General features: G+C 45.2%; 1 protein-coding gene and 2 long non-coding RNA genes across 3 annotated transcripts; all 3 read right to left on the minus strand.

Moving 5' to 3' along the window:
- Positions 1-14,981: 14,981 nt before the first annotated feature.
- On the minus strand, positions 14,982-89,012 carry E2F3 (E2F transcription factor 3). The gene is made up of 7 exons (XM_042985614.1): positions 88,909-89,012; positions 26,854-26,965; positions 25,029-25,230; positions 23,314-23,472; positions 20,236-20,350; positions 18,114-18,249; positions 14,982-16,843 (listed from the first exon to the last, which is right to left on the minus strand). Exons 1-7 carry the CDS (start codon positions 88,924-88,926, stop codon positions 16,581-16,583), a joined length of 1,005 nt encoding a protein of 334 aa, XP_042841548.1. The 5' UTR covers positions 88,927-89,012; the 3' UTR covers positions 14,982-16,580.
- Positions 89,013-93,611: 4,599 nt separating this feature from the next.
- Positions 93,612-96,072, minus strand: LOC122238337. The gene is made up of 3 exons (XR_006217245.1): positions 95,986-96,072; positions 94,305-94,423; positions 93,612-93,809 (listed from the first exon to the last, which is right to left on the minus strand). It is a non-coding gene; the product is annotated as an uncharacterized LOC122238337 (long non-coding RNA).
- Positions 96,073-128,791: 32,719 nt separating this feature from the next.
- On the minus strand, positions 128,792-130,766 carry LOC122238338. The gene is made up of 3 exons (XR_006217246.1): positions 130,629-130,766; positions 130,211-130,317; positions 128,792-129,002 (listed from the first exon to the last, which is right to left on the minus strand). It is a non-coding gene; the product is annotated as an uncharacterized LOC122238338 (long non-coding RNA).
- Between the last annotated feature and the right edge of the window lie 13,413 nt (positions 130,767-144,179).

The following is a 144,179-nucleotide window of genomic DNA, read 5'->3' on the forward strand; positions in this document are numbered from 1 at the left end:
GGTGGTAGAGATGGAAAGTGAGCCGAAGTAAGAAAGAGTCACTCAGAGCCAAAACAGAGCCAGGAGAAGGGTCTTGGTAATGATATCTGAATCTTTGCAATGAACATGGCAGCATTAGAATTTTCCCAAATAGTCTGGAAAGTCTCCTTAATTATGCCACTGTATAATTGTGTTTGGGAGGTTACACTGAAACTACTCTATTTTTGATCACTGAAGCAACAGAAACTTTATTACAATGCTTAACTCTGGAGGTGCCTGGGTGGCTCAGTCAGTTAAGCGTCTGACTCTTAATTTTGGCTCAGGTCATGATCTCGTGACCGAATATTTGTGGGGGCACCTGGGTGGCTCAATAGGTTAGGCGTCCGACTCTTGGTTTGGGCTCAGGTCATGATCTCCCGGTTTGTGGGTTCGAGCCCCATGTGGGGCTCTGCACTGACAGTGTGGAGCCTGCTTAGGATTCTGTCTCCCTCTGTCTCTGCCCCTCCCCTGCTTGTTCTCTATCTCGGTCTCAAAAAAAACGAAAACAACAACAACAAAACAAAAAAACTTATCCCTGAGAGTGGAGGCTTTCCACATTATGTTCATTGGGCCTCCTGCAAGTAAGCGGCCCTGGGTGTGGCAGCTTTAAGTGACAGGAAGAGGCCAGAGGATGGTCTCCATTTCCTTTGCTTTTATGTCACTCCCTTGCCCTGGTAAGGAACATAGTCATCCTAAACTAAGAGAAGCTTTCATAAATGATGTAGAATTCCATTAAAAGGTTGGTACTATTTCAGTGATGCCAAATAATTGCCAAAAGAAATAGGAGAGAAAATAATTGGTCATTTTCCCATGAAGAGTATCTTTGTAATTTTAAGAGGCTCAGTAATCAAAAGATGAAAAAGTATCTATGAGGTATATGTGTTTTCCCCCAAAGTACAATAAGTGGCATTAAAAAAAAGTATATATGGGTTATATGTATCTTCCCCCAAAGTACAATAAATAGGGTAAAAAGGAGCAGAGTCCTAAGGAAGGTTTTAAACTGAGTTGGGTGCCTGTTTCCACAAATATATATATTTTTAAATTTATTTGTTCATTTTGAGAGAGAGAGAAAGCGTACATGTACATGCAAGGGGGAGGGGCAGAGAGAGAGAGGGCAAGAGAGAATCTCTAGCAGGCGCCGAGCTATCAGCGCAGAGCCCCATGTGGGGCTCGAAAGCACGCGAGATCACGACCCGAGCTAAAACCGAGAGTCGGACGCTTAACTGACCGAGCCACCCAGGCGTCCCCGCAAATATTTAATAGAATATTGCTTCGTCTCTGTTCTTCCATGAGGTGTGTGCTGCGATCGCCAGATCGGGAAGAGTAAGGTCCGCGATGCCAAATACTAGCGCTGGGTGGTCGGAGGGGATTTGGGCTTAGCGGACGCGCAGTGAAGGGCAGGTGCATCCAAGCCGAGATCGCACAGGCTGTGATAGCCTGAGACACAGTGGGCCTCAGAGAGCGAAGGACTAAGAGAAAAGCAAAGATGATAGGAAATGAGCCATGGAATTTAGAGGCGAGACAGAGGCAAGAAGGGGCAAAGCAGCAACACGGCTCGGAACCGTCTTCCTCGCTCCAGGTCTCCCCTCCCCGCCGGTATTTTCATGAAATGAACTACGGAAGCTGCAGGGCACACAGCGCAGGAGCAGCGGAGACCCCTGCTCTCATCAGCGTGTCTCCCGTTGGCACCTACCTAGGAGCAAGTCGTGCCCGGGGCCTTTGAGATGTGACTGGACACAGCTGGACGAGGGGCCTGGAGGAAAAGCAGTTTTTATCAAGGGCGGTTCCTGGCACTCTGTCTGCACACATCAGCACTTCAAAGAAGAGCTAAGCAAATCACTCTGTGGTCTTGGTGCGGCAAAATGACCTTTTTCTCTCTCCTTGCTTCTCTTTGGAATTTTTTGTTTTCTGATTTGTTTCTTGGCTTAAAAAAATAATGAATTGTAAAGCTTTGCCTTTCTCTTTATGCTACCCAATTCTCGAGTTTTACCTCTCAGTCCGAGGCCTTTCCTGCAGTGCACAGCAAGAAAAAAAAAAAAAAAAAGATGACCTCAACCTGCGGTGCGTTATTCCTCTATAATTAATTAGCAATATGATAGGCGACGAAAAGATCACATTTGGTACTCTGAAGACCAGTTTGCCATCAAAGAGCCTGTTAAACCCTTACCTGTCTCCTTCTTGAGCATTTTGGGGCCCAACCTTAAGAAAACAATTTTAGGGGTTACCTGGGTGGCTCAGTTGCTTGAGCATCTGGCTCTTGATTTTGGCTCAGGTCATGATCTCAGGGCTCGTGAGCCCTACGTTGGGCTCTGTGCTGACAGTGTAGAGCCTGCTTGGGATTCTCTCTCTCCCTCTCACTCCCTGTCCTGGGTCGTGCTCTCTAAACAAATGAATGAATGAATGAATGAATAAGTAAACATTTAAAAATTTTAAAAAAGGAAAGAAAAAATTTAAATTGTGTGGTAATAGATAGTAGCATGAAAGTTTTGATGAGTAACAGTAAAACAAGACCCGTCAACTCACCACCTAAGTATGAGGCACCAATACGGTTGCATCAAAGTGTGTTCAACTTATCAGAATTGTTTTCGTGGATTGTGCTTTTGGTGTCGCATGTCAAAAGTCATTACCAAACACAGGATGACCTAGATTGTCTTCTATGTCATCTTCATGTTGTTTATGGATTTGTATTTTCCATTCAGGCCTATACTCTTTTCTTCTCTTTTCTTTTCTCTATAAAGTTTTTTGGTTTCGGTTTCATTGATTTCAGCTCTAATTTTTATGATTTCTTTTCTTCTGCTTACTTTGTATTTAATTTGCTCTTCTTTTTCTAGTTTACGAAGGTAGAAGTTTAGATTATTTACTCTAGATCTTTCTTCTTTTCTAATATATGCATACAATGCTATAAATTACCCTCTAAGCACTGCTTTTGCTGTAACCCCCAATTTTTGGTAAATTACATTTTTACTTGAGATTATCACAAAGCATTTAAAAATTTCTCTTGAAATTTCTTTGATCCATGTGTTATTGAGAAGTCTGTTGTTTAATCTCTATGTATTTGAGGGTTTGCTACCTCTCTTTCTGTTCTTGATTTCTACTTTAATTTCACTGTTGTCTGAGAACATACTTTGTTTGATTTCTGTTCTTTTAAATTTCTTAAGATATGTTTTGTGGTCCAGAAAGTAGTCTACCTTGGTGAATGTTCCATGTAAGCTTGCTGTTGGATGAGATTTTTTGGAGGTTTTCACTAGATCTAGCTTACTAATGGTTCATTTGAGTTCAGCTGTGTCTGAATGATTTTCTGCCTGGTCAGTTAGTGATACGGGGATTATTAGTAGTTGGGGATTCTCCAACTACAATAGTGGGTTTGTCTATTTCTCCTTGCAGTTTTTTTTTTTTAATGTTTATTTATTTTTGAAGGAGAGAGAGACAGAGCATGAGCAGGGGAGGGCAGACACAGAATCTGAAGCAGGCTCCAGGCTCTGAGATGTCAGCACAGACCCCGACGCAGGGCTTGAACTCACGAGCCATAAGATCATGACCTGAGCCGAAGATGGATGCTCGACTGACTGAGCCTCCCAGGCGCCCCTTCTCCTTGCATTTCTATCAGTTTTTACATCACATATTTTGACACTCTGCTGGTAGGCACATACACAGTGAGGGTTGTTACACTTCTTGGAGTACTAACCTCTTTATCATTATGTAACGCCCTTCTTTATCCCTGATAACTTTCCTTGCTGATAACTTTCCATTCTGTCTGAAATTAATACAGCTACTCTTGCTTTGTTTTGATCAGTGTTAGCCTGGTATATCTTTCTCTGCCTCTTTACTTTTAATCTACCTGTCTTTATATTTAAAGAGGATCTCTTATAGGTAACACATGGTCTTGTTTTTTTAATCTGCTCTGAGAGTCTCTTTTAATTGGTGTATTTAATTTTTTTTTAATGTTTATTTTTGAGAGAGAGAGAGAGAGAGAGAGAGAGTGAGAGCACATAAGCGGGAGAGGGGCAGAGAGAGAGGGAGACACAGAATCAGAAACAGGCTCCAGGCTCTGAGCTGTCAGCACAGAGCCCAACTTGGGACTCGAACCCAAGATGTCACAAGCTGTGAGATCATGACCTGAGCCAAAGTCGGATGCTTAACTGACTGAGCCAACCAGACTCCCCTTAATTGGTGTATTTAAACCATTGACACTAAAAGTGATTATGGATAGTAGTTGAAACAATATCTACTATATGTGAAAAAAATATATCTACCATATTTTTTACTGTTGTCTATTTGCTGCCCTTATTATTTTTTTCTTTTGTCCTTCACTTTTTTCTCTTCTCTCATTTTAATTGAACATTTTGCATGATTCTATGTCTTTCTCCTCTATTAGAATATCAATTGTACTTCCCTATAAAAAAATCTTAGGGGTGCCTGGGTGACTCAGTCAGTTAAGCATCAGACTCTTAGTTTCTGCTCATGTCATGATCTTGCGACTGTTGGGGCAGGAAGACTAGAAGTCGTTGGAATTGGGTGTGTCCTTTCCCCCACATCATTTAGGCTCTGACCAAATCCATGTGGGTTAATATCTGGCAAAATCGTTTTCCTCGAGGGCAGGCCTTTGTTTAGGAGAACAAAACACTGTGGGCATATTTCAAAATAGCTAGTTTCCCCCTCCCCCGGCTAGAAGCATGAAGGAAATACTCTTAGATCTTCCCTCTGAGGACCTGATGGAGGTCCTGAAGGAAAAACTGGTGTACATGTGAGGGCTCCTCCTGAGACAGGGTCCTCGGGGGATTTTATCTTCAACGTTCAGACCCCAACAGTTAGTCAATTGCTTTCTAGACATGTTGCCTTTCACACAACATGGGGCACCTGGGTGGCTCAGTCGGTTAAGCGACCGATGTCTGCTCAAGTCATGATCTCACGGTTTGTGGGTCTGAGCCCCGCATCGGGCTCTGTGCTGACAGCTCAGAGCCTGGAGCCTGCTTCGGATTCTGTGTCTCCCTCTCTCTATGCCCCTCCCCTGCTCATGCTCTGTCTCTGTCTCTCAAAAATAAATAAACATTTTTTAAAAATTTAGACTTTCATACTACTTGCTGGTTCCAGGGGCCAGTTCTGCTCCAGACATGCTCTCGTTTTCCATATATACAGTTTTCAGGGGAGGGGTTTGTCCTGGATCTCAATTCTCTGACGAATCCAAGGAGAGTTGTTGATTTTCACATTGTTCAGCTTTTTTCTTGCTGCGAGGACAGGAGAGACAACTTGAACGCTATCCATGTTGGACCAGAAACCATCCACCACTTTTTTTTTATACAACTGTGAGCTAAAAACAATGTTTGCTTTATTTATGTATTTTAAATATTATTATTATTTTTTGAAGTGAACATAACCTCAAGAGTTTAGTGTCTTCAAAGTAAAACAAAATAGGAAGCCTAGAGCCGCATCACCTGGCCCTTTTTCTTATTGCCTCCTAGTCCAAAATGCTTGCATTTCTTAATAGCCAGCATTCTCTTAGATCTGCGGTCGGGCTCAACACACAATTTTTGCATTTTTTAAATGGCTGAAAAAGAAAAAAAGAAATGGCTGAAAAAAATCAAAAGAGAATAGTATTTGTGACTAGTAAAAATTACACGAATATCAAGCTTTAGAATCAATCACTATGTTTTGTTGGAATATACACATGCTCATTTATTTACATGCTGTTTAGGGGTGTTTTCATGCTGCACAGACAAGTTGAGTAGTTTTGACAGAGACCTTAAGATCCACAAGGCCAAAAAACATGTATTACCTGGCTCTTTACAGAAAAAAATAATCCAATCCCTCCTATCTTTTAATATACACACACACACACACACACATATATATATATATATATAGATACATATATATGTATCTATTATATATAGATACATATATATGTATCTATATATAATAATATAGATCTATATATATAGATTAATATATATATATATTAAAGCTCATTTTGTCTCTGTGCTACATTCTTGGTAATTGTGTCAGATTTACTTTCCAGTTTGTAATGACCTCCTTAGCTTGATCATCTCTTATTGTTTACTCATGTTTTTGATATCTTTTATTTCTTTAAGCATTTCATGTATATTCATTTTATATTCGGTACCTTTGAGGTCTAAATCTGATCATTGCTGCTTCTGCTACTGATGCTGGTTAGTCTCCTTATGTATTCAATGATCTTTGACTGTGAGCTCCTGGTGGGAGCATCAAGTCTGTGGTCCTCCGTGAAAGACCCGTCCAGAGAGGATTTTGCTCTGCTGAAAGCCAGGGAGATGACTATCACCTGAAGCATTAGAGCCTTCCTCCAATTTCTCTGGCTTAATCTGGCAGTCTGAGGTTCAATACTTCATTCTTTCTCTGTTGGCCCAAGACTTCTTGCCCTCATTTGCAGCACCAATATTGGCAATTAAAGCGCTGTCTGTCTTCAGGCACACCTGTCGTCCCCTGTGCGTGTTCTTCAATCTTTCTTTTCTGCTCAGTTTTCTTTTTTATTCTTCTGGCCATTGGGAATTTCCCGTAATCTCAGCAAAACAACAACATAATTTTTTTTTTTTTCTATGCAATCTTGATGTTTTCTAACAGGAGGCTTTCCTGGCTATCTAGTCTGCCATATTGCCAGGGCAAAAGTCCTATCCAGTTTTTTGTTCTGCCCTTATGACTGATTTTTGCCCCCACTTGCTGGTTTATTTCCTCCCCAGGACCAGGTAATAGAATTATCTCCACACTGTCTACTTTCTCCTTTCCTTTGGTACAGCCCTGTGCCTGCCCTTGTCTTCAGCACTCATTTTATCCCCTTAACAGATACCCAATTGCAAAGTCAACAAAGATGGTCTTCTCTTTGACCAAAGGAACACCCATTCTTTGGTTTCTTGCCAAGGACAGAATTCAGCTGTGGCTCTTTCCAAGCATCTTGGGTGTCCTGCTTCCTTCCATTTCTGAATACACACAACCTCCATTCTCAGTCCTAATCCCCTTAAACATGATCTCTTTGCTGGCATGGTTTAATTTCTATTTACTAATGTCATTATTTCAGGTCACTCCTGTGGAACAACAGTATTCTTTCTTGCTCTTTGGGGCTCCAGAGTGTGGCTTACAGCTAAACGCTTTTCTTCCTCGCTTTCCATCACTGCCCGTATACTGTTCCGACATTTTTAGCTTGATAAGTGACTTCTGGAGTTGTTGGCATCAGTTACAAATGGCTTTAGACGAACAGACAAGGCATATGAAAATGCTTTGTAAACTACAAAGCCCTGTACAGTGCTGAGGACTATGCAGGGATGGAATACGTAGCATAATTTAGGTTTCAGCTGAGGCAAATGTCCCTGACTTTGCTTATGGGGAAAAAGCCATCTGAAAGCCTTCTGAAGCTGAAAAGCGGTCTGCACAGGAAGAGATGACTGAGTCTTTCCAGGGGGAAATGGAACCTCCTATGTAGAAGTGGCCGCCTCTGAAATGTGGTGTGGAAGAGTAGAAGAGATTACGCTGCTAGTGGACAGTCTGGATGGGGAACTTCTAGAAGCTATGTTAATTCAAAATGATGAATTAACCATGACAGCTGGGCTCCAGTTCCAGGGCTAAAACTAGGAAGAGGCAGATTTCCGTTGTGCGTGTCTGAGAACTGAGAAACCTTATGGATATAGCAGAGAGAGTGTTGGATTAGGATTCTGGAGACTTTTTTTTTTTTTTTTTTTGATGATGAAAAAAGAATTGATCGCTAAACCGTCACATGATGAAAGCAGCTCCTTGCTATGGGGTGGCCTTCCAGCTCAAATTCTGTGATCTTATCATCACCAGTTGACGCGGCTTTGTCTGACTTGAAAAACACGGGCTCGATTAGTGGTTTGCTTTGTGTCTCTTAACTCCCTGGGTTCTAATACCCATGTTTCTGCGTTGCCAGCTTGTATGCAGGCAATCCCTGAAGGGGGTGTAGGAAAGAGAAGACACCGCCACGGTCTCGCCGAGAACTAGTTCCAACCGTCCAGTTACGTGGTATATACCCAAGTCCTAAAACCTCCCAAAGGAAGCACTGTTGGAGTTTCTAGTGTTTGTTCCTGAGCCACACTCCTGGTAACGCGGGACTTTGATCCCCCTGTTTTCCACAGCCCTTCGCAGACACTGCCACATAAGGCACTCCAGAACTTTTCGACAGTACTCTTCACAGACACGAAAAGCATAATTGTAATTTTTAGTGTTGCAGACATTTCAGAATAGTTTCATAAATCGCTGTCTTTCAGCCATCCCATCGTGGACTTAAAGGCACAATGAAAAGCCTTCTTTGTGCATTCTCTAGATCATCCCAACTGGCAGCTACACATGCTACTTCTTTTAACTCCTCACGGACTCCTGGCGGACACATCCTCAATAGCCAGCGCACGAGTTCTCACTAAAGGTCTCAGTACCCGACCTACCGCTTAAACTTGGCGTTTTCCTTCATGATATCGGGGTTGCAGTCCAGGTCTATGTGGAGGCTCCCCAGTTCCCGAGATCCTAGAAAATGAATCCATTGGTTTATTCACGTGTGAGTCATGCTTACCTGGGCAATCTTCTACATGCACCTACATGCACGGGCACGGGCCCGGGACTGGGGATTGGCTCCACACTACCCAGGTCAGAATCTTGTTTGATAAAGCTAGTGGGTAGGAAGGCTGCGGCCTCCCTCCGTTTCTGTTTCTGCCTCTAATCACCTGCTGTTCCCAGTCTTTCAAATATGGCTTCAGAAAGAAGCACTGCTTGGGGCGCCTGGGTGGCTCAGTCAGTTGAGCGTCTGACTTTGGCTCGGGTCATGATCTCACGGTCTGTGAGTTCGAGCCCCACATGGGGCTCTGTGCTGACAGCTCGGGGCCTGGAACCTGCTTCGGATTCTGTGGCTCCCTCTCTCTCTGCCCCTCCCCCATTCACGCTCCATCTCTCTCTCAAAAATAAATAAACATTAAAAAAGTTTTGAAAAAGAAGAAAGAAAAATTGCTTATTTAAGATCTGGCCCCCACTGTTTACTTCCGGCTAAAACATGTTTCTTCCCCAGCCAGACTCTAAGCTTCCTCTTGCGGATAGGAACTATGCCTTTTTCTATTTGGACTCCAGAAACTACAACAGCGCCTGGCATCCTTCGTGACTAAATGAACCAATGAATGATTTCATGGACACGCTGTATGAGGGAATGCAATGAGCTTTTCTGTTATTTTTTTATCTCTTAATATTGCCGAGACTGGCTTCTAAATTCTCTTGAGGACACTCCATTTCTAAAACAATATTCAGACAAGGTTGTGAATTATATTTACACATCCCAGCCCTATACTCACCATTTTATTTTATTCTATTCTATTCTTTTATTATTTTATTTCAGAGAGAGAGAGAGAGAGAGAGAGAGAGAGAGCGCGCACAAGTGGGGGAGAGGGGCAAAAAGAGGGAGAGAGAGAATCTTTTTTTTTTTTTTTTAATTTTTTTTTTTAACGTTTATTTATTTTTGAGGCAGAGAGACAGAGCATGAACGGGGGAGGGTCAGAGAGAGGGAGACACAGAATCTGAAACAGGCTCCAGGCTCTGAGCCGTCAGCACAGAGCCCGACGCGGGGCTCGAACTCACGGACCGCAAGATCATGACCTGAGCCAAAGTCGGCTGCTTAACCGACTGAGCCACCCAGGCGCCCCGGGAGAGAGAGAATCTTAAGCAGGCTCCACATTCAGCACAAAGCCTGACATGGGGCTGGATCACCCCACCCCACGATCATGACCTGAGCTGGAATCAAGGGTTGGACGCTCAACCAACTAACTGAGCCACCCAGGTGCCCCTATATTCACCTTTTAAAATGACATAGCCCTGGGCGCCTGGGTGGCTCAGTTGGTTGAGTGTCCAACTTCAGCTCAGGTCATGATCTCGTGGTCTGGGAGTTCGAGCCCCGCATCGGGTTCTGTGCTGACAGCTCTGAGCCTGGAGCCTGTTTTGGATTCTGGGTCTCCCTGTCTCTCTGCCCTTCCCCTGTTCATGCTCTATCTCTCTCTCTGTCAAAAATAAATAAACATTAAAGTAAAATAATTAAAAAAAAAAAGGATGTAGCCCTACACAATTGATTTAGTTGTATCTTGTCTACATTTTTTCAACTGCTTTTATATACAGGCAATTCTTCTTTTATTCCCTAGATCCTCTACCCCTGCCTTCAACAGTTCACCCGGAGGAAGGACTATATCTCTGTATCATTTTGTTCAGCTTCTACCACTGGCTCGAGTACAGAGTAGCTGCTGAGCAAATGTGGAGGCGCTTGGGTAGGGTAGCAGCTATGGTGGATGACAGGTCAGACAACCAAACTGGGAAAATGGGACTCAAGAACTAAAGAAGATGAAATGCAAAAATGCGGGGGGAAGAAAGGAGTCCAGTACAAGGTACAAAATGAGGAAAAAGAGGACAGACAGCACAGATGAAAAGCTCACCACAACACTGCCTTGTCTTTGGGCTCTTCGTGTTTGTTTTGTTTGTATCATTTTTATTTCTTTAGATTAAAAAAAATTTAATGTTTTATTTATTTTTGACAGAGAGAGAGAGAGAGAGAGAGCATGAGCGGAGGAGGGGCAGAGAGAGAGAGAGGAAGACACAGAATCCGAAGCAGGCTCCAGGCTCTGAGCGGTCAGCACAGAGCCCGACGCGGGGCTCGAACTCACAGACCTCGAGATCATGACCTGAGCCGAAGTCGGTCGCCCAACTGACTGAGCCACCCAGGCGCCCCTATTTCTTTAGATATTTTAAATGTTTATTTATTTTTGAGGGAGAGAGAGAAAGAGCACGAGAGCAGGGAAAGGGCAGAGAGCAGGGGTGGGGGTGCGGTGGGGGTGAGGGGTGGGTCAGAGGACCCTGGGTGGGGTCTGAACCAAGAGCAGAGAGCCTGATGCGGGGGCTCGAACTCACAAACCGTGAGATCATGACCTGAGCTGAAGTTGGATGCTCAACTGACTTGAGCCCCCAGGCGCCCCTGTGACATTTTTAAACCCCAGACTCATCTGCAAAATAGGAATAACTCACTCATATATGGTTTAGGTGCTTACTATATGTCAGTCGCTCTTCTAGGAACTGGGGGCACAGCAGAGAACAACATGAAGTTCCTCTCCTCACTGAGCTTACATTCTAGAAGTGGAGAAATAACAGATACATACTTTAGCTAGTGATGTATGCTTTGAGAAAACATAGAGCACTCATAGAAAGCACTTAAAATAGTATCTGGCATTCCAATAGCCAAAAGGTAGAAACAACCCAAATGTCCATTAACTGATGAATGGATAAACAAAATGTGGCATATCCACACGACAGAACATTACTCAAGCATAAAAGGAAAGTAACGACAAGGGCTTGAACACGGAGGAACCTTGAGGACATTGTGCTAAGTGAAAAAAGGCAGACCCGAAAGGTCATTTATTGTAGGATTCCATTTATAGGAAATATCCAGAACAGGCCAATGCGTGCAGACAGAAAGCAGATGAGAGGTTGCCGGGGGTTGGGAGTAGGGCTATGGGGTTTGGTAACGGGTATGGGGTTTCCTTTTGGGATGTTGAAAATGTTCTGGAACTCACTGCACAAGACTGTAAATGTACAAATGTCACCAATGTTAAATTTTGTGTTATGTGTATTTTACCACATAAAAAAAAATTGTACCTGGCATAATGTAAGTACTCAATAAAACTTACATGTTATTCTTTATAGCAAAATGAACACAAATCTCCCAAATAGAAAATTACCTAGGTGATTATGCTAAGTGAAATTAGTCAGAGAAAGACAAATCATATGACTTCACTCATATGTGGAATTTAAGATACAAAACAGATGAACATCGGGGAAAGAAAGCAAAAATAATACAAAACCAGGGAGGGGGACAAAACATAAGAGCCTCTTAAACACAGAGAATGCGCTGAGGGTTGCTAGAGGGGTGGGGGGATGGGCTAAATGGGTAAGGCGCATTAAGGACGCTTGTTGGGATGAGCCCTGGGTGTTCCATGCAGGGGATGAATCCCCGGAATCTACTCCTGAAATCATTGTTGCAGTCATCATATGCACACTTGTGACTTTTAGCTTTTTCATGTGTGAGCGTTAACAGCAGCAACTCCGTGGTACCAGAAAACCTGCAGACTTAACTTGGATGTCGATTTAAAAATAAATACACAAACAAACAAACAAACAAATGAAAATTTAAAAAATTCCCTAGGTAAACAAAATTATTAAATACACTCTTAACCACTGGAATGCTATGCAGGCTTTGAAGAGAGCGAACGTGGTCTGTAAGTACAAACTTGGAAAGGTGGCTGAATTTACAGCAAGGACACGGCAGGAGCTGCAGATGAGGGTACGTGGTAGGATTTATGTTAAAATACACATGCACGTGCACACCCACGTATATCTGCCTGGGAAGCAACCGGAGGGATATGCATCAGAAAATTGAGAATTGTGGTTTCCTCTAGGGTGAATAGGTTGGGGGAAGGGGCAGGAATGGTTTTGTTTTGGAGCTTTATACCCTTGTGTATTGATGGACTGATTGCGTGTGTATATGTACCATACACAACAGTTTGGGAGTTTAGATGATAAGCTGAGCATGAAGAGTATGAGATGGGGCGCCTGGGTGTTTCAGTCAGTTAAGCGTCCGACATCGGCTCGGGTCTTGATCTCGCCGTTTGTGGGTCCAAGCCCCACGTCGGGCTCCATGCTGACAGCTCAGAGCCCGGAGCCTGCTTCGGATTCTGGGTCTCCCTCTCTCTCTCAAAAATAAGTATTAAAAAAAAATAATAATAAGATGGCCATCCAAAATTCCTAACCTGCTCCTAGGCAGTATTACAAGAGATACAGAATCTTGGACAAGGGAGGTAATTATCCATCTCGAGAATTAAAATCTTTTGGCTTCATACTTGTTATGACGAATAAAACTGGACTTGTCCCATAGTGTAAAAATCCTTCAATATCTGGAAGTGGTTTTTGCAGGTGGCCAGAGGGACAGCATGTTCTAAGTGCTAAGCACACCACAGGTGCTCGAAAAGGATGTCCCGTGTTCCCCAAGTCCCAAATAAAGGGTAAGGCATGTGACGTTCTTCAGCTTCTGGGCAACCTTTCCCCTTGTTAAAGTGCATCCCCAAAAATGAAGTTAATATAGGAACATGAGATGGTATGAAGAAAAGCCATTTACAAGTCTGAACTCTTAAAAAAAAAATCATTTTATTGATCCTTTACCATACAAAATTTATTCAAATTACACCCATTTGAAGTGGTAAGATCACAGCTAGAGAACAGGTTTACCCTGTAACAAATCTATTTACAAAATCCGTCATAAAAGCTTTTTTTTTTTTACATTATATTACATATTTTCTTTTTTAAACTAGCATACAACACGGAGCTAAACCGATTAGTAGTTTGCCTACTCCCAATTGTGGGAGAGATACTTCCTTTCGACAAAATCACGTACCCCGTAGGAAAAGAAATTCCCACAATCGGACTTGCCATACCACTGCAAAGCCATCTTCCTTCAGACCCTTCCTCTCACACACAGACTGTCATGCACTCCTCGAGTTCTTACTCTCTTTTTCCTGAAAGATAAAGCTTTAAATACTGCAGTTTTATTTACAGATCTACACTGAAAACAACGAAAACGGAAACAGAAACCACGACGAAAAACGAAAACGCAATATGACACTCTTAAAAAATTACAAACCAGCTAGAAAATACTCTGGCAGTGTTTACAAATTAATTGCTATTTTTTTTTGTACAAAATTGCTAGATAATGAAAATGTGAGTAGACTACATATCAACTTAAATAAAACGACCGCTATGCACAGATCTGTACATATGAACACACACCTAACACTGTTTGACAGCTCATGTGTTGCCCTTTATACACTTTATTTTGTAAGGCTCACGCAGTCATAATTTGCACACTTGTAACTTTCAGCCATTTCATGTGTGAGCGTTAATAGCAGCAACTCAATGGTACCAGAAAACCTGCAGACTTAGTACTTAAAGTAACACAAATACCGTAGTACTAACCCGCTGGGTACGCCAGATACTACGTCAGAAAGAAAAGGACTAATGCAAATGGAACACAGCACGGACATCTAATTAAGGTACACCAGTTAAGCCCACTAACTGGGGGAAAAAAAAAATCTTACGCGTGAAGGAACTCTTTAAGACTTATTAGTATTCCTTTCTCCTTTAAAAACAATAAATACGGCATTATTACATCACGCAAAGGCTTCGCGAGAAAGTCAACAGAACACACAGCAACCTAGCCAGGTGAGCTCAGTCTTTAGACTTTGGAAAAAAATCAGCTTTGTGCAGCTGGCAAAGAGAATGAGACAAAGCTGGGAGCAGAGGCAGCTAACCAGATGAGATAAATATGGGAAATGGGGGAAAGCTTGGCATAAACGGTTTCCCATACAGGAAAACACCCCACAGTGCATTTCCAGTAGGCACTTGACACAAAGCTCCCCCTCCCTCCCCCACCCCAAGGCTTCATCACGGACCACACCGCTATTTGTACCAAATCCAGTGTGTGTGAGGGAGGAGGCTGGGGACGGAGGCCGAGGAAGAAAAAACGAGGATAATCTGCACCTTTGTTTGCCTTCCCAAACATACACCCACGCATACCCACACAAAGAGTTTAAAGTGCTGGTGTCATTTGTTTTGACCCCACCACCACTTTGCATATTGTGGAAATCTACCTAGAGTAAACTGGCTGGGGGCTTTCGTGGTTTTTTGTTTTGTTTTGTTTTGTCTTGTTTTGTGTTTTTCCCAAGGGATGTTCTCGATTCGGTTCAACACAGGAATCGAGTGCTGCTGCGTCAGGCACAGAGCATTTCAATTTAACCGTTTGTTTCATCTTGAGGTTTTTGTTTTCTGTTTGTTACTTATGTGACTCCCTCATTCCTGCAGTCTTCAGTACCCAAGGAATGGATCTGAGGTACCAGGCCACCTGCCCCGGGGGGGTGGGGTGGGGAGGGGGGCGGGGAGAAGGCTCGCTCCCGGGGCCCACGGGAAAGCCATTCTTGGACGTACCTGGGAGGATGTGCGGCTGACACGAAGCCTCCAGCAACTGGGGGACACCATCCCCGAAGAGTAAAGTGGGAGGCGCCCCGGCATTCTATCGCTTCTTTTCCCACCTCCCGGCTTCCCTTGGTTCAACTTTACTCCTTCGTGGAGGAAGGGGACCGGGCTCTGGCCAGGACGACTGCAGCCCCCCTGGGCAGTGGGGGGGGGGGGGTGCCCCGGTCTCGCCAGCGTTAAGTGAATGCCCACAGAATGCCACTCACACGGCGGGGATGTCTTTGTCCCCGGAGGCCTCTCCATCTGACCCCATCCTGAGAAGTGGTCTCCCTGAGTGCAGTGTAAGAGAGCCCTTGCCCCACTCTCGGGGCCCGGGGAGGGGGGGGAAGGAGGGAAGCCCGAGGACGGAGGGATCCACACCTGCGGCTCCCTGGGACTTGCTCTGTCATCTGACCTGGTTCTCCTCTCGCATGGGCCACCGGTGTCCGCGAGCCCCAGGACCCCCTCGCTCCCAGGAAGGGAAGCAAGAAGGGGTTGGTGCTTCTTGCCAAAGCTGTTACACCTGCAGTCCCACGCGTCTAGATGCTCTGATCAGTAGAGGTTCTCTACCTCTGCTTAAATCATTCCAATGAGCAAAAAACCGTTTCAAAGTAAACAATTAAATTGAAATGGTGATGGGTGCCACAGGAATGCTTCAATGGCGGCTAAAAAAAAATTTTTTTTTTAAAAGCCTAAAACAATCCACAAAGGACTTCTAAGTGAGCATTTGCTACAAATCAACTCTAAACTGACAAATACGTTGGGGGCGGGGGACTGGGAGTGGTTAACGGAGTCAGGAAAATCCACAACAGCTTCGAGTGGCAGAACGCTATGGTTCTTCTGTATCTGCAACAGATAGTAGAAAACAGAGTTCTTCATCCGAAAGGCTGTGCGGGTTCTCTCGACCTCCTGGCGGGACACGCGGTCCATAGCTTACACTGAATTATGACAGTAATTTAAATATTCCTAAGAAGAGCTGAAGAAATCCATTTCATACTTTTTGCATGACTTCAAGTTTACAGTTCCTGCCGTTCCGTTCCATATTAGCAGACCCCAAAGACATGCATTCTGCGGAGAAGGCACGGCTTGAAATGCTATTAAGGAAGATTGCTGTTTTCGAGTGGGCCAGGTGGCCAGACCCCATTCGACAGCCCATCCATCAGGGACAGCAAGCCAATCCGGGAAGGGGGTGGGGGAAGAAAAATACGGGTGAGAGACACCTGATTGCACATTTTCTCACTTGCTGACTCATCCAGGAGATTTTGGAGCCTGGGGCAAAGCAGGGCTTTCCCAAGGGCGCCTGCGACTGTGCGTTTAGACAAATAAACGAAAAAAAAATTTTTTTTTAAATTCATTAAAATGTCAGCTTTGTTTTGAAGTTTGTAGTTTACTTCATGATACTATCTCGGAGGAAGAAGGCAGGAAGGGACAACACTGCATGACAGATGTTCTGGTTCCATAATAAAAAAATATTGGTTTATAAGGGGAGTTCACACAATGCATAATCAACTACACATAAAATCTTCCACCAGTGGGAGCTTTTCCAAATCGTAAGCATCGAAGAGATCGCTGATGCCTTCTTCCTCCCCAAGGCTTAGGAGATAGTCTTCTTGGAGCAGGGGGGGCAGTAAGTTCACAAATGGTCCTTCCAGGTTGGAAGGAATTTGGTCCTCAGTCTGCTGTAAGAGGTTGGCTGGGGAGGCCAAAGGAGAAAGGTTCGCCATAGAAATTGAACAATCGCTATGTCCTGAGTTGGTTGAAGCCAAGTCTGAAAGGGGGAAAAAGAAATGGGGGAAACAGAAAAATAAATTAGGAGCAAATCGAATCGACTTTTTAGAAGAATATGCACGTCACTGTTATAAGAGCATGCGCCCTCTGCTAAGGTTGATCAGAACGACACTGCGGTCCAGACCACCTCGTGCTAACTGTTCACAGCGACGGGCTGCCTTTCTCTGTTCTGGTCTAACTCATTCATCTTTTGAAACGTCCACTGTTAGCAAACAAGACTACAAACCATTTCAAAGATTACAGGCTAACAAGTTCCAACACTTTGTTCTGCTATCAGTTAGTCACTATTTATTTATTGAGAGGGAGAGATCTTGAGTGGGTGAGAGGGGCAGAGGGAGAGAGACAGAATCTTAAGCAGACTCCACACGCATCACAGCATGAAGCCCGATGCAGGGCTTGATCCCACGACCCTGGGACCATGACCTGAACCAAAATCAAGAGTCATCGGATGCTCAACGGACTCAGCCACCCAGGTGCCCCCAGTTAGTCACTATTTAAAGGAAAAACAAAACAAAATATCAATAGTGAAACACTGGCTTCCTAGTAGGGCTCACTGATTTTAACTTAGCCTTTTTTCAACTACCTTTTAAAGATACCTCTAAAAACACATGTAATAAGACATATCCTCTTTGAAAGGGGGGGGGTCTTTCGTTTTACCATCTGAGGTGCTGTGTTTTTTGTTTTTTGCTCAGTATTAGATCAGAACCTATTCACGTAAATCACTCCTATTCTTGCTGCTATACTGGGAAAAGGTAGGAAGAAAAATTAAATACATGTCCCCCAGTCTGAAACTGAAAAGAGGGGAGCACTTAGACTCCCCCCCGGGGTTATTCCTCCCATGTCTTGTCCCCATCACACTGGGGTCGGGGAGGGAGGGTGGAAATTCAGTTACAACTTCTGTCAACAAAAGGCTTTTCTCTCCAAACTTGTTGCCTTTCAGTGTCGCTGATGATTCACCCCAACAGCTCACAGCTTCACTCCGCACTTGAGTTGGTTTTCTAAAACACTAAGCAAATGGTTTCCGCTGATTGCAAAAGCCTGAGGGACTCCATCCGAGGGTGGAGGAGTCATTTGCTCAAGATCATTATTTTATTCTGTAACCAGTCCCAATGCCTTAAAAAAAAATTACCTTAATAACGTTTAATAACAAAAGTTTTCATTTCTTGCCTAGACGTGTGGTTCTGACACAGGATCCTTCCAATGACCTTCATTTTTAACATAGTTTCCAAATGAAAAAGCTGGATTTTTACCTTTGGAAGGGGGTTTCGGGATATTCCCATTGTGGTCTTGGTTGTTTGTTTTCATTGGACTGTGTGTTTCTGTCTCTTCTGGACACAAATATACCTCAATGGGCCCTTGGGTACTTGCCAAATGTATTTGTAGGCTCTATAAACAGAAGAAGTGAGAAAAGTCCAAACTGAAAAATGAAAGCTACAGTAATTATCATCTAAAAATGGAAAGTAAGGGTAATTTTCATTCTTTATTTTGCTTCTTCACTGGTAGCCCACTCCGATCAAAAGCAGGGGTCAGCAAACTGCAGCCCGAAGGCCAAATCCAGCCCATCAATTGGCTTTGTAAATAAAGTTTTATTGGCATAGAATCATGCCCATTCCCACGGTTTATGGATTGCCTCTGGCTTTTTTTTTTTTTCCCCTCATACTATCATAATGGCAGAGTTGTGCAGTTGAGTTGTCCCAACAGAGACTTATGGCTCACAAGTCCAAAAATATTTACTGCCTGGTCCTTTAACTTTTTTTTTTTTTTAACGTTTACTCACTTTTGAGAAACAGAGACAGCATGAGTGCGGAAGGGGCGGGGGGGCGGGGGTACACAGGCTCCAGGCTCTGAGCTGTCAGCACAAAGCCCAACGTGGGGCTCGAACTCACGAACTGTGAGATCATGACCTGAGCTGAAGTCGGACGCCCTACTGCCTGATCCTTTATAAAGAAAAAGTTTACTGACCCCTGCCCTAGAGGAGGTGAACTGTGCTCTTTAAATATATTGCTTCTATGCAAACTATTAAAAGGTCTTTTAAATATTCCATAGACAGTATTTCCATGTTGTTTTTCCTATATGGCAGGGCTTTTTCTTTTTTTTTAACGTTTATTTATTTTTGAGACAGAGAGAGACAGAGCATGAACGGGGCAGGGTCAGAGAGAGGGAGACACAGAATCTGAAACAGGCTCCAGGCTCTGAGCGGTCAGCACAGAGCCCGACGTGGGGCTCGAACTCACGGACCGCGAGATCATGACCTGAGCTGAAGTTGGACGCTTAACCAACTGAGCCACCCAGGCGCCCCTGGCAGGGCTTTTTCATGTGAACTTTAATAACCACTGGATGAATAGCATTCTTACGTGATAGGAGCAGAGTTTAATAAGAGAATACGGCACACTAACATCTAAAATTCTTCTTCATCTGGGTCACAGAGCTATTAATATCATTTAAGGTGAGAACTGTACCCTAGATGGGAGCTTGCAAATTTCATTCTCTTATTTTCTATGCATTTCCTTTTTGTTACATTTCTTTATCTTATAGTTACAGTCCAGGCCTATATTAGTGAAGATTATCTGAAACCAATCAGAAAAACATGCTCCCTACTTTCTTCTAATATTCTAGTCTATCAATTCAGCCACAGCCTTATGTGATTTCTTAAAAGTAAACATGTTATAAAAGATAAATTCTGAAAATGTGCTAAGATATGTTGGGGGGTTACTTTTTTTTGTTTTTTAATTGGGGAGATACAAGGCGCCCGGCTAGCTCAGTCGGTAGAGCATGGGACTCTTAATTGGGGAGATACATTAAAGCATTTATGCCTCTACTCCTGGGGGTCCAGGGCAATCAACATAAAATTCCCCAATGGTTCAAATCAGTCAGAACCACCAGATGATAGAGAAACAAAAAGTACAAGAGGGACAGGGAGCCATACACCAAGTTCAATGCTGCTATGTTAAATTTGATTTCTGGGGGACTCCATGCATAATGAACTGTTGAAATGTTTTTTATTTTTTTTTTTATTTACATTTATTTATTTTTGAGAGACAGAATGAGACAGAGCATGAGTGGAGGAGGGGCAGACAGACAAGACACAGAATCCAAAGCAGTCTCCGGGCTCTGAGCTGTCAGCACAGAGCCCGACGCGGGGCTTGAACCCACGAGCTGTGAGATCGTGGCCTGAGCCGAAGTCAGACACTTAACCGACTAGCCACCCAAGTGCCCCTGAAATGTTTTTTAAAGTTCGGGCTAAGTAAAATAGATGGGAAAGAAGTATCCAGTTTTTCAGAGGATACACCCTTTGTCCATGACTCCACGATTCCTTAACTTCAAGCATTCCAGAAAGATCTCTGCAGATGAACAAAGATGTTATCTCCTTACCTCTATTGGGTCAGGCACTTCAAGTCTTGTTTCTGGAGGGGCTTTGACAACTATAACAGTTTGGTCTTTAAGGCCACTAATTTTTCGAATATCTTGATATGTAACGTAAGCTAACGTAGGGAGTGTTAAGGAAATCTTCCAGTGAATTGACTCAGATGTAACCATTTAGAAGACAAAAGAACAGATGCAAGGAAAAATTTTATAAAGTATTTTTATGACTTGGAAGAATATATCAGCGTCTCCGTCTAGATCTTTAAATATATGGGATCTCCCGTGAATCTTCTGGTTGATATTCTACACAAGACAAATACACAGCTTTTTCCTGCCCATTTCTAAAAAGCCCATGGCTACTTAAAACATCAAACACAGAAACGGAATAGTTAAACTATCCAAAGAAAACCAAAACCCAATTTGTTCAGGGATTTCCTAGCCAGGTTCCTCTGGAGCACAGACATTCTATACACTTCAGTGAAAAGTGTTCTGTCACTCAAACTGAGTGATGGCAGTTCCCAATTTACAGGGGGGAAAAAAAAGTAAGTTCTAATACCCATATATTTTCTGAAACTCCAGTAACTTCTATCTGCTGCTTGACTATTAGCAAATGTCAGCAGCCACCCAAATGAATGAGTGAGTAGCAAACAGATCTTTTGGTGGAAGAATTCAGAAGACTGCTCAGGCAGACAGCCCGTATTCTTAAGGGCACCCGGGCTGTGGGTGATTATACACTGCCCATTGATAAGACTGTCATTATTTCTCTGTTACAAAAATCATCCTTTGTAGGATATTATTAACTGTCAATATTTCAGTGTTCACAAGGAGGAGAAAAGCAGCTTTCCAAGGCTCTGCCACTGAACAAACTTGAGAAACACTGCCGTTAGAAGACAGAGCAAACAGTATTTCAGTACCCTTGCTAATGACTTCTACTCACTGAACAATTCTTTTGAGTGCCCTGGCAGGCAAACCTGAGAGGATATCATGAAAGAATATGGTACTTACTACATGATAAAAGTATTCACGCAAGCTTGCCTAGAGAGACACGTTCTTACTCGGCAGTAAAAGAACTCACGTAGCTCTCTTCTACAAGGCACACGGAGTGACATAATTAATGTACAATGTCTTCTAGCCTGTTGCATTTTTTATGTTAGCCCACAAAAAATGCCTAGGATAAAACAGCAAATCACAACTCAATGAAGGCCTTTCTGCAGGTAATGTAATACAGCACATAGAGTCAATGATCTGACATGTTTAATACAGAAATAGGGTTGAGAGAGCCAGGAGGAAATGTCTCTTAGAACAGTGGACTTTTATTAGAAATTGAAGGAAGCTAAGGAACGTGCTGCGCAGAGTTAAAGCACATTCACTTCATATCTGTATATACTTTCAGGGGCATCTTCATAGACTATCTTCTTTAAGTCTGAACGGTTCAGACAACGGCTAATTCGGTGCTGAGCTTGATGGGACAAGCTCATGTGGGAGTCCAGGTCTTAGGTCCCCATTTATTTCATCAAGAAAGCAAACTGACTGTTGTGAATTTTTACCGAGAACGCTGGGGGAACTGACAGCCAGGTACCTATTCCACAGCCCACTGTCAAAAAAAGCTGTGCGACAAGAACTTATTAAAAACTCATCTACAATTACTCAACATGCTGCAGGAAGGAAAGTTTCAACACATTTGTGAACAAGCTGTACCACATTCGGAACTGAGTGGCGAATTGAAATAAATTGTGCAAACACATTTTCTAATCTTACAAATTTAAAAGTACTTCCACTGTGGCTCCCTCCTGAATTTGCTTTTTTGGGTTAGCAGCTCCCCGCAAGGAAGCTTTCAGTTTCCGGAACAATGGCCCCAGAGAAAGCTAATGTAGGGGACCACGCCGTAAGCTACACATTGCAGAGGGCTGTCAATCATGGACAACCACCCCGTCTCTTCCTCCACGGGGCTCCCGACTAAACAATGAAGGAAGCAGCCCCACTAGAGTTATTCTGCGTTCTTTCCTGATAAACCCACTCTGGCCACCACCGGGGGTTCAAATCATCACACCTCTTCTCCATGTCACTAATCATCAGCTGACAAGATGAATCTTTCGGTCAACAGAAAGCGAACGATCACAGTAGCAAAATACTGCCCGAATTGGAAAATGTATGTCCCCACACCCTCCAAGGGGAAGCTTATCAGCCATAAAGGGTAATGTGGAACGATCACAAGTGGGGAATGCAGATTAGAGATGGGGTGTCTTAAAACATTGGCTTTGTCTTCTTCTAGAAACTGAGAATATTGCAAGATCTTCTTGTCAACATAATGAAGTAATCTTGCTCCCTTCTTGCTGGAAGGGGGGATGATGAACAGTAAGTTTTCCCATGATGGCCAACAGATTGTCAGCCAGTTGACAAGAACTGGCTTTAAAAAATTTTACTTCCAGAGACTAATGTCTGTAGATGAATGGATAAATTGAGATGTCGCAGGCCTTGGGGCCGGGGGTGGGGGTGGGTGCTTCTGAAATCTTGGTGCTATGAATCAGCATTAACGCATGGGAGAAGTTATAGTGTGGTTTTTCTCTACTCTCTTTATTCCTTCAGCTGTAGCCCAGATTCAACAAATTCCGATCGCTCCAATATCTGATGAAAAGAAAATAGAATGTGAGAACCCCAACAGTGACAGCTCACGCCCACCAGAAATCTGGGGAGCCAAAGATGAATCTGCTGGGTGTTGTCATTAATATTAACACCGACACCTTACGTGTCTTATAATAGTGCTGCCTTACGCTATGAGTGTGTCCATATGTCCCAACCACACATAAATAACATGCTTAAAAAAACAAAAAAAAAACCCCCAAACCAGTCACCACCCAGCTATCAAAATAGATAGGAGAAGATACTGTCCGGTGACTATCTTTCCATAAATACGGAGTTCTAAAACCAAGATAAGTGGATTTACACACACACACACATGCACACACATATACATGGGCTTGGGTGAAACCAGAGTAAAATTCTACCTGTGCCTAACAGTCAGCCTGTCAACTCTCGATGTAATCTAGAAGGCGCTAACCCCCAAGGAACAGGTGACACAAAGGATATCTTTGATTCTCTGAATCCTCGGTTAGCAGTTTGAGGTCCAGGGTGCAGGTTTGGATCAGCTCATCTAATTTCTTCTCCTCCTGGCTGAGCTCGGTCACTTCCTTCGACAGGCCTTGACACTGGGCCAGCATGCCCCCGTCCTCAGACAGACTGCAGCCCCTGGAAACCGAAACACAGACTCATCATGGCTGCTGGGGGGGACCAGAGGTGGGGGTGGAAGGGAGGGAAGGGAGAAGTGGTCTTTTGAGTAAATGTCTCCTCTTTTTTTTTAATTTTTTAAAATGTTTATTTAGTTTGGAGAGAAAGAGAGAGTGAGAGAGAGAGAGAGAGAGAGAGAGAGAGAGAGGAGCAGAGGCAGGGAGACACAGAATCCGAACCAGCCTCCAGCTCTGAGCTGTCAGTGCAGAGCCCAACGCAGGGTTCAAACTCATGATCCGTGAGATCATGACCTGAGCTGAAGTTGGATGCTTAACTGACTGAGCCACCCAGGCGGCCCTAAATGTCTCCTCTTGACACAGGTCACGCTGCTTGTTAGCCAATTGTTAAAATCAGAGCATTTATACACCTATTTTTTTTTTTCTCCACACCGTCCTTCACCTCTCACACCATAGAAACTAAGTGGGGGAAAAAAAAAAAACAACAAAACACAACAACCCAAAATCCAACACTGCTATTTTCAGGTTTCTTTTCTCCAGAGGAGGCCTGTTTCTTCAGAAGCCTCCAATTCAAAGGGCGAAAGGAGGGCCTCCTCCCTGCCACATGCCTCCTGGGGGGAAAGAGAAAGAGAGGGGGAAGAAGGATGGAGAGACATAGCGAGAAAAATTTGAAAGAAAAGATGAGGAGTGGTTCAAAATTCAACAAAATATCATCCGAAAAGTACAAAAGACCTAGGTAGTTTCTGAGGGCCTTATACCAACCACCGACAAGGAAAAGGAGGTTAAGGGAACGGATCTGTGTGCTGTATGGGAGAACAAAGGCCACTACCCAACAGGCCAAAATGGGTCACCGAGTCGTCACAAAATCCCAAAAAAGTACAAAAAGTTACCCGCTCATCTTATCGTGTCTGAGGTAGTATTTTTCCAAAGCTACCCTCTAAGAGGTTGGTTCCTTCCCACAACGCTTTCAAAGTTTCTTCTAAAATAGAGGCTCTTCAGGCGCCCCGTCTAATAATTCACGAGCGGCATGATCATACGTGTAATCACACGTGTGGGTGGTAAGTGTTAACATCCCTGCTTTCCAGAAGGAACCGAGGCAACTAAGTCTTGCCTCAGTTTACTCAGAAAGTGAGGTGGCCTGCTGGTCGAGCCACGGCTAAGGATAATGTGGCAATGGTGTATACACACGGATGTGTTAACACACAGCGGTCGTTCGCTTCCAAATGCCTGTTAGAGACGAGCCAACGACACGCGTGAGCAGCCTTTAGATTTGCCACGGGAGCACACACGTGGGCATCGCCACAGCAGATGAACGGCATCTTCCTTGACATCTGCAGGCCCCCCCCACCCCCCGCCCCCCCCACTGAATCCCAGGATCCCCTGGCTTGAGGCTAATCAGGCTTTTCGTCTCTGAAAGTATCTAAAGAGAAGGGCTCTGTGCAAAGAGGCTCTGAACTTCTGACAAAGGACCTGCTTGAGGGGCAGGGAGAAGGGGACCTCGGAGACGGAGTGTGGGCGTGGACGTGAGACCTGGGACCGGGGCCCGTGGCTCGTACTCACATCCACTGCACGTTGTTTTTCGACTTCTTCTTAATGAGGTGGATGCCTTCCAGCACGTTGGTGATGTCATAGATCCTTCTCTTCTGCACCTTCAGTACCTCCGCTGCCTTGTTCAAATCCAAGACCCCATCAGGGGACTGGCTCAGTAGCTGAATGAACTTCTTGGTGAGCAGACCAAGGGAGGTGTCATACCGTGTTTTTTCTGAGGGAGATTTTGGAGCTTAAAGAAAAACAAAAGCCGAGCGGGTGGGGGTGGGGGGACAGGGAAGGGGGAGAGGTAAAGAAATGAAGGGTTTCTTTGCAGGTAGGCAGGCCCTCTTTCCCGCTGCAGCCCAAGTATTAGTGTTGAAGCAAAGCTGTTGCTGTCGTGTTTTGGTAAGTTACAGAAAGCTATGAAATTGCTTTATTAGAAAAGGAAGGGGGCGCCCGGGTGGCTCAGTCGGTTGAGCATCCGACTGGGGCTCAGGTCATGATCTCGTGGTTCACAAGTTTGAGCCCCGCATCGGGCTCCAGGCTGACAGCTCAGAGCCTGGAGCCTGCTTCGGATTCTGTGTCTCCCTCTCTCTCTGCCCTTCTGTTTTACACTCTGACTCTGTCTCTCTCTCTCAAAAATAAATAAACATAAAAAAAAAAAAAAAGAAAAAGAAAAGGAAGGGACAGGACAAGTTCCTGTTTGATTATAAAGCGTTTTAGTGTGAATTTCTCAGGAGTTTCTACTTTGGCTTCCCCTCCTCTCTGGGTCTAGTGAAGAATCCCACACATAGTAGGTATTCAACAATATCTGTTGAATTAATGAAAAAGCACGATAGCCTCAGGGGAGCAGCACATGGGGAGCCTAACCTGATGGGGCCAGGCTGCAAAGTCTCTCTAGCGTTTCATGACGGGCTCAGACAGACTCAATTTAACTGGCTTTGCAGTCTCCTCTGTGTGTGTGTGTGTGTGTGTGTGTGTGTGTGTGTGTGTGTGTGTGTGACATGATGGGCTCAGACAGACTCAATTTAACTGGCTTTGCAGACTCCTCTGTGTGTGTGTGTGTGACTTATTCACCACTTTTTCAAATAATGCTTCAAGTGGATGAAGAATACTGAAACTGCCTTTCAGTGGAATCGCCCCATCCCTCTTGAATGCAATGTCCTTATTCAATATCGTGTTTACTCTCTCACAGGTGCACAGGTCAAGGCTTTCGCTGAGCATTACACACCGTTTGTGGACTGCCTCATTCATAAACTCCATGAGAGGAGCGAACAAAGTCTAATTTAGCATCTATGTTAAATGCCAAAGACATAAAGGACTGTTTAGCTGTTTTCAACCTACTTTTTTCTCTCTCCCAGAAAAAGCAATCGATGGAAAGGAAAACTAGCTGCAGTGTATTAGTGTCGGTCAATTCTTACACTGCCTTCCGCTGAGTTAGAGAGATTCAGGCTGGCGCAGACATCCCCGACCCTGGCGCGGTTTGTCTACCCCCAGTTAAGCCTGCTCTCCAAAGTCATGTCTGTTAAGGAAAGTTAAAACTAAATTTGATTATAGAATGGTGTAGAATTTAAATTTGTATAGAATACAAAGAACTTGTATTCCGAGTGGAAAAGTGAAACCACACACATTCAAAGAGGCCCCCCCCCCCCGAATCAGTATTCAGGTCCCGAAGTGACTCGAAACCCTTTGCGGGGCATCTGCAGACACTGTATTTAATTTTCTGGATAGGAACAGAGAGATGAAAAAGGACACAACATGCCAGCATTATTCACACCTTGGCATCCTCTCAGCCACAAGCTTTGAAAGGTGGGAAGCCCACACCAAGGAGAATATGAGATGAGAGCATCCTTACTTTTTGGACTATCTGGACTTCGAAGTGCAGCTCTTCCTTTGCCCTTAGGGGTTTTTAAGCCATCGGAGAGGTACTGATGACCGCTTTCTCCCAGCTCCAGCCTTCGCTTGGCCTGCAATGTGAAAGCACAAGCGTTGGTCACTGGGCACGTGGGCAATCACAAGGAGCGGGGCTGTCTGTGACCTGTCCCTGCCAAGGGCTGCGGGCACCTGCCAGCTCTCAGGCCTCTGCTCTGCCGCACTCGGGGCCCTGGCCCGCCCCACAGCCAGGTTCTGGGGCCAGGGGCCGGGCTGTCACGTCAACTCTCTTCACCTGCAACGGATTACCCATCAGATGCAGGACATAGCCAGTGGTCCTGTAGGATTAGGATCAGGAGCCACCTTGTTGGTTCGTTCGTTCGTTCGCTCATTCATCCATTCATTCATCCAACATACGTGCCACGCGTGGGGCAAGACACTAAGACGACAGCAGGCATCTCGGAACATAAACTCACTTTTCCCCTGCAAAACTTTGCCGCCGACCTCATCTCTAATCTGGGCAGGACCCCCTTCCTTGTGCTCCCGCAAACACTCTGCTTATTTGTATCCTCCACTTATTACATATAAGGGTTATTTTACTTCTCTGTGTCTCATTTCCTTTAAGGCAGGGACCACTTATCTTTGTATACCTAGTGCTTGGCACAGAGCCTGGGTTTCTGTAGGTGTTCAATCACTCTGTCTCTCTCTCTCTCTCTCTATTTATATTCAATGCGAGAGCGATTGAACAGTAACACAACTAGTCACAGACTACAAATGGTCATTCACCAGAATAACAAATACTGCAAATGTCCCTGGTATTACTGTCTCCAATTCTGTCATCACACCTGACGCGTGGAGGTCTTCAAGTTTTTAATTTGATCTAATTTCACTACAAAAATATCCACCTAGTGTCTACGCACTGGGCACTGGGCTTAGGGCACACAGGTGAAAGCCAGATAGGTTAAGAGTCCCTGCCTCCCTAGCGCGTAGAGTCTGAGAGGAGACAGATCACTGAAGTAAGTAATTACTGTGTGCCAACGTCTGGGTGTGACAGGTGTTCAGACAGGAAGGGTACCGACTGGACACCCCACAGGGCCATGTGTCTCTAGGCTCATTTCTGGGGCAGATCCACCTAATGAGGAGATACACAAGTTCATAGAACTCCTCAGGACATAGAAACAGAAGTAAGAGCTTCGCCGGCTTCTCTGTAGGAAGTGATCAGTTCATCTCGTTCTGGTCACTACAGTGGCCACAGCCGCGTGTGGCTCATCTGAATCAACATGTGCTCTAGGTGTCCAATGCACACCGGATTCTGAAAACGTGCCACCCCCCAAAAGGGCAAAACCCATCACCAACTGTTTTTATATAGATTACATGCTAAAATGATATTTTGGCTTTCTAAAATATTATTAAATCAGACAGTATTAAAATGATTATTTCACCTGTTTCGTTTCATATGTATTTTTACTATGTGGCTTGCATTTGTGGCACATATTAGCTTTCCTTTTTTAAATTAAATGTTTGTTTTTAACTAATTAAGTAATAAAATAAAAATAATTTTAAAATGCTATTTTTTAAAATTTAATGTTTATTTATTTTTGACAGAGAGACAGAGCGCAAGTAGGGGAGGGGCAGAGAGAGAGGGAGACACAGAATCCAAAGCAGTTTCTAGGCTCCAAGCTGTCAGCTCAGAGCCTGACGCGGGGCTCGAACCCACGAGCCTTGGGATCATGACCTGAGCGGAAGTCGGGCGCTTAACCGACTGAGCCACCTGGGCGCCCCACGTGTTATCTTTCTGTTGGGCAATGCTGGGCTGAAGTTCACTCTCAAGGCCTAGGAACGACGTTCAGCAAATTTCTTAACTTCATCTTCCCCTCCCAAATATTCTGTCAAATCCTCGTGTGAGCCTGTTTTGGTTGGCCTGGCAAACACTCTCTTCATTAGGTAAAAGCCTCTGATTGTCTTTGGGGAGCACCCCCCTCCCTGTGCCAGCACAGGCACATCTGTGCACACAGGTGACCTGGGCCTGCCTGATCTTTGTGTTCCATCCTCCCCTCCCCCACAGTGACTGGGCCGGATGGCACATGACCAAACCTGGGTGAACAAAGGCCAACCCAGGAATTTTTCTGGAACCACTGGCAAGAAGGGGTTGTGCCTTCCCAGTAAGGTTGACAGTAGCCAGAAACTACCCGACAACAGAGGCTCTAGAGGGGCAGGTGGAGTGAAGACGCGGAGAGAATGGGGTCTAAGGCCATCACTCAAAACTCTGAATCAAGTCATATGCTGGGGACAACAGCTGGTCTTTCCCCAGACTTCTCAGTGGCATTAGCCAATCAAAGCCTCAGTGAAGAGCGGCAGGGTGAGTGGGTCACTTCTTGCGGCCTGCAGGACGTTACCACTGATAGAGGCAAGCTTCATTTGAGGCTCACCTAGAAGTAGAGAGGGGAACAGCTTTGCTCTGGAGGCTTTTTCTCTCCGCAGAAAGCCATCCAAGAGGTACACCGCTGTATTCTTTCCATGTTAAGGTCCCCAGCAGGGAGTCAAATGGGAGACCCAGAACTCTTGGGCTCCTAAGTCTGTAAACTCTTCCTGAACACTCGCAATAAAGAATTGCTCACTGGCCAGGGGCCTGGGGGCATATTAGTTTTCCCTCCCCCATCCAGGCTACTGTTCCAAATTGCTTTGAGGCGAAGACCCATGGAAAGCAGTAAGCTTGTAGGCTGGGGAAATTCCCAGAGATCTGTTGCTAAGAAACGGAGATCTAACTTCAAGGACCAGGACTAGGCTGGTTGTGTGACTTTGGAGAGTTGAACCAATCTAAATACTTGATGGAAAATCTACTAAATCTTAAGGGCACTTCTACTGCCAGAGAATCCTTAAGTCCTAGAATCCTCACGATCTAGGAGATCTCAGCTTCTAAGGGGATAGATCACCAAGCCTATACATCTACGCCAAAAAGAAATGAGCTGCGGAAGAAGGGCAGCCCCAGCAAATCCTCCTGGAGGGTAGAAATTGGGGGCGGTCATATAGGCTACACGAGCTATTCCTGCGGAGTAGGCGTGACAGGCTTTGAGAGGTGATCACTGCGTCATTTTCCTTTTCCAGATGGACGTTTCTGCCAGGCTATCCTGTTAGCATTCCTCCGCACTGTAGGGGAAGGGGCTGAACTGGATCTGAGATGAACACACAGTAGTCCTTAGGACTTATAGGTCGCAGACCTGAGGACGGGCACACTAACTGGAATCTCTCCGGGGAAAGAGCTGGCTGAACATTTGATACATCATGGAGCAGCATTACCTTAACAAATTTAGGTGCACGTGCTTGGTAAAAACAAACACACACACAAACAAACAACTACATGGGAGGTTTTAAACAGTACGGGCGGTCTCTGCTCACACCAGGACAGATGGAACTCTCTCTCCCATCAGCTCAAGTTTTGTTTCTTATGAGTGTGCCCATCTCCCTGAACTGTTGAGTTCTTCTGTTTATAAAGAGATCTTCATATCACATGGCCCCTATCAGTAAAGCAACTCATCTATCTGGTGCTCAGCGGAAGGCCCAGCCATCTGGTCCCAAGTAGGAATGAAGGCTGGATGGGCGAGAGGTTACGTAGTTCGCCCACGTGGCATCTTTCTGAGGTATTACCAAGTGTGGCTTTTATTATAAATGAAATAGGTGCTAATTTTAGAACGTCAACCCAAACTAAGATGTTGTAATGTTAAATTTCTGAAAAAAAAAATTAAAAAAAAATTATATGTATATTAGTAATAACTGTCAGGCAGCCAAGCAGTGGGCTGGGGCGGGGGGGAACATCCATAGTTTCTGCCCATCTGGCATCTGTGGACCCTATTTTTGCCTTCGGGGAAGAAACTTCTCCATAATTCTTAGTTCAGGTGGTTTCTTTGTCTCTAAGCCTGATCAGCAAAAACCCTGACACTGCTCAACATCTTAGGCTGGCCCTTCCCATCGAGGGTTCAAAGGTGAGTGTTGTAACCTGGGCCCACCAATCAGCGTATTCCAGTATCCCTTGGCTAATGGGCCTATGATCAAAGCAGGAGAATCGGCCAGTGTGGGACTTTTGTTAGAAACGACGGGGAAAGTACTGGGTTCTTTTCACTGGGAGTTATTAGTAGGAAGTCAGCCTGGGGCTACCTGGGAACTGAGCCAACATGGAAGTAAAGAGCTGGAGAGACTGAGTCCCAATGCCTTCAAGTGAGGTGCTAGAAATAGCCATGACCAAAGGCAGGTCTACCCAAGACTTCCATTTTGTATGAACTAACCGATTCCCTTTTTTCGTAGAAGAAAACTGACTTCGGTGACCATTATTTGCAGCCTGGAGTCCCGATAGATCGAGCATGCTAGCATTAGCTAGAACTCAAGGGATATTTGAGTGCTCATAATGTATCATGCACCATGGTAATTACTTTTCACTTGATTATGTTATCTCCTTTTCACAACGTCCCTACAAGGTAGTTGTTGTTATTATTTCTCATTCTACGGGAGAAAACGGAGGTTTAGAATGCTCAAATAACTTTTCCAAGATCCCGCAGTCAGTAAATATGCCTACTCCAAACCCATGCTTATAACCACTTTAAGGATTGTGAAAAACTGCCACATGAAAATATTTGAAAAGTTATATTAAACTGATGCCATTTTACTTTATGATAAATTTAGAGCTTTATTTATTTATTTATTTATTTGAGAGAGAGAGACAGCACGCAACATCATGAGTGGGGTCTGGACAGATCTATCTATCTATCTTCTATCTATCAATCAAGAGAGAGAGAGAGAACCCCAAGTCAAGAGTTGGACAGTTGGGGTGCCTGAGTGGCTCAGTTGGTTAGGTGACCGACTTCAGCTCAGGTCATGATCTCACTGTTTGTGGGTTCGAGCCCTGCGTCAGGCTCTGTGCTGACAGCTCAGAGCCTGGAGCCTGCTTCGGGTTCTGTGTCTCCCTCTCTCTCTCTGCCCCTCCCCTGCTCGCACTTTGTCTCTCAAAAATAAATAGTTAAAAAAAATTAAAAAAAAAAAAAAACAAGAGTTGGACAATTGATTGTGCCACCCAGGCACCCCAAGTTATTTTATTCATGACTTTAAAAAAACTTTCCTTTACACAATAAAAGGAATATGGAAATTCAAACAGCACAAATGTGTCTATGAGGAAAGCAACTCTTTCTCCCACTCCTGATCCCATCCCCTTCCTCAAAGGCAAGACTACTAAGTTCCTTTGATCTCCTTTTAGACAATCTATGTGAATATATGTATACAGAGACCATTGCACTTTACAAAAAACTGTACACCAATGATGCATTTATTAACACAGGATGACCTTATTTTTCATAGCTACATAATGCCGGATTCATTAATATGCCACAACTTGTTTACTTAACCAAATACCTGCTAATGGATAGTCAGCACTCTTCTACTGTAAGCATTCATGATGGCACTGTGGGGTAGGTATCACTATGCCCACCTTGCACTGAGGCAGAGAAGGTAAGGGTTTACCTTAGTGAGTCATAGATACCAGGATTTGAGCCCACGACTTCCCTGGACTGATGGAAATGGCCCTCCTGTTGCCATAGCAACTTCTGGGCTACCGCGGCCAGACTGCCATCACAACGCACGTGTATGCTCCAGGCTTCCTCCCTGGACCATGAGCTCAGCTCTCAAGTAGCCTTGCACACGGCATGCACTCAGACAAATTCACTTATTTATTTTGAATGAACCAAGGAATAAATTCCCAAAGTCTCTTGGCAGGTAAGGCACAAAGCTCTGACATCACAAACCTGTAAGGTTTGTATGTATGTATGTGGAATGGACATATATATATACACACACATATGTGTGCATGCATACGCATACTTATGCTGGAGACTAATTGCTACATATTTGGGAAGATTTTCAAGAAACATATGGGGGAAAAATTAAAGTTGCAGAAGGACACATCTGAAGATTTTATAAGGGTAAAAAAACAATAAAATATAGACTTCACTCTAAAATTTTCCATGTATCCATAGAGGAAGACCCACATCAAATGTTAATGGAGGTTATCTCTGAGAAGTAAAATTAAATATGGGGTAATGACTTCATGTTTATAGTTTGTAAGATTTATTTGACAAAGCAATGTGTCTTTTTTTTTTTTTTTTAATTTTTTAATGTTTGAGAGAGAGAGAGAGAGTGTGAGCAGGGGAGGGGCAGACTGAGAGGGAGACACAGAATGCAAAGCAGGCTCCAGGCTCCGAACTGTCAGCACAGAGCCCGACGTGGGGCTCGAACTCACAAACCTTGAGACCATGACTTGAGCTGAAGTTGGACGCTCAACCGAGCCACCCAGGCGCCCCGAAGGCAATGTGTCTTTATACATACTAAAGTTATACCTAGCAATTCTACTCTTTGGAGTATATTCTGAGAACATTGATGTGGTTTCTAGGATTTGTCTATTGAAAACAGCACAGCTGTTTTCTTGAATATTTATATTTTTCCACCTATGTCCAACATAAATGCCCAATCAGAAGAAAAGTTCAGTAGGTTATTGTACATTTATATAATGGAAGGTTGTGCAATTAATGATATGCATCTATATATGTAAGTTTAAAAGAAAAGTAGGTGTGAATGTAAAATGTTATTTTTGTAGGGAAATTATACGCATAGGAAGAAACGATATCTAAGGCTATACACTAAATCGTTTAAGAGTATTAATCTTTGGGTGGTAGGATTACAGTGATTTTATTTTCTTCTTTCTAAATCATTTAAAAGTGATCATGGGTTCCTTGCATAACAAGACAAAAATTTCCATTGGAAGTTAAACAAAAGAAGGCTGCTGGCTTGGTTTTTAGACTGTTAAAAATCTTCTGTACCATTCAGTAGGTATGGGTATGAGTTCAAAGCAGAAATGGACTATACTACCAGAAGGGCATCCCCCCCTCACGGCGGGGAGGGAAGTGGTGTTCTTATCTACCATTTGGCTGAGCCACAGGAAAAGAATTAAATCAAGAAAAAGGCACGGCCTGCTGTCGTTCACAAACTGAACCCTAAAATAAACTCCTTTTACCCCCGTTAATAAGAGACCTGGGCAAAGGAAAGAACCAGATCCATGATACGTTTTGTTTCATGGCCAAAGACGAGGCAGGACGTTTTGAGCAGAGGACGAAGAGAAGTAAATATGGAGGCTAAAAAGATACGAGGGCCAGGTTAAGCTCCTTAGCGGAATGATCCAATGGAGAGAATCTCTAGTTTGAGACCAGGCCACAGATGAATCTCACTTGGGTTCTGGCCATCCTTAGGTCAGTAGGTTAGGGCAGGAGGATTTCAAGAAAGGAATTCCCAGTTTCCAGCTGTGACTACATACTAACACAATCTGGCTAACCATTTTAAAATCCATTAAATATTTATTAAATGCCTGCTGTGTACCCAGCCCTGCACAGGCAGGTGATTATAAAGGCAACATGGTGGTCCCTGCTATAAGAGAGGCTCCAGGCAAATAATGGGAAATGCATGAAGAATGCCACAATGAGCCCATGGCTGGGGGCAGGAAGGCAGGAAGGGGGGCTGGATGGAGAAGATGGTGGAGGTCTGGAGAGGGTGGAAAGAGTTGGCGGTGTTTGAGCCACATCCTGGAAGGCAAGGGGCTCTGTCCTGCAGAGAAAGGTCTGGGTGTCAGGATCTCCAGAAGGCTGTCCAGGCATAAGCATAAGCACAGGGACTTGGGAGGGGCTGAACCAGAACTCTGGTTCAGAGGTGCTGGTGAGTAGGGAGGGGCTTGGGTGCAGAGGGTGAAGAAGGGGCCACATCACAGTCCCTTCCGTGCCATGCGGTTATAAACCACACTCAGTGTCCCCTTTTCCTTGAGATGAAGTTACCCAGGATGAAGAGCTCTAAGGTCCTCCCCGGCTTTCCTCAGCCAGGTCAAGTTCAGAATTGACAGGAGCAGCGTCTCTATGAGCTATTAGGTGAGAAAGCCTAATCAGAAAGTGAATTGTCTCCCAGGAACTGGGGAACCGAACAGAAACGCAGACGGAGGCGTGTGGAAACAAGAAGAGTGCATTTTATCTTGGTGAAGATTTCCCCTTAAATCCCGCATCCCAGCCACCACCAGTGGAGAGTAGTCTCTCTTCTCTCAGACGTGCTCCTTCCCATGCCTCCCTGCCCCAGCTAAATTTCCCCATCACTGGGTACCTAGAACGCCCCCAAACTTGGCCATTTTTTTTTTAAACTACAGATCTAGGGTATCTTCACTATAATCTGTGTTTGCAGACTGGTCTGGGAATCTGAGCACATACATATGAATGTTTCTAAAGGGTAGAACTTCTGGAATCGAAGCCATTTACTGATGAACTGGTGATTGCTTCCCTTTCTACAGACATTTGTTTTGTTTTTAAGAATAATTTGAGGGACGCCTGGATGGTTCAGTCAGTTAAGCGTCTGACTCTTGATCTCCAATCAGGTCATGATCTCATGGTTTCATGAGTTCGAGCCCCACACCAGGGTCTGTGCTGACAGTGTGGGGCCTGCTAGGGATTCTCTCTCTCCCTCTCTCTGCCCTTCTCCCAGTCACACTGTCACTCTCTCAAAATAAATAAACATTAAAAGAAAAAAAAAAAAAAGAAGAATTTGAGACAGGGCGCCTGGCTGGCTCAGTTGGCAGAGCACGTGACTTTTGATCTCAGGGTCATGAGTGCAAGCCCCAAGTTGGGCATGGAGCCTACTTAGAAAACAAAACAAAACAAAACAGAATACTTTAAGGCAATTTAAAAAGAAATTAATGGACATGATTTTTAAAAACCCACTAGTTCAGGCAGCTTATAATGGCTACCTCCCCAGGGGAATCAATTTTATTCTTTCTCCTGGTGGTCACCTCTGCATCTCTAAGGAATAAGCTTGCACAGCTATTTCTGGATGAAAATGTCCAGCCCCCCAGTGATGACGATCATCCAACCGAAGATTACCTCACCTTTTCATACCCGTCACATCTTCTTCTCCATTGTATTACGCATTCTATCAAGTCCCCACTATTTCTCCTGCCTGAAACTCTTGGACCTCCTGCTGTCTAGACCCTAGACGGACAGTTCTGTGCGCCTGTTGCAAAGCTGTCATTCTGTGATTTTCCACTCACTGTAGAGTGTGGAAGCCTGAAGGGGACATCTGTCCCTTTGTTTGACTGCCCAGCCTCTGAACCTTCCCACCCAGGCTTAGGAAACTCCCCACTTGATCAGTCTATGTGGGAGGCATAGCTGCCCTTCTATCATGGAAGTAGAGGACTCCCTGTGCTCTTTCCCAGCTTCCCCAGAGCTTGGACCAGTCCTGCTACCTCAGCGGGAGGACAGGCACACGCAGCCACTCCAGACCCAGAACCCAGAGGGGCTCTGGCAAAGCAGCGGGCCGGCTGGCGATGGCTGCTGGAGCCCGGGAGAAATCACTAGATTTGTGATTCCACTGGATTCGTTCTGTGGATTGACATTTTGGCTGTGGCTCTGTCTGCTGGTCCTTGCTGGTTCCTGCCTGTCCTCCGAACCTGGTTCTCTAATCCTCAATATCCTTCCATAAATTCCTTCGCTGCTTAAGTCAGCTGGGGTTGCCTTCTGTTGCCTGCGACAGAGTCAGTTTCCTGAGCCCAATGCTAGTTGACTGCTTTCCTGGGACACACCCGAAGAGTAGTATGGAAGGGAACGTTTGAGTCCCTGTATATCTGAAATGTGTATTTCATCCTCACACTCGATAGTCTGGGTAAGCAAAGAATTTCAGGCTGAACATGGGTTGCCCTCAGCACTCAGAAGCCACTGTTCCAGTGCTTTCTTTTTATATCCAGTGTTGATGGTGAGAGACCTGTGGCCATTGATCCTCATTCCCTTGGAACTACTGGGTTTCTAACCTCTCTGAGAGATGCCTGGCCTGTCTTCCATTTATTGTAAAATTTCGTAACATGCGTTCAGGTGCGCAACTTTTCTCACTCACGGTGTGAGGGACTCCTGGGCTCCTAGAAGCTACCGGCTTGGCCTTGAGCTAGAAGAAATATTTATGTTGTAAATCATCCCCTCTCGTTTTCTCTCATTTTCTGGGAATTCCTATTCCTCTTAGAGGGATCCTCTAAAGCTCCTATTTTCTGTCATCCTTACATCAAATCTAACTTCCATTCACTACGTTTTGTTTTTTGTTTTTTTTGTTTTGTTTTGTTTTAGTTTGGGCAACTAGATTTTTCATTTCCAAGAGTATTTGTTTTGCTTTTGCTCTCTGATCAATCCCTTTTTATAGCATCTTGTTCTTTATGACCAGGAGCGCCTCTCCTTCACCACTAATTACTTCTTTTGAAGTTTTCTTTTGTTTCCTGTTTATTTTCTCCATTGTCCTCTTTTCCTACTTAAAGGAAGTCCTTCATGGGAACATCCTTTTTGCCTCTGCTTTTGTGACTCCTGAGGCTCTCCAAGGCAGACCCACGCTCTCTCCGCCATAGCTTCCTGTCCTACTTTACTGACCGCTACTCCTCAATCCTTTCCCTGCTTTCCAGGAATCTGCCCAATGATCTGGTCTGCTAAAAGCCCCACTCTCATTGTGAATAATTAAAAACAACAATGACAAACTGTTTACTATTATTTTCGTAGGGTTTCAAGGGAAAGGAGAAAACTATGTTTGACGACCTGCCTTTCTTTCTTTATATATATATATATATATATATATATATATATATATATATATATATATAAAAAAGTGTGTGTGTATATATATGTATATATATATACACACACACTTTTTTTTTTAATGTTTATTTATTTTTGAGAGACAGAGACGGAGTTTGAGCAGGGGAGGGGCAGAGAGCGAGGGAGACACAGAATCCGAAGCAGGCTCCAGGCTCCCAGCTATCAGCACAGTGCCCGATGTGGGACTCAAGCCCACGAACCGTGAGATCATGACCTGAGCCACAGTCGGTCCTTAACCAACTGAGTCACTCAGGCGCCCCGACAATCTGCCTTTCTGAACCAGATGTGTCTGTGTAGTTAGTTCTCATTCATCAGCACATGATACCGACTACTCGCTATATGTAAGGCATGGTGCCAGGCACTTTCATCACAAAGGCACTGGTTTCTTTTGCATAGAGGAGCAGGAGCCCTAATACCCTTCGTACCCAAGTCTCTACCCCAATAATTGAATACTGATCTTAAAAAGCAAAAAACCCTGAAAACCTTTTACAGATTAATTCTGTATCTATACCAAATTAAGAGTAAATGAATAAGAAGCCCAAGAGAAGGGCCTGGTTAATAAATGACACAGATTTAATGTCATGCAAATGAAGTAAGAGGAAATAAGCAAGATTTTTAATAATAAAAAATGTTGGGATGCCCTTTTCTAAAATAACCGTTGTGGTCTCTCAAATGGAGAGGGCAAAAGGTTTTGAATCCCCCACACAATGCTCAAGCTTAATTATTCCCTTTCAGGTCTACACTCTACATGGAGTACTATTCAGTTGATCTTAATGTTCCTTTTCAACTGCTCGTTTCTGGTCTTAGGATTTTACCTCACTTCAGTACCAAAGGAATACACCAGGAGTTGACGTTTTCTGCAAAAGGCCAGGTAGTAAATATTTTAGACCTCGTCGGACACGGCCCTGTTTGAGTTCTTTAACACTTCTGTGGCAGGAAAGCAGCCATCATGCGTAAATAAGTGGGTTTTGCTGTATTCCAATAAAAGTTATTTACAGAATAAGCCGGGGGCCACATCTGGCCCATGGGTCACAGTGTGTGGACTCATGCAATAAACCATTATCCTCCTACAATTTATGTTTTTATTAAAGGATACTTACATTGCTCACACCAAATACTGAGATTTTATGAAATAAGCCCATCATGTTTTCGGATGATGGAACTATGTCTCTGTCCTGCTTGGTGTTACACATAAGGACTAAAAAGAGGTACTAACAATACAAGCAAATTTGAGCTGTCCATTTGAACAGCTGAACCTCATCCCATCCATAGAAAACAACGACAATTAAACACACAGAGATACTCCTTTTTACGTCCTCAACGATTTATAGCTACAGAGATAACTTATAGGTTTAATGAAGAGCTGTAAACAAATTCTTACTATGGGTTTGACACAACAGTTTTAGATAATATTAATTTAATTTCTTCACGACTTGTACCAAAAAAATCTCTCGGCAAACTTTCTCCCGTTGAGTTCTTGTAGAAACATCAGAGTAACTATTCTGAATCTCAACCGGTGAGTTCACAGAGAATGACTTCAGAATGTAGTTGGTAAAATGGCTTGCAGCACAGTGCAAGCATCTTAAATCTCAGGAAAACAGCATGTGTTTAATGACTACCATGGCTCTAAAGGACAGGACACTTGGTCCTGGGTGGACATAGTTTCACAAACTGTCCCCATACAGGAGCATGATAAATGGACTCCCAAGAAGTAAGAGCACTTTTGAAAGATTTATGAACCTAAGAACTAAATGAAGGACTTCCTCTTAACGTAGTAAAGTGTTACTTTAAGTATTGCAAAGAACAGAAAGCAGACATCTGGTAGCCTTGTGTCATGTCAGGAATATCCAATACTTGTACAACTGACTCGAAGATCAAAGGGTGCTACTTTCCCATTCATTCAACTTTCATTTAGTGGGCAAGTTAAATTCCTGTATATGAGAGTTGGGAGTTTTTGGGTCGTAACAAAGCAAGGAGGAACCTGGGTGGAGGCCAAAAATTCCTTGAGTTGAGGAGATGAAGCGGAGAGTCCACGGAGGTCGAAGTAGCTTAAACTTGGACAGAGCACTGAAAGGAGAGAACTGGTCAGAGACAGAATCTTGGAAGTCTTCAGAAGGTCCCTCTTGAGAATTTGGCAGAATACAGTGTATGGATGTGAGGAAACTACCCAAGGCCAGGAAAAACAAATGCCTGAAAGAAATAAAAAATAAAGAGTGCCTAGCGCTCCCATAGGGCCTAGAACTATAAATTGTAAGCACACTGTTCTTTCAATTGTTTCTAGCAGACAAACTAGAAAAAATAAATAAATAAAAACCAAAACAAAAAGCAGCCTTCATAATTCAGAGGCACAGGTAGAGTATTCAGAAGGCTGTTGCTGTATTGGTGAGGCAAAAGTAGCCCTAGAATAAATGCTGCTCTGGTCCCATCCTACAAAGCAAGAGCTGAAAGATCAAACTCTTCCTAAGAAACTTAACTGCCTCTCAGAACAAAACTGAAGAATAGTTACAGAAATACAAAAGTGTCCAGCACCCAATAATGACTACCATCCAACCGAAGATTACCTGGCTTCCAAGAAAGCATGAACATATGACCATAATGACATTAGGAGAAAAATCAATCAATCAAAACTGACCTAAAACCAACACAAATGGTAGAACCAGCTGATAAGACATAAAAAAAGTTAATGTGACTGCATTCCACATGTTAAAAAAGCTAAGTGGAGGGAGCAGTGATTTAAACTGATAGATTCAACAAGTTCAATGAATCCCAAACACAAGAAAACCTGGAGAAAACTGTAATAAGGCACATCACAATCTAATTGCTCAAAATCACTGATAGAAAAATCTCCAAAGCTAGTGGGGGTGGGTGGAGGAATATGTGGCAGAGAAATAAAACTGAGATCCCTCATTTTTAATAATACAACCAGAAGACAGTACAGCAGCATCTTTTTAAAACTGAAAGAAAGTAAATTATCAAGCTAGAATTTCATACCCAGCAAAAATAGCTTTCAAAATCCAAAGGCAAATAGACTTTTCCCACAATATAAAAGCTAAAGGAATTTTTTTTAACCGTGGACTCACAATAGAAGAAATATTAAAGGAAGACCTTCAAACAGAAGGAAATGATGCCAGCTGGAAATATGGATCTACACAAATGAATTAAGTGTATCAAAAATGGTAACTACGTGGCAGATATGTGACTTCTTCCCCCCTTATATTTAAATCTCTGTAAAAGACAAATGACTAAACAAAAATAGTAAACTATATTGTGGAATTTATAACATAGGTATAAGTAAAATGCAGAATACTAGCATATTCTAGCATACTAGCGAGAAGGGAAGAAATGGAACTGTATTATCATAAGGTAAGTGGTATAATCTTAAGCATACCTAAAGAATGAGTAGGGGTAAGTGCAGAGAGCCAAGAACAGCCAAAACAACTTTGAAGAGAAGAACAAGGTCGACAGACTTGCCCTACCAGATATCCAGACTTGTATGCTAAAACTACAGTAATGAGTGAAATGTGTACTGGCAAAGGGATAGGCAAATAGACCAAGAGAACAGAACAGGAAACCCAGAAACAATTCCACATGTACCTGGAAATGTCATGTATTACAAATGGAGCACTGCAGGTTGCTGGAAAGGATGACTTTTTTGTTTGTTTTATGTTTTTGGTTTTTTATTGAAGTCCAGTTGGCACACACCACAACATTAGTTTCCAGTGTACAACACAGTGATTCAGCAACCCCATTCATTCTGCTATGCTCACCACAAGTGTAGATACCAAAGAATGACTATTTCACAAATGGTGCCAGGACAATTGTTTATCTGAGAAGAAAAATAAATAAAAGTGGATCCCTACCTCAAACCACACACAAAATTCAACTTCAGATCTAAATGAAGGGACCAAACTTTACCGTGATGAGAAGAAACAAAGGAAATATTTGGCTTTGATTTTTTCTTAAACAAGAAAGAGACACACAAATAATACATGTGAAAAACTGCATTAAAATTGACTCTGGTCATCAGAAGACCACAATAAAGTCAAGCCACGGGTTATGAGAAGATATGTGTGATGCACACAGCCTCCTAAGAATTATTATCCAAAAAAGATACAGGATTAGAAACTGGTAGGAAAAAGGAATATAACCCGAGCAAAATAGAAGATAAGAAGAGGCAATTCCCAAAAGAGGGCACTAAATGGTCAAAATAGTAAAAGATATAATCGGGGAAATGTAAATTTAAAATAAATAATCTTTTCACACTCATCAGATTGGCAAAAAATTGCAAAGTCTGAAAATACCAGGTGTTGCAAATATGCAAAACTGTTGTATCTTGCTAGTGCACAGTGGGGCTGGGGCTGTAAACCCCCTGGAAAAAAGTTTTATCCGTACTTAGTGAAAACCATCAACCCCTCAGCATGCACCACAAACTCCTGCACATATGCACAAGGAAGCATAAACAAGAATTGTACCAGGCTATAGTTATTGGCATCGATGAATCACACAAATTCTGAGCAAAACAAAACAAAACAAACAAACAAAAACAAAAAAAAACACCACAGAATGAACATGGTGTCCTTACATAAAGTTTTAAAACAGTTAAGACCTTATTAAATAGCATTAGGGTACTACATATATGAGTATACACACATAAGCCATATACAGAAAAGTATGTGAGAAACAGGAAATGCAGAGAAAAAAGAGAAAAAGCAATTGGGGAGGAAACAAAAATCTTCAACTGCATTTACTGATGTTACCACACGATGCTATTCTTTCTATCCTTTGTATCTGAAATGTTTCACATAGTTGATTTTAAAAAACAAGTAGGAGTCAGCTGGCAAGACAGAATTATGGGTATGTGACCAAGCACCTGGAGGGTAATCTGGCAATATTATTAACATTTTAAACACGTAAACACCTTTTGACCCACAACCGTACTTCAGGAAATCAATTCATCCTAGAGAAATACTAAAAACATGCAGAGAGAGACACACATGAGGACGTTTGTTATAGCATTATATTTAACGGGGGGGGGGGGACTTAAAAAAACAACAACAACAACAGCAACAACCCTAAATGTCTATTGTCCATTAACAGGGGGATGGTTAGGTAAACCATTCTATATTATATACACCCACACTGCAGAACATTATGAGGCCACAGTATTCTACAGTGAGGTCCACCTTTGGCTTTATCTAGTAAGAAAAAAAAAAAAAAAGCAAGTCAGAACTGTATTTGCAGTATGGTCTCCAAAAACAGCCACTGTTGACAGATACATAGAGAAGGCCTCGAGGGAAGTCTGTCGGTGAAGAGGAAGATAAAGGGTGGAGGAAGGCAGGGCCCTCTACTGATGGAAGGTATGTCAGAATACAGTGTCTCTGTAATTCATTTTAAATTCGTGAAAACAGAATACAAACAAAACAAACACATGTTAAGAACACAATAAGAGCCTAGGCACCAAAGAAATTATGAGAAATCAGAGGAACCGGAAGTTAAAGGTAGGAAGAGTGGGGCCAGCTAGGCCAGAAGTTCTTAGATGGTGGGCTCCTGGGGGCTAGGGTGCAGGGGGCCTCCATGGAGAATGGCAAAGGACAAAGGTCAATGAAAGAATGAATGGATGCCAGGAAGGAAGGAAGGAAGGAAGGAAGGAAGGAAGGAAGGAAGGAAGGAAGCCTTCAGATTTTAGAATTATTGGCTGTTTCTATAGTATCAATCCTCTACACATTCCCTGTAGTTTGGTAACTCCCAAATTTTTAGAAAGGAAAACTAAAATTTATCCAGTGCTTACTGTGTACTTTCATATACAGTTGACCTCTGAACAAAATGGTTGGGGCACTGACCTGTTATACAGTCAAAAATTGCATATTAACTTCTGACTCCCCCAAAACTTTACCTACCAATAGCCTACTGTTGACCAGAAGCCTTAATGATGGCGTAAACAGTTGATCAGCACGTATTTTGTATATCATGTGTATTATGTACTATACTGTGACAATAAAGTAAGCTATAGAACAGAAAATGTTATTAAGAAAATCATAAAGAAGAGAAAGTACATTTAACAGTGCCATACTATATTGAAAAAAACCCATATAAGAGTTGACCTGCACAGGGTCAACTGTAGATTATTTTAATACAGAAAAGTGGGTCCTCTAACAAACCTTTAACTTGTTAAGATGATAATGTCTTTGTACTAAAAAAAAAAATCAATGTATAGGTGAAGGATATTAAAAGGTACAAACTTCCAGTTACAAAATAAATTTAAGTCCTGAGGATGAAAAGTTTTAATGAAAAAAAAATTAATGTAAACATAGTGACATCAATCCTCAGATACAGACTATTCAGAAGCATATTTCACATAGCGTCTTGGTAACTGGAGGACTGAGAACAGTCTCTTCATCTACTGGTGTGAGTGATACTTGGTTTTCATAGCTGGTGTCGCTGGGGTCAGCGAGTCCCCACCAATCATCCCGGCGAGTTCACTGCTCTCACTGGGGCTCTTCCTTGTGGGATCACTGAAGAGCAAAACAACTGTGGAAAATCTGACTTAGAACCCCAATTCATGTGACCCTCAACAAGGTAAATAAAGGATTAAGCAGCTCTGGAGGTGGGAGAATCACCCCCAAACACCCAGACTGGGGCAGATGATGGACCCTCCATTATCTCCATTGTTTTTCTCCCAATAACTTCCAGAGAAGCATCCTAGAGCCCTGTTTCCAGGAAACAGAATACTAAAAAAGCAGTAGCTACACATAGAAGCAAATTTTGCCCCTTTGTCCTGGAGGGTTTTACCAACAGGCCTATGACCCTGAGGTTGAGAAATCTCCCAGAGTTTGAAGGATAGAATGGAGTCCCAGGCAGGTGAATACGGTTACACTGATAAGATACGTGTTGGCCCTAAGATGAGACTTCAACTGTCGTAAAACTGAGGAGTAGAAATTTACCTCCAAAAGGGACCACCCATGAGCTTTCTCAAGTGGAGGAAACAGAATGGGTGCAGGAGGAGGGTTCGGAGAGGAGCCAGACCAGGCCAGGTAGGTAGGCAGGGGGGCTCATGGGCTGTGTTGGCTTCAGTGAGTCCTGCTCTAGTAGGGACCGTTTCTGCTTGTTCTGGGATCTAAAGACCCCTCAACGTGGAGAACACACAGATGGACCCTCTTGATCTTTCTTTAATTTTTTTTTAAATTTTATTTTTTTAACATTTATTTCTTTTTGAGAGAGATAGTGCACATGAGTGGGGGAAGGGCAGAGAGAGGGAGACAGAGGATCTGAAGCGGACTCCGTGCTGAGCGCAGAGCCCCATGCGGGGCTCGAGCTCACAAACGAGCCGGGAGATCATAACCTGAGCCGAAATCAAGAGTCGGCTACTTAACGGACTGAGACACCCAGGTGCTGCGACATCCTCTTGACGTAAGGGCAAAACGAGACCGCCATCAAAACAGAAGCTACCACTCTTTGAAAGGAGTCAAATTCCTCCACTTACATCCTGTGATTTTATGAGCCCCCAGGTTCTGATACAGAAGTCGGGTGTTAACTCCCTGTTGGGCTAACCTGGGCAAGCATTCTGATAGAGATCATGACTCAGGAGCCTCTGACTTACCCACGGAAGGTTCAGGACAAGGTCTTGGCTTTTCTCTTTTTTTTCATGTTTATTTTTGAAAGACAGAGCATGAGTGGAGGAGGGGCAGAGAGAGAGGGAGACACAGCATCCGAAGCAGGCTCCAGGCTCTGAGCTGTCAGCACAGAGCCCGCCGTGGGGCTCGGACCCACAAACTGTGAGATCACGACATGAGCCGAAGTCGGACGCTCAACCTACTGAACCACCCAGGCACCCCGGCTATTTTCTACTTTATAATGAGCCACTACCTTTGAGGCAAAGAAGAAAAATCAGACTAGAAAGGCCTACAGCAGAGATTGTTACTGAATGTGTATGAAACCGTGTTCATTTTCCAAATGCATGTAAGAAGATCCTAAGAATACACTAGGAGTAAACGCTATGAAAAATGTAGGACGGAGTAGTGGTGATACAATAGCTCTGAAGATATACAAACTTTGGGATATTGAATTCAATGAACAAGTAGACAAAGGAAAGTGTTCTTTAAACGAGTTTTGAAAAAAAATGCTGGTCTAGTGCGATATAGGAAAGGGATGTTGATAATGCTAACCTTTAATAATAAAACCAAGAACAAACTATAAAGTTTATCAAGGACCGGACTTCATCCAGCAGCTCCACGATTACAGGAAAAGCAACAATTTGTCTGAATAAGATCTTAAGCTCACATGGAGCTCACGAGCTCTCTCGGGGGACACGAATGAGTGGTGCATACAGACAGGTGGCCACTCCAAAGCCTGCGTCCTTTTTTCACAAGCGCGTTTTTTCCTAGCCATTTACCTTTTCCAACTCTAGCCTATCTACCTTAGAATGGTTCTAGGCATCAGATGTTACCTCAACAGATACTTGTTAATAGGGCGACTAAACAGAGACATAAGGATCTCAAAAAGTACTCCACTTGAACCTGACGATTGGGAGAACAATTCCTCCCTAATCTGTACTTATTTCCAGATGTAGGCAAGGGATGGAGGTTTACGAAGGAGAGACTGTCTTCATCTCTGAAGCCACTATATACATAGGATTCTCCCACTGGTTCTCAACCTGGAAAGCTCACCTGTGGGCAAAGTGAATTCATAAACCTGAAATGCATTGCTTTCTTGATGAATAACCCTGAGCAAACTCAAAGGACGCCACGTGAGGGCTCACCTGAGAATCCATCTAGAGATTCCCATGGCCAGTGTTAACTATTTTGCAGTTGATCATCACCAATGCAAAATAAGTACCTACTTAGTAAAAAAAACAAAAACAAAAAAACCCACAAATACTTATCTGTGGGATAAATAAAACTTCAAGATCTCTACAGATCATCTGAAGCTTACATATCTGAGAACATTAGCTTTGTAAACTAAAACTAAGCAATCCAAAGAAAAAGCCCCGATAGTTTTATTAAACATGATTAATGAATCTGGTAATTACGTTGGCACTTTTCTCAACTAATGGACTGACAGACTTTTACAAAACTGATTTCTATTTGTACTCATACACTGATTGTATGGCTTACTAAAATGCATGCATGTGTAGACAGTCACTTCATAAAAATCAGGGAGCATAAGAGGCAGGACTCTTAGAATCAAGTTCCAACTTAGGAGAATGTTTTTTATGATGATACTCTCAGAGCGGTTTACAAAAGTGAACAAAATAAACTCTAGGAACAGATACATTAAAATGAGTGTTATTTCCACCCTGTTAGTATATAGTTCTTTTAGTCAGTTTGCAAACTAGAACTTAAAAACACTTTTTTAAACTGGCAGGCTGTAGAGTAATGGCAAGAAACTTTGGTCAAGACACAGAGCCTCCCTGGGTCTGTTTCCTCACACGTACAAAGTGAACAGAAGACCAGAAGAATCCCTGAGAGTCTCTGAAGCCTCACCCACCAGTAAGTTCACCTCTTTTGTTCATTTGTGTGTATAGCTTTGAGCAAGATGCCCCAGTGTGTAGTGACCAGCACCTGGAAAGTGTTAAGCTCACCAGACATATTTGACTTGATTTACAGTTACCAACACAAGGTAAGGGAAATATACTTCCAAACACCATCGTGGGGGCGCCTGGGTGGCTCAGTCAGTTAAGCATCTGACTTGGCTCAGGTCATGATCTCGCAGTTTGTGAGTTCAAGTCCCGCGCTGGGCTGTCTGCCGTTAGCACAGAGCCCGCTTCAGATCCTCTGTCTCTCTTTCTCTGTCCCTTCCCCACTCACGTGCTCTCTCTCTCTCTCAAAAATAAACATTCAAAAAAAAAATTAAAAAAAAAACAACATCGTAGGATCCTAAGCAAAAATTTAATATCCAGAGTCTCTTGATTTGTGACTTTGTAGCCAAACACAAAGCTCCCTCAAAAAAAAAATTAAAAAAAAAACAACATCGTAGGATCCTAAGCAAAAATTTAATATCCAGAGTCTCTTGATTTGTGACTTTGTAGCCAAACACAAAGCTCCCTCCCCAGCTCCTTCAACTGTTCAACTTGAGGTGCGGCTAAGGCACATGCTTCCCCACCAGATCCTTCGGATCCTTCGTGAGCTCTTCCCTTGGGCTCCTAAGGGTTTGGTTCTAGAGCTGACTGGAGTTGTAAAAGGGATGAGGGAATTTCTTTCTGTCCCCACCCTATTACCACATGGTTTATGACCAAATGGCACCCTGGTCAAAAGCGTTTGGGACACCCTTGCCCCAGGGCCACCACGAAAGAACACTTACTTTATTACGAGCTGTGCCCTGTCTTCAGGGAAAGCAGGATGTTTAGAAAGTTTTGTACTCCATCCTTATCTCCCTTTTTAGCCGACTATGACTCCCTTCAAGGAAACTTGTGCAGCAGGGGGTCAGTTAATAAAATCATGGGGCTTCTAGGAGGCAGAGTTAACCACTGCTGTGGACAAAACACTATCTGATGGCAGAAAGGTGGGAAAAGGCCTAAAAAGGACGGTGGCTTAGATAGCAGATGCTTCTGGGGGTCAAAAGTTTCCAAAGGGGGTTCGAATCAACCTGCTAAATGCATCAAAGCAGAGCCACTGGGAAAGCCCGATGCTGACCCGGACCCCCTGTCACTGCCAACTGCTAACAAAATCAGCAAGTGTATTACAATGCAATACAGAGGATGCAGAGAGAAATGGGTTCTTTGGAAGATGAGAAAGTCACCCAAAGAGGAGGTGATTTAAGTTGCAAGCAAGCTGCAATTTCAACTACAGATTTCTCGTTCTGATTGCCTTTGTCATTTTTGGGACCACCTTCTCGCCTGCGGTATCTGCTCCTGGTTACAGTCCTTGTCACAAGTCCTGCTTTTCAAACTGGGAACGGACTGGGAAATTTTCAGCAGTCTGATGCCTGGGTCCCCACCCTTGAGATACTGATTTAGGTGGATGGGTATGGTCTGTGTGGCAGGGTTCTTAAACGCTACCCAGCTGATTCTAAAGTCCAGCGGGTGTCAGAATCACAGCTGTAAGCTGAACCCTTCGGCCCAAAAGACGCTGCTGTTTATGGGAAGTCCGCCTTAACCTGCCAAATATGAATAAGCACAATTATGGTGTGGCCGACAGTCATCAGGGGTAAATATGTATTCTGTTCTGATATCAAATTATTTTTAAAGGCAGAGGGGCAAAGGACAAGAGGGAACAATGAGGCTTTTGTAGAGGTAAGACAAGTCTTCAATGCTCCGAGACTTCTTAGCATATTATAGAAACCAGTTTTGCTGGTTTTTTATTATAGGACAAAGGGAATCACTGACCCAATCGCAGAATTTTGGATGTCAGATGTTCGAGCCCAAAGTATTCCTGAGATATCTTTGGGACTTCTGGAAAAACCCAGGGGAGCTTTCTACTCAAAGAACACCACCGTCAAAGGACAGACGTGGTTTGGCGCGAGTCTTTACATGTTTCTGTATCAAGAAGATAAGGCCCAAACCCTATCCACCTAGAAGGCAGAACTACAGGGTTGTAATTTTCCATTAAGAGACTAAATATAACTTGTAAGGCCATGGCTTTCAAATTTGGGCAAGCTCAGAGTCCCCTGGAGGGCTCCTTACACGCCACCACACAGGGTCTCTGATCTGAGGGTGGAGGATGGGGATTCGCCTCTCTGATGAGCTCCCAGGCGACGCAGAGGCTGCTGGCCTGGGAACCACACGGAGAACCCCCGTTTTCAAGGGCTCGTAAATGGCGTGATTCTTGAGTGGCATTAAGAAATGTTTCCGCCCTGCTTCAGGCTTTGTGACCAAGAGACAAATTACCTTGAGAAAATGAGGCCCTGTCTTAGGATCTCGAGATGCCAGGAGGCAAAATGTTATCATTCTCCTAAAGAGCAAGTTCCTCCTAGGAGGAGTTCGGTTAACTTTATTCATTCACTCATGAGTAAACGTCACCCTCGGAGGAGAAAGTGAAAGGGCTGCCTTAAAAGAGAAGGACCCAAACATTCTTTCCAGAAAATAATTCACCCATGGTTTGTTTCGCAAGGGAATACCGGCTATTTTTCACTTAGAAAATGTTTATAATGTGGCATTTAAGGGGAGGCAAAGGTGGGCTTTATAACTAAGTGGTTGGGGCCACTGAGTTATATCTGGAAAAAGAATAATGTCGAAGCCTACTTTACAAAACACAGGCTCAATCTCAAATGGAGCAAATCTTTAAATGTAAAAAAAAATACCCATAGAAGTTCTGCAAAAAACATACACGCAAGTTGGACAACTTCTCTATGTGTGTGCAGGAGGGGAATAGTGGAGAATACTTTCTTCTTTCCTTTTATTTTTTTGAGGTTTATTTATTTATTTTGAGAGACAGGGCGCGAGGTGGGGCAGGGAGGGAGGATCCCAAACAGGCTCTGCACCGTCAGCACGGAGCCTGACGCAGAGCCCGATGTGGGGCTTGAATCCACGAATGGGGAGTGCTTTCTAAGAGACTCAAAGTCTGAAAGCCATAAAAGAAAAAAGTGGAAAAAACCTTGCTACATGAAAATTAATGTCTGTATGGGGTACACAAAACCTCAAAGACTAAGAAAATGACAAACTGAGAACAGCCTTTGGAGATCATATCATGGACTCAGAACTAATTAACCTCCCTATTATATAAAGAGCCCTACAAACCAATAAGAAAAAGGTCAACAAACCAATAGAAGAATAAGTACAAGAACATACAGTTTGCAAAAAAAACCAAAACAAATGCGCTTTAAATAGGAGATGCCCAACCTCACACTTTAAAAAAAAAAAAAAAAGGAGGCACATTCAAACCATATCGATATTTTATTTTGCATATCAGATTGGCAAAAAACCAAATGGGTGATGACCTCCTCCGTTGGTGAGGCTCTCGTCGGTGGTGGTAGGAGTGCAAAAGGACACAGCCCTAAGGAAGGCAATCAACACCACTACAAATTCACACGCACACATCCTCTGGCCAAAATTCCACTCCATCCTGCAGTTAACTACAGAACACCTGCCCCTGTACGAACTGATATGCGTGCCACTTTGTTGGTAACAGGTGAAGGCTGAAAGAATCCAAGAGTCTGTTCATGGGAGACTGATTTAATAACCATGGCACATCCATACAACAGAATATAAAAAATAACAGGCAGTTCCGTATGTTCTGGAAACTCATTAAAGTCTATCATTAAATGTAAAAACGAGGTGGAGAATAATCTACAGCTATCTTTTCTAAGAAAAGACAAAAAATAAAAAATACATAATTTTTTGAATTTGCATGAACAGTGGAAGAATTCACAACAAGCTATGGGAAATGATGACCTATAAAGGTACCGGAGGACAGTGCTGGGGGGTGGGGGGTGGGAACAGACTTGAGAGCAAGATTTTCAAGCGTACCTTCTTATAAAAGTTCCTTTATAATAGGTATTGAAATCAACTTGTCAACTATATCATAAAAGAGAAACTTTGGTGTACGTGAACTTTTTTTTTTTCTCTGCATGTTTGCAGCACAATTCAAAGCCACCGCGCGCGCACACACACACACACACACACACACACACACACATACACACACAGTAGTTAGTAAATACCAGTCAAGTGATAGGGCTTGGCCAAACTTATTGACCTCCAGGAGGCCAGACACTGGATGGCAAAGTCCACTCTACATGCAAGGGCTTTTCAGAACAGCATTTACTACAGCAGGCCTCTGGAGATCAAAGAAGCCAGGCTTTTAGTCTTACTGGATCATTCAATTTCTATAAATACCCTCTTGCAATTAAGCCAATGAATTTACATTTCTTTGGAGCCCATGCTTTTAAGTGAAGCTCAGATGTTAGCCCCAGAATGCTTTTCACTTTGTGGCACTTTCCTCCCCCCACCTTTGTTTTAATAAATAAGCAATCAACATCAGCGTCTGATTGTGGACTTCAGGAATATACAATTCCCCAGATCAGACAAGAAATACAATCCACCCTTCCCCCATGTCTCAAGCCTGTGTCTTATCTAACCCAAAGATGAGGCAACACCTTTAGATACTGTACAAAGTACACCACATGGGGCACACAAATTAGTCATAGTAATAACTGAGGGTTTTCGGTACCTCTATGTGTTCCAGAAGAGATGTCAGCTTTTACATATTTCCTAAAACATCATACTTTTAAAGTCATTCCCTATGTTTAGACTGTTATAGAAAATTTGCAAAAATGTAACATAAACCTTATATAAATGTGACAGTTTTTTTACACTTATTTTTAATTTTTTAATTATTTTTTTAATGTTTATTTCTGAGAGAGAGAGACAGAGCGTGAGCAGAGGAGGGGACAGAGAGGCGGGACGCAGAATCCGGAGCAGGCTCCAGGCTCTGAGCTGTCAGCACAGAGCTTGACTCGGGGCTTGAAGCCACGGACCGCGAGATCATGACCTGAGCCGATGTCCGATGCTCAACCGACGGAGCCACCCAGGCCCCACAAAAAATGCTTTTAAATAAAGACACACACACTTAACTTACTCTGGGCACATGCCAAGGCTCCAGAGTTATCAGTTCTATGATTGTCTGCCACAGATCAACAGAAGAAAACCGGTGCGCTGACCTCCCCTGTACCGATGCCTCTCGATGCCCGGGATTTCCAGAAGGACATCTGTCAGTGGGCCGGGAACATGCCAGTCTGCACTAGCTCCCTGGAGAGCCGATTATCATTCCTCTGGACGTGTTTCCAAGCCATGGTGTGTTTCTCGTGCACGGATAGCACTCATGACACAACCCAACCAAAAAAAGCCCACCACGCAAACTAGCTTTGCCCATCCTCTGCTCCGTTTAGCTAGAGTTACCACCTGGGATCCACCTGGAAAAAGGTAACGAGGAGGGACGAGTGAAAAACTTTTCCCATCAACCCTCAGGAATGACCCTGGAGTAAAATCCTAGCTAGCGTATCACCGGGAAGTCGAGTGGAAAAGACCCAGAGACAGAGCATCCAGAAGCACCAGTCCTCCAGTCCTCGACCTAACTCACTGTGTGACCCTGGGCAAGTCACGTCCCCTCTCCGGGCCTCCATCTGCTCAGCCCCGAGAGGCGGTGGTGGTACCCGAGGTCTCGCAAAGGTCTCTTCCGGCGGTGCAAACAGAGACCGGAGCTCGAGGGGCCTTGCTTCGGACAGCAGCCTCTGTCACTTGAAAACCCAGTGTAGTGGCAAGCATAAATTATGTCGATGACTGTGGGTTCTTCTGTGGGTGACTGCTGACAACGAATGGATGTGCTGTAACCCAACGCATGCACAAAGTGACTTCGCAGCCTAATCCTTTAGATTTCCGGCTCCTGATTATACAGCAGTCTCGGCACAAGATGACATAATATAAAAAATAAATTCTCTATTTCCTCCTGTCCCCCCTATCCTTGGAGACCGGATCAGTGCAAATCACTCATGCTCTGGGGAAGGAAAAAAAAAATCCCAGAAGATGGCTGTGGGTCTCAATCCGGTGCATTGGTGAACTGCCTCCGGGCCCTGTTTGAGTTCAGAGGCCCAAACACACAGAGCGGTAGCTTGGGGTTATGATTACATTTCTGTGCTGAGGGCTGGCGGTGGGTTGTCAGATACAAAGCAAAATGGCAAGACTTATTGGCTCTGCCTGTGTGTGTGTGTGTGTGTGTGTGTGTGTGTGTGTGTGTGTGTGTCACATACACACACAATAATGCAGTACTGCTTAGCTCATTTGTCCGTTGGGCAAGAAACAAGAGAGGCGGTGCCCTTCCCCCACGTCTGTCAAAAGCTGCAGGACACCAGGCACTGCCTGGTCGTATTCCCCTTCAAAGTGACATTAAACAGGATCACGGGGAGGTTCCTCTCTCCTCTATGCTCTGTGGACCAACCTATTTTGCCCGACAAGAAGACGCAAGCTAATCCATTAATCTAACTTATTACACTGCCTCCTGATATTGCCCAAGAAAGACAATTTAAAAGACTGTCATCTTCTGGGTCCGAGGTGGCCGCATTTCTTTATAAAGGTGCAGCAGAACAGTGACATTATAGGAAACGGCTTTTTTGTTATCAGATTTATCTGTTTGAAAACTTCAACTTCTCAGTTTCCCTCTAACTGCCTGTGTTGTCTATCCAGGCAAAAATAATACAGAGGGTGGGTGACCCATCCCATTTTTCATTTCCTGGTCCAGAAACAGGGGTCAGCAAAGACCCTGTCAGAATGCTTCCGACCTTCGGTGCTGCCCGGGCTGTGACACAGAGCCATCTATGCCTGTCAAGCAGGTGCCGCGCGAGCCCTCAGCTGTAAGCCCTTACCCTTTTGGCAAAACGACTGCCGTTTGTATGTGCTGGGCCTCTGTTCAGAGTCAGATTTGCCCTGCCGGGCAGTGTTATTTCATCCCCCCCAAACTTCGAAGTCACAGATGAGAAAACCGAACGTCTGCTAGAGAGCGGCAGAGTGGAGACCCGAGCCCGTCTTTCTAATACCCGATTTGTCTCCGAGAGGGATGTGAAAATAACGTCCTTGGCTCTTGCAGAAGTTACCGACTGCAAGTTGTACCACGGTTTTATAAACCAATGCAGAGATACCAACGGTAAGATGCGTGTGGGCATAAAAGAAATGTAGGTCTCAGCAAATGGAGGAAACGCTCTCATTCCTACACAAAAGGAACACCTCCCTGTGACCTGCGGCCCGCTCCCCACCCCGACTGGGGCTCAGTGTGACTCCTGCCCTTGGGGACCTGGCCTCAGAACAAAAGCCCAGCGGTCCTAATGCCAAACGTCCACAGCCCAGTCCCACATGCCCTCCATCCACCCCCGGGATGGAGGGGGGGACTTCCTGCAAACTTTGGACGGACTCTGCAACATTTCCCAAGACTTAACAATAAAGTCTTGGGGCGCCTGGGCTGCTCAGTTGGTTAAGTGACCGACTTCGGCTCAGGTCATGATTTCGCGTTTTGTGAGTTCAAGCCCCGCGTCGGGCTCTGTGCTGATGGTGTGGAGCCTGGAGCCTGCTTCAGATTCCGTGTCTCCCTCTCTCTCTCTGCCCCTCCCCACCGCCCCGGCACCACTCAGGCTTGCGCTCTCTCTCAAAATAAATACACATTAAAAAATTATAGTAAAGTCTTGAATGGCTAAGGAACTGTGTTTTCTGTTGTTTTGTTGTTGTTGTTCTTGTTTGTTTGACGTAACCTTTCTTCTCCCAGGACCTTGCTTCCAGGTGGGGATGTGGGGCCAGCTGCCCGCACGCTGCCCTCCTGCTCTGGGGTCTGGACACCCCTGTGGCAGGGAACTGACATACAACAGAAGCCAGAGGAACAGGTCCACAATGTGACTTCAGGTGGAGGTGGACGGCCCACTGGGGATCCCGCAAGATGCTACGTGCTCTCCTTCCGTGAAGGAACTAAGAAACGGACAAGGCTTTCGTCTGTTCGGGGTGTCAGCTGTGAAGCTCTACTGAAAAAATGGGGTGTCTCAAGGGTTCGAATGAATGTACTTCACAAAGACTGAGCTTGTTGCAAATCATGAATGCACCTAGGTGCACCTGGGTGGCTCCGTTGGTTGAGCATCGGACTCTTGATCTCGGCTCAGGTCATGATCTCACGGTTCGTGGGATTGAGCCCCGCCATCAGGCTCTGTGCCGACAGTGTGGAGCCTGCTTGGGATTCTCTCTCCCTCCCTCTCCCCACCCCTCCCCTACTTGTGCTCTCTCTCTCTCTCTCTCAAAATAAATATATAAACATTAATAAAAAAAAAATCTCCTTGCTTAAATGCACCACATCAAATCATAAGCGTGTGGGGTGGACCTAAGAGTGCAGGAGACGCCACCGAGACCCTAATACGCAATTTCTACCTCTAAAAAAGCTTACCAAATCTAGCCGGGAAGAGTGTTCTATCATTCTGAAAGCTAAGCAATGATAAAATAGTGATAGGAAATTGAAGTAAAATAAATAAAAGAATTAACCCTCAACTTGATGGGAGACACGGAATATCGGTGTATGCACTTAACTGTCACCTAATTCCCGTTGGCAGTAAAGCTACCGGAATGCCCACAGGCAGACGCAGTACCTGAAGCACTACAGTTGTCAGGGAATGTGGTCAACAGCCAAGCTGGGGATTTCACATGGACAAAGTGGACACTCTGGGAATTGCTGATGGTCTGGGGAAGCTTTGAGCTAGGGTGCCGGGCATCTGTGTACATATGCAACACGGTAAGTCTATGAAGAGAAAAAGAACGAGGTCCAGAGAAGAGCATGTCTGTGGAGAGACATCCCGGAGAGGAGAGCAGACTTCTCTGCACGTGGGGAGCTCCCACTTCGGGCAGCTCCAATGCTGTCCCATCTACACTGCCCCTCCCACACTGCACCCCAGTGGGGCTTCTCGGGCAAGTCCGACTCGCCTTGTTGACACACGGGTTCCCTTATCTGTCAAAAGAAGGTAACGGTGTTCATGAGCCACCTGCTTCACGCAAATGTTTTGGAGGTTAAGTAGAAGAGTAGATTTGCAATTTCTATAAAAATGATGAATCGAGAAACCTAAATGTTAACTAAAAGCTTTATCTACAGCAGTCAATGAAAGGAATCGTGTCTGGGTATAAATACACATGTACACAAACACATACACAATTGAAGGTGCTGCAGCATTTCAAATAATTCTAAACTCCGCTTCATTGATTGTTACTACGTGATGATAAGAAGGCATAAAAAGCTGAATGTTACAGAAACTCAAATAACTCGAAACTTTAAGAAATAAAAGAGGACAGAAGTTTCCAAGATAATTGGTAAAATAATATCTGACATGTGAGGAGCCTTTCCTCTGGTAAGCAGCACAAGATAAATTTTTCATTTAGATGAACCGGCAGCTATTAAGAAGCCGGTTACCAGAATAATGAAAAGACTCCCAGGCAGACTGTTTCTGGAGGAGGCGGGGTGAACGCACTTCAGAATGCTGGCTCCCTTTACAGGCACGAACAAACAGCACCACTCGGACCCCACAGCCACAGGAAGCCTTCCTGCACCTCATAAACAGGCTGACATATTCAACCAGTAAAGGGCAAAGCAAAAATGCCCCTCTCCCCGACCAAAGCCAACCCGCCAGAGAGCAAAAACAGTCATTCATGGGAGAGAATGAGGCCTGGTGAGCAAATCAGGGTTGGGGGACCTTCAGAGGGTCTCAATCTCCCTCTTGCATACTGCCGGTGCGAACGTAAAATGGCACAGCCACTGTGGAAAAGTTGGGTGTCCCTCAAAAAGTGAGACACAGACATACCATACGATCCAACAATCTCACTCCTGTGTCTATGCTCAAAGGAATTGAAAGCAGGGACTCAAACAGATACTTCTATGCCAATGTGCATAGCCGCTTTCTTCACGGTAACCCAATGGTGGAAACGACCCATGGAGAGATGGATGGAATATTATTCAGCTGATAAAAACGAATGAAATTTTGGGGAGCCTGGGTGGCTCAGTAGGTTAAGTGCCCAACTCTTGGTTTTGGCTTGGGTCATGATCTCACGGTTTGTGGGTTTGAGCCTTGTTTTGGGCTCTGCACTGGCAGTGTGGAGCCTGCTTGGGATTCTCTCTCTCTCTGCCCCTCCCCTGCACACATAAGTGCTCTCTCTCTCTCTCTCTCTCTCTCAGTAAATAAACTTAAGCAAACAAAGGAATGAAATTCTGACACCTGCTATAACAGGGATTAACCTTGAAGATACTCTAAGTGAAATAAGACAGACACGAAAAGGACAGATACTCTGACTCCCTTTACGGGAAGCACATAGAGTAATCACATTCATAGAGACAGTGAGTAGAACAGGGCTTGCCAGGGGCTGGGAAGAGAGGGGAGTGCAGAGTTATTGTTTAATGAGTGTAGAGTGTCTGTCAGGGACGGGGAAGAAAATCTAGAAATGGATACTGGCAATGGTTGCACCACATTATAAATGTACTTAATGTCACCAAAGTGTACATCTAAAAGTGATTAGTTTTATATGTATTTTACCACAATAAAACAAAGCAAGGATTCTCAAAGGGTGCCCTCACCCCTGCAGGTCCCCTTCCCTGCCTGTCTACATTGGATTGCAGGGTCTTCCCACGCCTGCCTCTCTGATCACCCTTCCTTCTCCTTGGCCACGGAAATTACTCCTGGCAGAAGGAGGCTCCAATAAATCTGGAAACCAGACTTAAAGCAGGAGGTTTATGATCCTTGGTCCTGTATTCATTCCACTGGTAGCTCCAGATGTGACCTCCCCTTCCAAAGGAAAAGAAATCATGCTTATGAGTTTTCACATAGACTATAACTACCAACACTTAAGACCATTTTGAAATTTTTTTTAAATTTTAATTTTACAGAGAGAGAACATGCAAGGGGGGAGAGGAGCTGAGAGACAGAGAGAGAGAGAGAGAGAGAGAGAGAGAGAGAGAGAAAGAATCTTAAGTTGGCTCCACACTCAGTGCAGAACCTGATGTGGGGCTCGATCCCATGACCCTGGGATCAATACCTGAGCCTAAATCAAGAGTTGGATGCTCAACTGACTGAGCCACCAGGCACCCCAAGATCACTGTGGAAAGAAAACTCCAGTTTCTCTAGTAGGTTCCAGAAAGCAGAGCAAATCCTAAGTAGGAAAAGTGGGCTTTTTCTACTGGTCTCATTGACTCCCTACCAACGAGCCAGGGAGACTGAAAAGGGGCCAAGACTCCCAAGCGCCTGTGAGTGAATCATTCACTCTCCCCAACTCGGGTGCCACATTTTCTCCTCTCCTCTTTGGACTGATGGATATGCTTTGCTAGTTATAAATGCCTTGATCAGAAGTAGGCAGGGGCCAAGGTAAAAATTTACAGCGGCCATTTGTTTCCATTGAGTAATTCTGGAAAAAAGTTCAATGTCAGATAATGTTGACACTATTAACCTAAGTTATTGTGACTTTTCTAGAAAACCGATTTAAATAATTATGATTTCCTTGGCAGTAATATGCCTGTCACAACATATGCATTGGGTTAAGTACTCGCGGAATCAAGACTACAGTAAAAACAATTCCCTCAAACAAAAGAGGAGTTCAAACTACGATGAAGTCCATAGGGTATTAACATGGGGTAAATCCGTGGTATGCAGTAATGCGGGTTCAAGGAAGTTCGGGGAAGGGACCGGGAGATGCGGAGATAATGGGGTATGCACAGCACCTTGGCTAGGCTGAGGGGCCAGTGCCTTTTCCACTGGAATGTAGAATCCAAGCCCACACATCCAGAAAGAAAAGCATCAGTGCTGGTCATAAGCTTAAGCATTCCCATTATGTATGCTTAAGTAAGACAACGGTTTGCGAGGTCAACGAAATGTGGATTCTCTTGTTTCTTTTTCCTCCTTTTCCTTTCTTAAAAGGTTGTAGAAGGACACGTCACTGCATTTGTAATCAGTTATGAGTATATGGAAGGAACTGCAGTTATTAAAATCAGATCCAACAGAGAAATGAGCAAATACACTAAGACGTGAAATAAAGACACAAACAAAAAGGAACATGTGAGTAATAAGCTTGTTCCTCCTCCCCAAAGGACAGCTTGCTTTGTCAACCCATGCTAAAGGGTGGTCTCTACATTCTAGAACTCAGATCAAAATCTGAGCAATTTTGCATTCTGTTCCACACTGACAGAGCAGTTCTTTGCTGCTACTTATTTATAATTTAATTCCCCCGATGGTTCTAAAAACGAGGGAAGAAATATTTCCAAACAAAAATCATTATTTATACAGCTGGAGTTTCCATTTAGTTAGGAAAATTAGTAGAAGAAAAATGTTTGGTCAGAATTTGAGATAAGTTTTGAATGTTTCACAGAACCCCATACCACCAACTTCCAAATCTCTTTTGTTATAGCTAAGTCTTTCCCCAAGTCAACAAGGGAGCTCCCCCCCCCCTCCAAATCAACTAAATTAACGGGTCCTGATCTGGGCAGCTCCAGATGGGGTGGAGTATTTTTGAATCAGCAGCAAAAATAGCTCAATTAAAATACCATCCTAATATGTCGTTCGTTTTTGTTTGAAAATGGAAACCAGCAACTTGCTCGCATGACTAAGTAGAAGACAATTATTCAGGCCGGGGTCTACAGAGCAGAGGGCAGAGGAGACAGCTGGCAATTATCTGGCTAACTTAACCAGATAATCCATGCCTAAAAATTCACTCTGGGGCCCAAATTGCCCAGACTGGCTATATTCGCAGAAGAACTAAAGAGCGTAATTACCAAATCTCCTTCCAATCTGTGCTGCTAAGGCTGTGCCCAGGTGAGGAGAATCATGAACTGTACCCAACCCTCCATTTTCCCCCAGTGAAGAGCACGCTTGGGTTTTCACAACGTTAAATGTGAACACATCCCGAAGTGTCTTATGTTCTTGTAGGACGCAGTTATCAAAAGTATCGAAAATTTCCAATAGGCCCAAACTGACAAAGGATACTGGGGGTAATGCCTTAAATTCATACACCTTGAGACAAGGCTCGCATGCGGAGAGACGCTGTAACGCTTCGTGTGAAGAAATTCTAAAGGGAAAAAAGCACTCAGAGTAAAAATAGGGACAGAATCTGCAAGATTATGCAGATTCGAGTTAGCCAAAATTTGAAAGTGTGCCTTTTAGCTTATCACCAAAGTGTGAGACTAACACTCTCACGCTTACATAGCACTTTGTGCTTTTTTACCAGGCCCTCCGCCACTACTCCTCACAACTGTGTAAGGTTAGTCGGGTGAATGGTGTCATTCCCATTGTATGGATTAAGAAAACAGGGCCCTCGAATTTGCTGAAGCAGAGCTAATGTCAAAACTGAAACTTAAACCCAAGCCTTCTGGGTCCAAGTTGAGTGCCCTTTGCATCACGCCGTGCTAAAGGCTCAAGTTAACTTAACGCAAATAAAAAAGATCAGATTACCCAGTCAAATCTGTGGTATTCAACATCACGGACAGACTTAGAGTCAACACATGCCATTAAATAAATCTTATACCCAGGCACAGCTTGAGGATATGGATTGTGCAGGAAAGTAGTGTGACAAAGGCTGCTTTCCACGAGTTCCATCTGACCCTGGGCGAGAGGGATTGCTTCTAGACTCAGTTTCCTAATCGGTAAAGACTGAGCAGAGAACCCCTAAATCCCTTCAACATCAGCCTGATTAGAAAACTGAGTGGCCTCAGTTTTTTCTGTTCACACCTACTCAGAGTTTGGTGTTAACTCTCTTTCCTCCTCCTGGATATTAGAAACTTTTCCAAGTCAATGGCTCTCCACCCTCCCTAACTACAGGAACAGGGTAGGCTAAAATGCACTTTACCAACTTTTGCCCAATAGAAGAGGTAAGCAATAGACAACAGTCTTGGAATTATTCAATGTTGTCTGGAGGTGACTGTGTCAGTTGCGTTTCCAAACTTGATTCGCATCAACTTTTAGACTCCTCACACAGATCAAGGGTAGTGGAAGCTGGAATAAGAATGATCTTCCCTAGGGACAAACACTACTCCTTTGAAATGGATGCCATTTCAAATGCTGATAAATCCTATTCAAAATCACCAATCACCTGTAATTGGCAATGACACGTTTTACTTTCCACACAAGCTAGGTCCAACCAAGAGACTTCTATTTCTCAGTAGTACACCCCACGTGGGAATACTGACCTCTGATGTTTTAAATGGTATGAAAGGCTTTCCCACTCCCTAAATGGACTTAACTGTCACACTTTCATACATATCTGTGTTTGAACTTTACTTGAATTCAAGGGCTTAAATTATGGGCCACGTGTTTCCTTCACTTTCCTGCTTTCTTACTTCTGGTACTTTCTCGTTTAAGAGAGGCGGGGAAAAGGGGCTACCACCGCGGGAAAGCATCTCATGTACAGAGAAAGAGGAAGATCTAGAATCTTCATTTTACCATAATAGGAAAAACCCAAACACTCCTTATTTATGAAGACAATCCTCTGATATACAATCTGAGTTTGACAAAGTTATCTTTGGGGAGGCGGAGAGGAAAAGGAGACTAAGGAAAGACCTCTAATAGTAATAGCCATTATTATTATTATTATTATTATTGCTCTCAAAAACCAAAAGGAGCCCATTTTTCTTACTTCTTATATCCCTTTATAATTCTGGTCTTCAGCAATTCAACGAATTTTAGTAATGTTCATTGCTCCCTCTCTCCCTTTTTTTTTTTTTTTTTTTTTAACAAACTGGCTTGGTAAACTTCTACTTTTATGACACTCCAGTGGGCTGGTCTCACTATCAAATCAAAGGCCAAGCAACACTCAACTTACTACATACTTGGGGCTCACTGTTAATTTTACACACAACTTATAACCAACCCAGCTCTCGAGTTCTTCCTCTGTAAAATGGATACACCACTGACCGACTTCAAAGTGGGAAGAACAAATAAAAACGACCATGAAATACTCTGAAATGGTCCATCACCACCTCGATCATCCAAGGCCACACCCCTCTGCACACCCGTGCTGTGCAGGGCATCCACGGCAGGCGGCCAACTGTTGTGGCTCGGGGGCCTTATTCTTGGGCACCATTTCTTGTACCCACCCCTCCACTGCCTGTGCCTGGAACTGGTCACTGTCTAGACTCCCCCTCTTCATCTGCCCGGCTCTGATTCTATGCCTGTACCCTTTGCTGATCTGGAAGGGCAGAAAGAAGCCACTGGCTCTGCTCAGTGCTGCCCGTGGTGTAATCACCAGTGTTCACATCAAGCGTTGGAGAGCTTGCGGCAGTAAATGGGGCAGGTGGGCAGGAAAGGGATATTCAGCTCCCAGACCCCCTTCTGGTCTTAAAGGAAACAAAGAAGGGAAGCTCCAAGGTACAAGAGCTAAACTTAATAAAGGCATTCTGGAAGAAACCAGTGTTTCTCTACAGACTTTGTAGAGAAAGAGCAAGCAATGTGCTTGGGGTGATGCTGACAAATCCACTGAGGCATTTAGATGCTTTCAGTGGGTTAACGATGTAAGCGGCACAGGAGAAGTGAGACAGATGCATTACTTGTAAATTTTCTTCCGACACCTTGATGTCACAGTATAAACTGCATCTGATTATGCCACAAATCACAGTGTCCTCAAGTTCAGAGATTCTTAGATCCTAGTGACCATTCCATGCCCTAGTTAGATGAATCACAAACAGAGGGAACCAGTCGGAGGTTTCCTGGCTCCTTTGTGCCAAGCTCACCAGAAGTCAAGCCTCCTGACCGCCCCCACGAGAGTGCTCCTTTCTTTTAAAAAAATTTTTTTAATGTTTATTCACTTTTGAGAGAGAGAGAGAGAGAGAGAGAGACAGAGCATGAACACGGGAGGGGCAGAGAGAGGGAGACACAGAATCCGAAGCAGGCTGCAGGCTCCAGGCTCCAAGCTGTCAGCACAGAGCCTGATGCAGGGCTCGAACTCACAAACTGTGAGATCATGACCTGGGCCGAAGTCCGGACGCTCAACTGACTGAGCCACCCAGGTGTCCCAAGAGCACTCCTTTCTTTATACCACAACAGGGACGTGCTCCCGGGTATTTTCCTTTCATAAATTCTTGCAGTGAATTTAGGCTGTTTTTAATTAAGATCCTAACCAAAAGATCATTTGGAAACCTCTGTCCCTCCCACAAGGCAGGGCGGGCTTGTTTTGACCAGCTGTCCTGAGATCTTGTGCTCAATCTTCAAGGCTTGTAACAGCCTCTTACAGTCCTGACCAGGCGAGTGCCTCTAGCAACCAGAAAGAATCTTTCACAGAAAGTCCATCCCAAAATTTACAAAAGACGGGGGGGGGGGGGGGGGGGGGGGGGGGGGGGGGGGGAGCGGGTGGAGAAAAGAAGGAGAAAGAGATTCAAAAGCAATCAATAGGCCCAGAGAAGGGATCATCGTTGATAGGAATCTTCACTAATATAATATAAGCCAAGGTGATAGGACCTCCATTTTTACACAATTCCACCAGGGCTCTTAACATTTTTTTGTGTCTGTGCCACGGACTAGGCCTTCTGGTGAAACTACAGATAGATACCTTCTCAGACTCATGTTTTTATGCACCTAAAACAAAACACATAGGATTACAAAGGAAACACTTTGTACTGAAACATGGCTATTCAAAACATTAAACAGAAATTTATAATACAGTCATCTTTGTACTTTTTTTTTAATGCATTAAATAAAAAGATTCAGTGGCAGGTATAAAAAACCACTGTAATTAAAAAAAATTGTTTTTAATGTTTATTTAATTTTGAGAGAGAGAGAGAGACAGACAGAGGGACAGAGAGTGAGTGGGGGAGGGCAGAGAGAGAGGAAGACACAGAATCCGAAGCAGGCTCCAGGGAATGTGGATTCATAGTGGAAGGAAACGCTAACTTCCAGTTAGAAGGGAGTAATAATAAGTAAGTATGATCTAGAATCCAATCAGGACCCAGGTTAAGAACCACACACTGGACAGGGGCGCCTGGGTAGCTCAGTCAGTTAAGTGTCCGACTTCGGCTCAGGTCATGATCTCGTGAGTTTGAACCCCGCGCCGGGCCCTGTGCTGACAGCTCAGAGCCTGAAGCCTGCTTTGGATTCTGTGTGTCCCCCTCTTGCGCCAGCTCTCTCTCAAAAATAAATAAACGTTAAAAAAAAATTGACTGAAAAAAGAACCATGCACTGGACAAAGATCCCCATAAGGTCCTACTCATCCATGACCCCCGAGATCTGATGAGCTCGAGGCACAGCACAAAACAGGCACTCAGTAAATGTTTGAGCCGGTTCAACAGAGAAGTCTGACTTATCTACTGGGTGACCTTCCAAACTCCAAATCTCAGCCGGTCCACCGATGGCCGGCCTACTTCAACCTCTTCATTCCTTTAGCAAATATTCACAGAGCGCCTAGTGAGCTCTGCACCATTGGAGCTCTGCACAGGCAGCACCATTCTAGGCACTGGGCGGACACAAGATGCTAACTTCAGATGGTGATAAGTGTTAGGAAAACAAAACATGAAAACAGGATGAAGGGGACTGGATGGTGGCAAGGGCCCTTCGGAAGTGTCAGCGGGGTCTGTGAGGACAAGGAAGGAGACAGGGTCGCAGGGGAAGACACGGGGCCATTCCAGGAGGAAGAACCTTCTCGGCACAGGCCTTTCCTACCTCCTGACTCATTTTACTCCGAAGTGCTCCTCTCCTCCCGGGTCCCCGTGCCCCCTCCTACACAATGCCGCCCAGTCCATCCTCCTTAAGCACTTCTGTGCGATGGGCCCCTGGCTCAAACATACAAAAAGTTCCCTATTTCTCATCACACCTGACCATACCACACCCGGTTCACTACTCCCTCCCCCTCCCACATACAAACCCTCTGGCCTCTTTCAAGACCCTGGAAGAGGCTGTGTTCCTTTCTTACGGACCCTTCCCTTCTTCCTTCCATCTCTCGCATTTTCTCGTACCCCAGGCCAGAGCGTTCTCTCCATCACAGGGTTTCAGGGTGGATGTTCCATAAATCACCGAATTCAACCATACCTCTAATAATCTGACCATTTTAGTGACAGGACACTGAACTCCCTTTGAACTTCCAAGTGCACGGTCTGCATCCTACAGCTGGTCTTAAAACAGACTTTTGGCCTCTGCTGATGTATGTCTAACAGTCTTGTCTTCCTATTCAGCCTGCAAGCTCCTTTAGGCTAGCGACACCCTTGCCTCGCCGTCGCCTTCTCCAGAAACGTGTGGAGCGGAAGTGGAGACACAGGCTGCTAGGTAAATTTAAAGACAGCCGACTAACGTCATTATCCCTCTCCAAGTTCACAGATCCACCTCTCCAAAGCCCTCCGGGAGACAAGATACACAGGTTTTGTGAAAACAGCTACAAACTGGAGACCTATGACGGGGTAGCCTGTATCCTAGATTGAGTTTTTCTTCTTCCACGGGTGTTAGGGGCTGAATTTGTTCCCACCTCAAAATGCGGATGGGGAAGCCCTTAAGCCCAATACCTCGCAATGTGACTCTTCAGAGACAGGCTCTTCGGAGAGGAGACCGTGTTGAAATGAGGCTGTTCGTGTGGGCTCTAGTCCCTAGAAACTGGTGTCCTTGCAAGAGGAGATCTGGACACACAGGGAGACACCAGGGGCGCACACGCACAGGGGACCGTGTGAAGAGGCAGCAAGAGGGCGGCCATCTGCAAGCCAAGGACAGCGGCCTTGGAAGAAACCAACCCTTGTTGGCCTTGGTTAAACCCAACCTTGATCGTGGACTTCCTGGCCTCCAAAACTATGAAAAATAAATGTGCTGTTTAAGCCACCCATTCAGCGGCATTCTGTTATGGCTGCCCCAGCAAACTAATAGGACAGGTGTCTCAAGTTAGATACTTCCCAAAAGCAGAGACCCAGACACGGACTTGGGTGCAGGTAGTTTATTTGGAAGTGATCCCGGGAAGCAGGAGTTAGGGAGCAGAGAGCAGGAGGCAGGTGCATGATTTAAGGGTGTGTGAACCAGGTCATGGCTATGGATCACAGGGGCTCGATTCTGCTGTGGCCTGCAGAATGCCCCCCCCCCCGCCTCCCCGGAATTGTTCTAGAAGGCAGGGACATTTATCCACTGGCTTCCTTCCGTTCCCAAAGGGCACAGGGTCGCCTCCAGGGATGGTAACTCCCTCGACTTGTAGGCTAGCGTGTGTGCACGGTGGTATGAGAGAGGCTCCTTGGGAGGAAGCAAAAAGTGATACTACACTCACCTGAAGCAAGATATCAGAGTGGGGAGGAGAATCTGACACTGGCCAATGCCATCACAGGGGACTGCGAAGAGAGGCAGGCCACAGCGATGTCGTGTGGGACCAGAGGGGATGTACAGCTACTTGACCTCAGCTGACACGGGCTGGTTCTTCCTCCAGAAGGCAAGAACATGGATAAGGCAGCTGGAGGCAGCAAGAGTCAGCGATGGAGCCATTCTGAGGCCACATGTGTGAAGACGGGCACCCGTGACAGCCACTTTCCTCCCAGAAGGTAAACATGGACGTCACCAGAGAATGGTGAGGGACACTCACTTGGGCATGCTGTCAGCAGACTCTTGCAAAAATTTTTAAAAAGTTTACTTATTTTGAGAGAGAGAGAGAGAGAGAGAGAGAGAGAGAGAGAGAGACAGGAAGGAGCAGAGAGAAAGGGAGAGAGAGAATCCCAAGGAGGCTCCACAGTGTCAGTGCAAAGCCTGATGCGGGGCTCGATCCCACAAACCCCAAGATCATGACCTGAGTCGATACCAAGAGTTGGATGCTTAACCGACTGAGCCACCCAGGCGCCCCAAATTCTGTATTTTTAATGAGAACTTGGGTTGGGCTTTTTTTGTTCGTTTGTTTTGCTATTTTCCAAAGCTAATCTAATTCTTTTACAATCAGCCTGTTCCCATTATTGTAACTGGCCTCTGGGCTCTAAGATGAACCTACCAACGACGCAAACAGAGTGAGTTTAGATACTCTGCACTCTCACTTAAGTTTCAGGTAAGGCCTGGAAGCCAAACCATAAAAAGGATTCTCCCTCCCGTCCAGTTTTCGCCTCCGGAATCGAGTTTTTAGGTCAAATACAGGGCACTTCTGTACATCAGGTAAGAGATTTCTAACTCGTATTCGAGCCACCTTCAGAGACCAAGGAATGTGGCTGCAGAACAAAGTTTCTAAATTACCCTCAGAAATTTCTCTCTTTCCTTTTGGCAAACAGTCGCCCGAGATTTATTATTGAACACTTTTGTAAAGTCCAACATCCAAGATAAAGTTATGCAGGGAGATGCCAGACATGAGTGGTATTTCCTGGTATTTTCCAGTCCTCTGAGCCCTATCTTTAGGGTTGCCAGATTTAGCAAATAAAAATGCAGAACACTCAGCTGAACTGTAGTTTCAGACAAACAACAAATAATTTTCATCATAAGTATATCTCAAATGATGCACGGGACATACTTACGCTAAAAGCCTCTGTCGTTTATCTGAATTTGAAATTGAACTCGGCATCCTATGTTTTGTGTGGCAGTCCTGCCCCTCTTAATGTTCCAGAATGGAAAATTAGCAAAATTAGAATTTAAAAGTAGAATTTCTATTTAAAATATGAACTTCCTGTTTTAACTCTGATAAACTACGGTAGACCATTCAAAGCATGACTAGTCAGAACAAGCCGCTATTCTAACAGACAGGATTCTTTTAGAAGTGATGGCTCATGCTAACAACTATGGTAGCTCAATATGGAAGAAATAAAAGTTCAAAAACAAATGATTCAAGTTCCCCTAGAAACCAGGGGCTTAAGAACAAAAACTCATGTATTATTTGTATGAAAAAGAGCAATTAAAAAAAGTAAGAACATTTTTATTTGTATAGCCTGCCACTGTTTACTTAGTGCTCACAAAAATTAAATGTATCAACGGCACTGGGGATGGGGAGGGGGGTCACACGCGCAAAAAGCCGTTGAGAAGGTTTCCGACTGGATCTGGAAGCTTCCTATACCTCAAGCTTTATGGAAGAACTAAACAATTTCCTCTCCAGTTTCCTCCTCCCCTTACGGTTTGAGAAAATGGTCCTGGAATTTTTAGGACTTTGCAATAATGGGAGGACAGGATCACCTGAGAGCATGGCTTCTGAACTTCAGCACGATGGACATTTTGGGCCCAGTAACTCTTGGTTGGGGGGGGGGGGGAAGGGGGCGCTTTCCTGTTTGTTTAATTGCGTTCCCCGGCCTCTACCTGCTAGAGGCCAGGAGCATTTCCCTCCTTCCCTCTCTTCAGTTATAACAACCAAAAATGGGAGCAGAATTGTCCCCCATTGAGATCCCCTGGCCAAAGAGAACCTTTAGTGTCTCGGCTTTTTCTTTTCCTTGGCAATTGTACAGTCCTGAGTTCCAGCAATTTTTTAAAATACCAGTGCTGGGCTTAGAATAATGAAAGAGAGAGGGAGGGCGAGACAGGAAGAGAGAGAGAGAGAGAACTCCCAACAAAATCTGCACTGAAGCCATGCTGATCAAAATGGTCCTGAATATATGTAAAGTATAATTAAAAATAAATAGGTCTATCTATCATCTCTGTATACAGATAGTTGTTGTAGGCTAATACGAAGGAGATTTAGACCCGAGACCGGTCTTTAACCTGTCTCCCCAACTTGCTCCCCATACAGAGTAAGAGCTAACCCTTCTGATCACTTTCTGTGATCCACACATGCATTCCCATTCAGTCCCTCCATCTCAAGCCCGGGAGGTAGGTTGTTCATTGCCCCACGTTGGGGATGAGAGAACAGAGAGGTCCTGAAAAGTGAAATAACTTGCCCACGTTCCCAAAGCTCATGAGATTTTCAACCTAAGTAACTCCAAAGTCCAACCCCTTAACCACCTCTCTCAGCTTGGAGGGAAAAAGAAAGTCACTAAATGCCTCTGACCTTCATTCTGTTTCCTCACCTGGAAATGACATTTCTTAGTATTTCTCAGAACTGTTGCAAGAACTTGAAGGCGGTTTACTGGGCTGTGGGAGGGAAAGGACCAAAGTCCTGGCCACCGGTGAGCCATGATATTCAGCGACTTCTGGGCGAGTGTAACATTCACCTAAGGCTCACTGCGTTGGAGTGGGGGCCCCACTCAAAGGCCAGGAAAACCACACCCTGAGTCTGAGATCTACTCACACTTGAAAATGAACTGGTGCCACTCACTTTGAAACAGCACTATCAAGAACGTCAGTGTAAATAGTAAACATCATAATTAACCCTTAGGACTTTGAAAAGTGGAGAAGTCAGAGACATCAAGTCTGGCAGGGGAGGGGTGTGGCGAGTGGTGGGAGGGAGGTGACTGGCACTCTGGGGCTCCCTCCTTGCACAAGCTCTGAGTCACCTCCAGGGGTGCTCCAAATGCACGGTGGCAGATGCGTCCCCACCTGGAGCAGCAAAGCCTCCCCGAGGCCCCCAAAGACGTAGGGGCCACAGTGCTGGGTGCCTGTGGCTTAGTGGACGAAATCACCGAAGGTCTGAGTACAAGGAGGTTATGAGGATCACTTGCATTTTGACAGATAGGGATCTGGAGCCTAGAGGTCAAAGAACTGACCTTGTCTAGCCAGGCTGTGACCTCTGCCAGATGTCAGGCGCCCTGAGTCTGACCACACAGCAAACCTACCGCGGCCCAGGCCCTGGCTAAACCCTCCCTCCTGCACAGCCCCCCCTGTTCCGGGTTAAGTATTCACCGCGCACTCTGGCCCTCACCTCCAGCACAGAGTCACGTTTGTCACCTGCCTGTTTTGCCGTACTCTCTGGACCAAATTATGCTTTGGAAACTTCTAAGAGAAAAAGGAGCAAACACAAAGTGTTTCGGTAACTCAGTCCATGAAGCCGAAATGAAACGTTTAATCTTTGGGTAACAAAGTCTCATCAGGGTAAGAAGTAGCTGTCGGAGCAAACCTAGGGAGGTTCTGGATTCCTTTTCTGTAAGAAATGAAATTAGTTTGCAGTTTGGATCACTACGGCCTGGGGAGGGTGAACTGATGCAGAAACAGCCAATGCTGCACCTTATATAGAACTTTTAATTCTAAATCACTTCCAGACATCTGTTACCCCATTCTCCCCCAACATCACAGCAGAGAAGGCACAGTCGGGTGGTCTGGGGGCCAGAAGACCACAGACTATTCCAAGAGAAAAATGTCCCACCCACCGTTTCATGAAGCCACATTTAGATTCTGGGTCTAATTTCAACAGATATCAGCACAGCGGAGGTACAGTTACAGTGGACATATCATTTGTCAAGAATGGAAAAACCCAGGATGCTGGGGTCACGTTGTATTGAGGGGGGTGGGTGGGAAGGAAGAAGTAAAAATACGTTTTAAAGGAAATGTGGACAGAAACTGTTACCTGAGTGGGCAGAGTTGAAGCTTTGGCCCTGGGAGGGACAGAGAAACCAGGTCAGCCGAGGTGAAGCCACGGACAGGACACCACAGTTCCCAGCATGGCGGTCACCACCAGCACTGCCCGGGCAGGCCCACCTGTGGCCACAGTCCCAGGGTGACACTGGGTGGTGATCAGAGAGAGACACTGGCACAGGGAGGTCTGGGAAGGAGCACCAGCCATAACTGCAGATATAAGAAACAAGGCCGGGCGGCCTGTGCTATATAAATAATAAAGTGATTATACATTTACCTCTCAATCTGGAAGGAAACCTTGCCAGCTTTCACAAAAATTAAGACTGTAGTTTATGCAGTGCAAGAGGAGACTTCTCTGATGAGGTGCCTTCTGTTTTTTAACATGAGGTCAGGCACTGCGGGCTGATTAAACAAATAAATGAACGATGAGGCACAATGACACATTTTTAGAAAGGCCCGTAAGATTTAGTGGCGATTTTTCCACCCTTACCACCCGTGATTGCTGAAGGAAAGGTAAATGAAGTGATTTGGGATATGAAAACAAACTTGACCTACCAATTGCCAATTTAATTACGTGTACATGAGAAATTCACTAAGCATCTCATCATTTATATTCTGGAGTAGTATTTCAGTGCAGCTAGTCTGTTAGATGTCTTAAATTATAATTTCAAATGGACTCATTGTCACAGGCCTCTGGGTCCATTTTACACACGGAATCAATAGACTCCTACTAATAAATAGGATTACTTTTCTGAGGCTCCCGGTGGGCGCTCAGCTGGATGGGTGTTTGGGAGGCCGTTTCGAAGTTCTCCAAAGAAAATTACCTTCCTGATGCTCGCCCTCAAGAACAGGAGGCATCCGAGAGAAATCGAATCAAGGGGCAACTTCCCTGCAAAGGGAAGGCTTAGCCTGGCAGGTAGACGGATTCAGACACGGTTTTAAATGCTCCTCTCCAACCACGGGCTTCCAGACCCACCAGGACCTTTGTTCCTCCGCCAGAGAGCTAATACGTGTGCTGTGTTCGCACGTGTTCTACACAGCTAGAAGCTCCCAGTGTTGTAACTATGGCCTTTCCCGCCAGAACACCCCAGAAGGTCCAGGGCTGCACTCCACACCGGTCCTGCTGCTGCCCCCAGAGCTGAGGGACGGCTAAACTTCTGGCCTAAGAAGCATCTGCTGAACCATTTCTTTCCCTTCTCCTTTGTATTCTACTCTGTGGTCCCACCTTGACCCACGTCCTAAATGGGAACAGATACCCTTAGCAAGGCTGAAATGTTCAACCCTTGCTGCCCCAAGATGTGAGTCCTCAGGGGAGCTCTTGTCAGTCCTTCCGTTTCACACAGTGCCCGCTCTATAAATGCCGCTGACCACCCATCGGACATGGAGACACCTGATAACCCATCCCAGACAAAGGCCCTGGAAACACCTTGCGGCGGGGGGGGGGCGGACATCCTGCCTGGCTACCATCGTGGTTAAAAAGGAGGCTGGGAATCACTTGGTCTGGACTCCTGCGTCTCTCACTGACCGTCTGGGAGTGTAGCCTGGGACAAACTGCGTGAACACTGAACCTCACTTTTCTCATCTATAGACGGAGGGCTGCTGTGTCCAATGAAACAATATATGTGAGATGCTACTGCCACTTCTGGTGTGCAAAACCATCCAATAAGGCGGACGGTACGTTTATTGCCCTAAATTCACAGTGGATGGGGAGACAGAGCCCCAGGCTGCAAAACTGCATGAAAGTACAATGTTGAAAATTAATTTTAACGGAAGAAAAAAAAACACACCACAAGTATAAGAGGAGAGGGGGCAGGATCTTCCCTACATACAGAAAAACATACTATAAAGCTACCGTATTTAAAGCAGTGTGCTATTTTCTTAGGAGGAAACAAAGGTATCAGTGGAGCAGAGTAGAAGGTCCAAAATGAAACCAACACAGATCCACGTGCATGTACACACACACATACACACACACACTGCCATATGACAAAAGTGGCATTTCTCTTTTTCTCTTTTTTTTTTTTTAATAAGTAATCTCTACTACCAGTGTAGGGCTTGAGCTCACGACTAGATCAAGAGTCTCATGCTATACCGACTGAGCCAGCCAGGTGCCCCAAGAGTGGCATTTCAAAATCATGAGAGTCTTGAGAATGGCTGAGCCATTCAACAAAGTGCCCTAGTATAACTGGCTATGCATCTAGGGAAAATATAAAGTTAGATCTGTAACACACACACACACACACACACACACACACCTTTCCAAGGAGACTAAAAAAGATCAAAATAATAAAATTATTAAATCAGGAGAAGAAAATACAGAATATTGTTATTTTTTTTTAATGTTTATTTATTGTTAAGAGAGAGAGACAGACCACGAGCAGGGGAGGCGCAGAGAGAGAGGGAGACACAGGATCCGAAGCAGGCTCCAGGCCCCAAGCTGTCAGCACAGAGCCCAACGTGGGGCTTGAACTCTCGAGCTGTGAGATCATGACCTGAGCTGAAGTCAGATGCTTAGGCTCCCCAAAATACAGAGTATTGTTATAATTTAGGGATTAGGAAAGACCCTCCCCAAACAAGCCACCAACTTCATAAACTATTAAGATTGTACTTTTATATATTAAAAAATGGGGGCGCCTGGGTGGCTCAGTCGGTTAAGTGTCTGCATCTTGGTTTTGGCTCAGGTCATGATCTCCTGGTCCTGAGACAGAGCCCCAAGTGGGGCTCTTTGCTGACTGGGTGGAGCCTACTTGGGATCCTCTCTCCCTCTTTGCCCCTCCCCCACTCACAGTGTCTCAGTCTCTCTCAAAATAAACTTAAAAAAAAAGAGCAAAACTTTGGTAGAGAGAAATATTTCATAGATAAAATTAATAGAAAAATGACAGAGGGGGAAAAAGTATTTACTATGCACACACATGCATGCACACACCAGAGAAAGTCCACTATCTGAAACTCATTAAAAGTACCAATAATTCAATAGGAAAGTTATAAATAGCCTTGTAAACAAAAACGGTAGAGGATTCAAAGAGGCAATTCACAGAGAGACAAATCGGGTCAGAGATGTTTACATTTATGTGTGTAAAATGAGGACAGTAATCATACCAAATTCAGAGGGATGTTGAAGTTTAAAATCAGTAAATTCCATGCGAAGTGCTTGAAACAATCCTGGCACATAAATACACTGAATAAATATTAGTCAGTAGCGGTAACAGTAGCAGCAGTGATGGCAGGAAAAAGGATCAAGAAAAACACAAACTAAAAATCAGAGATCATCATCTAGCATCACTAGCAAAGCCATAAAAGGACGTATGTTATCCAATACTGGAAAGAGTACAGGAAACCAGGCATCTGCTCTGCCCTGGCAGTGGGGACATGGGGACAGGACTGGCTCGGCCTGTCTGGAGGGCGATCTGGCCTCATCTACCTGCATTTTCCTCCCTGTGCCCTGTGACAGGCATTCAATGTATAGAAATGTCACCTATGGAAAGACGCAGGTGTACAAAAACATGTATAAGGACAGTTAAAATTAGAAATAACCGAAACCACAACGGCATGGGGAGAGCTAACTATAGGAGAGCTAACTATATTCTGACAAATCCATATAATGGGCAGAGTGCAGCCATGACAGAATGAAGACCAGGGTGGAAATGCGTCCAATGCCTTGCTAAGCACAAACTGCAAGCCGCAATTTGCACCTTCATATAAAACATGTATTTGCAAATTAACAAAAAAGGGAAAGGCCAAGCTGTTATTGTGGTTACGTCTAGGAAGGGAAGCAGGACTAGGTGGGAGGACCGGGTATTTTAAACTTTACTCCACTGACGGTCTTTGATTTCTTTAAATAAGCATGCATGTACTAAAAACAAGTATTTTCTTAACAACAACAAAAATGGTAGGGGTGCCTGGGTGGCTCAGGTGGTTAAGCATCTGATTCTTGATTTTGGCTCAGCTCATGATCTCACGGTTCATGGGTTCAAGCCCCGAGTCAGGCTCTGTGCTGACAGCTCGGAGTCTGGTGTTTGCTTCGGATTCTGTGTCTCCCTCTCTCTCGGCCTCTCCCCTGCTCACACTCTTTCTCAAAAATAAACAAACATCAACAAGAAAATTTTTTTTGAATAATAATAATAAAAAAAAAAGGCAACGAAGTCACTGTTTCTTAACAGTCCTCAGTGGGCACCTGAGTAGATGACAGCGTCCACGGTGCCCCTTCAACAGCCAGCAGAAGCCCCACCTCTGCAGGTATGCTCCAGAGAGGAGCTATTACAGCTGGATACTAACAGAATCGTTCAACTTGAACCTGGCTCCACTCATAACCCGCCGATCTGATTGGGAATGGAAGGCAACAGCAGTATCTGTAACCGTCAGTTACACTTCTTGGGGTGTATTAAGAAGTTCGCATGCTGGTTTGGCAGTCTTCAGAACCCTTACACAACACAAAAAAGTCCCCCAGAGCAATAGATCCGGGTTCCTAATCACACCAAGTTGGGGCCAACATGTATTCCTACGGAGATCTCTTCTCTTAGGTGCACAAATAGGAGACCTACCTTACCTAAAAAGGGCAGCCAACGGGCTGACCATTTCAACACCGTTAGTCCTGTATTGACAGCAAAAGGTGAAGCAAGACCCAAAAGAGCTCTTCACGTGGCCACTTGTTATGGTCAAATGTGACAATGTGTGTCTAGATCCATTTAAAAAAATATTTATAAAATTCAACTACGGTAAACAGACGGCATGGCTCTTTTCTAACTTCTTTTACTCCATAAGGCAAGACGGGAGGACCACACCCAGAGCTAGTTTGGGGAAGGATGGCAGTAGCTGAGTCATGCTAGACCTTCAGAGGTGGCGGACGTTCTAAGGGCCACACCTTGGCCACACTTGTGACACAGAGCAGCAAACGTCAGACGGAAGTCATGGGCTTAGAAAGGCTGACCCTCACACTCTTCAGCAAAGCAGGAAGCAAGAAATGAGTACCGCCTGCCTCATTTTCTCGACCTCTGTAATATCATCAACCGCAAATGGCAAACTTAACTGTCACGGTCACCAGAAGTTGTTTTGGCTGAAGGTGGACGGAAACGGGGTGGAGTTGCCCACCAGATAGCTAGAGAGACGCTTTTAGAAGAACCACCAAGACGAACCTGGGCCATAATAAAGCCACAGAATCTTCCACATGCGTTTCAGGACACAGCCCTTCTATCACAAGAAACTATCGTTCCGTCCCAAACACTCCTTTTAACATGGTAGTAGTTAATTAGGTTGCTTAGGAGAAGACCAGGGTTTGGGCTGGTGCAGAAGTGAAAAATTTCTGCCATTCTGATTAGGGTCTTTTTTTTTTTTTTTTCATTTCTCTTCACAGAAAAAAAGAATCAGGTTAACACCTTTTTTCCCCCCTAGTTTCTAAGTTTAATTACACTTGTAAATAAAAGTCATAACTAATCAGAATTTCTGATTCCGTGATTTTGATTATAATTTACACGATGGTTCTTCATACTCATTCAAACTGTGGGTAGTCACGAGCTTTTCGCACAAAGAAGTGTGGTATCTGTTTAATGCCTTTATTGGGGCTAGGGGACAGGAACCGCATGGACAGTGACCGAGTGGCTGGCCACTCTGTGCCCAGCTCCAGGCTGGACGCTTTCCCGTGGTCTCTCATTTCATCTGCTACTCACAATATCTTTAAATACCCAAATTACCAGACATGTGAGGAGAGTGACCATTTCACTTCCAGATAAGTCTTGTACATCTGGCTGGCAATTTGGTTATAAAGATTTTTAATGGTGCTAGATAAGAGGACCATAAGAGAGAAGGAATTAAAAGGAGGAAAATATTTGTCAGGCAAACATGTCAACAGTCTCTGGAGAAAAGGGAGGGAAGCAGTTTCCCTGTTTGCTGGATGATGAAAAGCCCAAAGAAGGCTAAGAATTTCTGTTACCGAGTTCTGGGCTTTGGCGTGCAGGATCCTCCCGGAGTCCTCTGGTTTCAGGGAGGGATGCCAGGCCCAGGAAGGGATCAAGGGGTTCTGCCAGCTGTGAACTGTCTTGATACACCCAAGACTATCGCTTATAAGCTCTGTTACTAGAATTGCACTTCTAGAAGCAACATTGCAGCACAGCTAAGGCCTTAGCTTTCCCCCAGCCCTTTTACGCTGAGAGGGATCTTTTCTCAAACAGTGCCTCTCAAACTTGGTGCACCAGAATGACCTGGGGGTAGGGGCTGTTTAACCTACTACTGCTGCTCCCTCCCCCCCCCTCCCCCCCGTGTTTCTGACTCTTTAGGTCTTGGGTGTGACTGGAAATTCTGCATTTCTAACATGCTCCCGAGTGCTGCTGCTGGTCTGGGACCACATACTGAAGAACCACTATTCTAAGAGACCAGACAGAACCCATCAAAGATAAGACAAGGCTGCATTTTTTTTATGTGGCAAAATCTTTATCAATTGCGACCTGAGCCACACAAAGGCAGGGAATTTTGTCTGTTGCTGGGTGCCCGGCGTCTGGAACGGGGGCTGGCACGTACCTGGTGTGCTGTACGTATCTACTAGGTACGTCAACTGAATCCGTAGGCTCCGTGGTGGAAACTGGCCCACGTGGGTAGGAGTGGGCAAGAGAGAGTGGTTGCATTCGCACCAGGCTGCTAACAGTTTTTTTTTTTTCTTTTTCATGGTCACAACAGAATACATTTTTAAGTATTTCACAACCAGATCTTTGGGAGGGGAAAAAAAAAGCCTTAATTTGTTGCATGTGCCATTTTCCTTGGTGTAAATTCTTCCACCAAGGTCGATTACAAGCTATCATCCTGGCGTCACTGATTGCAGACTTAGGGAGAGAGGAGCACAGGTGGTTCTTGTGAGCAGGTGGAAGGTCTCCACACACCCCCGGGTGCAGCTAAGTGTTGGGAGTCCACACCAGGGCTGCCCAGCTGCCCTCCTCATGGCATATTCAGGTCTTTCTGGTCCTGCAGCCTAACGCTTCTTTATTTTAAAAATGACTTTTTTTTAATGTTTATTTTTGAGAGACAGCGTGAGCAAGAGAGGGCCAGAGAGAGAGGGAGACACAGAATCTGAAGCCGGCTCCAGGCTCTGAGCTGTCAGTACAGTGCCCGACGCGGGGCTCGAACTCACAGACCGTGAGATCACGACCTGAGCTGGTCGGATACTTAACCATCTGAGTCACCCAGGCACCCTGTCAACACTTCTTTAGAATCCAAGGTAAATGACACACATATTCCTTCCGAAGCATCTAATTCTGAACATTCAAAACTCAGATTTTCCATGTTTTAGTACGCGGGTGTCAATGGAAGTCTGAACTACAGTATTAATTCTGCATCCGTTTTCTTTAGGTTAGTAGAAAGGAACAAATTGTGGCACTTCAAAAGGAGGCAGAACTGATTTATTTCTGTTATCTGCTTCTGTGTGTACCACAGTTAATATCGTCACTTGCAAACGATAATAAACATAGTGCAAAAAAATTTTTTTCCCCTAATTTATAAATTCAATCTAGTCTTCAACAATATATAAATTTCCCGGTTGACTGGTGTATTTCAAAATGTTTGGAATGCACAATTACTACATATGATGAATAATGTTTATTACGCATTTCTTCTCTTACCGAGTATTTCGTACCAAGTAATGCTTCTCAGTTGAATTCGATTCATTTCTGCTAGTTTCTTAATAATACACTAACAGATGTTTCTTCAATCTCCACAGACGATTGCCATTATTTTTCTAAAAATTTTCACCTTTTTAATTTGTTTTTTTGATATATACATTTACAATTATTTTTTCCTGCACATTTGTTGTTATTTTTCTTTTTAACGGAAGTGTCGTTGACACGTACGATGTTAGTTTCAGGTGTACAACATAGTGATTCAACAATTATACACCTTATGAAATGCTCACCACAGTAAGTGGGGTGACCATCTGTCACCATATGAAGTGACTACAATATTATTGACTACATTCCCGGTGACTGACTCGTCTTATAACTGGAAACTTGTACCTCTTAACCCACTTCACCTTATTTGCTAAGAGCTGATGTGCGCTGGAAGGCAAGCTCTACTTAACAATGAAGGTACCACTCGCGACAGTCAGATAGGCAACGACAGCAAACACTTCAGGGTTTAGCACGTTTAGCACTTCACACACATTATGGCATTCAACCAACCTTCCCAGGGACTGAGGTAGGAACCCCAATTCCGGTGAGGGAAACGGGGGTCGGGGGGGGGGGAGGGCAGTGGTGTGCCCAAATCATCAAAGTATGACGTGGTGGTCCCGCTGGGATCAACAACCATGCCGAGAAGTAGGTCCTGAGCGGGTCTGTCTTAATCATCCAGGTAAGTAAATGATAAATGCCAACACTTCCTAGGCCTTCCCTGAACTGCAGACTTTGATCCTTTCTTCTCCAAGTGACAGGGAAGCTTCGAGTGGCCGATTCACAGCATGCCCGACCATAAACCAGACAGAGCTTCACCAGGCTGTGCACAGCACGTTTTCTCTGTATCATCGACCAAGAGGGTGAGCACAGCTCCGGGGTTCCACCGGGGGTTAGGCATGCCAAAATTAAAGTCCAGCTACGAGAAACCATGTGCTTTGAAAGTCTCTACTGCTATTTCAAAATGTTAATGTACACTCTATATAGAAGACGCATCTCCGTGATTCCCTGTTTCTGCTCTTTCTTCAAGGTCTGGTACACTAGTCCACAACGGGGGTGGGGGTCAATTCTGCCCCCAGGAGACATGTGGCAATGTCCAGAGGCAACCTTGATAGTCTTTTTTTTTTTTTTCTTAATCTCTATTTATTTTTGAGAGAGACACAGAGTATGAGCCAGGGAGGAACAGAATAAGAGAGGGAGTCTTTCCTCCAGAGGAGTACTCAAAGACTGATTTTTAAAGGCTAATGTGCGAGAGCCTAAGAGAATTCAAGTTTTGTTGTTGTTGTTGTTGCTTTGGTTTTTGTAACCAGCAAAATCAGAGAGCCTAGGAAATCACGGTCCAAAGAGCCATCTTAGTTCAAGACGGAATTATGTGACCTTTCTTTATGCACAGTACTCTCACTCTCTAGCTGGCTCTGGGCTCTGACAGGTTGCAAACCGTTGGCTTTCTCGAAGCAGCCAGAAGCCAGGCCCGGACCTGGTAAAGCATGTAATAAATAATATCTGATGGCTCGTCTCTGCGAGCCCTGGCAGTATCGATCCCCCAAATCAACCTGATGGATCTGTCTCGTTTTCATATTGCACAGCGAGAAGTGAAAACAACACAAAGGTTTTTGTGGCACCACATTAATTTTTTTTTTTTTTTTTTTGAAGTTAGGGAGACCAGTTCTTGGTTCGCCATCGTTCACCAAGCCTTGCACTACGACCTCTCTGCCAAAGCCACGTTTCCAGTGCGCGGCCCTAGCCTCTTGGAAGGCTGCACGGCCTCCAGCGTCACTCACAACCAACTCCTACCAAATAACCGTCTCACCGAGGCCGCGCTCCGCCGCAGCCGTCCCGGCAGCCCCAGGACTGAAACCCCCGGACAGTCTGAAGTCTTCCTTCTTTTCGCAGCCCGTCCCTCACTTCCGTGCTGCCTTTCCACACGCTCACCGCTGCTGTCCCGCTTCCCGGCTCGTTCAACCTACGGCGCCCAGAGCCTAGAGGGTGTGAGCCGGTTCCCTTCCCGGGGAGATTCCTTGGCTTTCTGTCCTCTCGGTCACCTGCTCCCGGCAGGCCTCGGCCCCACAGAGCGAAAAGCCTTCCTCGCCGGGCAGAGAAACTCCCTGGAGGGCGGGGCGCCCCGCGTATCAAATCGCGCCCTTCCCAGCCTGTGCGGGGGCCTGGCGTGCGGCATTCGCCCCCACTCGGCGCTCCCGACCGAGGTCCTCCGGCCTCCGGAGCCCCCTCACGCTTCGCCCGCTTTGCGCCGCCGTGGGTGGCCCATCTTCAGGGACATAGGGACGCCGGAAGGGGGCGGGCGTCGGGTACCAGTGCACCTGCCCCACTTCCCCGGGGCCGCCGGGCTAGTCCCTCCGACCGAGGCACGAGTGGAGGCCAGCCTCACGCCAGCGCGCGGATTCTGCGGCCGGCTCCAGCTCGGAGGACCGTGCTTCCCGACCTACAGCGGTGTTTGCCCAACGTCCCGGGAGATCAGATCTCGGTATTTCTCTTACTGAAGAGGGTAGGGGTAGCGCGTGGAATAAGAGCCACGGGCCATTCTTATTATCAGGGAAGCCCGGGGAAACACTGGGTTTTCTTTCTTTCTGCCGGGTGTCTTGAGTCCCTACTGTAGAATGGATACAGCGTCAGAGACCACGGAGGAGAACATCCAGGAATGAGCGGAGACTTTGTAGCCAGCTTTAGGTGGCCCCACTCATCAGGGGGGCCCTGAGCCAGCCCCCTAACCCCTGGCTGTCGAGTCCTTCCCACGGCAACAAGCATGATGATAATGCCCACTTCATAGGTTGTTATGCGGATAGTGGGCTAATGTGCGTGAAGCACTCAATTTGGTGCCCTCCATACACGCGGGCACTCGATAAACATTAGCTATTATTATCCCATAGACCAGAGACTGCTGAGTGGTAGCCCTTAAGCCAAATCTGTCCTAGAGACCTATTTTGTTTGGCTTGCACATTTTCCTTTTTAATCGAGCCAACATTTTAAAACTGGTAGATTTCTGGCATTTTAAGGTTGAAGGACGGGCAGCAGGCAGGGCCTGCCTTACCCTCTGGCAGACCTCGCCTAGGGCTGGGTCCCACGGCCCCCTCTTGATAGGGCATTTCTTCTTTGTCCAAGCAAAGCCCGCACATCACGATCCCCACCCCACTACCCCGCAGGGAACTCCCTGCCTGACCCTCGTACCAAGGCCAATCTCTATTCTCGACCAATTCTACCAACATATCCAATGTTAGGTTCTATTCTCCGTCAGTCCAAATGGTCTGTCTGTGACCTGTTTTCTACTCCTTGGGATGCTTCCCTAGCCCTGAACAATCTCCTCAATCTTCTGTCTGCACCTAGCACCGGGGCTCCGCCTGAGAATGCACAGGAGGACGATCTGGGACACATACCCATGTGGGGATCCCACCCCCACAGGTTCTAATTAATCTGGGCGGAGCCCGAGTTTGGGTTTTTCTGGGGAAATGCCCAGATGATTCAGGTGTGCACCCTCGTGTGCCCTGAGCCTGCTGACCACAGGAGCCAGGCCTCCCCGCTCTCACGGCCGGCGGGCTCATCCGCACCGCACAACCGAGGACTAGAAGAGTCTTGTTTCGCTCCTGACTCCTGTTTAGTCTTGCTTGCGAATCACCTTGTGTTTAAAGCCTGTCTCCCCACACAGGTTGTAAACTCGCGAGTGGGCGGGTCACACCTCACACTTCCTTTGCATCCCCAACCAGACCCGGGTGGCCGGCACACCGCGGGTGTCTAACGAACGCGCGCCTCCCAAGTATCTGAGTCTCCGGGGTCGAAGGCACTGCGGGGACGTACATGATGAAAACACCACTGACCGACCGAGACCGACTTCTTGGAGCTCGCAGGTTTGGAGGAGGGAGTCAAGGGCACCGACGATGGGGCTACAGGGAGGTGCACTTGATGGGCCGGTGAGGAGGGCGGCAAGAGAGGCCAGGCGGAGTGGGAGGAGAAAGAGCCCACGAGCAAGTGAATGCACCAGAGGGACACCTGCAGCCTCTCACGTGCCAGGTCAGACCCGAGCTGGGAGGAAGGGAAGGCAGAACGGGAAAGGCGAGGTTTCACCGTACCTCGAACGAGGTGGTAATTAATTTAGTACGTCACGGGAGCAGCCAGCGAAGGCTGCAATTCTGGCATCCTTCTAGAAGCCAGGCAGAGGGAGAGGTGAGGGATGAGGGGGAAGAAGAGACCTAACACAAAAATCGAGGGTCGAGAGGAAGCTGAGAAGGGGAAACGGAGGCCCAGAGGCCGGTTCCCTGACTCTGGAGAGCAACACAGCCCTCCCCTCCTACCCCCTACACTGGGGCCTCGTGCCGCCCAGGCACCCCGATTTCTGCGGTTCAATCTTAAGCCGTGGTTTACTGTGCAAAAGTGAAATCATGTTCACAGTACAACTTTATTAACACATTTAATCACAGAAATAAAGATTTTAGTCACGATGCTGTTACTACTGCTAGTTCTATTGTAATAAGGAGCTTATTTTTCTGTTCCTTCTCCCAAGTCAGTGCACAGCTTATAAAGAGCCACAGATCCCAACAGCTACGTCAGGAGAAAGCAGCCCCATGCCTCACCCCTCCTGCCCATCGCCGCCAACTGTGGAGGTGGAATTGGGTTTAAACGAACACAGGCTGGTGCTCCACCTTCCTACCCCAGGAGGTAGGTGCTACGACCTTCCCATTTTACAGGTGAGGACATTAAGACACAGAGCAGGTGGTAAGCTCCAGGCCACACAGCCGGCAGGCGGAACCACAGTTAGAACCCAGGCACTCTGGCTCCAGACTCCATCGTCCGACCCTTCACTTTTCATCTTTTAGGTGAGGGTGAGGTCTTGTACCCATGGGCCCCCCTCTCTCCCAAGGCCTGCCAGACCCAGAAGGGCTCAAAAGGGACGGTGTTTGGGGCCATGGAGCTACAGCTCTGGTTTTCTATCTCTAGAGCCTTGGAGTAGAAATGGCAGAGGGCAAAGGAGGGGTGAGCCCAAAAGGCTAGGAGTTCCCTCCGGTGTCGGGAGCCACAGCATTTGGGGTCATGAAAACCAGAGCGTGGAGAAGCCCTTCTCAGCGAGTTCGGGCAGGAGCACGCCAGAGGAGCCAGAAGGATCTCCAGGGGAGCCAGGCAGGAGGAGCTGGCCCGGAGGACCAAGGGCATTCAGCTTCTTGCTCCCTGAAAGACGGGCTCCATTTACCAAAACATTCTTCTGGGAAAAGGAGTCTCACTGATGACAACTGCCAGCATCGTGCTGCCTCCTGCTCGCTGGCTGGGAGACCATCTCTATCCACGGCCCCTCTCTGTTTTGGGGATTACAGACGGGCCACAGATCCGAGCCCCTAATGAGTGGAGGAACCACAGCCACCTCAGATTATGTTTCACTTTTAGGCTTCAGGGCTTGAAGGGATTCTATTTTTAAGCTTTCTCGGTTCCACGCGTAAAAGAAGACATTTTAATGAAATTAGTTCTGGGTTTTAGGGGACGGTGGCTTCCTCTGCCAAGAATTAACGGGCCAGTCACTTTGTTAAACCAGAAGTCTTGCTGCAGGAAGAGCATCTAATCCAGCGTCACCGGCCAAGTACCTGGGGACCTGTGAAAGCCACTCAAAGCCACTCCAAGCCACTGAGGGTGTGGATGGCCCAGGATAAAACTTCCAGTACCAGAGCTCCACGGTGTGCCCCTGTCCTGAACAAAGTTTCAGAAATCCTTTTAGGTTCTATTCTCTGTAAAGTCCATCTTTCACCTTTTAAGTGCCAGAAAATGTCATGTACACAGAGAACAAACTTGTAAATAACAAAACGTTAAAAATATTATGTTTTATATAAGCCAGTCATCCCTTCCATTAAAAAAAAAAAAAAACTCCCTTTCATTTAACATCTAAAATAGCTTTGCTTATCCTGAATCTTTGAGAATGGGTTGTTACTCCAAGACCCACTGTTCAAAAGACACTTCCATGGGTGCCCATTAAAAAAAAAAAAAATGTCACCACTCCTAAAAGGGAGTTTTCTACACATCCCAATTTCCCCATCTAGAGCACATGAGACGCGGTTAACTTTCTCTTGGTGAATGAGGCTTCCTCTAAGAATTCAAAGTCTCCAGTTTCAGTCCTGGCTTTGCCATTAGCTAGCTTGTGACCTTGGGACAGTAACTGAACTCCGCTGGGGCTTAATTTCTTCACCTGCAAAATGAAGCAGATTGGGTCAGACAGCTCTCAGTGTTATGACTCACACCAAGACCTCAGGAGTTGTCAGTTGTTGCCTATGCTAACCTAAAGCATTATTCTTAGAGACTGTCAAGTTATAAGAATATTGCCTAGACCCTACACATAGCCCCAGACAGCTGGGCCACAGCAACAGAAAGCAGACTGAAGTAGAGTATAGTTGACCCTTGAACGCAGGTTTGAACTACACGGGTCCACTTGTATGAGGGATTTTTTTTGTTTTTCTTTTCTTCTTCTTTTTTTTTTTACAGTACTCTTAAGTGTATTTTCTCTTCCTTGTGATTTTCTTAATAACATTTTCTGTTCTCTGGCTTACTTTATTGTAACACTGTGAACAATATGTATGCAAAAGATGTGTTAACTGTGTTATTTCTGGTCAACAGTAGGCCACTGGTAGTTAAGTTTTTGGGGAGTCAAGAGCTCTACTCAGATTTTTTACTCTGTGTGTGTGTGTGTGTGTGTGTGTGTGTGTGTGTGTAAGCTGTTCAAGGGTCAACTTTTCTTTTTATCCTCTCCTTGTTCCATCAGCTGTCAATTCTCCCATCACCCTCCAGCTGACATAAACCCCTGCCTTAGTTTACAAATCTAAGTAGTAGCTTCTTGCTTTGCTCAGGTTCCCCAGCCAAGAACAGCGCACGGGCCTCATGATAAAATCTGGCAACCAATGGGCGTTATCTCTTCTTGTTCAAAGCGGTCTTGTAGATGACTGTGGCCGCCATGGCCCCAAGACTGCCCCCCGTTAGGGCTCGGGGAAGACTGAGAATGCAATCTTGTAACCTGTACATTCTTCTAGTTCTAAAAACACACTGCTTTGTGGGGGGAGGGGGGAGGAAGGGAAGTGTCTGAAGCAAAAGTGACAACAGAAAATAAGCCAATTTCCTTCTTATTGGAGCAAAGCTTTGTGCAGTATCCCTCTATATTCCCCCCCCCCCCCACACACACACGAGCTTCCCGTCCCCATCTCTGCTGTTGCTTTTCCAAGCCCTTCTGTTGTGTAACTTTTCTTGGTGTTAAGATACATTTTCCAAGTCACTCTTTGAAGCCAACGAGAGGATCAGAGTAGGAGGAAGGAGATACCGTTAGTGGTTTCCTATATTTACTGCTTTCCCAGTTATTGTCCCTTCCTGGTCCCATGAAAAATGGTTAGTAGAAAAAAAGGCTTCTTAGCAGTTGTAACTATGGTCCCTACAACACAATTTTTAAGCTGAGAACAAGCATGAAAATATGCATTAAACCGCATACTTCCTACCTCAAAGAATTCAGGAAAAGTTCCTTTTTAAAAACTGAATGGAAACAGAGAATCTGATTAAGAACCGAAATCTACTTCTGTGCTGTGCACACTTTGGGGGTGATTTCGTGGGCACCGACACGGGACTGGATATCAGGAGCACGAGCCAGTGTTGGTTTTCACTCATCCTGGTTTCAAAACGTTGGTGGGAAAATAGGTGGTTCAAAAAGGAATGGGAGCTGGTTGGCCCGGCCAAGTGGAAGACAAGGAAATCCCATGAAATCAGAAAACCAGCCAGAAAATGAACGCAGACTATCTGAAGCTTTGCCAAATGGATCCCAGTCCTGCGGAAAGGGGTTAAAGGGGTGGGTGGTAGATCTCTAGGGAGGCAATAAAGACAGAAGAGTTAAAAGGAAACTACTGCATTAGACCTCTGAAAAACAAGAATAAAAGCAACTTTCCCCTCACAGCCTCTAAATCTGCAGGTGCTGCTTTTTATTCAGGTCTAAGCTTTGAGTATTATTTTCTGTTTTCAAGGCAGCTTTACACAGAGCAGCATTAATCTCCGAATCTACTCTTCCAAGGTGACGACTTATAGAAAAACAACAACAACGACAAAAAATCCTTCCCTGTTTGCAAGCTTGGGTTCCTTAGCTCACAGGGCCACAGTTGAGGGTGCTTTGTCTCAGAGGATGATTAGAGTGGTGCCCTTGGTACTGATTATAGTGGAGCTATTTGCACTGCCCGCGTCTGGGCACTGCATTATATTAAAACTTCCATTTTGGGGTATGTAGCGACTAAAAATTCTCTCCTAGTTTAAACTTGGCATCAATCATGTATCTCAGCAGAAGCAAGATTATTGAGTATAGAACCACAGGAACCCAGCATTTTTCTTTTATACTTGCACAGGAAAAAAACCAGTCCCAGCTATATACATGGTCTATGGTTCCTCCATTCTTACACAGAAATTTCAAGCATGTGGGTTCTTTCCCAAAGTGTAATCAGCAGGCTGCTGTGACTGGATTAAATTAAATCAGATGTGAAAGGCCACTGTCTCTTGCATTAATATATCCCAAATTTTCTAGTTCTTGGATGAAATCATTTCATCCACGAGGGAGAAAATGATGAAGTCTTTTCTGCTCCAGAAAATAGCTCCTCTATGGTTCTCTACAGTTCTTCCATTTCCAACAGTTCACCATCTGAACATGAATTTACCTAGAGCGTGCCTCTGACCTGGTGACAACGGACAGCTCAGTTCTACAAACACCATCAAACACAGACTGCACCCAAAAGTTAGCAGGTCCGTGGCGTCATGGGAGGCGTGGAGCCCAGGCAAAAAAAAGTGGGGATGAGTTGATCTAAATTTATCACAACCCAAGGCACAAGATCATGCTCAGGCAGTTCAACACCATCTCTATATATTCCTGTCCTACTGACATGCCCCCATTTTACCCATTGCTGGGACAGCCATGTTTTGTGGATTTAAAAACCCAGACTAATTGGGTATAAGGAATGACATATCCCTTTAGAAAACTCGTAACCATTTTACTCCTACATGTAAACAAAGGAGGGCTGTCCACGAGGTCCCATACAATTGCTCTAAGTTATAAAAGAAGTAACATTTCTGGATCATAGTTTTATTGGGCATCTATACTATTCGCCAGGCACTGTGCTAAGTGTTTCACACAGATTCTCATATTTAACCCCTCAAAAAAACCTTAACGGCAATATTGCTGTTGTTCCTATTTTACAAAAGAGGAAAACTGTTTCGAGAAATTAAGTTATTTGCCTAAGAGCACGAAACCTGTAAATGATAAGAGGCGACTTGGCCAGTAAGGTAGTACTCCTATTTTCTTCCCCAAAAAGTGAGGATCTGCTCCCGTTAAGTTCTTAGATGTTCTTGAGAACTGGAACCAGCTGGGTCTGCAACTCTGGCCTCCCGAACAGAATTCTCAACCTCTTCTGGGACACAAAGTGTTTAAATGGTCTCTTTGCTCAGCCAATCACTTAGCCATCCCCATGCTGCCATTCCCGGTTAGGGAAAGAAGATCAACAAAATTTCAAGACTTGAATCAAAGTCTAATACAATTTTGATAAGAAGAAAATCACACTTCACGTTCAATGCTCATGGAATAATAATCTCATGGCAAAAAAGATAAAGTTTTGAAAGAACTTGGAAGCCAGTGAGGATAATTTTTACACTTTAAATACAATGAAGTCCAGGGAAGTTTGGCTAGACAAGTTTTGGAGGCTCCACGAGCAGGCTAAGAGTCAAAACAAACAAACAAACAAAAAACACCAGCAATCTGGTAGTGGTCTCATAACTTCCCATCGTCAAAAGTACTCTCCCATAAGTCTGAATCCAATGCAAGAATTACGTCAATAGCTGGCTGCTTCGGGTTAAGTTTATGATATAGTAACACAACTGTGTAAGGGGCCAAAATGCTTAAAATATATCCAAACATGTTTAGGTCAGGTCAAGTAACAGTATTTAACGCCAAAAGCATGGAATATTCTTGTGACTGACATCCAGCATACTGGATACAGTGTGTCTAAGTAGGTACTGTACTCTATCTCCCCCCTGCTGGCAGACCCTTGTCACTAAAAACCAGGAGCTTCTTTGAGACTATCACACATCCTCAGCAAGTATCTCTGGGGCTGGAAAGCAGTTAAGACCCAGCCATGGGAGAAACTGGAAAGAGTATGGGAATAAGAAATTTTCGTTATTCCAAGACCCGTCTCATTTCCCCAAGTGCTGCCTATGTGCTGACTTTCTTAAAGACCCCTGCAAAATCTTGATTCTCCAAAAAACAAACCTATTTGCAACTGACACAAGGTGAGGTCAACGACTGGTATTTATCAACCATTTATCTGACTCTCGTTGGTTGCCAGCCTCGTGGGGGCCAAGCCTCACCACGAGGGTGAAGACAGGAGCCATGGAGGAAGGGAATGAAGGAGAAAAAGGAGAAAGGGGAGAGACCTCCGGGCCACACTTCTTTCGAGTATCAACAAAAAGAGAAGCCGCATACTGACCTAAATCATCTCTCAAAGGCGCTTTATAAATTACAGGGACAAAGGGAGGGGGTGGCGGGTGGCCTGGGAATCCTACAGACACCCTACCCTCTGACCCGCCCCCCTCCCCCTCCAGCACAAGGGAAGAAGACAGAAAACAGAGCTCAACTCGGCCATTGGCGAGAAGCCCCCCCCCCCCTCCGGTTTTCAATCGCCCATCCATCGGCCCCCTAGAAAAAGATACATGTAAACACCATACCCACCCCCCGGGGCGGACACTCCCGGCCCGAGGTTCCTAGAACCGGAGGCCGGGGCATTTACTTACTTAGATTTTTCTTGCTTACTCATTTCCCTCAAGCACCCAACCCCCCGTTCCCACTCCAAAACCCCGCTCAACCGCCTACCCCCACGGCTCCAGCCCCTAACAGAATCCGGTGCCCCCCTTGGCGGCGGCAGCCCCCGAGCCGTCCCGGTCACTAACCTGCTGCTGTAAGGGCATTTCCGAAACCAGCCTGGCTCCGGGGGAGGTGGGGGGGCCGGCTGGAGAGGGGGCCCGGAGGGCCGAGCAGACCGGCGGCGCCGGGCGAGGGCGGGCGCCCGTGGTGAGGGGGGGGGGGTTAGGGAGAGCAGAGGGAGGGTGGCCGCGCCGGGGGCGGGTGCGAGGGCGCCGGGACCGTCCCAGGCCAGGGAGCCGGCGAGCAGGAGGAAGTGGGTGCCCCCCTCTCCCCCTCCAGCGCCCCCTCCCGCCGCCGCCTCCTCCCCAGTCACAGGCGCGTCCTCCGCGCACGTGTGCGAAACGTCACCGGCGGGTCCCGGGGAGAGGGACAGACCCAGCCGGCGGGACGGGAACACGGCTGCCCCCGCCCTCCGTCGCCGGGGGGCGGGGAGGGGGACAGGGCGGGGAAGGAAGGGGCAAGGGGAGAGGCGGGTCAAGGGCAGGCCCGGGGCCCGGCGAGGAAGGCCCGGGCGCTCGGGCCACGCGGGCGCCGCCGCTGCCACCGCCAGGATGCGCCCAGGCCGGGTCGCCTGCCCGCGGGTCCCTCGCCCCCAGACAGCCCACGCCCCAGCTCGCACCCGGCTTCCAGCCCCACCTCCCCCGCCGCCCCTCTCCGCCTCCCCCACCCCTTTGTTGCCGGGAGTTCCAGATCCCAAAATGTGTCAAGCGCAGCCTGGCAGAGCCCCTGCGCCCGGAGCACGCCTCAGGGACCCCCGGCCGCCAGCGGGCCTCTGAGGCCGGCGGAGGGGGTGGGGCGATCACCCCAACTGTCCCCCCGGTTTCCAGCCCCCAGAGTCCCCCACTCCCCAGTTCACTACTCCCTCCCCCCCCACCCCCTTCTCCATCCGGGGCGTGACCCCTTCCTACGCCCGAGAAAGAGGAAGCTTCGAGTTGGAGGGGAGGGGAGGGGAGGGTGGGGGTAGGGAAAAGTGCAGGAAAAGAAGGGGGGACCGCGAAAAGTTTCGGAGTGTTTGACGTGGTCCGCGCCAAGGCGATCCCCGCTGCCCCGCGCGCCTGGCGGAGCCCCCCGACCTCCGGGCGCAGGGGGGCAGTGCACGAGGCTAACAATAAAGCCCCGTTGGAGGGGCGGCCGCCGAGGCCCGCGACGCTCGGCCCTGCGCCGTCCCGGGGCGGCCCGCAGCGCGCCCACCACCCCGCGCGGTGCGAGCCCACCTCCCGCCCGGGCTGGGGACGGTGGGAACCGGAGGGCATTACCGGAGGGCCGCCGCCGCCGCCGCCGCCGCCGCGTCCCAGCGCTGGTGGCTGCTGCAGCAGCCCGGCTCTGCTGGAGGGTCCGTGCGGCGTGGTGTAGAGGAGGCTGCCGGCCGTCTGCTCCGCGCCGGGGGCACTGGGGAGGAGGGGGCCGGCGGCGACGGCGCCGCTTTGGAGGGAAGAGGAACAGGAGGTGGTGGAAGTGTTCGTGGTGAGGATCTGGATGTACGCGCCCGGGGCGGCAGCGGCGGCGGCGGCGGGGAAGCCGGGGCTGGCTAGCAGTGCCCTTTTGTCCATGGAGGCTGCTGCGGCGGCGGCGACGACAGCCGCCCCCTCCCCACCCCCGGCGGTCACCAGGTACTGCTCCAGGGCGGGCTGGATCCCCTTTCTCATCTCTCGCTCCTGCTCTTTTTATTGCTATGGTATATTAATGTATTGTTTTCAATTTCTTTTATTATTTGCAGTCGGAGTTTCCAAGTCTCTCCTCCTTCTCTCCTCCCCGCCCGGCGCTTCCGAGCCCCTTCTGTCTCGTTTCTTTTTATTTTTCCGCACCGCACGGGCACCGGGGGCCAAAAATAATCGGGGCTCTGGAGAGAGGAGGGTCCCGGCCGCACGGATATCGGGCCCCGAGGGGGGATGGAGGCGTCGGGGGCGGCCGATGCAACGGATTGCGAGGCGGCGGCGGCAGCCCGGGTGCTGCGGCCGGCAGCTGAAAAATGGCTCCAGGAAGCTGCTGCTGACAATGAATGAAGGGATACGGTTTACGCGCCAAGGTCCTCCCGCGAAACTCAGATTTCCCGCCGGCTTTTCAAACCATATTTGCATATCCCCGCCCTTCAACCCGCCGAGGACCGTTCCCACAGCCCATTGGGCCTCTAGCTCCTTACTTAAGTCCCAATCGTGGCGCAGGGCCGCGGCTGGCTGGTTTCCATTGGCTGTCTTGCATCACGGTTACCGGGGCGACAGGGGCTTCATTTGCATAGACCTCCTTGATTGGCTAAGGGAGAGCAGGGTCTTTAGGAGGTGGGGCAAAAGCCCTTCCTTCTCTCCCACGGAAAGCCACGCCTTGTCCAAGCTCCGCCCGGTCCCCGCCCGCACGCCGGGCGGGGGCTGCTGACCTGGGCAGGCGCTCAGCGCCCCGCAGACTCAGTGTCAATCCGGCCTGGAGCGCAAGTTTCGCTTTTAGAAATTGTCAAGGTGACCAAGGGGACACTTGCGGGAATTCTCTTTCCTTTGGCCAGTCAGTGTAATAGATGAACAAAAGCTGGAGATTCTCCCAAATAATGTTCCAAAGGCAAGTTGGACCATGCGGACGATGCCTGGCAGGTGGGAACTGAGCCCTTTAAATCGTGGGTTTCTCTTTTCCTGAAATCCAACCAATGCCGCGGCGAGAGCTGATCCCGAGGCCCAGGCTGATAGACAGAAGCATGTGGGCAGACAGGGATCGTGGGGGCAGAAGGTTCGACTGACGTGACTGCGGGCACCAGTTTAGTTAGCATTCCAGATGATTCCTGGTAGCTTCATTATTAGCCGGGACTGGGTTTAAGTAAAAATTAAACTCTGAAATGTTTTGAGCGAAAGCTTACCACGAGTATGGGTTTTGAGTCCGGCAGACACCCCCCTTCCCTTCCCCGCCCCCCACTGGCCCAGAAGCACCCAGGGCAGTTAATCAAGGCTAACCTGGGACTGATCTGCGGGTTTCTAATCCGCCAAACAGTAATCCGAAGAAGTACACGCTTCCCACGATGACGTCTTGCTCCCAGCAAACGCTGCACGCCCAGGCACCACCAAGCGCTTTGCAATCTCGGTTTCCTACCAAGTTCTCTGACTAAAAGCAAACGCAACGACACAGACCTATTCGGAAACATTTTAAACGATTTTTCTTTTTCTTCTCTTTCTCTTTCTTTTTCTTTTCTTTTCTTTTTTTTTCTTTTTTTTCTTTTTTTTTAGTAAACTAGAATTTGTCACCAGAAGTCTATTAAGTTACTGTCAAACGGACTTTTGTACTGATGCCAACTATTCGTGGGTCTTAAAATTGAAGACTGCTTCTGTGAGACAGGACAGGAAAAGGAACGCCTGCAGGGTTGTGGGGAAAGGTGTACCCGTCAGTTAGTCATCGTTTACGATTCCAGTCGCTGAGAATTGTACAAAATAGCTGCTAAGCTGGCGTTCAGGGGGTGATGAGGGCCGAGATTCTTAAAGCCCATATGCAAAACTTTATTATTGTTATTAATAATAAGAATTTACAGAAACTCACATACTCAGTCTTAGGAAAGGCCTGACTAGATCTGTCAGTCCAGGCTAGGACTTTCTCAAAACTTTCAGTCCTGTTACCTAGGTTGAAACAGAATGAGCTAAAAGTACTGTTAAAGCTTGCCCCCCGGCTCAGGTGCGCAAGGAGGCAAGCTAGTGGAGGACACGGCCTAGTACTCAAACATTCATGGATGCTCTTTCAATAAAACTTCATAAAACCTTTAGGGCAGATTAGGTGGTACTCGAAGGGCATCAGTTCCTGGTTGGACGAGAGGCGTAGTGTTATCAGCAGCTTCCTCGACCTTGTTCCATCATTGTAGCTTTTCACTGTGGGTCCCTGCTGAGGAACCCAGTGCTGTAACTACTCAGATAATACCACCTGTAAAACGTCATTGGTGGCACGCATTCAGTGGTGGGAAAGAGGGGACCCGCAGTTCTAAGATTAGAGACAAGCCCCGGGTTTGGAACTGAGTGCCAAAATCCCTGCCAGAGCTCCCCACGGGTGGTCACGTCAAGATGAATACGGCACGATCACAAAGGAGCAAACGTTCCCAATCCAGAGCCACACCTGTGATTCTCATTTAGAAAGCTTTGAAATACGTATTCTACTTTAGCCAAGTTATATTTTTTAATGCAGGGCATTTGGTAGAAAACAAACATTTTGACATGGTAACATGTGGTGAACCCCAGGATGAAGTGGTAGAGAGAAGGGTCCGAAGAGAGAAGAGAAGGTGTTGGAAAACGAGATGCGAAAATTTGAGGTAGGTCTATTGATTGGTGGAGAGGCAGCATGTTTTCATAGAAAGATAATGGGCTTTGGAGCCAGAGTGATGTGGGGTTAAATTATAGCTCTGCCACTTACTGGTTCTATAACTTTAATCTTTAAAAGCCTGTTTTCTCGTATGGTAAGTGGGAACCCCTATTGCAGGGCCCATATTACAAGTCGCGATGAAAAGAGGCGATAATAAATGTGAAGTGCCAGGCATATACTAGGTGCTCAGTAAGTGGTAGCTATTTATGCTTCTACTTAATGGTGCGGTTTGCAGTTCTGTGTCGTCCAGTCTGACTCCCGGCCTCCAATCTTCCTGTTGTCCCTGGACGTCCACATGCTGCGGCAGCGTGGCTTTGTCCCAGAGTGGCAGCACAGTCGTGTCCTGATTAGTAGGGATTACAGCATCCTGACTCAGAAGTTCCGGGTAATAAAATAAAGTGAGCTCCGCCGCTCATCCCACTACCCACTTCATCTGTTAGTGGCTATCTTCTGGCTGGTTCTGAAGTCTGAGCCTTCCTGACCTTCCCTTGAAGGTTAGGCTCATCCAGCACGAGAGCCAGACAGCTCTCGCCTTCCTCTTGCTCTGACGGTCGCCCCAAACAGCTGGTTGTTGCAGAGTTGGCCTGGGTAGCTGGTTGAATGGTGGCCCCTCAAAACAAAACCAAAACCAAAAACACGTCTTTATCCTAATCTCTGGAACCTGTATTGTGAGCTTATTTGGAAAAAGGGATCTTTACAGATGTAATTGAGTCAAGAATCTCAAGGTAAGAGCATTCCGAGTGATGTGGGTGAGCCCTAAATCCAATGACCTGTATCCTTAGAAGAGACGCCCAGAGGAAAGGTGCGGAGAGGAGGAGAGGCTTTGTGAAGATGGAAGCAGGGGTTGGAATGAAAGTCAAGAAATGCCGCCCGCCACCAGCAGCTGGAAGAGGCAAGGGGTAGCATCTCCCACAGAGCCCCTGGAGGGAGCAGCCCCCCACGCCCAACATGTAGATTGTGGACTGCTGGCCTCTAGACCTGGGATAGAATACGTTTCTATTGTTTTGAGCTACCCAGCTTGGGAATTTATTATGGCAGCCCTGGGGAACCAAGGCAGGCTGTTAGCCTGCCTACCTGAGTCTCGAACCTCTTAGCTGCTACTCACCTTGTTTCGTGGCGCCACTGAGATACCGTTCCTTGCTGGACACCAGTGACACTAAGTGTCAGCCTGGGCTGTAACCCCCATTGAAGATCTTTCAAAGTATGACTTGTTCCAGACTTAACCTAAAGAGTTTATAAAAATGCAGATTCCTGAGCTCTACCCAAACCTAAGGAGTCAGAGTCCTTTGAGGCAGAGCCCAAGAATCTTATTTAGCAAGACCCTCCAGGTAATTTCTTCAAGCCCTAGACATGGAGAACCAGAGTCAGCTGTATGACTTTGGATTTCTTTCCATTATTTCCTTTTCTAGCTACAGCTGGAGTTGCCATTCTTGTGTCTAAACGCCTTGTTGGGTGTTTGTTATTTTGGTGGCCCTTCTCATCCTGCCAGTTAACATAACGAGCGCTGAATTCCTATTCATTCACGCGTACGTGCGCGAGCACACACACACACACACACACACACACACACACGCTCGTACTTTATATATAAAGTTTGATGTTACAATCTTTTCTAAAAGTCTTCGTTTTCTTTTTTATTTAAAAATTTTTGGGGGCGCCTGGGTGGCTCAGTCGGTTAAGCATCCGACTTCAGCTCAGGTCATCATCTCACAGTCTGTGAGTTCGAGGCCCGTGTCGGGCTCTGTGCTGACAGCTCTGAGCCTGGAGCCTGTTTCAGATTCTGTGTCTCCCTCTCTCTCTCTGACCCTCCCCCGTTCATGCTTTGTCTCTGTCTCAAAAGTAAATAAACATTGAAAAAAATTAAAAAAATTTTTAATGTTTATTTTTGAGAGAGAGAGAAAGCACGAGTGGGGGAGGGGCAGAGAGAGAGGGAGACAGAGAATCTGAAGCAGGCTCCAGCCTCCACACTGATAGCAGAGAGCCCAATGCGGGGCTCGAACTCATGAACCATGAGATCATGACCTGAGCCGGTTAGACGCTTAACTGACTGAGCCACCCAGGTGTCCCAAAAGTCTTCATTTTCAATTTCAAAATACAATTTTGCCAACATCCATAAGATCGATATATATAATATCCAGGAAACAGTACTATTAAACAGTTTTGTGGCAATTCACTATTAAGTCTTCAGATAAAAAATTATAGGTTCAGGAAATTAAAGAAACCGATCGTAAGCCCAGAAAATCTTTGGAACATCTAACATTTAAAATTGTGCCTCCTTGGGGTGCCTGGGTGGCTCATTTGGTTAAGCATCCAACTTCAGCTCAGGTCATGATCTTGTGGCTGGTGGGTTTGAGCCCCACGTTGGGCTCTATGCTGATGGCTCAGAGCCTGCAGCCTGCTTTGGATTCTGTCTCCCTCTCTCTCTCTGCTCCTCTCCCCCTCACACACTCTCTCAGAAATAAACATTAAAAAAAATTAAAAAGAAAAAAATAAATGAAATTGTGCCTCTAATTCCAGTTCAAACAAGTCTGGTTACCACATTGGATTTAGAGTGTATGGCTTTAAATTTTAGGGTCTGGAGAAGATTAGTTTAAGAATTTAAGGTTCTCGTAGTGCAATTCAGGTAGTTGCCCATAGAGAAATAAGCTTCTCTGTTTTTATCTTCCTGGTTAGGAAGAGGAACATGTCCTTAAGCCATTACCACATCAAACACTAATAACAAAATTTCTAGGTGCTTATCCTAGAAAATTGACCATTATAGTTATTATAGATTGTGGCTAAGATACCTGTGTAGTTTCTTGTCTTCAGCTCTTTGTGCAGGAAGGTACTGTTTGGATAGAATTTTTGCATTTTTAAATAAATCTAGGATGAACTTCAGGCACAGACCATGGTTGTCAATCCCATCTACTGAATCTGTATCTCTGATTGGAGTCCAGGGATGTGCCTTATAAACAGGACCATTGTGATGCAGGTGGTCCACTGAACACACTTGGAGAAAGCCACACGGGCATCCATCCATGACCTAGCAATCTCTGCCCTATAAACTGGCTTCTAGGCAACTGTGGCATAGAAAATTCCCTTTTAGGTAGTATCTTTTGAGTAGCTAATGTTACCATTGTTAGCATAAGCATTTATTTAGACTGTACTGTGATTGCAAGTTGCCTCTTACAAAAGCTCTTCCTGGTCACTTAACAAGTAATGCTATGGAGACAAATTAGATGAGTGGAACAGAAAGGTATGATCTCAAAGGTGTGTGTTTCCTTGCCTTTTCAATACAGATTTTTATTGAAACAAAAAGTACAGACACAGAAACCAGACAACACAAATGTGTGGATTAATGAATTACTATCAGGTGAACACCCTTGTAACCACCACCCAGGTCACGAACTGGAACTTGATCTGAAGTCCCATTCATATCACAGCCCCTTGCCTCCCACCAAAAGTAACCATTAGCTTGATGTTTTTAGTCTTCACTTCCCTGTTTGTTTTTTTTTTCAAAGTTTTGTCACCCAAATATGCATCTTTAGGAACTGTAGTTTCATCATGTCCATTTAAAAAATGTTGATATGTTTTTAAAGTCTCTTTTGTTATTATTGTTTAAAGGTTATTTATTTATTTTTGAGAGAGACAGTGCAAGTGGGGGAGGGGCAGAGAGAGAGAGAGAGAGAGAGAGAGAAGCCCAAGCAGGCCCCACACTGTCAGCACAGAGCCTGACACGGGGCTTGCACTCATGAAACTGTGAGATCATGACCTGAGCTGAAACCAAGAGTCAGACGCTTAGCTAACTGAGCCATCCAGCCACCCTAAGTTTCTTTTAATCTATGGTTCGTCTTCTATCCTTTTATTTTCCTTACAGTTTATCTTGAAGCATGTAGTGAGTTGAATGGGGGCCCCTCCCTATGTCCACTGGAACCTTCGAGTTAGACCTCTGACCTTGTTTAGAAAAACGGCCTTCACGGAATAATTACGGTAAAGATCTCAAGATGAGATGACCTTGGGTTAGGATGAGCCCTAAATCCAATGTCCGTTATTTTACAAGAGGAGAGGAGAAATGGAAGCAGGAGGCAGAGAATGAAGTGACGGGCCCACAAACAAGGCACACCAAGGGTTACCTGCAGTCACCAGAAGCTAGGAGAGGGACATGAAGCAGATTCTGCCTCAGGAACTTTTAGAAGGAAACAGCCCTGCTGGCATCTTGATTTTAGCTTTCTGGGCTCCAGAACTAGCAGAGAATAGATTCCTGTTGTTTTAAGCCACCTAGCGTGTGGTCATTTGTTGTACAGCAGCTTCAGGAACTCTTTCAAAGAGTTTGGGCCGTTAGACGTCAGGACCTGAATTTGGCAGAATGCACACTCCTGGTGCCGTTAACCATGTTCCTCTGTCTCCTGCATTTCCTGCAGATTTGCGGCTGGATCCGCAGTACGGGCCAGACTCAGGTTTGATTCCTCTGGCAAACCCGAGGCACACGATGTCATCTTGTCCCTTGTTCTGTGATCTTGGCGATCATCCGTGCTCCTTATTTTCTTTCACTCCCGCGATATTTGTCCTCAATGCTTTTCTGTATGTGAAAATCGCTTTCTCTGTCTTGAAGAATGAGAAGGGCTCAGATACGCTTGTCCCTCTTCACAGAGCTCGTCTTCGATGGTTGTCGTGAGGATGGCAGCTCACTTCCCGAGATTTCCTCCATCCCTAGCCTAGAGCTTCCCTTTCCTTCTTCTGCCTTGTCCCTGTCCTGGTCGGTTTTGATCTGATCCCAGCACCCCCGGCTCGGGGTCTCCTCTCTTCAGAGGGGAGCCCTGAGGGTCAGCCCTGAGAGGGGGAGGCCAGCCGGCTCCGGTCCCTCCGGACCTTCCTACCAGCGTTCTTGCTCTCAGCTGCTCCTGGGCGGGGGGGGGAGGGGTAGCTGCCATTCCCATGTCACCCCGCCCGCAGCCCCGTGAAGGTCTCCTGGCTCTTTGGGGGCTTCTCCTGGTTTGGGGCCTCAGGCACTACTCTGTTCTCTCCTTCTCTCTCAGACGCAGGTGCTGGTACCACGCAGCTCCTAACGGCTGTTGGGGGTTTGTTCCCACTCGTTTGTGTTTTGAGACTCATGGGGTTGCTCCGTCACCAACTTTTGTCATCCGCATCGCTCGTGGGTTTCTAGTTTTCCTATCTAGGTGTCCTTTCTGTTTTCATGCGAGGGTAAAGAGAGATTGAAGAGTAATGCTGCTGCATCACCAACTTCAGGTTTACCTTTCCTTTTTTTCTAGGGTTTAATTTTAATTTTGCTGGGTTAACACGTAGCGTCATAGGAGTTTCAGGCGTACAATACGGTCACGCAACCATCCCCATCACCTACCTCGCCCATCCCCCCCCCATCCCCTCCCTTCTGGTAACCGTCAGTTTGTTCTGTATCGTTAGCAGTCTGTTTCTTGTCTGTCTCTCGCTTTCACTTTTTTGCACTTTGGCTCCTTTGTTTCTTCAAGTCCACGTATGAGTGCAATCACGTGGTATTTGTCTTTCTTTCACTGATTTATTTTGCTTGGCATAATACTGTCTAGTTCCGTCCGTGTTGTTGCAAAAGGCAAGATTTCATTTTTTATGGCTGACTAATATTCCATTGTGTGTAACAACACCCCTTCTTTATCCGTTCATCTACTGATGGACACTTGGACTGCTTCTATAGTTCGGCTGTTGTAAATAATACTGCGATAAACATAAAAGTGTATGTGTCCTTTTTTTTTTTTTAATTTTTTAATGTTTATTTATTTTTGAGACAGAGAGAGACACAGCATGAGCAGGGAAGGGGCAGAGAGAGAGGGAGACACAGAATTGGAAGCAGGCTCCAGGCTCTGAGCTGTCAGCACAGAGCCCGACATAGGGCTCGAACTCACGAACTGTGAGATCATGACCTGAGCCGAAGTCGGACGCTTAACCGACTGAGCCACCCAGGTGCCCCTGTTTGTGTCCCTTTGAATTAGGTTTTTTTTTTTGTATTCTTTGGGTAAACACCCTTACTCCCCCCCCCTTTTTTTTATTATTGTTACTTGAGGAAAAAGAGAGAGAGAGAGCAAGCAGGGGAGGGGGCAGAGGGAGAGAGAGAATCTTACGCTCCATGCTCAGCGTAGAGCCCGACACAGGGATTGATCCCACGACCCTGGGATCATGACCTGAGCCAAAAACAAGAGTTGGACGTTCAACCGACTGAGCCACCCAGGTGCCCTGTGCCCCCCTCTTACCTTTCCTTTTAATCAAATTTTTTTTCAGTCCACCACATTGGATTGTCACGAAAACAATGCCATGCAAGCACACATTTCCGTAAGCGTTAAGGGTAAGGAAAGTTATGAGCTGTTTTCTTTCCAGGTTATCAGCTAGAACTTGAAAACGTAAGCTGAGAGGGAGAAGTGGAGTCAAGATACTTAATTTTACTTAGGCATTGACTCCTGTGAGATCTAGAACAGGAGGAAGCAGAGGAACACAAGCTGCCTCTCCATACGTGGTAGTCTGGTTGTACCTCTTTCTTGTGGGGGTTTAGATAGGGAATGTTGTTTGTAGCACATCACAAATGGGTACGTGGGTAGAAAATTGCTTTTTCTTTTCCGCCTTGGTTTCCTGGACAGCATTCCCTCTGGTTTCCCATTCGACCCTCCTGACTTTGTGGGACTCTTTGATGGTTTCATTTTCTTATTTATTCTCTTAAAAATCTCTTTTCAGCTGTCTCCTCCTCCTGTTCTATACATTCTCCCTGGATGATACTTTTAAAATAATTATTATAGTAAAATAGATATAACACAGTATTTATTATTTTAACCACTTGTAAGTGGACAATTCAGTGGCATCAAATACATACGATGTTGTGTCACCATTGTAACTATATATACCCGAAAGTTTTTAATTATCCCCAACAGAAACTCTGTACCCATTAAATAATCATCCCCATCCCCCACCCTTCCCTCAGTCCCTGGTAATCACCATGCTACTTTCGGTCTTTGCGAATTTGACTAATCTAGGTACCACGTACAAGTAATATATACAATGTTTGTCCTGTGTCTTGTTTATTTCCCTTCACATGTTTCGAAGTCCATCTGTGTTGTAAGAGATATCAAAGTTTTGTTCCTTTTCATGGATGAATGATATTCCATTGAATGTATATACCACATTTTGTTCATCCATTCATCTATTGATGGACTCCGGGGTCACTTCTACCTCTTAGATATGGTAAATAATGTTGCTTTGATGTTAGCCTACACATATCTGTTCAAGTCCATGCTTTCAGTTCTTTGGGGTACATAACCAGTAGTGGAATTTCTAGGTACTAGAGCTGTTCTATGGTTAACTTTTTGTGGAACTTCCTGGACAGTCTTGACTTTAACTGTAATTTCAACACAGTCTAGATGGTGTTGTTCAATAGAACCTTCTGCAATAATGGGAATGTTCTATAATTCTGTACTGTCAGATACAGTAGCCATTAGCTACATGTGGCTAATGATTGTAGGAAATGTAGCTTAGTATGATTAATAAATTGAATTTTTAACCAAAGAGGTGAAAAGTCTATATACTGAAAACTATAGAAAGCTTATGAAAGAAATTGAATAAGACACACAAAAAAAGGAAAAATATTCCATGCTCCTGGATAGGAAGAACAAATATTGTTAAAATGTGAATACTACCCAAAGCAATATACATATTCAATGCAATCCCTATCAAAATAACACCTGCATTCCTCACAGAGCTAGAGCAAACAATCCTAAAATTTGTATGGAACCATAAAAGACGCCGAATAGCCAAGCAATCTTGAAAAAGAAAACCAAAGCAGGAGGCATCACAATCCTAGACTTCAAGCTGTATTACAAAGCTGTAATCATCAAGACAGTGTGGTACTGGCATAAAAACAGACACTCAGATCAATGGAACAGAATAGAGATCCCAGAAATGGACCCACAAACATTTGACCAACTAATCTTTGACAAAGCAGGAAAGAATATCCAATGGAATAAAGACAGTCTCTTCAGCAAGTGGTGCTGGGAAAACTGGACAGCAACATGCAGAAGAATGAACCTGGACCACTTTCTTACACCAGACACAAAATAAACTCAAAATGGATGAAAGACCTAAATGTAAGACAGGAAGCCATCAAAATACTGGAGGAGAAAGCAGGCAAAAAACTCTTTGACCTTGGCTGCAGCAACTTCTTACTCAACACGTCTCCAGAGGCAAGGGAAACAAAAGCAAAAATGAACTACTGGGACCTCATCAAAATAAAAAGCTGCACAGTGAAGGAAACGGTCAGCAAAACTAAAAGGCAACCAATGTAATGGGAGAAGATATTTGCAAATGACATATCAGATAAAGGGTTAGTATCCAAAATCTACAAAGAGCTTATCAAACTCAACACCCAAAAAAACAAATAATCCAGTGAAGAAATGGGCAAAAGACATGAACAGACACTTCTCCAAGGAAGACATCCAGATGGCCAACCGGCACATGAAAAAATGCTCAGCATTACTCAGCATCACATAAATCCAAATCAAAACCACAATGAGATACCACCTGACACCTGTCAGAATGACTAACATTAACAACTCAGGCAACAGCAGATGTTGAGGATTCAGAGAAAGAGGATCTCTTTTGCATTGTTGGTGGGAATGTAAACTGGTGCAGCCACTCTGGAAAATAGCATGGAGGTTCCTCAAAAAATTAAAAATAGAACTACCCTACGACCCCAAAATTGCACTACTAGGAATTTATCCAAGGGATACAGGTGTGTTGTTTCGAAGGGACACATGCATCCCCATGTTTGTAACAGCACTATCAACAATAGCCAAAGTATGGAAAGAGCCCAAATGTCCATTGATGGATGAATGGATAAAGAAGATGTGGTGTATATATACAATGGAGTATCACTCGGCAATCAAAAAGAATGAAATCTTGCCATTTGCAACTACATGGATGGAACTGGAGGGTATTATGCTAAGTGAAATTAGCCAGAGAAAGACAAACATCATATGACTTCACTCATATGAAGACTTTAAGACACAGAACAGATGAACATAAGGGAAGGGAAGCAAAAATAATGTAAAAACGGAGGAGGACAAAACATAAGAGACTCTTAAGTATGGAGAACAAACAGAGGGTTACTGGAGGGAGTGGGGGGGGGATGGGCTAAACAGGAAAGGGGCATTAAGGAATCTACTCCTGAAATCATTGTTGCACTATATGGTAACTAGCATGTAAATTTAGAAAATATATTAATTAAGTTGAATTTTTAAGATTGATCTATTTTTTGCAACACAATGCTATTAACCATAGTCACCATGCCGTAGATTACATCCCCATGGCTTATTTATTTTATACCTGGAAATGTTTACCTTCTGACCCCCTTCATCCATTTAGTAAATTTAAATTCAAATTTAAATAGGCACATGTGGGGACACCAGGGTGGCTCAGTCAGTTAAGCGTCCGACTTGGGCTCTGGTCATGATCTCATGGTTTGTGAGTTCAAGCCCCGCGTCAGGCTCTGGGCTGACAGCTTGCTCAGAGCCTGGAGCCTGCTTCAGATTCTGGGTCTCCCTGTCTCTCTGCCCGCCCCTGCTTGCACTCTGTCTCTGTCTCTCAAAAATAAATAAATGTTAAAAAAAAAAAAAGGCACATGTGGGCTAGTGAACCAGATGACATATACTTAGAGGCTGTGACTTTTTCTAATTCTGTATTTCCGACTTGGCCATTTTTCCTGAGTTTCAAGTATGAAACTTCCCCTGTGTTTTCATGAACATATCCTTGATTTGCGTGTCTTTATTTCTTTTGTGAACTGTGGCTGCAGAATCTGAATTTATTTCGTAATGTGAAATTGGCATCAAACTCCAGCCAGGTCTGCTGCCAAAATGATCTTGTCTACTTTCTCTCAGACACTTTAATTGGATCTAGACTATCTACTGGGCAATGAGATCTAAGTGAAGTTGCTAAAATGTCAATCTGACAAACTTTGTCTTTTTGAGACCCCCCCATGACCTGAGGAATTAAGACTGAATTCCTGATCTTAGCCTACAGTTTCTCAGGTTCTCTGTCCTGTCTCACTTCACATCATTTTCCAACAGGCGACAAGGCTCCAGCCATACCAAACTGCCTGAAGTTCCTCAGATGGTCTCTCCCACTTCCGTTACTGCTACAGCTGTTACTCTGCTTGAAAATGCCCATCACTGTCTGTCAAAATTCTACACTGTTACTCATCTTTTAAGGCTCAGCTCAGGGAACACCTCCTCCGTGTAGATTCCTCAGATCACATCCCCCGCCCCCTGCAATATTTTTCATTCATCCGGAGAGTGTTTACTGAGCATGTACTTTGTGTCAGACTCCAATTTAGAAACTGTGGCTGTAAGTGAGAAGCAGATAAACTTAGAGGTTGTCTTCATCAAGCTTAAGACAGAGACTCGCAAGTAGGGAATAATAATAATGACATAGTGATAGCTATATTTAATAATCATACATAATAAGTGCCGTGACGTGAGGCAATATCTGAGGCTCTTAAAGCACTGCAGAAGGACACCTCACCTGGGCTTAGCGAGAATTTAGGGAAGGCTTCCTGGAGGAGGAAATAGAGGAATGAATAGGAATAGCTCAGGTAATATAGCATGGGAGCAGGGAACATGAATGCATGGCCTCTTGAAAAAAATCAAAGTGGTTCAGCAGGGGATTGTGGAGTATCTTATAAACCAGTATGGAGACATTTGGAATTTATCCTAAAGGCAACGAGAAGTCATTGAGGCAATGTATGACGTGATAAGATCTGGTCTAAGAAGGACTCCTCTGGCCACAGAATGAGGAATGTGTTGGAGGGGCCGGGACTATGGCAATAATCTAGGTCAGCGCACCATGTTCCAGGTCAAATCTGGCGCATGGTCTGTTTTTATACACCCTGTGATCTAAGAATGATCTTTATCCTTGTTACACTTTTGAATGGTTGAAGAAACATCCAAAGAAGAGTGTATCCCACGACACATGAAAAAGTAAATCAAATTCAAAGCTTGGTTTTTGTTAATAAAGTTTTATTAGAGCATAGTCAAGCCCATTGGTTTACATATCGTCTATGGCTGCTTTCGGGCTACAAGGGCAGAGTTGAGTCATTGCAACACAGTTGAACCCATGAAGCTGAACATATGTATCTGGCCCTTCACAGGATAAGTTGGCCAACCTCTGATCTGAGTAAGATATCATAGTGAATTAGACCAGGCTACCCAGGCAGATGTTGTAGATGTCTCCTCTTTTCCACAGTATGTGAATTATGATGGTAATCTATTGCTTTCTTATTGTTTTTTTTTTCTCTTCCATGAAACTGTGGACGTCTTCAGAGCAGATATTTTTTCTTTAGTTAACCTTGTCTCTCGGTACTTAGCACGCTGTACTTGCTCAGTAAATGTCTGCTGGATAAATGATGTATGTGGGTTTATATGTGTGTGACACTCACGTATAGATATACAGAAAGCATCTGCTGTTTGCCTGCTGCCAGGAACCTTGTGATTTAGTTGCAGCTGAGCCCCTTTACCCCCACTCGAGGGGTGGCACTGTGACTCAGGCCTGTCCAGCAAGCCTTTTTTAATTAAGTCTTTGCTTTTAATACTTGGAAACTCATAGGGTCATCTTTCCCTTCATTTAGTATTGCCTAAAGTTGACCTTGCTTTCATCCTGCCCCAAACTGGAGGGATATCCATGATGAAAAGTGAAAGTTTATCCCCCTAGGTGCTCACTAGTCCTGTTCTTGTACGGTACATGTTCTTGTATGTGGGCAGGTGGATTAGAGCATCCTGGTGCTTTTGGGAATGCCCTTGGGTGGAGAAGAAGCCCTCAGAGAAACAAACAGGAGAAGTAAAAGAACAGCAAATGTAAAAGGTGGAAGGCAAGAGGAAGAAAAGAAAGAGGTAGAATGTGGAACCACAGCAGTGTGATGGACAGTTGCCTGAAATGCCACTAATTTGCACAAACGGAATCTAAGATGAGTGGTAGGCACTTCGGATGGAATATTAAAGATTTTAAGACATTGGATATAATTTATCAAATGTAAAAACATCTGAATTTGTGAGTACTTCATAGATTATGAAGCCTTATGCTTTTACATTATTTTAACTTTACAAGTAATATATGGGTACATACTTTGTTTAAGAAATTTTAAAATATATGTATTTACAGTACACAGCTAGACTAGGTGCTTTTGCCCTCTGTAATACATTGGCGTCTTTAATCTTCTGAAAAACCTAGGTATTTTTACCCTCTCTAACACAGAGGATTACAGAGACATAATTTCAAGCATAGTCTCATACGTGCTAGATGGCAAAGCTGAGTTTCTGACTCAGATATTCACACTCTTGATTCAAGGATCCTTCTGCAACCCATGCCACTCTAAAGGGGAGCCCAGTGGCCTATCCACACAGCTCTGAAAGTGGACCACTTTCAAAGTAGCCAGTTTCCCCAGAAAACAATACCGGGTTTCCAGGTCATTCTCAAACAAAATTACAGATTCCAAGTGTTGTGGGTTAAATTGTGTCCCCCTAAAAAAGAAACATCAACATTCTAACCCCTACCACATCAGAATGTGACTCCATTTGAAAATAGGGTCATTGCAGATATAATTAATTAAGTTAAATGAGGTCATACAGGAGTAGAGTGGGCCCTTGATTCAATATGACTGGTGGTCATGTAAGAAGATGGTCATATGAAAACACAGAGACACAGGGCAAATGTCATCTGACGATGAAAGCAGAGACTGGACTATGTAGCTACAAGCCAAGAAATGCCAAAGATTGCCAAGAAACTACCAGAAGCTAGAAGAGATAAGGAAGGATTTCCCTACTGTTTTAAGAAAGACCACGGTCCCAACAATACCTTGATCCCAGACCTTTAGCATCTGTGAGACAATAAATTTCTGTTGTTTTTAAGCCATGAAGATACAGCAGTCCCAGGACACCAATATACCAGGTAAATTCTACATACCAGAGGTATATGCCTTTGCTAACAACTTCTTCATAAAAAAATGATCATAGGCTTTTGGTCAGGATGACATTTTCTGTTTATATCTTAAGTTGCTCAAAACAAAACAGAAGCTTTTCTGAAATGCCAGAAATACTACGATTTTTATCTTTTGGTTACTCAATGAGGATTTAAGAGGTCAAAGAAAAACAATATGTCCTTGGTTTAAGAGCAAATAGTCAATATTTAATCCCTGAAGTTATATCCCTCAAGATTTTATTATAAATTTTTTTTAACTCTGAAGTTATTTTGTTGGAAACATACAGAGAAATAGTTACACATTATTGTTGTATGAGAACCTTTCCAACTGAAACTCTGGTAGAAAATTTATAAAACATGAATGCTGCTTGAAGCATTTTTTTCTCTCCTTGCAGAAGAAACCTGCAAGAAGGTGGCTGAATTTTTTTCATTGAGCTAGTTTTGTGTTGGGGATGACCTATATGTAATAGTATGAGGTGAAGATCCTTCTAATTTTAATATATCTCCTATCCTTACTACCCTAACCTAAAACTCCTCCCCTTAGAGTCATTTCTTAGGGCTACAGAACAAAGGAGGGGAGATTGTCTTTAGAGACTGTAATACTTCAGACACCTGAGAAAGACAAAAGATGAGTGTTTAAATTCTGTGTGACTCTTGTCCCATTGGCTGGTTTGCATGGAATAATTTACTTGATCTGCTAAAATTTACCAGCAATGTCAAAGAATCTGGATTGGAGAGGCTAAATTTGGTGGTAAAGAAAGTACAATAATAAGAGCTTGGAATGTTGTTGGGGAAACCAGTAGACTTGTTATGTGGACAATGTCCTTATGTGGATAATGTCCTTAGATGGACAGCATTCTTACCTGGACCACATTCTTACTTGGACAGTGGTCCTCCTCTCTATAGGAAGGTCATCTTCTCCCTTGGGCTAGCCAGCTTTAGGAGTGATGCTCTGGAACAAGTAGGAATAAAGGTCCATCCACCAAGGAGCAAGTAGAACCACCATATAGATGAGTGGAGTGGGGGGGGGGGGGTGGGTGCAAATACTACCTTTATATCCTGGTAAGGAGGGAGGATGCACAGTGGGGCCTTGAGTAACAGTGTTCTGGGAGCAGGAAGATGGGAGTCAGTGCTAATGAGAAAGCCCAGCTGAGAGGGAGCAGGAAAAACAAAGGTGAAAAGGACAGAGGACCGCCTTCCCTTTCATTGATTTTATCTAGAGCTAACCATTTTCATCCTGCCCAAAGCTGGTGAGATATCCACCAGGAACAGTGAAAAGTTTATCCCTCTAGGAACCCACTAGTTCTGTTCTTGCAACACACACACACACACACACACACACACACACACACACACACTAATGTGGAACTATTCACTATGCGGCAGTCATCATTTTGGCTTTGGGCTACAAGAGGAGATAATTTGCCCTTCACCTTTAAAATCCTTCCTTCTTTTTTCAGATGACTGCAGGGAGAGGGTAGGTCTCTGTTATAATTTCAGAGTTGCCCCTCACAGGAAGCTCGATAGGCTTCTTGGGAATGAGGACATTGTTTTATACATTCAGGAATGTCTCCGTAAATATTTGTCGATTGATTGATTACGTCCACATCGCCCATCAAATCATATCTACTTAAGGTATGTACATATAAACATCCTGCTCTGAGACATATTTCTGACCTGTCATATTGAATATAAAACAGAAGGAAATAAAGCCAGGGAACAAGCACATGTTATGCAGACGTACTTGCTTTATGCACTGCCTGGTTCAGAACCAATGGCAGAGATATGCAGGGACTAATATACTTCAGATGAGCAGACGTTAAAATCTGTGTTTGCAAATAAATAGAAATGACTTTCTGGAGGGAAGAAAGGGTGGTGGAAAGGGGGTGGAGTAAGAAAGAATGTGTAGAATTATGAGAAGAACATCTGGTTCAGTTAAAGAATAAAACCTAGAAAAACACAACCTGCGGGCCTGGATATTCAGTTTATGTTGATGATAGCTTCAGAAGAACTGGGACTTTGTCCTTTTCTTTATAATGAGAAATATCTATTTGGTCTTCATCCCCATTTCTGGTGCAGAGCTCCTATTCAGTCTTACCCCCTGGCCTTGGGGTGGGGAGAAGGGTTGGAGGTTGAATCAGTCACCGATGGCCAATGATTTCATCAGTTATGACTAAGTAGTGAAGCATTTATAGAAAACCAAAGAGCTTCTGGGTTGGTGAGCCCATGGAGATGTGCTGTGGGGAAATGCTGGGTCTGGAGATGGCATGGACGCTCTGTGCCCTTTCCCCACACCTTCCCCTAAGTATCTCTTCTGTTTGGCTGTTTCTGAGTTACACCCTTTTATACTAAACCAGTATTCTAGTAAGTAAAATGTTTCCTTGAGTTTGTCAGGTACTCTAACAAATTAATGAGACCCGAGGAGGGTGTCATTGGAACTTCCTTGAGTTTGTCAGGTACTCTAACAAATTAATGAGACCCGAGGAGGGTGTCATTGGAACTTCCAATGTATATATAAGCCGGTTGGTCAGAAGCACAGGTAACAAGCTGGGCTCGCGATGGGCATCTGAAGTAGGGACGGGGTGGGGGCTGAACTCCTTTCCCCGCACGTTGGAAATGGGTGTAGACTGTTATGAGACCCTAGGGCCACAACGGGCGTGCAATAAATATTTGTTGAATGGACGAAAGAAACTCTGGAAATAATTTCCTGCTTCTGAGGAAACACATCAGACCTATGGTTTTTTAAATCAAAGGGTTTTTTTGTTTTGTTTTACTTTGCTTTGCTTTAGAAGTTGAATTCTCCGTTCAAGCAACATCTTGCTGAACATAAATAATGGCAGAGCCACCCTTGAATCAAGTTCAAATGGGAAGCCCAACGATGTCTTCCAATCACCTCTACCAGTCTACCATCTCCAGAGGCTTTAATTCACTAGACTGGGGAGAGGCAGATCTGGGTGTTTTGGGGGAAGCTCCCTAGGTGATCCTGATGCAGAGGCAGGTTTGGAAAGCGCAGTTCCAGGGCTCCCTTGGGCACTAGACTGCATGCTTCACAAGAACAGGGAGTCTACACACCCCCTATCCCTCACAACTGGAGGGCCACCTTCACCTTAGGCACCAACACTATTTTCCGTGCTTCTGCTATTGCAGCCGCTTGTCTGCAGCCCTCCAGGTTCCCCTCAGAGATGATTTTGGATTGCAAAGACTGTTAGACTCACACTATTTAGTCTAGCATTCTCAGAAAATTTGGGGATAGGGCAGAAAAGAATTGCTTTTCTTCCTTTCATCTGAGACAGAGATTTCCCCCTTTGAAATGTCTCTTTCTGACATTTGTTTTCACAGCATCCCAGTGGGTGGGGACAGACGAGCATTTCCCACCCCCCCCCCCCCCCCCGCCTTATTTTGTAGATGGGGAAACCGAGAACTAGAAAAACGTATTTGTTTACTCCTTGCCAAAAAGGCAACTCAAGGCAGAGCTGGGACTGGCTTCCATGGACATATTGACAGTGATGGTCTCTCCTTAAGCAACAAAAAGGAAGATCTTTTCTCCTGAGAGTACATCAGAACAAGCCCCAATATAAATGTCTTCTACTCCGCAGATAACTGGGAATGTATGATTATGGTACAATCTCATGATTTTTTTCAGCGACAAACACAATCTTAGATCTTATTTCAGAGATGATAAACTTTACAATCAGATAATGTTATTTTATACACTTTGGGTCCCTCAGCCCCTTTCAAAATACTACTTAGACTTTTCCTATCAGCAGTATTTGTGCACTGCATTTCCCATTTATTTTCATCAAGCCTGTTCTCTCAAAGATTCTAATAAGCTTCCTTTGTAACTGAATTCCTCTATTTCCTCTCCAGTACCTATCAAAGAACAGCCCTCCTCTGAAAGGCACAACATTTAATGCATTAGCCTCCACTCTGAGTCTCAGACTTTTCGAGATAACCTTGAAAGGGCATCAGTTCTATGGCGTTCTCTAATGAATATCATGAGGACGTGCACGTTCTGACCCAAACCACGAGAGGAGCTCCTCTGGAAGTTATCCCAGATTTGGGTCTGCAGGATCATAAGAATGAGTTTATTTATGGACAATGATTATGTGAAATCTTCTGTAAAAATACAGAAAATTCTAATCATTGCCTTACTCTCGAGTGTCTCTCCTCAATCTGAGCATAATTTCTTTCAGTTTTGATCGGGATGTGTGATGCATACCTAATGGGCTCCCCACTGCCATCTGGCACACTGTGCAAGTTCACAGCTCACACTACGGCTGCAGCAACACCACAAGCCAAATTTAAAGTAAAAGTGGGCTACGGGACAGTTGGATCTGTAAGAATGAATTCTCTTTTAGCTCCAGAAATTCCTCTTGGCGGGGCAACCGTCTTTAATAGTTTGTAAATTTCCGTAGCCTTCAGAGAGGACCTTTTTTTACCTGCACTGACGAAGGTAAATCTGAGTCTCCAAATTGTTTTGTTGCCAAAGAAGAGTTTGCTTATTTGTGGAGTTTCAAAGCTTTCTTCAGTTTGAATCACTCATTCATCACTAGTTGTTACGAAACAATTTGATTCTATTAGGAGGATGGGTTCTGAGGACTTTCTAAGTTTTACCTTGAGAAGATGCTCACGTATACTAACCAATATTCAAAATTGTATCTATGAATAATAATTATAGGAAAACGCCTTCATTGACTTGCTTGAAAGTGTTGTTACTGTCAGTCATTCTTCACCTCAAGATGGGTCACTACGGTGCTTCTAAGTAACACGGGAGGAGCAAATGAGGACATCGAAGACACTGGCGATCGCAATTACTTCCAGGGTAATTTATGCTCTTTATAACTCTTGCATGAAATAAGTTTTCCCTTAAGAAATACTTACTTCCATATCCTTTTCATGTTCCCTGGTCAGAACTTATCTTTGCCTTACACTCACTCAATGTAAGTCCATAATATATTAGTTGTGATTGTAACTCAAGCAAGCCAACTTGAATTTGCTTAGACTCCAAGGAAGAGTTGAATAACTATTTCATTGATTCTAAAATTTGCATTACAACTTTTAAAAATATCTCTGAAATAAGATGAGTCTAACACTTGATAGCACATTATGGTTTGATTGCAAGTGTATTTACATAAAATACATGCGAACAAGGTGGTGCATCTCTTAACCGATGGTGTCTTAAACTTGGTCAGATATGGGAAGTCACAAGAAGGCCGTAATGCAGTTGAGTCTCAGGAAGCACTTGAACCAGAAGCTCAAACCCTCCTGGAACTCTCTGTCTGACCATCTTTCCTCATTTGGGTTGGCTTCATTTCTTTCAGTGCAGACTGGCTTCCTCCTCTACATGCAAGAGACAGGTCTGCCAACGGCACTTCAGTTACATATCTTCTGGGTTCCACAAATTGAGTCACAAATTCAAAGCTACCAGTCAAGGCACTCATTGTCTTAGTTTGGGTCAGGTGCCCATCCCTAGATCAGTCCCATTTGGTGGGGGAAATGTAGTTGTGAAGGACTCCTAAGGAGAATGCATGAATCAGAAAGGTCCTGTGGTAGCCGTGCAGACAGGAGGGATGGTGGAGAGTGCACAGAAGTCAGTTCTGGGGGAGGGGGGGATGAATGCCACTAACAGCCACCATTGTTACATCTATATTAATAGGTGATCGATGATCTTCCTTTGAGGATGTTAAGTCTTCACTGGTCCATTTCCGCTCTTTGTTCTCTTCCCATCTGGAGCCACTAGTTCTCACTCATGGCCTTGCCCTCATGTTCAGGACAAATTGCAAGAGGGAAAATACAGGAAAAATAAAGATATTTATAGATCACCTCCCCCACCCCTTATCCACAGAGGGCAAAACTTCATTGAATGCTCAGGGAGAAAAAGTACGTGTGCTCATAGCAGGATCTGCCATTTGTGTAGGACTCCAAACCCTTCTGGATTATACCTCAGAAGCTAGCAAGCTAACAATCCATTCCCAGGCTCCTCTGCAAGTAGCATCCACGAGAGACTCGGAAGGTGGGGTGAACAAGATGAGCCGGCAGCCCACGGGGAGCTAGGGTCCCACGGTGGAGATTGATTTTTCAGGACTTGCCAACACACCTGCGTCCTGCCCCTTGCTCCAGGCAGCAGAAAAGAGGTTTCCTGGCATCAGACAGGCGCCTAGTGTGGTTGGGTATCTCTCGCAGTGGCGTTGTTCCTGGCCGTGTGGCCACCAAACTTGGTTCTGGCCTCCTTGGAAATTCTGTAAGCCCAGATAGCAAATGATAAACCCATTTCTGTAGAAATAAGCTAGCGTGGATTCTGCTGTCTGCTGCTCAGATCCCTCTCTGATACTCTCACGCTGTCAGCAAGGACATTAGAACTTTTTGTTTAGCCACAAAAATAGTAAAAATTGGGTCTACTACTACATGGAATCAACTCTCTAATCTTTTATCCTTTACATCCACGTTTGAGCTCATCCTGTATGTTCACCCACATTATCTCATAAGAGATGGACAGAGTGCATAATCCCCTATTATCACTGAGGATGTGGGAAAACAGATACCCTTCCCGAGAGAGGCACATGGTTAAGGACATATGCTCTGGAGTCCAGTCCACTAATCCATGGCTTCGGTCAAGTTGCTTGGCTTCTCTATGCTTCCATTTCTAACTAAAATGTGAAATGATGACAAAAAATACCTATCTTAAAGGGCTGTTTTAAAGAATAACCTAAGCAACCCATGCAGAATATTTGGGAAGTTGCCTTGGGTAATGTAAACTCTCAGTCAACATTTGCTATCATATCTTTTAACTTTGCTGAGTATAAATTGGTATATCCTTACTGGAGGACAGTTTGGCAATATCTATCAAAAAATCTATGTACTTGGCTCAGCAGTTGTACTTTGTGTCTAACCTACAGAAATACTTTCCAGAATGTTTTTCAGTGGGGAAATAGTTAAATAGATTGCCTCATATCGTAGAGTACTGTGCAGCCATTTAAAAAGCGTAATGGAAGTCTGTACCTTCTACATGGAAAGATCACTCCTAGATTGCCCATTTATTCAACAAATATTTATTGGGGACTTACTTTGCCCAAACTGGTCCAGGTGCTGAAAGTTAAAACTATTAAGTCATGGAATAGTCTACATAGTATGACCAATGGGTGTTGAGCAATAATCTGCACCTGTGTACAAATGTCTACTGGGCTGTGGTCACCTCTGCCAGGCGGTAAAGAGGTCTCGAGCTGGCTGTCTTCAGGCCACCCAGTGTGGATGCAGAGGATTGCTTTACCACATCAACACTTCTTACGTATCCTGGCTCCATCTTGGGGGTCTATAAATGACCTGAACCTTTGGAAAGAGCAAGGCTCTAAGGCGTGAACAGCCCCCGTATCCGCTGGACAGTTGATGGCTGTCCAACTGGCTGCTGTTTATAGACAGTCCCTGCCGGAGGACAACCCGAAGAGCAACTAAAGTGTTCCTTGGCTCTGCTTACTCAAATGGCCCTCTGCAGACTTTGCCTTGGTCCCCGGTGGCTCTGCTGCTCACTAGGGAGGAGGGTGGACTCTCCTCTTGTATGAGGCGTTGCTTCTTGTCCTGCCCTCATCTTGACTCACACAGACCCTCTGTCATGTCACGTCCCTTCCGTTACTCCACTTCCTAGCTATCTCTGGTGGTGAAGAAGTTGGCTTCCTCATGCGTTCGATTTCCAGGCTGCGGTTTATGCTGCAAATATGCCAGGGCTTCGATTTTGATACATAGCATCAAGAATTGGGATTCCCAAGCATACTTTTAGTACAGGTCTTTGGATTCACAGCTTGGGCCATGTGCCATCTTGATTCCTGTAATGCCCCTGCCTCATGGTCTTGCTTTAATGGTGTGTGTATGTCGGGAGTATGACTAAAAGAGTGAAAACAAAATTGAAAAAAAAAACATCAGAAATATCAACAACGAGTACTGAGGACAGAACCACACTGATTAATATACCAAAATGTTATTCTACACGCTAGTGGGATTTACCTCTGAAGAACAGGGGGGTTGATAGCAAGACAAAAGCAGATTATTTTCACTCTGGAAGCTTCTTTTGGTTTCTTTGGATTATTTATAAAGTGTTTTAATGCTATCTTTTGTAATGAAAACTATGGTGAAACACAACAGTTTCCAAAGAGGCCGTAGTGTTTGAATCTCAGGCTTGGTGTCGGTGTGTGTGTCCTGAGCTTCTCACCCCTTTGACATTGTCATCTGCTGACTGTAATTACACCCTAATCTAGGCTGCCCTTCTTCACCTGGCTGTCTTTCAGGATGCCTCTCAGAGCTCACCTCCTCAGGAAGTCTTTCTGGATTTCTTTCACATTGTCTCCTCCAGACTGGGTTGGGTAACCCTTCCTGTGTCTGTCTGCACTCTCCACAGACTATAATGCTTCCCAGGTGGCCTTAAAGACCTGGTTGTGTGTTCATCTTCCTCTCTCTGCAAGGATAGACATCGTGTCTCAATCATTCCTAGGACTCCAGATCCTACCACAATGCCTGACAGGTGGGAAGTCTCAGTACAATGCTTATTTGAATTCCATTCGTGCATCCAAGTCAGAGAATTATTGCCCTGACATAAATATGTGAAGATGCAAAAAAAAAAAAAAAAAAAAAAAAAACACCCAAAAAACAAACAAAAAAAACCCTAACATCAACTCCACTTTCCTTGTTAATTGACAGTTTTTTCTTTTTAAAAGTTTATTTATTTATTTTGAGAGACAGAGAGCGAGAGCATGAACAGGGAAGGGGCAGAGAGAGAGGGGGAGAGAGAGAGAATCCCAAGCAGGCTCCGTGCTGTCTGCACAGAGCCCGCAGGGCTCAATCTCACGGCCTCTTGAGATCATGACCTGAGCAGAGATCAAGAGTCTGATGGTTAACTGACGGAGCCACCCAGGCGCCCCCCTGACAATTCTTTTTGTATCTTCCATATCTTATCTTTCACATCAATTGTTTCTTCTTCACATTCCAAAGGCAAACTTCCGTTCTAGATTCACCAGGAAGATTCAGACCCTATTCTCTTTTCTCTAGTCCTAATCAATTATGTATGAGTCAGTCTGATGAGACTCTTCCCTACCTGTGCTTTTGGAAGCACCTCCTTCTCTCCCCCCGTGAGCCTAGGTTCAGCTAATTACCACCACATTCTGTTATCTCAGACGTAGCTGGGCCTGACCTGGCACACTGCCAAGATGACACATTCATGCATTTAACCATTATTGGGCACCTTCTGTATGCCAAGCGCTGTGCTGGATGTGAGGCTCCAGAGACACGTAAGAATCTGTCCTCGTAGCAGTTAGGACCCCAGCAGAAGATAGACGGAGCTTCAAATTGAGTCATTTGAGGAGAACGTAGTCAGAGTTTAGGGAAACCACATGGGATAGCGTAGACCCCTGAGGCTGGTGATAGTGGGAATGACTATCCTTAGCCCTGACATGGGTGAGGCTGGGAGGTATGGCTGCTGGAACATGGGAGAACAAGAAGGACTAGCAAGCTATGTAGAGATGCTTCCCGACGTTGTGGTCTTCAGTCAAGGGCTGAAGTCAGTCCTGAAGCCATTAGTCAGCTGATGGCAATCTAGCAAGGAGGGAGCTGGGGAATCAATACCTTGACCTCACTCTCCTTACCCTACGGCGCCCTTTTCCAATCACTCGGAAGCCAGTCGGGGAGGAAGCCACTTGGTGAAGTGTATATGCCAGCCTCCTGGAGCCGAGCGGGAAGGAGAAAGGTAGAGTGGACCCAGATGGGCAAATAAAAGGTATCCTGTGAGTCTTCAAGGAGATCAGTAGCGAACAGAAATAAAAACAGGTGCTTCTGATACAGTATGGGATGTGATGGGGTAGCTGCATAGCATACACTGGTGTGATTACTATATGCCAGGCCCTATTCTGAGCATTTTACCTGCGTGCTTTAAAAATCCCTACAGTGTACAAGGTACTGGGGTGGGGGGAAACTAGTCTGGAAGGATCAGATAAGTTTTTTGGGGGAAAGCAAGGTGGAGATGAGTCCTAAAGTTTGGGTTTGAGATAGTTGGGTGAGGCTGGGTTTAGGGACGGGGCAAGAGCAGAGATACAGAGAAATAAAATAGCGTGATCGGAACCTCATGAAGTTCATTGTTGAGTTTGGGGAAGTCGGCGCTAAGGCCGTATTGAAGAGGAAGGCAGAGGTTGGATGATGGAGGGCCCATATAAATTGTATCTAATGGATGATGGGCAACAAATAGGCCATTTTTTTCACCGAGATGTAATTGACCTATAACATATTAGTTTCAGGTGTAAAACATAAGTGATTGCCACGTAAGCCTCGTTAACATCGGTCACCGTACATAGTTACACTTTTTTTCTTGTGATGTAACTTTTATGGTCTACACTCTCAGCACCTTTCAAAAGTGCAATGCGGTAACTATGGTCACCACACTGTACTACATCCTCATGACTTATTTATGTTATAATTGGAAGTTTCTACCTTTTCACCTGCTTCACCATTTTGCCTCCACCCCCCACCCCCACCCCTGCTTTCTGTTCTCTGTATCACCGTGCTTGTGTTTTGGTTTTGTTCTTGTTTTTTTGGATTCCACATGTAAGTGAGATCAATGGTCTTTATCTGTCTCTGACACTGCACTTAACATAACGCCCTCTAGATCCATCCATGTTGTCACAAATGGCAAGATTTCCTTCTCTTTCATGGCTAAGTAATACTCCATCGTGTGTACGTATCACATCTTCTTTACCCATTTCTCCATCGCTGGGCACTTAGGGTCCCATAGTGTCCCTGCATGATGGGCAGCAGTTGTACAGTTTTAAACAAGATAGTGAAATGGTGAGTTTGGCAATCGGGTGCACCCCCATCTTCCGTCCCCTAAACACGTGCACACCTAACGTGCTTATAGACCCATCATGTTTCTAAATAGTAGTAGTTCTTACTGACTTGCTCTAAATTAAATCTAAACACTCAAGACTGCCTCAGGGATGGCCCCAGAGGCTCCCAGGACGGGAGATCGTTTCTTGCCCCAAGCCTACATGCTTTGGGGAGGGAGTTCTACCTGTACCCATATAGCTTGCAGTCACTACCTTCCCTATGAGGGCACTTGGACTCCCCACCTTTTTATCTTCATACTTAACACCTTTACATGAACCAGCAGGTGGGTGTGCCATGGATAAGGCAATAATGTTAATAATACATAATAATAAACAATACATATTTATACGTCGTAAGTCATTGGTGGTAGGACCATAATCAACTTCTACCCTTCCTCTTCTTACAAGTTTTCTGTACATGCTTCCATTAAAAATTTAGAAAAGGATCAAGAAGCAAATAAGATAGAGGGCCTAAATAGGAAGAAGAATGTCACATTTGGGCCAAATGCTTTTGCTGCCCTGCATGCTGTAGATGGTTCATGTTTCCTTCCAGTTCCTGAGCTGAACGTCCTGTCTTTGCCTTTCTTTCCGGAGTTGGATACAACTTAGGCACTTTCTTGGAACTATCAAAAAAAAAAAAAAAATCCATCATCCTTCACATGTGTGAATTATTTAAGGGTAGCCAGCTCTAGAACACAAGACACTGAGTCCAGATAGAAAGCTTCTAAATCACTGGTTTGTAGACCAGGTGGCTCTCTGGAAGCAATATTTGGGCTTATTTTTGAGCTTATTGTTAATTGGTGGAATATTACACTCCCCACGGTAAACTAGTGATTACAAGACGGATCCCCCCCCTTCAGGAATTCATTACAATAAATGGCCTATTCTGCCTTCTGTTAATTGAATCTCCAGTCCATGATGCATCATGTTACTGTGCTCTAATAGAATGACATCTAATGACATCCATGCTTATGTAACTTCTGGTTGAGTGCTTTATGCTCCAGCCATGCTTATTTGTGAGTCATAATTGTATCTGTGTTAAAACACTGCTGCAAGCTGTGTGTGCCCGTGTGGGTGTTTTATGTATGGGTGTAGTCTACAGCCTAGGAAGCCAAACCTGTTGGTGAAGGGATTTTCACTTACCTAAGAGACGGATCTGAACATTTAATAGAAATCAGGTTAATTTCAACTGGTTATTTACATGTCAAGTAAGGTTAGCGCAAAAAAAAAAAAAAAAAAAAAAAATGTAACCACACGGCAGGCCCCTTGCTCCCTCCCAGCTACTCTGGGAGTGGAGAGGAAAATCAAAGAATTCTTCTTCCAGGCAGGGCAGCCTGTGGTTAGTTCTCCGGTCTACCTGGTAAACAAAATGGGCTTCTCCAGCTCTAGAGGAAGAGTAAAACTTTTTTTTTCTTTCTTTGAGTAAACGATGGTGAGTAGTACGATAGATAAGAGGACAGAATCTGGATCCCGACCATCTTGCTAGCTGTGTGCCTTTGGGCGAAGTTTCCCTATCTGTAAAATGGGGTGATAATAGTGTCTATCTCATAGGGTTGCTCTAAGGATTAAATGATTTAATACATTAAAAGAACCTGGTACCTATTTACAGTGGCACTCAAATAGCTGCCTTCTCTTGGAAGGGTTCAGCCAGGTTCCTAAGGCTGGAGCTCGAACCACACAAAGGAATGTGGTCCCAGCCTTCCTGAGCTGAGCCTTAAGAGGATGTCTCACATGGGTATCCTATCACTTGCTCTTTTCTTTCTATCCCTGTTGTCTGTGGTCTTCTCTTGTGGATCGCTGGGCAGTTCTGTCTTGTCCTTGAGACTTTGGTAAGGGAGATTCTTTCTTTTCCTGGAGTTAAGTGTTCATGCAGGCTGTGGTGTGTGTCTTTTATCAGATTCTGTTGTTTTCCACCCCCAGCCCCGCAGGCACCGGTGCCTCCTTGCCAGGGCTGATTCTTTTCATCTTGCTCAAGTTCGGGCAGCTCCGTCAAACCCCCTATTTGCTCTGACGGAGTGTGGGTGACTTCGTGACTGCCTTCCCACCTTATCTGAGACCAGTTTGTTTTCCCCAAAGTGCTATAATTGGCAGGCTGGGTGTTTCCTGTTTTTTCTGCGCCCTGTGGGCATGGTAGGGGGGCTCTGCTGCGGCTTTGGGCCCTCTTCGTCAGAAACCCCGAGCTCTGTGCGTGTTGCTATTTCAGAGTTCATTCCACCTGCTGGACTCCGTTTCCACAGGCCTGGGATCCCTTCTGCAATTCAGAAGGCGGCCCTTGAAGCTTTCCCATCCGTGGCTTTCCAGTGGAATGTCTCACCCAATTTCTCCCCAGCATCGAGTTTCTTTCCCTGCAATCAGAAAAGATAAAGATAACCACACAGACCGGCTCTTTGCAGATTTGAGTGTTGATGCCAGTGCTTAGCATTTCGTGACCCCTGCGAGAAGGAGCTGGGGGGGTGCGGTCAGCAAGCCTCCCAAGATGCCGGCCTGCTTGGCTCCCATGTCTTGTGTCCTTCCTGGACCACCTTTTTGAGGTTTATAGTATCGGAACGTGCTTCTTTCCTCATTTGACTGCTGCTCGTGAATTTCTGTTATTTTTTTTCGATGATTTCCTGAGGAATGATCTCTGAGGCAGCTTCACGCTCCATGGTAATCCAGAAGTTGTATTTTTCCCTTTTAATATGAACAAGACCTGCTCCATATGCAGTAGAAACCTTGACCTTGTTAGGCTACGCCACATTTGTCTCTTCTTTGGCCTGGCTTTTTCTTTCTGGGGCTCTACACGTAAACCAGCAACCCGTCTGGTCTGAGCCATCTGGTCAAATGGCAGCACGTATTATCTCCAGCTTTCAAATCTCTCCCCGGTAACCGGGGTAATGGTGGAGCAGAGAATCATTTTTATGCCATACGACCTGACGGGCTCTAATCAGTCACAGAAGTTAGTCTCTCTCAAGAGCAGTGATGCCGTAGAGTGATGAGAGCCTGCTTTGGAGAAGCGCTGCCCGGGTTCCACTTCTGTCTCTACCCCTTTGTAGCTAGCTGTGCGGACTGGAGCAAGTCATTGAATTTCCTGTGCCTCTGTTTCCTCATCTGTAAGATGGGATGATGATAATTCCTCTTACCTGTTAGAGTTTCTGTGAAGCTTAAATGAGTGATTATAGGTGGTGGGTTTTAAAACAGTGCCCAACTCTGGCGCCTGGCTGGCTCAGTGGGTAGAGCATGTGGCTCTTGATCTCAGGGTCGTTGAGTCTGAGCCCCGTGTTCGGCATGGAGATTATTTAAAGAAATAAATAAACTTAAAAAAAAGGGAATTCAACGAAATGGTGCCTCGCTCATGGTAACTCTTCGGTATATGCAGTAGCTCTGATCTTTTCTACTCTGTCGTTGATTGTCTCACCGAGCTATTTCCAGCAATGGTCTTCAGTGACCAAGGGAGCAAATATACTTTAATTGAGGAAGAGTAAGTAGAAATATAACTTCTCTGCTGGTAGAGATAGGAGTGGGAAGGGTAAGAGTTGAAATAAAAGTGGGAAGCACCGAAGCTGTGTGATGGGCACATGGGCGTTTGGTTTGTATACCGTTTTCTCACTATTGTGCATATTCATTTTCCATAGCAAAAACTTAAAAACAAACAAGAGGGGCGCCTGGGTGGCTCTCCTGGTTACGTGTTGACTTTGGCTCAGGTCATGATCTCACGGTTTGTGGGTTTGAGCCCTGCGTCGGGCTCTGTGCTGACAGCTCGGGGCCCGGAGTCTGCTTTGGATTCTGTGCCTCCCTCTCACTCTGCCTCTCGCCCACTCACACTCTGTGTCTCTCTCTCTCTCAAAAATGAATAAGCATTTCAAAAATTAAAAGACAAAACAAGAGGTGAACGGTCAGTGTGGATAATGTGCGGTGAGCTGGGAGCTCTCGTAAGATCTGGGTGGGAGGCCACGGTGTGCCAAGAGGCCCGGAAAACAGTCTGACAGGATAGATCAAGAACCCTGAAAATGTTTGTTCTAGTTACTATTGCTGCATGAAAACTTACCCAGAAACTTGGCTTAAAACACCATTTTATTATTAAAACAAAACGGGGCTCCTGGGTGGCTCAGTCGGTTAAGCAGCCGACTTCGGCTCAGGTCATGATCTCGTCGTTCGTGAGTTCAAGCCCCGCGTCGGGCTCTGTGCTGACAGCTCAGAGCCTGGAGCCTCTTCAGATTCTGTGACTCCCTCTCTCTGCCCTCCCTGGCTCACACTCTGTCTCTCTGTCTGTCTCTCTCAAAAATAAACATTAAAAAAAAAAAAAAAAAGCCCACACCGTTTTATTAAGCTCACAGATTCTGTGCATCAGGAATCAAACGGTAGTGATGGGTAGTCTGTTTTGTGACTTGTGCGGCCTCAGCAGGTAATGCTTGAAAGCTGGGCAGCTGGAATCTTCTGAAGGTGTGTTCAGTCCCAAGTCTGGTGCCTGGACTGGTCTTAGGACTGTCTCCGGGGGTGCCTTTCTGGGCCTCCATGTGGGTTGGCCTCCTCTCAGCTTGGTGGCCTTGTGGTCGTCTGGTTGTCTCTGTGGTGGCTCAGGGCTCCAAATGCGAGTGCTCTGGCCATCGAAGTTCAGAGGTCACGCAGCATCAGTTCTGCTCAGTCTGTTGGTTCATGTTGTCACAAGTCTGTTCAGATCCAAGGAGAAGGGAAATAGACCCCAGCGCTCCATGGGAAGAGTGCCAGAGAGTCTGGGGATCATGAGTCAGAACTGCCTCAGTGTTTATGTCTATGACCCAGATTTTACCTCTGAGGAATTTATCTTAATGAAATCACTCGAAATGTGAACAAAGTTTTGTGTGCAAATATATATATATATATATATACACACATATACATACATATATATATACATATACATACATATATATACATATACATATATATACATATACATACATATATATATACATATACATATATATTTCAGTATAATTTACAATAATGAAATATTAGAAATAAACTTTTTAAGAAATGTTTATTATTTTAAAAAATTTTTTAAATGTTTATTCATTTTTGAAAGAGAGAAACAGAGCATGAGTGAGAGAGGGGGAGAGAGAGAGAGGGAGACACAGAATCCGAAGCAGGCTCCAGGCTCTGAGCTGTCAGCACAGAGCCCAACGTGGGGCTCAAACCCGTGAACCTTGAGATCATGACCTGAGCTAAAGTCAGATGCTTAACCAACTGAGCCACCCAGGCGCCCCTAAATGTTTATTTTTGAGAGAGACAGAGACAGAGTGCGAGCAGGGGAGGGGCAGAGAGAGAGGGAGAGACGATCCAAAGCAGGCTCCAGGCTCCGAGCTGAGCTGTCAGCACAGAGCCCGACGCAGGGCTTGAAACCCACGAGCCATGAGATCATGACCTGAGTCGAAGTTGGATGCTTAACTGACTGAGCCACCCAGGCGCCCCTAGAAATAAACTTAATGACTCACAATAGGAATAAGAATAAACAAATGTTGGTGAACCACAAAGATCATGTGATAGTGCCAGTTTTTTTAGTGCAGGGTAAGTGTCCATATTTAAATTTAAAGTGATAAACGTAGGATTCATTTTGTATATAACATTTAATCGAAAATGTTTAAAAAAGTCTAAGTTGCTAAAAATTGCATAGACAAAGACAAGAGGGAAACATATTAAATATTAACGGTAACTATCTCCCAGCAGTGAGATTATGAGCACTTAAAATTTTTTCTTTGTCATTTTCTGCTTTTCCAAAAATTTCTGCAATTTGCATGTATTGCTTTTGTAATTACAAAAAAAAATCTGATTTATTGGATGCAATAAAAAAAATTGTGACTCTTAACCAATTTGCTTGTTATATTAAACTGAGAAAATACTTGCTGACTTGATGAAAACTTGCATTTATATGACCAAACGTACACCCTCTGGGCTCCAACAGGGGGATGGACTAAACAGTAGCGGGACTGGCAGCGTTTTTCTGAATCCAGTTTAGCCCCGTCCATGCCTCTTCCCTCACCCTGTTCCCTCCATTTTTAGGACTGAGAGAACTTGTCTGTGGAAGAGAGTGTGTGTGACACAGGACATTTGCACCTTCCCTGTCTGTTCAGTGAGCAGAAGACAGCACCAGGAAGCTAAACCCCAGCCCCCAAACCCCAGCTAAGAGTTTCCTCTGCAATGAACTTCGGTTCTTCGGTAGGCCTTTCTAGCTTTTTTCCTAGAACACATCCTCCTCCGCTACTCCATGGGCAGAGATCCTTCCATGCCCTGATCCTCATACACTTTTCCCTGGGCTTCAGGGAGTCCTCTGCTCTGCCGACCACTGGCTCAGCTCACCTTTCCAAGGGCTGCCGACTGTTGCCCCTGGAGTCCTGTCATCTCTCCCTTGTCACTCCCTCCACATCTGCTGTACCTTTACCAGTGAGATGATGAGATTGGTTATAAGTGAGCGTTTGTCTCTGGCCTTATCAGAGGGCCTTCCTGGAGGCTGTCTGCCTGAAATCTGTAGCTCCCAGTAGCACCGAGTTGGCTATCTTTGCTCCCATCTCGGCCTCCACCTGAGTCAGATGACTGTACACTTGGTTCCAGCTGCCCCCAACTTGTCCTTGGCTCAAGTGAGCCTCCGATGATACCCTATGCCATCTTTCTTCCCCCCAGGCTACAGCCCCTTGGGACCCATCAATAAAAGTAACCGAATGATATACCTGAGTCCCACCACGCAATGTGTCTCCAGATACAGTTTCCTATAAACCTAAAAAAATTTTTTTTAATATTTATTTGTTTTTTAGAGAAAGAGAGAGAGAGAGCGGGCAAGTGTGCGCACAAGTCGGGGAGGGTCCGAGAGAGAGGGACACAGAATCCAAAGCAGGCTCCAGGCTCTGAGCTGTCAGCACAGAGCCGGACGCGGGGCTCAAACCCATGAACCGTGAGGTCATGACCTGAGTCAGATGCCCAACCAACTGAGCCACCCAGGTGCCCCTACAGTTTCCCATAATCTATATAATCTATTACTTGTTTAAAAAGATCTCATGGGGCACCTGGGTGGCTTAGTGGGTTGAGTGTCTGACTCTTGATTTCCACTCAGGTCATGATCTCCCCGTTCGTGAGATGGGGCCCTGACTCAGGATTCTCTCTCTCTGCCCTTCCCCCGTGCTGGTTCTTTCTCTCTTTCAAGAATAAACAAATAAACATTTAAAAAAATAAAAAGATCTCAAACATTTAATCAGTTACTACATTTACTAGGCAACACTTGAAATAAACTGGCTCAAAGCTATATATTATTACCAGTATTATTTTCGTAAATAGTCTCCTGGTCTGACTCACTGATAACAGTGCTCTCATATTAATATTAAATTCCTTAGGATAGTTTTAAAAACAGTTTAAGCAATCAAAACTACTCCTATTTTGTTTTAGATTACCTAGAATTAATACCATTGGGCTTTTTAACATAGCACAAAATCGTCTTCTGTGGGAGTTACCAGCACCAGCTGTCGACGTCTTTACTTTCTGTTTTGTTTGATGTTCTATGAACAGAGGATTAGAGGGAGAGACGAAATATAGTTTAGGATAGAAAGGGAAATGGTTTATGATGCAAACTCAGACTAATATGGTTAAAGCATTTGATCCTCTTAAAGGATTTGCAAATCGGGAAAGATTTTATTCTCCATTCCAGCCCAATTTTGACTACTAGATTGTTTATAAACTCAAAGAGGCCAAGGGTCATTTTTGCTACTTGCCACTCACAAATATTCTAGCTCTTCTGGAGACATGGTAAGGGCGCATAGTAGGATCGCTGCTTTGGTGATAGCTTGGCCGTGAGACTTGCATTGGCCAATGAGTTGTGAGCAGAAGTGAGAAGATGTATCGCTTCTGGGCGAAGCGTTGGGAAATGGGGTGTGCTTTGTGGTATTCTGTTCCACTGCTGGGTTGAAATGGGGCTTTTGTCACCCTGGGTCCCAAGTGCGTGGATAAGCAGAGTGTCCCCAACCTGCACCGGACATGTAGCAGGATAGAGAAATGCACTTAAGAAGCCACTGAAATTTCAGCGTTGTTTGTTACTGGAGCATAACTTAATCTGTAAGTTAAATAGGTAGGTAACTAGCTAATGGATAGGTATGTATGTAGATAGACAGATATACCGATGGTGAGATAAAAAATCAGATATCCTGGTAGTAGTTGTTCATGGGTAGGACACGAAGTCTAGGAATCATGACTTCAAAATTCCTACTCTAACATTGATTAACTAGTTTACTGGTCACTATCTTTGGTTACAATTCATTTGAATCTCCTTTCTCTGAATTAAAAGTTATATTTCAATCTTGTCACTATTTATATAGAGTTTTCACCAGGTATTTTTTTTTAATGTTTATTTACTTTTGAGAGAGAAAGAGAGAGAGAGCATGAGCAGGGGAGGAGCACGGAGAGAGAGGGAGAGAGAGAATCTGAAGCAGGCTCCAGGCTCCACACTGTCAGCGCAAAGCCCAACACGGAGCTCGAACTAATGAACTGTGAGATCATGACCTGAGCTAAAGTCAGATGCTCAATTGACTGAGCCACCCAGGTGCTCCCACAAGGTATTTTAAGTAGGATAAAAAGGCAAATTGCAGGGTAGGGTACACAGTATGGCTTAGTTTTTGCAAGGAAAAAGTTCTATATGATTAGCTAAATGTCTGGAAGGCTATATACCAGAATATGAATTGTAATGGGAATACATTTCTACTTAAAAATTTTTCTACATAAAAAACATAAGTACATGCCATAAACATCTATTATTTTTGTACTAATCAGTGTCCATCCCTTTGGGTAACTTCCCTGCCTTCGGTCCATGTGATTTTGGATGTCCTGGGAACTAAGACCTGCTCCCTTCCTACTGGCCCTTCCCCAGCCCACCCAGGGTAAAAGTGGATATATATCATCTGAACTTGGCCAGTCAGATATTCTCCTGGCATCTGACTCTCCATACAGGTACACGGGATGGTTTGTGGAGTTGTATCATCTGTTGGCAAGGTTTAAAAAAAGTCTTTGGAACTTTGGTTTCTGCATTTCTTTTTTTTTTTTTTTTTTTTTTTTTTTGATGTTTGTTTATTTTTGAGAGACAGAGTGTGAGTGGGGGAAGGCACAGAGGATCTGAAGTGGGCTCCATGCTGCCAGCAGCGAGCCGGGCGGGGGCTCCAACTCATGAACCGTAAGATCACGATCTGAGCCAAAGTCGGACGCTCAACTGACCAAGCCACCCAGGCTTCTCAGCTTCTGTCTTTCTTGAGGCTTTAGGAGTTACTTTGCTTTTACGGGTATGCAGTTTCTTCTGTTCATTTTGTCTTTGGTTTAAGTTAGCCTGAATTGATTCGGGGGTTTGCAACAAAATTATTTTTTACTAACGCAACACGCAACACGTATTACTTGTTTAGTTTACAAGATTAATGAGAGAAAACATAACAAATTTGTTTTTGTCCTCTTGCCCACGAAGAGTTAAGTCATGGAAACTTTTTTGGCTTTTTATTCTTGCTTCTTTCAAGCTGGTTGTGATTATTACCAAGCTTCTTTTAAGAATGAACAGGACATGTATAATCAGCTAGTGCTGGGTGGAGGTGTGTGCATGTTTGTGTGGACACACTTGGTGTTGTGTGATAATTGGAACTTAAGCTGATATACACACGGACTTAGACACACTGGGAGTGGGTGAGTCAAGGTGATACAGGCTTGGGTGTGTGATGGTGAGAAAGGCGGGTCAATATCCTTGCATTCTGGCTAGCCGCCCACCATTTCATCCACACCTCCTAGTTATACATGAACATGTTATTTCTGGCTCCTTTCATGTCCCCAAGCAATGGGCCTCCCTCCCTAGCATTTTGGTCTGACGCTCTCCAGTACTTTTAATATAAAAGCTATTCCAGGCATAGTGTTCCCTCTCATTCCCCGTTCAATAAATATTTGTTGAGAAATTGCCACGTGTCAAGAGATGTGCCAGTTGCTGGGGATCCAAAGCAAGTAGGATAAGATTTGTCTTTAAGAAGACTACAGGTTCAGAAGGACCATGGGAAACAGACCCCTTTAGGGAGCCACCCAAGGTAACTCTGGAAGTACACTCCCCACCCCCCACTTCCATGGGAGCAGGACCCCAGCGGTCATTAGTGCCACTCCCCAATATTTCTGGTTCTCTGCCTTCAGAGCACATGGTAGGATTGTACTTCCCTCCCCCTTGCAGTCAAAAGCAGCCATGTGACTTGCTCTGGCCCATAAGATATGAGCAGAAGTAACGTATGTCACTCCTGAGAAAGTCTTTATGAACAAGTGCATGAATTTCTACGTTAGTGACCGGCCGTGTTCCAGATTGTATACATTGTACACAGGCTACATTCTGGTAGCCCGGGTCCCATGATAAGGGTGATTTGGAACACAGTTCCCCGCACTGACCCAAGATAGACAGTAATGTAAACATGAAAAAAACTTTATTGTTTTAAGCCAGTGAAATTTGGGACTGTTTATTACCTCAGCATAATCTGACAGATACAGCGAACCTCTCCCAGACCCAGCAAGAGTTTCTGTGGCCCCGAAACTCTGTGGTTATCTAGACTGAGTTAGGACTGGGGTTCCTGGGTGAGCTGTAACACCAAATGAACAAAGGTAACAGTGAACTCAGTTTAACTAGAATTCCCAGAAGGAACAATCCTTTCAAGTTGAGTAATTCCCCCCCAATTCCCCCTTAGCTTCAAAGGCGCCGCCTCCCTGCGCCATGAAAGTCTTTGAAATAATAAAACCCAAGGGCAGACCTACTTGGCAACAGTAGGTCCATACCTGGTGGAAAAAAAAAGAAAAAAAAGGACCACCCCTGAGAACCAGGATTGGAATTGTCTGCAACAAAACAGACCTGGAAGATGGGGGCAGGCTGGCGTGCCCTACTGAGAGTCTATAATCTTGAAATCTGGGCTTCCCTCTTCGCTCTGCATTTAGGATAAGTTGCTGAAGCCACTTTTGAGATGTATTTCAACAGGAAAAAATGGCACAGACATCACCAGGAATTAAGAAAATGCAAAATAAAACAGCACAACGATCATTTTCTTCAGTTATTAATTTGGTGAGGTATTTTAAAATGCCCTGTGTTGGCAAGGGTGATATAAATTGCTATGGTCTTTCTGCAGACCGATAAGGTAGCATATATCAAAACCCTTAAAAATATGTATGCTCATTAATGTCTTCTTCCATGGTAATAAAATTTTTAGCTGGGCTACTCAGAATAAAGATTATATTCCCAGCTTCCCCCACAGCTAAGAATGAGCATGTGATTAAGTTCTGGCTAGTGGGTTGAGAGCAGAGGTGATGTGGTGACCTCCAGATTGAGCTTCAAAAGGACAGATGTAAGGTCTCTTGCTTCCCCGTCCACCCCCTTTTTTTGTCCTTATGTCCGGAATACAGATCATATGGACAAGAGCACTATCTAGGGAAGACAAAGCCACAAGATAGAAAGAACTTGGGTCCTTGACATCATAGAGCAAAATCACCATACCAGCTCTGACTTTATCCCAGATAAAAATACATGTATGTTAATTAAGTCACAGCATGTGACACATGTGGCCCGAAATATCCTAACTAATGCATCAGAATCCCTACTTTTAGAGACTTATCCTCAGTCAGTAATTGAGGATATATGTAAAGATTTAAGCAACAGTGAAATTTATCACAGACCTTATGTGAAAGTTGCATATAAACTACTCGTGGCTCAGTTAAAGAAATTATAGCTTATTTATACTGTGGAATACCAGGAAGCTGTTCAAAATTATTACATTTTAGAATATTGCTGATGTAGAAAAACATGCATTTTTTGGGACTGCACATGTAAGACAAGAAAATGATTACCGGTGTCTACAATCTCAGCCTTTCCCTCTCGTCACCTGCAAAGAATTCGAACTGTATCCTCTAGGTCTCTTTCCCTTCTCCCTCATTCTCTGTGGAAGGACCTGCCTTGCCAGACAAAGTTTCTTGGGCTTCTGCGATGAGAGCTGAGAGGGAAAGAAAAGGGGAAGAAAGTCAGGAGGCATGGTGGTTGGGGCTGGGAGGATATTTTGTGCAGGGTTTTGAGAAAGGAGAGGTGAGCCGTTGCCTATGGGATGGTGGGTGGAAAGGACAATGGGATTTGGAAAAGTCTGCCTGGGGCCATATTCCTCTTCAAGGTATTTGGGCTGAAATTATGTCAGGCTGCTGTGATATGCAGGCACTGAACCATGGGGCCTCTCAGTCGTGGACAGAGAAATAGGTCCTGAAGATACACAGATATATATCAGATATCCAGGTGTGTGTGTGTGTGTGTGTGTGTGTGTGTGTGTGTGTGTTTTACCAGCTTTTCCTCTGGGTGGGTAAAATTCCATTTTCTGTTTTTTGCTTTCCTGCTAAGTACTTCCCCATTTGTAATTAAAAACAAATGCTTAGATTTGTTTTTTTTTTTTTAATGGTTACTGAGCCCTGCTAACAAAAGTGGAAACATAAATTTGTCCTGGCCTTTTCTGTCAGCACAGGAGAGGTAAGGGGAAAGGAGGTAAGCTCCCGCCTTCACCAGCCCCGTCTGTCAGCAGCACCCACCTCTGCCTGCCAGAAGGGACTGTGTGCCTCCCCCAACCAGTCCCTGAGCCAGTTAGGGTCTGGCCAGGCGGTGTGTGTCCCCAGCTCCCCAACCACCCAGTGGTGGAAGATGAGGGCACTTGGGAGTAGTCTGCTGCTTTATTTCTGGGGTGACGGGGCCATGGACACCTTCACGGGCACCCATTGCAGGCCCTCTCGCTACGTCCCCGAACCCTGACTGTAACCAACAGAACCCCTGCTCCCATTCCTGGTTTTTTTTTTTTTTTTTAAATTTTTTTTTTTCAACGTTTTTTATTTATTTTTGGGACAGAGAGAGACAGAGCATGAACGGGGGAGGGGCAGAGAGAGAGGGAGACACAGAATCGGAAACAGGCTCCAGGCTCCGAGCCATCTGCCCAGAGCCTGCCTCGGGGCTCGAACTCACGGACCGCGAGATCATGACCTGGCTGAAGTCGGACGCTTAACCGACTGCGCCACCCAGGCGCCCCTTCATTCCTGGTTTTTAAGAAATTGCCTGGGTTTTGTGGTAGGCCTGCCACTCAGCTGATTGGAAACCCGGTCGCCATGACTGTATCTATAAAGGGAGTGAACTCTGCCTCCGGAATTCTTGACCTATAGATGTGGCACATACCTGATGGCTTGAAAATGACAGCTTCACAGAACATTCTGTTGTCCCTTTGGCCCCACTTCATGGAATATCTGTGAGGAGCAGTGGCTGAAGTCCCAGGTTCTGACAGACTCGGTGTAGACAGGAAAGAGAGAATGGGGTTTTGGTAATCCACAACAGTGAGAGTTGATCGAATCACTTGCTTGACTCTTTTTAGCTACCCATGACCCCAGGGAGACATCCTGAAGTGCTCTGGGCGACTAGAGAGAGAAAATATAAAGAGTATGGCGGGAACCCCTGTGCGCTATTGGTGGGAATGCAAATTGCTACAGCCACTGTGGGAAACAGTATGGAAGTTCCTCAAAAAATTCAAAATAGGAACATCATAGGCCCTACTGGGTATTTACCCAAAGAAAATAGAAGCACTAATTCAAAAGGATACCTGCACTCCTGTGTTTGCAGCAGCGTTATTTGCATTAGCTAGGGTATGAAAGCGGCCCAAGTGTCCGTCGATAGAATATCACTCAGCCATAAAAATGAATGAGACCTGGCCATTTATGACAACATGGATGGACCTAGAGGGTACTACACAAAGTGAAATAGAAGTCAGGCAGAGAAAGACAAGTACCTTACAGGTGCACTTACATGTGTAATCTAGAAAACAAAACAAACGAATAAACAGACGACAGAATCAGGCCATTAAATACAGAGAACAAACTGATGGTTGCCAGAGCCATCTGGGGGCTACCTACTGGAGGTTGCCTACATACTGGGGGTAGGTGGGGGGATGGGCAAAATGGGTGAAGGGGAGTGGGAGATACAGGCTTCCAGCTGTGGAATGAATAAGTGATGGGAATAAAAGATACAGCGTAGGGAGTATAGTCAATGACGTTGTAACAGCACTGTAAGGTGCCCGATGGGAGCTACCCTCGTGGCAGGCATGGCATGATGTCTAGAATTGTTGAATCACTGTATTATACACCTGCAATTAATATAACATTACATGTCAACTACACTCAGGTTGAAGATAGAGTGTGGCAACGAAGGTCATGCCATCTATAGAGGATCCCCTTTAACTGGCTGCAGTGTTTAGAGACTTCATACCAAGCCTTTGCTCCATGAAGTGTGTCCCCAGGATTGACCCGGAGCTTATTCCACAGGTACAGTTGTAGTTCCGGGGTAGATGGGAGAATGAACGAGAGGATTCGTAATTGCTGCGGAAGGAATACTTCAGCGGGTCATCTGAAAGGTATTAGTCCGCCGTGGGCCACTAAACCGCCCGGTCATCTGGGTGACAGGTGGTGTAGTTCTTGAGGCATTGCTTCCCAGGTCTGCTAGCACATGTAACCGTGTTGGTTACGTGCAGGTGCTGGGCGGAGGGCCCCTGGACCTGAATGGCAGGGTTTTAATAAGGATCTGTAGGAGTCTCTGAGGATTCCACGGGGCTGGAAAATTCCCCACCTGGAAAAGACCACTGACTTGATAGCCCTCTGAGGATGTGTCCATGTTGCATAAAAACAGAATATACTGCCCTTAAAGATCCATGGGTAGTAAAGGTCCGAGTTGTTTCTTAGCACTGCATATGAGTGGGTAATGGGAACAGAAAACTTTTTTTTTATTTAAAAGAAAAAAATTTTTAGACGTTTATTTATTATTGAGAGACAGTGAGAGATAGAGCATGAGCATGGGAGGGGCAGAGAGAGGGGGAGACACAGAATCGGGAGTAAGCTCCAGGCTCCGAGCTGTCAGCACGGAGCCCGATGCGGAGCTCGAACCCACAAACCGCGAGACCGTGACCTGAGCCGAAGTCGGACGCTCAACCGACTGAGCCACCCAGGCGCCCCGGGAACAGAAAACTTTCTTAGGCAGGATCGTCTATGTATTTGCAGGAATCAGTGCAAAATGAAAACAAGTCCCCTTGTTCAAAATGTATTAAGACTTTCAACACAGAAACCGTAGAGCATTAAGTCAAACATGGAGTCCTTCTAAGCATGAGGCCCTTGTGAATGTATCTAGGTTGCACACCCGTGAAGCCAGCTCTGTTTTAAAAATTCCCAAGAGAGTCTTTGAGATTAGCTGAAGACAGAGAGGGCGAGAGCAGGGTTGAACTGTAACAATCATTGCTGACATTATTCTCTTAACTAATTTTTAAAACAATTTTTTAATGTTTATTTTTGAGAGAGAGCGAGCGAGCGCATGAGTGGGGGAGGGGCAGAGAGAGAGGGAGACACAGAATCTGATGCAGGCTCCAGGCTCTGAGCTGTCAGCACAGAACCTGACGTGGGGCTCGAACTCACAGGCCGTGAGATCATGACCTGAGCCGAAGTCAGACGCTTACCTGACTGAGCCACCCAGGTGACCCTGTTTCCTGCTTTTTATCTCTATGGCTTTACTAGGTATTTCCTTATGGACTATAAAATTTGCCCATAGGCTCCCCCTAGCCACCAATTCATTTCCCTCGTTTCCTTCACAGCCAAACTTCTCAGAAGACCAGGCTACAATTGCTATGTCTACTTTTATTCTGATTAGACAGACATCCACATTTTTAAAATCAAATTTTAATCCCCTACGAACCCACCAGATCTTACCAGCAGGGATCACATGTATAAGTTAGGGGTGCTTCTAACTACAAGTAACAGAGAATCTGGCATTCAGTGTCCTAGACCCACAAGAGTGTGTTAACTTTTCTCACGTTCTAGGAGGTCTGGAGATAGACAGTTGCAGGTGTTGGTTTAACAGATCAACAACGTCACGCCCAACATCATGCTTTTATCACATGGTTGTAAGATTTCCCCTACTCCCACCCTGCTCAGCTCCTAGAATCAAGGCTGGAAGAAGGGAGAAAGAGGAATGCTAGATGGGGAAAGATTGTCCTACTCCACAATGTCTGAAGTCTCAGCTGGGAACACTTGAAGTCTCGATTCAGTCATGGACTGTCACTGAGAGATGTCTTGCCTCCTGTGTCTCGTGGTTGGTGCTGTTGGCTGGGACCTCCATGGTGCTGTCATCCAGAACATGTAGACACAGTCTCTCCGTGAGGTCTCTTGGCAGAGGCTAGCTTGGGCTTCCACACGGCATGGCTGCTGGCTTCCAGAAGCACGTATACCAAAAGAACAGGTGGAAACGCATAGCATTTTCATGATCTACCCTCATATGTCACAGTGCCATTTCCACTGCACCCTGTTGGCTAAGACTAAAAATAAACTCATTCCAGGGTCAAGGGTGGAGGACATTGATTCTATCTCTTAATGGGAGGCGTTTTACAGTCGTGTTATTAAGAAGAGCACACTGGGTGGGAGATATTGTGGCCGTCTTTGAAAAATACAATCTACCACGAACCCTTTTATTAAGAAAGCAACACTTTCGCAGAAACCACCCGGCAAAGGTGCAGTTTTATCTTTTTGAACCCATCTAGGTCACATGTGCGCTTAGTTGGTAGGGAGGGTGAGAAAGAGAGCATTTGACTTTCAAGTCTATTTAGTGGAAGCTGGTGTGGGGAGGGGAAGGCACAACTGTTAGGTAGGCAATCAGCAAGGTCTGTCACACTCCCGCCCACGCCAGATTCAACTACTCCCTCCTCTCTGCTCTTTGTTCTCTGTACAGGCTTCTATATGGCACCTATAAAATTTTTACTGCATTCATTCATTTGTTTCTTTCGGCTATGTTCCAAGCCCTTTATATGCAGGGACTGTGAATTATCTGTCTTAGCATCTCCAAGGTCTATTGCTATGCCGGGCACAGGGGAACATTTAATAAAACCCTTCTTGAAGAAATGACAGGTTAGGTTCTAGAATTTCCTGAGTAGAATAACTTACGGACTGAGATGTTTGGGGTCCAAGACCATGAGTTGTTTTAACGGAAAGACACAAAGAAGTCCACCCTCAGTATCAACAATAGCTAAATTGCCTGGTGGCTTCCAGACAGCAAAGGAAGGACCCAGAGGCCCAGAAGATACTTTTGACTAATAATCATCCTGACTGCCTTGTTTCATGTAAAGTGGTTTTCCCAACATCATTCTATTTGTTACTCATAACCACTTTGAAGATTCAGAAGGGCAGATTTGCCATTTTGCAAAAGTATCTCAGATTTAGGGTAAGTGACTTGTTCAGGCTAATATGTGGAGGAAAGCATGGTAATTTCGTTTTAAATTAACCACACATACAGTTGAAGTCTGGAAGTCTGTGTGATGCAATCAAAGCACTTACTGCCTACTTGGATTGGATTTGGCTCTAATTGCAGGTGCAGCTTCTGAAAATAACCATGAAGTTTAAAATTACAAGTTTACATACACCCATCGAATATATATAATATTATATATATATATAGGCATTAAGATATGCACACACAGATACACACGTAGAAATATATCTCAAACCAGGTGCCATTTACCTGGAAGCTATTTGACAGGATTATGTAAAACGGTATTCTAGAAACATGGCTATGATTTTCCTTAAACATAATTTTCTCTCTAAAGTGAGGGTAGATTGATGTCTGTTTGAAAAGGTGATTTCATCCAGTTCTTGAATGCCTGGCTTATAGCCGCGGCCGTGGTGCACGTATGTAAGAACAGTAGTCTGTCTCCTGAAGAAGGAGCTGGGCAGATCTGTAAAAGGTGTTAGCTCAGCACCACACAGTCTTTGCTAAGGTGCTGGGAGAGCCACACACGGGAATGCTGAACCATAGCAGTCAGACCGGACATCAAGGAATCAGGATGTGCAACAGGGATTCTGTAAGTAAAGGAAGGAAGGCTACCCAGGGTCCTCCTAAAGACGTTCCTGCATTTCCCTAGGAGATAACCCCCGCTGGGGTGATGAATGTGTACGTTCAGACGAGGGATCCAGAAGCGGAGGAATGACGCTTTCCAGAAGGACGTGTCAGGGTTAATTATGAAGGAAGTAACTAAAGTACAGAAGACCAGGTGAGTCAGTATTCCTTATGGCCTATTTTAAGAACAAGTGTTTGCCAATCTGTAGATAGAGTCAATACTATTTCAAACAAATAGTTTGGATCTTTACCATCTCAACCCAATAATTAATGGTAAATGTCGTGATGGCTCTCCACATTTCTTCTACAGTATTTATCTTAGTTTTCCTGTGCAAGAGTATCTGTATATAAACGCTAACTGCTCCAGGACTGTGGACGACGGGGACTCTGTCTTATTTATCTCTGTGTCTAGCAGAGACTCAGCACATGGCTTTGTACTTAGTAGCTTAGTAAATGTTGTTTGAATCGAATAGTTCTGTGTAGAGGCTGCAAAGGCAGATAATAGAGAGCAGGTCCTTGACTTAATTAGGTTCAATCAATATGTCATAAAATTCCCAGGGTAATTCAATTACAGGTCCAGGCTATGAAGGTAAGAGCAGTGTCTAAAAAACAGCCAGGATCATTATCTATCTCTTGGCATTCGGAAGAACTTGACCCCCATATCCTGATGCTGGCAGGAAGTGAAACAAAGATCTTGCTGGCAATTTAAGGGGCAGCCTTCTACAATCATACTTGAGATGCATTTTTTAAAAAAGTTTATTTATTTTTGAGAGAGAGAGAAAGAGAGCAGGGGAGGGGCATAGAGGAGGAGAGAGGATCCCAAGCATGCTCAGTGCTGTCAGCTCAGAGCCCGATGCAGGGCTTGAACTCATGAACCGTGAGATCATGACCTGAGCCGAAATCAAGAGGTGGATATTTAACTGACTGAGCCACCCAGGTGCCCCGAAATGCATTCTGAAGCATGCTCCATGCTTTTAGCAGCTTTTTAAGAGTAGCGATATCCAACAGACAAGTATATTCCTGGTAGACCAGATCTTTGATATGGCATAAAATATAATTACCAGTACCCAGAAGTCAGACACGTCACACGCAGAATACCTTTATGTCCCTGACTGATGCCTATTATAATGCTGCGTGACAACCGTGATAAGAGTGAGTGAACCTTGAACTGACTGGCAAATGAAAAATTACTTTTCATTTTGTGAAAGCCCTGGATGGATGGCAATGTCTCAGACTCCTGTCTTCTTCCTTATTTGATCATCATGATCTCTGACACCTGAATGTTAGGCCAAAGATTAAAGTTGTGCTTTACCAGGGGCGCCTGGCTGGCTCGGTCCGTAGAGCACGTGACTCTTGATCTTGGGGTTGTGAGTTTGAGCCCCACGCTGGGTGCAGAGATCACTTCAAGATAAAATCTTAAAAACATTGTCTTCACTGTCCTTCTCTATCACTGCCTCCTATTATTGTGGCATCCAACCGATGGCAGATCGGACGGCCACCCGCTTCAGTTGTACTATTTCTCAAAGCTTCAACTGTCACCTCGGAAAGTGGCCTGCATCCTCCAAGCTTGTCCTCCCCAGCCTGCACCTCTTCTCTGAGTCCAATTCCATTCATTAATTCCTTTAAAATGGATTTATTTAGCATCTACTGGTGTGTGTTTGGTGCTGGAGATACAGGAAGGCATGATCTCCTCCCTTCAGGAGCTCACAGACTGTGAGGGGGGTGGAAAAGTAACACCGGAGTTGGGGAAGGGACTTTCCACAGGAGACGACCTTCCTATGGTCATTTGCACCTGCTGAAGGCCCAACGTTTTGAATAAATAATTAATAATTTTCTCTCCAAAACGTACGTTGCTTCCTAATTTCCCCCATCCTGCTGTATAGCACTACTATTCAGTTCCCCAGCGATTCAAGTGTAAAACCTGGTGTTTCCGTTTTCTTCAACCCCCTGGAGCCACTCGCCATTGGGTCTTGTTGGCTCCCACCTCTCATTTGAGGTCCCCAGAGCCTTGGGGACAAGACAATCATGCCCAGAGACTTTGGCTGTTACCTCTTCACCGGCACCTGGCATTGTCAAAGTTAAACAAAAAACAAAACAAGCTCACTGGCTCCAGCCACCCACTCGTCCACACCCCATCACCTCACTTGCGGGTTACTGAACTAGCCTCCCAGCTAGCCCGGGCCTGCCGAGACGGTCGCCCTGGAGATGTTCCTGGCGACTGGCTGGCTTGATCATGTGGCTTTAGGATGAAGGGGGCAGGAAGAAGAAAACAGCTCCACAGACCTGTGAAATCGTCTGCCATCAATATGCGTGGGTATAACAGCAAGGGGCGTAGGCGGACAGGGGTCCGTAGCAATTCACCAGAAATAACCAACCTGGAAGCAGTGATGGCCTGAGGGACAAGAGGCCCAGGTAAAGCGAGCAAGGCAAACGTACTAATTTCCCGTGGCTGTTGTAGCAAATTGCCATACACGTGAGAGTTTAAAGCAACTAAAGTTTATTTTGTCACAGTTCCGGAGACCCGGAAGTCGGAAATCAGCATCACCGGGTCAGGTGTCAGCTGGGCCCCTGTCTCTCCAGAGGCTGGAGGGGTGAATCTTGCCTCTTCTGGCTTCTGGAGGCTGCTGCTCCTTGGCTGGGAGCTGTATCGCTCCCGTCTCCGGCTCCACGGTCACACCGCCTTCCCCTTTTCTGTGTGTGTTTTCACCCTCTGCTTCTGTCTCATAAGGATACATGTGGTTGCATTTAGGACCCATCCCAACTGTCCAGGATAATGTCCCCATGTCAAGATCCTTAATTTCATACGCGTGCAGAGATCTTCTTTTTTGCCACCTACAGCAACAGCCACACGTTTTGGAGATTAGGGTGCGGGTATCTTTTTGGGGAGTGGGGTGGAGGGGGTGCAGGCTTTATTCAGCCTACTGCAGTAATCAACAAAGTAATTTTAAAATCATGACTCTGGCTTATAAATCTGACCTCGTGGTTGTTTTAGGAGTAGAGCTGGGTTTTGGCTACGCGGATGAGACACGGGGTATTTCTTTCCAGGGAAACAGCATGAGCAAAGGCCCGGGGGCAGGTGTGAGGATGTAGGGAAGAGAATGGAGACAAGGCCAATTGGACTGGAAATGTCCCCCATATTTTGTCATAGTGGGCACTCAGACTGGCTACGTAATCAAAGAGGGATGAGATAACAAGAGCTGGAGCAGCTGGGGGCTGCTTCTGATAGAGGGAGAAGCCTCCTGTCGGAGGACTGGTCTGCTCTCTCGTAAAGGCCAGTCCATTCCTAACTGAGAAGCCTCACGCAGAAGCTTCACTTAATGGTCTAGGTGCCTAAATGCCACCTCAGACATTGCTCTCCACGTGTTACTAACATGTTGGGCCTCAGAAAAAACCGTGAGTAAGATCTAATCCCCACCACAGCCCACCAGGTCGTGTAGGATTTGGCCTCTGGATGCCTCTTCAAGATCACTTCTTATCATTTTTCTCACTACCCACCCACCGGCCCCCTTTCCTTGAAGATGTCAAGCTCAGTGCTGCTTCAGGATCTTTGGATGTGCTGGGGTGTTTTTGTTTTTTGTTTTTTGTTTTGTTTTTTGTTGTCTGTTGTTTGTTTTTCCAAATGGTCTTCCCAACATGGGCAGGGCTGATCCTACCTCATTCTTCTGATCCTGCCCTCAACGTCATTGTTTGCCAGAAGATCCTCTCTGGCCACCCTATTTAAAGTAGGTCCTCCATCATTGGGCCAGCTAGCTTCCTCGAAGCACTCGTTACCGTTTGCAATGACACGTATTTACTCTCGCACTTACTTAGTGGCTGTCTCGTAATCTTCTAATCTTCTTGCAGGAAAACCATTTCTCTGATTTCACGTACTCAACAAGTATTTGTTGAGCACTCACAATGTGTCGGGGGCCGTACCGGGTGCTGGGAGACAGCGATGAATGAAAAGGTGCCATCGCTATCGTCAGAGAGCTCCCGTTCCTGGGGGAGGCATGTAATAAATGGGCAAGTGAATATACAACGTACCAGGAGGTGATGAGCACTACAGAGAAAAAAGTGAGCAGGGTGAGGGTATATAACAGTCTGGTGCAGAGCACTGCTTTTTCTTTTATTTATTTATTTATTTATTTATTTATTTATTTATTTATTTATTTTAAATGTTTTATTTATTTTTGAGACAAAGAGAGACAGAGCCATGAGCAGGGGAGGGGCAGAGAGAGAGAGGGAGACACAGAATCCGAAGCAAGGCTCCAGGCTCCGAGCTGTCGCAGGGCTCGAACTCATAAACCGCGAGGTCTTGACCTGAGCCAAAGTCGGATGCTGAACCGACTGAGCCGCCCAGGCGCCCCTAATTTATTTTTTGATATAGTTTGTCTCTTTATTTATTTATTTATTTATTTATTATTTTTTTAGATATAATTCACTGTCAAATTGGCTAACATACAGCGTGTAAATTGTGCTCTTGGGTTTTGGGCTAATGGTTCAATCAGTTCCATACAACACCCAGTGCTCATCCCAATAGAGTGTTGCCTTTAACGAGGTGGTCAGGGAAGGCTTCCTGGAGAAGGTGACATCTGAGCGGAGACCTGAGGAGAGTAAGGCAGCGAGCCAGGCAGATGTCTGGGAGAAGAGTTTTCTGACAAGAGCAAATTCAAAGCCTCAGAAATGGGAGCCGTTTGGCCCAGGTGCTTAAGGGAAGCCGTGGCCGCACCGGAGACAGCAGGGCAGAACGTGGTTGGCCTGGCAGATGCAATAAATTCTTGGAGAGAGATGGAAGTTGTTGAAGGGCTCTGAGCACCGGAATCATCTGCTACAGCTTACATGTTTCAAGGGTTGCCCTGGCTTCTGACTTGAGAATAGACAGCCTGGAAAGGCAAGGAGAACAGAAGGGGGGGGGGGCCCATGAGGAAACTGGTGCAAGAATCGCGCATATATGAAGACAGTGGCTCGGCCCAAGGGGTAGGGCTGAGATGAGGACGATGGTCAGAACGTGGGCATATTTTGAGGTACAGCTGATAGGAGTCGATGCCACACTAGGGGTGGGATGTGAGAGGAAGTGGAGTCGAGGACGATTCCAATGTTCTTGTAACCTGAACAACTGGAAGGATGCATTCTCTCCCTATTCCGAGTTGGAGCAGATTTTGGAGGAGAAACCAGAATTTAGCTTTGGGTCTGTGATACTGGGGATGCCCATGAGCCATCCAAGTGGAAATGTTGAAGAGAGAGACAGATATGGCAGTCTGGGGTCCAAGTGAGAGGTTAGGACCAGGCCAAGTCACGAAGAGGGGCTGTTGTCAGTGCACAGATTATATTTATAGCCATTGGAACAGAGCGAGAACGTGGGGACTTTGCGACAATTAAAAAGACAAGGCCTGCAGACTGAGGGGATGCCAATATTCAGAGATCAGGGCCGCTGGGAGCTAGTTAAGAGGATGAAGGACTGGACAGTAAAAAGGGGAAGAAACAAGATAAAGTCATGTGTAGGGGCCACGTGAAGCAAGTTTTTCCCAGAAGGAAGGAGCCAGGGGCTCATCGAATGCGGCAGACAGAGCCAGATGTCGGTTCTGTTAGCTCTTCTCTTCAGTGCTGGGCGTGTAGATGTCATACAAATATGCACTGAGTGACTACAGGGAGACGTTCAGCTGTGTCCTTACTAAGCTAATAAGGGATGAACTTTCTACTGTCAGAGGTAGAGCCCTAACAGGTGTTTTGATCTAGAGGAGAGGATCTCAACACGGAGTTCAGAGCTCACTAAGACAGAAAAGCTCAAGAAGCTTTCACGGAGACCCCATCCCTCCATGGTGCCGGCTGGGGAAGAACACAGGGAGTTAAGAGTTTCTGGCTCTCGACACAGGGAGGAACCATAAGGTGGCGATGGGGGTGGGGAAGGACGAGGAGAGCTTCTCTACTGCCGAAGTGAGGATACGTGTCTGGGAAGAAGAGAGACGAGAGTTCCCTAACAGATCCCACGAGGGATGAAGGGAATGTTCAATTATCTTCGCCTAAGCCATCACCCTCCTTCTCAGCACAGAAGCTGACTCCTCTGTGATCAGCCAGAGGTCAGGTCCCCAGCCAGTTGACAAACCACAGTGGGGGTGGCCGGACCTTCACGAGCTGGGACTCTTTGAACAAATGGACCCATCAATTTGCTTAAAACAGCACCGTCCAATAGGAATATACTGTGAGCCACATATGGAATCAAAAATGCTTAGTAGTCATATTACGAAGTGAAAAAGATTAAATGGAATGAATTTTATTTTTATTTTTATTTTTTTAAATTTATTATTATGTTTTAAAGTCCGGCAAGGGAGAAGAAGCATTCTCTTTGAAGGACACTTTTAAAAATTTATTTAATGTTTTTATTTATTCATTTTGAGAAAGAGAGAGAGAGAGAAAGAGAGCACAAGCTGGGAGGAACAGAGAGAAAGGGAGAGAGAGAATCCCAAGCAGGCTCTGCACTACCAGCACAGAGCCCGAGGCGGGGCTCGAACTCACGACCCGTGAGGCCATGATCTGAGCTGAAATCAAGAGTCAGATGCTTAACCGACTAAGCCACCCAGGTGCCCCAGTGGGAATTACTTTTAATAATGTTTTATTTAACCCAACATATCCCAAGTCTTATCATTCTGGCATGTAACCAATGCTCAAAATATCAAAGAGACATTTTACGTTCTTTTTCCCTTTTGTCATGAGCCCTTCAAATCAAACCAATGGCACGTCTCAGTTCAGACCAGCCACATTTTAAGGGCTCGGGAGCCCCAGTCAGCTAGGGGCCACCATACATCCCACAGTGCTGGTCAAACACTTTGCAAGCCAGTCACACACATACCTTTCCAATGTACTATTGGTGCCTAAGTTCAAAGTTCAAAGCTGCATTAGCCAGCCTTATGTCCAACGCGTGCAGTTACTAGCTTCTTCTGGGGACGTCTGGAGACTGAAGGAAGAAGGTCCCAGGGCTTTGGGCCCCAGGAAGAGGAAATTGTGCATGCAGTGTCCTTCTTCCTACCCTTCTAGACTATCTTCCCTAGATGCCTGTAGTCCCCATGCTTCCTGCTTAGAATCCTCGGTTCCACGGAAAGAACTGGACGTATAAACTAGCTCCCGTGAAACCCCGATGTCAGCAGAAAGAAAAAAACAAACACTGTGTAAGCTCCCACCTTTTCCTGGTTCATTCCCAAGGCTTCATAGTCCTAAAAATGCTCCCTCTCCTTCCCTCATGCTGGCTGCCACAGATGCCCCATGTTTGGGGAAGGCCCGTGCCCACGTGAGTCCCTGGGGGAGTTGCAGGCTCTCAGCAGGTGGAGGCCTGCATATATGAATTATGAGTGACCCAATGGGCCCCATGTCCTGCAATGCTTACAGTTTATTTTTATTTCTTTTTTATTTTTGAGAGAGAGATACAGAGAGAGAGAGAGAGAGAGACAGAATCCAAAGCAGGCTCCAGGCTCTGAGCTGTCAGCACAGAGCCCGATGTGGAGCTCGAACTCACAAACTGCAGGATCATGACCTGAGCCAAAGTCGGACGCCCAACTGACTGAGCCACACAGGCGCCCCCTGAAATGCTTACATTTTCAACAGTTATGCCTAGGGAGAAGGATATTCAATTCAAAGAAATAAACATGTAATGGTGGAATTTTAGTTACCATTGACCCTGCATTCAGGAGAGGGGATATTTTTTGGATGACAGCATCCAGGCGTTCTCAGCGTAGTGAGCTGCTTGGTTGCCTAATCCCACGTCCCTTCCTTCTTTCTGCAAGGATTGTTTGGACCCTGCTTGTAGGCTCAGTGTTTCTTGAGCTGGAAATTGAGGCCAGTAAGTCAACACCTCATAGTTGGTCCTTCTCTGAACCTGAACTCTTTTTTTTTAAAGTTTATTTATTATTTTGAGAGAGAGAGAGCACAAGAACGAGCAGGGGAGGGACAGAAAGAGAGGGAGAGAGAGCATGCCAACCAGGCTCTGCACAGTCTTTGCAGAGCCTGATGCAGGGCTCCAAGTCAAGAACTGTGAGATCATGACCTGAGCTGAAATCGAGTCGGACCCTCCCCCAACTGTCAGACATCCAGGTGCCCCTGAACTCCTGTTTTAGAAATGGAGTCCTCACTTTTTCCACAGGACCAAGCCCATTCCTCTTTCCTGCCTTTCTCAACACCATCCAGCTCTTAAACCTGCAGGCTGAGCACCACCCATTCCCTTTGGTAATCCGGGCCAGCCTGGCAGCGTATTAAATTTCTATTTGCCTTGTTCCCTATAGGTGTGGTTTGGACTGAGTCTTAATGGTAGTAATAGTTCTGTTTATGGAGCATCTGTAATGGTGGTAGGCACCGGGAGAGCGTGGTGCTTCATACACATTACGTCATTAATCTTCACGACTGTGCTAAGTGCATGTTGTCATCCCCATCTTAACGATGAGGCAACCACAACTCAGAGATCTTAATTAACTAGCTGACGATCTCATGGCCAGCAAGTGGTGGGATCAAGATTAAAACCCCCATGCGTCTGAGTCCAGAGTATACATCAGATGCCACCACCACGCATTCTTGCCGTGCTGGCCGATATTTGGTAGGGCTTGGGTAGGTCCAACACGCTCAAGCTTCCCTTCTTGCCTCGCGTGCGTGTGCCTTGTCTGCTTCTGGCCTCGACCCTGACTTTTACCCCTGGGACTGAAGTTCACTGTGACCCCAGTCTACTTCACTGAGACCCTTACATCCTGCCCCGAGAGCGTGCCTACCTCCTGTCCCCCAAGGCTGCACCTGTTCCTTCCAGCTGCTAGACGCAGTCTTGTGACCCATGAAGCCTCCGGCTTGACGGCATTCGTGATCTCTACCTGGAGATGGTTGCTGCCTGAACCATCAGCTCCTTTTTAAATGGCTCCAGCACAAGTATGTCAGCGCACGTTGGGACTGCTCCGCGTAATGCTACCATAGGGACTTGCACGGTGGCATGAAATTGCTACGAGAGAGGTGCTGTGTGCCCAACTTTCCACTTTTCACGTCTTTTCCCCATAATTTCGTGATCTCCCATGGGGCTTGCTAGCTATTTATTTATGTATTTATTTATTTATTTAACGTATTTATTTTTTAAATTTACACCCAAGTTAGTTAGCATAGAGTGCAGTAATGATTTCAGGAGTAGAACCCAGGGATTCATCCCCTACATATAACACCCAGGGCTCATCCCATCAAGTGTCCTCCGTAATGCCCCTTGCCCATTTAGCCCATCCCTCCACCCACA

Source organism: Panthera tigris, chromosome B2, assembly GCF_018350195.1.
Source record: "Panthera tigris isolate Pti1 chromosome B2, P.tigris_Pti1_mat1.1, whole genome shotgun sequence".
Lineage (NCBI taxonomy): Eukaryota > Metazoa > Chordata > Mammalia > Carnivora > Felidae > Panthera > Panthera tigris.

Excerpts from the sequence above, each read along its gene's own strand:
- E2F3 (XM_042985614.1), bottom strand. Across the intron at positions 23,473-25,028 it reads AAAAACAACGTGCAGTGGAT|GGGCTGCAGTCTGTCTGAGG; the intron begins GTGAGTACGAGC and ends TTCGGTTTCCAG. Across the intron at positions 20,351-23,313 it reads GAGGATTCAGAGAATCAAAG|GTTAGCTTACGTTACATATC; the intron begins ATATCCTTTGTG and ends AACACTCCCTAC.